The sequence below is a fragment of the Epinephelus fuscoguttatus genome, linkage group LG24 (assembly GCF_011397635.1).
Source record: "Epinephelus fuscoguttatus linkage group LG24, E.fuscoguttatus.final_Chr_v1".
NCBI classification, from domain to species: Eukaryota; Metazoa; Chordata; class Actinopteri; order Perciformes; family Serranidae; genus Epinephelus; species Epinephelus fuscoguttatus.
In genome coordinates this window covers 15,164,302-15,286,304 of record NC_064775.1, presented here as the reverse complement: position 1 = coordinate 15,286,304, position 122,003 = coordinate 15,164,302, and the positions used below count along the sequence as shown (strand labels likewise).

Here is a 122,003-nt window from a genome sequence, read left to right as displayed (position 1 = left end):
AACAAACAAACAAAAAACTTTCTGTCCCATTTTCTAAAACTGTCACTACATCCTAACAGTAGTACATGAAGCGGATCGTCTGGAAAAACATTCATGTTACTCTGCCTCTTCCTGTTGCTTCTAACGCCATTTGCTCGAATGAACGAAAATAACCAATCAGAGCAGAGGAGTTTCTAACGCAGCTGTCGATCATTGCTCGTGAACTGCGGCCAAACTAGACAGCGCTGATCTAATATGAATCAAGATTCTTTCACTGCGTTGCTGATTTCTTGCCTCAAATGTTTTCAGAAATATATTTTAGGGTACTGTTAAGCTGTAAAATGTGGAAGCTTGTGACCTGGCTGCCATGTTGAAAACAGTTGAGCTGATCTAATATTGTTGTTTGTTTGAAATTTTTATGTCAGCAGCCTGCAGCCATTTACCTAAACCCCAAGACATTGACTATAGACATGTTTCAGATGACATTAGATCAGAGCTTTGCTGGATAGTGTTTAGTTGTGTTGTCTTTTTTGTACACCTACAAATTATTCCTCTCTTCAACTTTGTTAAAAATATGAAGGATTTTAATACCAAGTGTTATGGCAGACACTCATTTATATTAAAGTTCCACATCACTCATAAAACAACATGTTATTTTTCAGAGACCAGACAAAGAAACCCTAAATGACAGATTACATAGAGAGGAAGTCCCTCCGTTTGCAGGGTCCCCCATGGGACCTTATTTTGGAAAAAATATGATACAACATATGATGTTTGTCTATACAAAACATATTTTTTTAAGTAAAGAAAGTCACAGTTTGCTGTAGGTTTGTCGCAATATCAGTTAGTTGTGTGAAACCTCTCAATGAACTACATCTCACGTCTTCCATGACTGACACCAGCTAGCTAGCGGGGTAATGTAACGTATGTATCTTACCTGATGTCTTCAGTCCAGCGATCCTAGTCTTTTTCATCAGCCAAGAAGTGAAAGAACTAGCAAGACCTGTTGCATGACTGAGTACACACGGATGTGAAACACACAGGTGTCATAGCCTCAGGGAGAGAGGAAGGTACAATGTCTTGTCTACACAATGACTTGTGTATTCTTTTTAATGATGTAATTTAAAAACATTTTTGCTCTTTATTATTAAAACGGGTGTAGCATTAGGAGAAAACAAGTTTACAGATTATCTTTTTTGTTGCATTTTCACACTCACTAAGCATTCAGGCAAATCAGATTTGGACAGCCAGAGTAAGACACTAATACTGCTGCATTATTGTGACCAGCCAGGGAGAAATTGAGTGATTTCTCTCCTTGTGTTCCTCCACTTCTCTTCACTTCCTTTGCTTCTGTCGGTGAGCATCCTCTATGTGATGGATGGGTCACTATGTTTGGATTCCAGAGCTAGCTTGCAGTTTGGCCTTCAATCAAACATCATGGCAGGACTACTCTATTGTCTTCATTATCCTGGCAGCCTGATAGACACTTGGCACCAGTGTGGTGCCGATGAACAGCTGATGGCGCCTCTAAATATACAGTTTGGCCATGACCACACCCATAAAGAGCCTGGGAATTGATCCTTTGGGATCCTGATATTGTTGAAGCAGCATTGACAAAATTATATCCCAAATAGCCTTATTACCTAAATTTGTCTTGTATTATTTAAACTGGTATTAATGCCCCTCATGTAACAACATCCTGAAATCTGTTTCCTGCTGCTGTTGGAGAATAAATGGATAAAATAGACCAGAGAGTTTATTGTGTCACAGTGACCTTCATAAAACTAGCCTGCTTCTCCCATCTGCTCATTTTTATGATCCAAGATTCAAGTGGACGTGATGTGAGTACAGCAAGTTATCCTGCCAACCTTCAACATGAATGTAGTAACATCTGAAATATGATTTGTGACATACTCCAAAGCTGCATCACCAACTGATATCATTGGTTAAAACATATTTTGAGGCAAAACAGCTAATTCTGGGTCTTGGTAAAGTATGTGTGAGAAGTACTGGACAGCATCCTCCACTTTGGAGAAATCAAAAGAGACAGGCGCTTCAAAAAACGTCCGGAAAAAGTAAAAATAACGCCCCTGCCGTGGCCCAGATAGCTTTGCATCTGCCTTAAAAGGAGAATCTGCATGTAAACAGGCTGTGTGTCATGTACTGGGCAGTCAGCTTTGTTGTTGCTGATATGCGCTGCTCTACTGTAGGATACACACGTCAGATTGTCTCAGTGTGAGCAGATACTCTATGTCCATCACCCTCTTTTATGACAACTGTATTTTTACAAAGATGAGATGAAACAGTGATCCTCCCTTTGGGCCAGCTGGGGAAGGAGATAGAAATGTATTAAACAAAACAGACCTCTGTTACATAAATAAATGAGGTGTGAATTAAGAATAATGAAAATGTGCTCTCATCTACTGAGACAGAGAAAACGTATGCTAAATATAGAATATAAAAACACAGTAAAAAAAGAAAGATCTGTTAAAAATCTCCCAAACTGAATAAAATTGCATTAACAAATAGAAATGCGTGATGGAGCGTGAGATGGATGGGCTGTTTGGTGTGGCTCTACTCCAAGCCACTGCTCCTTCAGATCGTAAGGAGTAAGTTGAGGTGGTTCAGGCACCTGATCAGGATGCCTTCTGGGTGTCTCTCATTAGAGGTGTTCGGGGCACATCCCACTGGTGAGAGGCCCTGGGGTAGACCCAGAACATGCTGAAGGAATTACATATCTCATCTGGCCTGGGAACGTCTCGGGGTCCCGCAGGAGGAGCTGGAAAGCGTTGCTGGGGAGAGTGACGTCTGGAATGCTTTGCTTGACCTGTTGCCCCCGCGTCCTGGCTTTGTCCAAGTGGTTGAAAATGGATGGATGGATAGAAATGCTCTATTTATGACATTTTAGTCCCTTAGGATTCATCCCTCTGGAGGTCATTATTGCTAGGAGCCTGCAGTTATATTTCCTGTTATTTACAGGGAAAGCAATGAGCTGAAGATGTTGTTTTTAAAGTTTTAGTCTAAAAGTTGCTGTTTTCCAGGTCTCTGTATCAGCACACAGACCTAACTTTGGCCTTTAGAATAAAAAAAAGTATTGTCCCAGAGGGTTAAAGTTGGTGCTTTAAAACTAAATGTTGATGTAATGACATCAGACATGCTTCTGCTTTAAAAAAGAGGATTGGAAAGGTCATCTGTCTCCAAAGGGATGACATTTTAGGCTTGTTTGGTTGCTTTTTAGCCATGCTAGTGGCCTCTATGGATGGCAGCCTGGGTTGGTCTGTGAGCATGTTAGTATGCTGACGTTAGGATTCACCTTAAAGCATCACTGTGCCTGAGTACTCTCAGCCTCACAGAGCCGCCAGCACGGCTGTAGACTATTGATCTTTTTTAAAAAATCTTTCACCATTTTCACAATTTGGGTCAAGCCACTGTTTTGATGCTATAAAAGGGGTTATTGATTATTCAGCAAACTGATGAGGTCATTTCATAAAAGTATATGAACTAATGCAGCAACACATGTCCAGTGATGGAGACCAAGTGGAAAGAAATACTCGATGTTTAATTGTAAGCTTATATTTAACTGAACTGCTGGAGGTAGTTGTTTTTGTAGGGGCAAACTGTTGTAAGAGATGATGTTTTAGAGTACAGGGAAACCTGAAAATGAGAGCACTGCTCTGACTCAGACTTCCCTGATAAATAAAAAAAATACACTGGCATGTCAGTCTTAATTGGTGAGCAATGTGTGTATATCTGATGGACTATATAATCATTCATTTTTATCATCATCATCTTGATCTCCGTCTTCGAAAACACGCTGCTTTCATTCCAGCTGAAAAATAATTATATAAAAAAAAAGCTCCACAAGAAAACAGTTTTCTTTTTTTCTTCTTTCGTCCCAGGAGCGGTTCAGCTCCGCAGCCTTACATGGTGAAATGCCAGACTGCTCTGACCTAAGACTAGAAAGAGTGGAAGATGCAGAGTGAGAGAAACAACTTGACTGATACAGAAAGCCACAGTAGGCCAGAGAAAACAGACGATCCCTCTACAGCCAGTCAGAAGAGAAGGAAATATGTTTTCTCCTTACTAAAGAGGCTAGTACAGAACACATGAAACACAATACATGAAATACATACATACATGAAAACCAGAAACATGTACTTTGAACTGGCTGTGGCTTTTTCACGTGACATTTTTGACTGTGCTGGCCACATTCTCATGAAACTTGTAATGGATGTACACAGACACCAGAGGATTATTGTTGATGACTTTGGGGACCACGTGACCTTTCTTCCAGCAGCGCACACAGGCCAAACTTCAACTCACGCACAAGATACATTTGAATGTAATAAAATAAAAATAACGTGTCGCCACGACAGCTTCTACTGCTCTAATCTTAAGATTAACAATGGAGTCACCTCCCTTAGTGTTGCCATGTTTAGGTATGTTTACACTGTGCAAAAGCAAGTGTACTCAAAGGAAGATATTCTGTTATTTATAGGACATGATTTGGCCTGTGGTTGTGGTTGACTGGCAGATTTTCCTATAGACGTCATAGGCGGCCGCCAAGGGCATCACCCAGCGCCCCACTGTTTGTTTCATTCTCATAATCATGATATCTCGAGTCTGCCAAGAACTCAACAATTATCTGATCAGAATTTGATGGATGAAGGTCAAAGGTCAAGGTCGTTGTGACCTTACAAAACATGTTTTTGGCCAGTGCTCACGAATTCATGCTTGCTAATCATGACAAAATTTCACAAAAAAAAGTCTAGTAGTATATGACATTTTATTTCCAAAGGTCAAAGGTCATCTTTACTGTGACATCACAATATTCTTAACACTTTTTTGGCCATTATTTAACATATATCAGGAACAGGAGAGGAGATATTTGGTTAGATATTGAATTGGTGACATCTTTGATGTCCATCTTGAGACTGTGCTGATTGTATAGATCTTCTGTGCTGCTGGTGGGGAAGATATGTGTGAAGCATATATGTTTTCATTGACAAGGATGTGCACTATAACTGCAACTTGACGGGTGTGCGTAGGCATACAACTGCGAGGCAGTTTTTGAAAAATGAAACACTAAGAATAAATTATCTAAAGATCTAATGCTAATGGTTGGGCTGTTGTTAGGGTTACCACGTCTGGTCCTTGCAGTGCAGTTCACTTAAGGCTCTGAACGTTTTAGCAGCTGGAGGCAGATTTTTGTAATTGTTTTTCATGATAATGAAGCCTTTTGCTCTTTGTTTTTGTGTTGTGACACGCTCCGCGTTTCAGCGCTCCAGATCATCTTAAAATATGCGATACCTGTAAATGGCCATCGTGAGGCGTGGTACTCCCCGCGGTCCCTCTTTTTTAGTGTCTCGTGTACCCACACAGATCTCCGTCTCCCTGAGTCCAACAAACAATCTACTGACAGCCTCTCACCCTCAACCACAGTTACAGCAAGTACCCTCTGCCTGAACATTTTAGGAGCTAGCTGCTAATTACTGTCAAATAACTGAAATAAATAAACGGTAGACTGATTATACAGGAAGGTTGGAATAAGGAGGTGAGGAGAAAACGCTTTCTGTGTGATTGGGGCCTTAATTTGTTCCTTAGTAAGATCATCACAGTCAGAGGATGCTAGAGCATTGACAGATAAGGTGGAGTGTATGTGGAGAGTGTTAGTAAGACCAGATGAACACGCAAAAGCCATCCATGGCTGCAGTATGAAAAGAAAACGAAAGACGGCAAATTTGCCCTTATCGTATTCTTTAAGTATTTGTTATTTATTGATACTGTTTGTTAGCTTAGTTGCTTATTTGTGATGATTTCTTGTTAGCTCTTGTTCTTGTTCATGAAAAATACAATAAAGAAAATAATACATTTTTGGGGGTGGGTTGCTCTTGCCGAGGGCACTGACTCTGCTGGGTCCAGAACTGCTTTCTAACTGGGTATTCAGACAACTTGAGTAACAGATCTATGAGTTTGAAGGCTTGTCAGATGCCAGATAACTACACAGCATTTTTAAATACTGTGATACTGAGTTTTACAACAGAGTAAACCACCAGGAATTTTGCGCTTGCATGCATTTGCATTGGCACCCCTGCTGCGTCAACGCAGTGCTGCTATCTGTCTGAACGTGGTCTTATTCCCTCTGAGTACACACAAATTATGCAGGCGAGCAAATAAACAATGCCTACTTGTGTCACACTTGGCTACACATAACTCCACGGTATATTGTAAATAAAGCAGGAATATTTGGCACTGCGTCAGCTGTGACTTTACAGGAGGAAGTGTGAAGGAAATATTCGCTTACAAAGGCCCTGTGCTTCCTCTTCTTTAATCCTGCACAGAGCTGTTACTGAAACTAATATTAGAAATTAACTGATGGCATTATAGCTAATAACACTGGCATTCATTATGCTTTTAAACCCTCCCTGTCGTTTTGTTGATGTAGTAGTCATATATTGCTTGTAACACATGAGGAAGAGGTAGAGGATAAGAGATAGATGATGAGACAGAGGGAAGGAAAGGGCATTTTAGGGGTGAAGAGGGATGGAGGGAGGGTTTACCCCATCAGCTGTGTTTACTCTGGAGGACTTACTGCTGCTGTTGGCAGCTTCACACACATTCTCTCTTCCCCCTTTTCCTCTCTCTGTTCTCCAGATATAGCCAGCTATGTGGAGAAGCCTACAACTAGCTTTTCCCCAGAGGCCTCTGTCTAAGAGCAGGGTTTATCTGATACAGGCGTTTGAAGCAAAGCACCAACCCAAGACACAAAAAATCTCCTCTGAAACTCACTCTAATGACATTAAAGTGTTTGTGAATAGAATTTCACAAAGATTAAATTTAGAAAAATCTAATTTGGAAGCGCAGGTGGGTTAAAGGCTCCTTCAGGCAGCGAAGGACAGGTTTTATTAAAGATTATAGAAATTGTAGAGCCTTAAATACGACAAACTGTAGTCTGAGAAGTACTGTGTGATGTACAGTGTTGAATTTTTAATCAGGATAACCCAGTTAACCTTAAAGGGGCAGTTCTTCCACAAACCACAAATACATATTTTTCCTCTTACCTGTAGTGCTGTTTAGATTGTTTTGGTTTGAGTTGTATAGCGTTGAAGATACCGGCCATAGAGATGTTTGCCTTCTTTCAAAGATAGTGGAACTAGATAGGAATTAGATCTGTAGATAGATGAGTAGCAGAGTAGTAGATAGAGCTTTAAAATCTGAAAATGATAAACCAAGCTCAGGTTTCGTTAAAAAAGGATAATTAATCTGTCACTGAACAGGTTACAATAAAATCCCCTGATGTTTCTATCACAGCGATGGCTGCATCAGCATGCACACTAATGCACTGAACCTAATGTGATTACAAGACGACTGCAATTGAAACACAGACCACATACACCTTAATCTGATGATCTCATTTTAATGAGTTATTTGGATTGTTAATGCTGGCAATTGAGACATGCAGAGAATTCAATCAGCTGCAGGTTTGTGTATGTGGAGGATACATCATGTTTTCATAGACATTTTATTTACATCCAGTAGATTATTTAAATTTCAGTAGAGACCAGGAGGTTCCACTGCAGGAAAATAAATACAACATGAGTGACCTGATAGGATTTAGCATGAAGGAAGTGACTGACAGTGTTTACAGCCTCTGGGGGAGTATGTCAGTCTGACTGATCAACAAATGACACACACGGGGCAGGGACGGTTCTTTGCATGTCTTTGGTCAGTGGTCATGTTCTCTGTGGAGAGACAGGGATTTGCAGAACTGTCCAGTATTGATTAGATGTGTACAGAGATGTCATTATCTGTGTCTGTATTGTTGTTGAGAGAGCTTAACACGTCCAATTCTTGTATTACCTTTAAGACCGAATTATAAATTAACAAGCTTCTCTCTGCGTGCTCGTTTGATGAAGAATTACAGGAGAGTAGATGACTTCAACTTAACTCTTCTTTATTTCTCAGATCGCGATGTACAGAGCTCTGGGTCTATTTCTTCTTGCCCTAACCAACAACATCAGCGAGTCAGGGCACGAAGTCTGACAACCTATCTCTTCCTGACCCAGTCTTTTAAGCGTATACAGTTATTTGTGACGCAAGCATATGCCATTGGTGTTGCTGGGGAGACCTCGTTCCTTTCTGCTGACTCCGTTCTTATCTGCTGCTCCAGCTCCCCTTTTCTCTGAAACACATATAAGAACAGGAAACACAGCTGCCCACAAGGCCGGTGTGAGTGAGTCGCTTCTGCTACACACATTTCACGAGACGCTCTTTGTTTCCTTTCACCTGCACATTGTCACAAGGTCATGTCTGGTGCATCTGCTATCGAAAGGTCATCTCTGGTGCATCTACTGATATTTTCTACTCAAGCAGCCACGTTCCTCTGCACTTGTCCTCTTATTATGCAAACTAATACTTTATGCAACTGTTAGTAGGAACGGGTGTGCGTTCAATAAATGTACTATTTACATTTTCCTTCACCATATCAAATATTCAATATCCAACAGTATCTCTTCAACCAGCAAAATTATTTGTCTCTGTGTCTATATTCCGATATAAGACTGGAAGTTTTCATACTGGAAGTTGTGTTTATTTGGGCAAATGTTTAATTTTCTAACCGAATATTCGGCATATGTGTGCTGAATTGAAATAGTGTAAAGAGTATATGGCTGTCAACTCTCAGTTTACAGTCATACCCAGTTTATTGCAAGACTGTTGAGGGACCCCAGTATGCACAAATATTTAATACAAAAATGGCAATATTCCTTTTTCCCTTGCCAAAATTTAGTCTAACTTTGTGGTGTTATATGTCCACCTTTTTGTCAAGTTAGCATAACATTTTTAGTACCAATGGATAACTTAGGCCCTGTAGTTAAATATGATACCTGTAGCTTTAAAAGAGCCCAATTCAGCAGGTTTTCATTTTCTTGTTCTTTCTATACCCTGAATTTTCCTTTAGGAGCTCCAGATTTTTGGTAAGGCATTCTGATGTAGCCAATCAGGCTGCAGTCCGCCTCACATGTTTACATCAGTGGCACTTGCAATTTCAAACAGTTGATAAATACAACTGGGATTGGTGGTTCAAACGCCCCGAAGAAACTCTGCAGATGGTTGGTAAAAACAACCACAATCAGTGGCTCAAACACTGCAGGGAGTGTGTATTTTGGAGAACAGGAATAGGTAGTTTGAGCAATAGGCATTTGATTTGGGATAACATACTCTCAGGACATTTTAAGGACTTATGTAGCTCTGGAATTTTGGGCCATTAAAACAGTGGCATGTCATTCTGTGCGCTCACTTTTCAGAGTCCTATGTTGCACACAGAATGGGCATTTTTATCTTGTTGTGATCATTCACATTCATATGAACTGCATTAAAGAATAATTAATGTCAATTATGTTTATTTGTTACATTTATTATACAGTTCTTTGGAGGATTTCATATTTAATAAATAGGTTTTCTCAGGTCAAGCCTTAATAGACCCTTTTTTAGGCAAGCTAGCATGTTGGTTTGAGAAGTCATAGTTCACATCCTGCAGATATCCAGACTTAATCCCATAACTCATGCATCCAGCCTGCTGAGGTGTCTACGAGCAAGACACTGCGTCCCTCCCAGCTGCTGGGATGCTGCTCTGCAAAGAAAGCGATAAAGAGTTTTCTCCTCAGGGATCAAGAGTCCCACAGAAAACCAAAGGAAGTCTCCCCAGTAACTGAGCACTTCCCCAGCTGCTAGTGCTCCCAATATAAGAGAACACAAATCTAATGCTCCCAGTCCACCAAAATAAACACTTCAAATCCAGCCATCCTCTGTCATTCTGATCTAACATCAAAAATGCAGCACACCCAGTCTGAAGCATCCACCTTTCACATCTCCTGAAATAAACCACAAAGCCAGAGCACCTCATCTGCTCAATCAAAATAAATCAAACACACCCAACCTACTAAAAATGAAACACCACAAATCCAACAGACACAATAGTTGGCATCCTCCGGCCATTTCAAATCCAACACACCTGATGAATTTCAAGTGACTTCTAACCCAGTCTACTTATGTAGCACAATAGCTGCAAGTAACCACAGAAGGCTACTGTTGTAACGCTAATCCAAGCATGTGCATCATACTTCTTCAATAAAACCACATAAAGCAAATGCACCCGGGCCTCCCGAAATAAAGCCTCGCAAATCCGCAGCACCTGATCGCCGTCCTCCCCTGTCACGCCTCCGAAATAATCACTCAAATCCAGCGCCTCCAAACAACGGCATTCCCCAGAGATACCCGACAACAATCACTCAAATTTGGAATGCCTCGGGACACTCAGGCCCTAAAAATAACACAAATGCAGTGCACTGGATTTCTGGACACACTTACCAGTCCTCCAGAAATGGAAACCCAAATCAACTGGAGCCTATCTACTGTCAGATAAGAGCTACAGTTGCTGTATGTATCAGTTTTGGTTTTGGACAATATACTTAAACTGCATCATGATTCTCTTGAGTCTATATGAGCTGGAGAGAAGTGACGCAAAATTGTTTTTACTTGCTGCAAGCAGAAAAATATCCAGTAGTCCAGTAGTGATGGATGAGAACTGTTTTTTGGACTATATTGCATGTAAACAAAAATTAAAAGCAGCAGTGGGACATTCCAGACTTCCTGTCTCAGAGGCCGTTTACACGTTGCCAGCTATTTTCATAAACGGACATTTCACCGTCTTCGTTTTCAAAAAGATCTTCGTTTACACTTATCCATGTATATATACACAAGAGCATGCCAAACCCGTAGGTGGCAGTGTAATGAGAAGCTCAAGGCGGTCTCGCCATTGATTATATGTGACTTTAAGTCTTAATGAAATGTAATCAGGTGGGATGTACCATGTTTATTTCTGCGGCAAAGTTGGGCTTTTAAACATTGGGGTCTATGGGGATAGACTTGCTTTTGGATCCAGCATCAAGTGGCCATTAGAGGAACTGCAGTTTTTGGCACTTCTGTATTTGCTTCATGTTTTAGCCCCTAATTCAGACTGGAGGCAAATCAAATTTTTCTCAAATCAGATCTTGAAGACAGTCTGTCTGCGTTGTTATTTGCAAGTGATCAGGTCGTATTAGCATGCACAGACATCACCAGCCTATCTGCATAGGGTGCTGTGGTCACACCATAGCCGTTAGTAGCTACGTAGCGTTACATGGAAGAGGTCCATCATTTTGAATTCCAAACAAGCGTCTGTCCATGGACTGTTGTTCTCCATGTTGTCCTTCATAGTGCTCTGCTGACAGCAGCATGGATTCGGATCAGCATTTCTGTCACTATTGATTTGATGTTGTTTTATGTCATAAAAAACACTTTGAAATCTGATTTCAGTGGCCAGAGTGTCTGGACTGAGACGTATCTGTAGAGATCCAATTGGATTTGCATTTCAAAGCACCTCCAAATGTGGTTTGGATCCGATTTGAATGAATGTCATTTCATTTTACAAGGATCAGTCACAGTTTTGCCTGTGACTTTTTAGCTGGGTGTTTTTTAAGGGCCCGTCAATGTGTTTCCTGTGGCTTTTTAGCCCACATACGTACGTGGGTCTTTTCCTGCCTGAACCTAACCACGCATAAACCACAGCATTTTTCAAATGTTAAGTTTAAATGTATCTGCTACATAATAAGGTACATGTATATGTTGTTTTAAGAAACATACATTGCCAACATTTTTTTCTGGCCATTAGGCTGGGTATTCTTGAAGTTGAGACTTTCTAAAATTTGTCCACCATTAGGATATAATGTGGATATGCCAAAATGCATTCCAAATGATAAAAAAAGCCTAAATGATAAGATGTCTTCTTCATGTGATTGAATACTGTTCAGCTCTAGTGGATTATTTATATTGTGCAGCAGGAGATATCAGTTTATTTATATAATCGTCCCTCTGATGGAAGACCCTGTGTGAGGTCGGTATTTTTAACCATTAATGTGCCAGACTAAAGGCTTTGAATATAATTTTTCTCCCTGCTCCTAAGATGCCTGAGGAACTAGCTGTACTGGACACAGATACAAAATTAATGTTGATCTTCTCACCTGAGTATCAATAAGACGCCAACGAACTATATAAAATATGTCCAGCTATAACTTAACATGTTCTATCAACACTGCTCTGAACCCAAATAATCTATAATAAATAAAATGGAGTATGACTGAACAGAGCGTCAGTGAACAGTAACCCTGTTTGTGCTGTGACATCCACAGAGGATGTAGATAGTGCAGGCTACTAAATGCATAACTAAATGTTCTTATCACTGTCCGTCATTAGAGCACAGTGGGCATTCTTTCCATCGTGTCATCAATATTGTGTCATCACATCCAGTCTATAAAAAGACTCACAAAGGCGGCTTTGAGAGTACAACAGGCTGGCCTGAACTGTTCTCCGCTGGGACTCCTGTGAAAACATGTCAGTGTAAATAAAATGCAACAGTGCAGGTCAAAAACAGCTACCTGCAGTTTGTTAGAAACCACCTGAAACTTTTTTTCAGCGCCAAATCTGATATAATGAATTAATGTGGAGAGTAAAATGAATTGTTTTTACATATGTACAAACACCACACTACACCACACTTTCTTTTACTACTGTTGTGGATTAAAATGAGTTCTTTAGTGCTTTCATGCAATTGCAGCCATATGGAATTTCTCCCCAACCCATAGTTGGCGTGCTAGCTTGCTAATGCTTCTTTCAATAGGCCCCTGGGCTGAACCTGTGATATAAAATTCCCACACCGGATGGGATGTGAATTCAGAAAGACTAGTTAAGGGAAAATGTGTCAAAGAGATCTCAAAGCGTTTACTTTGAAGCACTGTTTAACATTTGACTTAAAAGTGTATTAGATATTTGGTATGTGGTTTCATTATTAGAAGGTATGTCTTAGGGTCACGCCTTCCTACAAGTGATCTCATAGTTAACTTTACACTGTAAAAAAAGAAAGGTGGAAATTGAACAGTCTGTAAGAGTCCGCCTGCACACACACACACACACACACGGGACTGTTGATAGCTTGGTGTTGGAGGTTAGCTGCTGCTGTGATTGCGTGTGAGCGCTGCGTCTTACCACACTGTCAGTTTCCTGTTTTTTATGTTAACTTTGAAGTCATGGTTTAACAAGTAAATTGAAGCCTGGTTGTTGAATAAAAGAATTTCAAATTGCTCTTGTTTTCCGTTGATGGCCAATTTGCATTCCTAGTCTTACGTTACATTAAAACAATGTCAGATCACATGTCAGCTTCATTTGCATGACAGAACCTCTGGAGCCTGGACGGTTCAGTATCTGTCTGAAGAGTCTTTGAGCAACAGTTTAAATGTTATCTAGTTGAAGGACAGCCACTCTGCTCATCACAACACTTCTCAAGAGTGAGAAACATTTGGCTTGACGCAGTCCAGCTCAAATATCTGATTGACTTCAGTTATTTAGAGCATTCTGATATAATGATGAAGTCATCTGAATGGCTGTGATTGGTTGTTGAGGTTAACATGGAGGAGGTATCTAAATGGTTTGCGTCTGATGTACAGACAAGTTGGATCAGAGCAGTGGAAAAATAACTGCTCTATTTATAAAGGCCCATTTAACAGAAGAGGGTCATCTGTGTCCCTCACAGGAACACAAGCAGTCAGCCTGTCCCACCATGAACTTGCTCCATCACAGCATCTGATCTGGACCCATTACTTCTTGTTTCCTCGTTTTTACATGTTGTCATATAAAGTGCAGATGCCATAAATCACGTTTTAAAATTTTCACATCCTGGTCTATTAAGTTTATAGAGGCAGTGTTCTCAAACTGAGCTGGGACCAAATCCAACCAGAAGTTGCTTTCATCTGAACCCCCGTTCGTCTGATTTATAAATAAAGCAGCTTTGTCTGTTCTCCTAACTAAGAAATGAAAAATACAAGAATATTCCACTTGACAATCATGGGTTGTGAGGCTGATCTTAAAGTCATGCTTTTAAATTCCTTCATATGTTTTTAAAGATCATCGTCCTTTAATATGCAGTTTCTACAGATGCACATCGCAGAGATTAAATTCATATTTAATAAGTATGACTTTGTATCATAAAAAAATAACAGTTTACAAGAATTTCAATCTTGATAATATTTGTAACTGTGTTAAATAATAATGGAATGATGTATAAAAGTAAAAAAAAAAAAAAAATGTAGAGAAGCTGACAAGACAAATGTTAAAGGGACAGTTCACCCCAAATCAAACATTCATACTTTTCCTTTTACCTGTATTGCACTTTATCAGTCGAGATTGTTGTGCCATCTACTGACTGCTCCTCTGGCACCTCTGAGCTAGCTAACGTTACAGCTCTGCCAAGGAGGATGCCATTAATGCTAACGTCGAGCCTCTTGTCCATAAGTCAATGAACGCAGTGATACGGTTGGCGGGTGTTCGTTTGTAGTGATTTCTGGAAAGAGACATTGCTGTTGAGTTTTTCTGAAGTACTTTTTGGGCACTTTGGGTGTCTATAGGTCCTTAAAAGTCTTAATATATATCTATATATATATATGTATCTATATATCTATAGATATATAGATACATATATATATCTATATATATAGATATATATATATATATATATAAAATATGTATTTTCATTGCAGGTTTGGTCTTAAATTTCATATAAGGTGGTATAAAAAAGTCTTTAATTTAACTTAGTTATATCTATAGACATCCAGTGAGCACCATAGACCAAGTGCCATCTAGTTCCATTATATTGGAGAGAAGGCAGACATCTCTACGGCGGATATCTCCAACACTCAGATTCATAAATGGCACAATTTAATGTACCTTAGACTTCACTTACTTTACTTTACTTGTAGAACTCTTAGTTTTTGAGTATTTAAGGTATAATCTGTGACCTAAATATAGACCAAAGGAAATCCCCATGGTGCCAAACACAGCAACAGAAGAACCAGAAACTATAGTAACCGACAGGTATTTTTAATAGACACACAAGCTCAATATTGGTCATTAATTCCTGATGCTGTTAACGTAATGTCTCTAAACACATCACTTAGAACTTCTTTAGTGCTGTTGAACTTTTCCATTGTGTATGTAATACAAAAATAGAAATTATTCTTTCACAAAAGTCACATAATTTTACTCAGCTGACATATTTGTATTTGGACATTAAGACATTTCATGCACCATTACATTCATAGTAGTTGAAGAGTGGTTGGTGTTTGTAGTAGTATTTTGAGCTGCATTCACTTGCAGTGCTGTGTAAGGGTGCCACCCTGTGGACAACTGCAGTTAAGAGTGTCACTGTTTACCAACTCAGGGTGCTTTTTGTTGCTAACACATTCACTATTCAGTGATAGTAAGATTGCTGTGTTTATAGCTTATTCTGTTGCAAAAAAAAAAACTATTAATGCAGCGTTAATAAAACACTGTAAACATTTTTAAAGATCACATTTATAGCACAGAAAGCACCCACAGCATTTCTTGTAATTGGCAGAGGAAGTGTTGTGGTCTGTTGTGGTTGTTATTCACACCCCTATCTGTGAGTTGCCCACTCTGCTCAACGCCCATCACATGATGGTGTTACCGTATATAGTGATGATAGTAACATCTAATAAACAAACCTACAGAAAATGACAGAGGAGGAACAAAACCATCAGGGTAGGTTTTTGTCTTTAATTTTATTTGTAGGGTTTCAATATGCACTTCTACATAATATGTTGTGTGGATTAAACGGGGAAAATTGATAAATATTAAACAGTAGTCAGTGATTGGCCTGTTTCCATTGTGTCCTGAGCAACTGTGATCTGATGCTATGCTGTGTGCCCACAAACGGCATCATAAAAGAGCTGTCACCTGCTTGTTCCATTCATTCCTACAGTATTTAAACCAAAATGACCACATTTTGAAGGCATTTCTTGTCACAGCTACACAATAAAAGACACTGTGTTTCACCAGTTGAATGCCTTTAATATGTATTAGCGGCAGTAAGACGCAGGCCCACCATCAGGGGTGGTCAATTAGTACAAATGGCCCTAAGGAAGGGAATGGTTGATCCCTAAATGTATGTAATGTTCAAATACAACAATTTACCGACTTATGTTACAAACAGTGCAAGTTATTTGTATTTACGTGATAAATAAATTTATTGTTAGCATTAAAACACATCTGATACCCCACCCCCCCACTATTGTGAAAATGGTGTGGTCCAGTCTCGGGGTCAGATGTGCAGAATGCACATGTACTGCTAATGTAAAGATGTATAGCAAACTGCAGTCTGACACCAATGTGTCACCAAAAATTAGGGGCTCAAGCAAGAAAAGCCTGGGTGCAGAGAGAGAAATTTCTGGCCCAAAAAATGTGTCAAGAAAGTCCAGGTATGTGGACAAGAGGCCCAATTTGGAAAATGATGTCTCCTGTGTGTAATTCCTAATGATCGGCCAATGGCAGAACCCATCAGTGATCTGATCGTGAAGTTTGCCGATGACACGACAGTTGTGGGTCTCATCAGTAAGAATGATGAAGCCAGGTACAGGGAGGAGGTTGAGCTGTTGGAACGCAGGTGCAATGACAGCAACTTGGTGCTAAATGTGGACAAAACCAAGGAAATGATAATTGATTTCAGAAGGTCACAACCTGAGCATACACCTCTCTGCGTCAGCAGCCAGGCAGTGGAGAGGGTGGAAAACATCAAGTTTTTGGGAGTCCAGATGACCAGTGACCTTTTCTGGTCTGACAACACCAGCTCACTGGTAAAAAGACCACATTTTACAGAGGTGCAGTAGAGAGTGTGCTGACCTATGGCATCTCCACATGGTTTGCAGGCTGCAGTGAGGCTGACAAAAAAGTCCTGCAGAGGGTTGTAAGATCTGCAGAGAGGGTGATTGGAGCCTCACTCCCCTCAGTATGGGAGATATTCCTGAAGCGTTGCAGGAACAGGGCTCGGAACATTGTGAGAGACTCTTCCCACCCTCTAAAGATATTGTTTTTGGGCATTTTGCCTTTAATAGACAGGACAGGTAAGTGTGAGGGGGGAGAGAGAGAGGGGGGATGACATGCAGCAAAGGGCCACAGGCTGGAATTGAACCCCGGCCGCTGCAGCAACAGCCCCGCACATGGGGCGTCCGCTTTACCCACCAAGCCACCAACGCCCCGATTCTTCCCACCCTCTAAACGCCCTCTTCCAGCTGCTACCCTCTCAGTGGCTAATTTGCACTTTATATTTATTCTGTCTTTCTTATTTATTCACTGTATTAGTTTTTATTCAGTCTTTTTTAAATTCTGTTTTATCCAGCGTGTTGAAGTGTGTTGCCAAATGAAGTGATCCTGGACAAATGCCCTTTTGTTTTGTTTTTACAAGCCAATTGACAATAAAGATTTGATTGATTGAATGATTGATTGATTGATTGATTGATTGACATGCATGCACATATACTGTACAGATGCATGTACACAGGCATGCAAACGTAAGTTTAAGGTTCAAATCCAAAACTAAAAGAATAAAGCTGCAGGAGGATGTGAAACATTTAAAGAAATTGTCTGACACACTGATGTGTGTTAACAGATATCACTTTTGGTCTGAGTGACAGCACCTTCACTTAGTTTCTGCCTGCTTCATGTATGAACTGATACTGCTGCAGCAGCATTAAAACCGCAAAGAGAGAAGTGGTATTTCAGTGTCCAGTTTACTGTTTGTATATCGCACCGCTCTACATTTAATGTCTCTTGAGAACCCTCCAAAGTCTTTTATCACACCTAAAACTCATGTACAGTTCTGTTCCTACACAAGCTCAAATCCTAACCCACAGTTCAGCCTGATCGCTGCTCTTGCAATAGTTTTGTTGTCAATGAATACGAATGTGCTGAAATAGTTGGAGACGCATTGAAAGCTTTTATAAAATCAAAAACGCAGCTTGTGATGTGCTTACAAAATAAGGAAGACAAGAAGATGCTGTCTTGAAGTAGTCTAGCACCAGAGGTTAAATGGATCCACAGCTCACCTGGGCTTTTCGTGTAATTTGAGACACACCTGAGAAACAGAAAGTAAGGACAGCCTTCGGCGAGTGTGACTATAATTTGACTTGGTAGGACCCTTTAATTGTAATTTATATTTCATTTAAAATTTTGTAGACCTAACATCTAGAAGCAAGCAATGTAAAGATTAGCTTATCATGATAAATGAAATATTTTGTGTAAATATTGTCATGTACATATATAAACACAGAAATTGCACCATAGGGCTGCAATGAAGTCTCTTATGTATGCTGCCAACAGTGACATCATGCCGCTCCCATGTGTGATTTTACATGGCATGTCAGCATCGCGGAATCAAGAGTTGTGACATGTAACACAATAGTGTTGACCTCTAGTGTCACATAAAGCAAAGGCATAGGCAGTGCTTTCTAAACATTAACAATTGCATTAACATGGCAATAAGAATCATTTACTGTGCCTGATATGTGGTAGCTGATCTCATCCTCTGCTTAGAAGGTAAGGAGCTCCTGGAGCTCATTGTTTTACCCAGTTGCAGACATTTTCAGCCAATGTTCTTCTTTGAGTTAGCTGCTAACTGCTATTAGCTGCTTGTTATATCTCTCGTGGTGGGTCATACACAAAACGTTGTCCAACCGTGCTGCCCATGATCCCCTCCTGCTGGCTGTCCTGTTTATACAGACATCTTTTCAGCACTGTTACTACCTCCGCTTCCAGCTCAGAGGCAAGACGGCTCTGTCCCTCCTTTTAGCTATTGTACCTTCTATTTAGAAAGACAAGGCTGCATATCCACATGAAATCCCCGCCTTGAAGAGGTAGTTAAAGGGGTTTATGATATTTCTCATCTGTGATGGGCACTAGAGCTTTGAGTGATTGCTTATCAGCAAAGAAACACTTAAATTAAAGGATAAATCTGGTTATATCTTTATATATTTAGTAATGAATCCCATTAAACCATTAAAACCAACAATGAATTGATCCTATTAGCAAGTATTGCGTTTATCCAGAGCCTCATATATCTCATTCCTCTGCCATAGAATTAAAAACACATCAGTGAGCCACACTGTTGTACAGTCCCCACATACCATCATCCTGATCAATCAATCAATCAATCAATTTTATTTATAAAGCCCAATATCACAAATCACAATTTGCCTCACAGGGCTTTACAGCATACGACATCCCTCTGTCCTTAGGACCCTCACAGCTGATCAGGAAAAACTCACCCAAAAAAAAAAAAAAATCCTTTAACGGGGAAAAAATCCGGTAGAAACCTCAGGAAGAGCAACTGAGGAGGGATCCCTCTTCCAGGACGGACAGACGTGCAATAGATGTCGTACAGAACAGATCAACATAATAAATTAACAGTAATCCGTATGACACAGTGAGACAGAAAGAGAGAGAGAGAGAAAGAGAGAGATGCAGGGCAGACGGTAATGACAGTAGCTTACAACAACATTAATGAAAGTAATAATATTATAATTAATAATAATATATTAATAGCTGATAGTATACATGTGTGACAATAATCATATGTGTACAATAACAGTAGAAGTATGACTAATGACTAATGATAACAGCAGCAGCAGCAGGAGGCATCTGGCAGGACCATGGCAGCAGCACAACCACACACGTCACACTATCCAGGCACCGCTGTGATACGAGTTAACCTGAGAGACAGTGGAGCACAAAGGCTCCGGAGAAGAAGCCGAGTTAGTGACATCCAGAATGGCTGAGTTAGCAAGATGCAGTAATAGGACACGAGAGAGAGAGAGAGAGAGAGAGAGAGAAGGAGAGAAGGAGAGAAGGGGCCCGGTGTATTATAGGGGGTCCTCCGGCAGACTAGGCCTAAGTCAGCCTAACTAGGGGCTGGTACAAGACAAGCCTGAGCCAGCCCTAACTATAAGGTTTATCAAAGAGGAAAGTCTTAAGTCTAGTCTTAAATGAGGAGACGGTGTCTGCCTCCCGGACCGTAACAGGAAGATGATTCCACAGCAGAGGAGCCTGATAGCTGAAGGCTCTGGCTCCTGATCTATTTTTGGAGACTTTAGGGACCACGAGTAACCCTGCGTTCTCAGAGCGCAGTGTTCTGGTGGGATAATATGGCACTATGAGCTCTCTAAGATATGACGGAGCTTGACCATTTAGAGCTTTATAAGTTAACAGTAGGATTTTAAATTCAGTTCTGGATTTTACAGGGAGCCAGTGCAGAGAAGCTAAAATGGGAGAAATATGATCTTGTTTCTTAGTTCCTGTTAGTTCACGTGCTGCTGCATTCTGAATTAGCTGGAGAGTTTTTAAGGACTTACTAGATTGATAATAGAGAGTTACCATAATCCAGCCTTGAAGTAAGAAAAGCGTGGACCAATTTTTCTGCATCTTTTCAGGTCAGGATAGGCCTAATTTTCACAGTATTACGCAGATGAAAAAATGCAGTCCGTGAGGTTTGTTTTAAATGAGAATTAAAAGACAAATCTTGATCAAATGTTACTCCGAGGTTTCTTATGGTAGTGCTAGAGGCCAGAGCAATGCCATCTAGAGAAACTGTGTCATCAGATAAAGAGTCTCTGAGTTGTTTGGGGACAAGAACAATAACTTCAGTTTTGTCTGAATTTAACATCAGGAAATTGGTGCTCATCCAGGTTTTTATGTCTTTAAGGCAATTATGAAGTTTAGTTAATTGATTACTTTCTTCTGGCTTCATAGATAAATACAACTGTGTATCATCCGCATAACAATTATTAGTAAATAGGATTGGTCTGAGCACAGAACCTTGCGGAACTCCAAAACAAACTTTAGTACATAAGGATGATTCATTATGAATGTGAACAAACGTGAACAAACTGAAAACGATATACGAGATAAACAAGATTTAAACCAGCTTAGTGCAGAACCTTTTAGGCCAATTAAGTGTTCCATTCTCTGTAGCAGAATTTGATGGTCAATTGTGTCAAACGCAACACTAAGATCTAATAAAACAAGTACAGAGACAAGTCCTTTGTCTGAAGCAATCAGAAGGTCATTTGTAATTTTAACTAGTACTGTCTCAGTGCTATGATGCATTCTAAATCCTGACTGAAATTCCTCAAATAAATTATTATCATGGAGAAAATCACACAGCTGGTCTGCGACTACTTTCTCAAGGATCTTTGAAAGAAAGGGAAGATTAGATATTGGTCTATAGTTGGCTAACACCTCTGGATCCAGGGTGGGCTTTTTTAGGAGAGGATTAAAGGACAACTTCGGTATTTTTCAACCTGGGCTCTATTTCCCCATGTGTATGTGTGCGTATGATTCATGGGTACCACTCGTTCTAAAATTGGTTCAGTATTGAGCCGTGAAACGAGCTAAAACGGTAATGGGGGCAAATGCATCCCGTATAAAAGTGCTTTTTTTCGCCACTGACCGGTTCAGATCGCCAGTGCTATCTCTGTAAATAGCATATGGTAGCGGCCCTGGGGCAGTGGCGAGTGTGAATGAGTGGAGTCAGCTGTCAGTCAGTGTTGGAGCAGAAAGGCGGAAGTTGTCCCCGCTCAGTATTGTGCAGTCCTACTTATCAGCTAAAATATCTGTTGCTACTTGTTTTTCTTTTTTTCTATCAGTTACATCTTTATTGTGCTATCTCCAAGTTTCCCAAAATGTACATCATCCAAAAGTTATGATTATGTTCTCAAGTGTTGTGAAATTCGGAGGTAATGGTGGCTCAGAGATCGTGTTTGTGATGGAAAACCATATTGTGTAAACATGGGTCTACACCTTTCCCCCACATTCATGTAACAGCACTAAAGCAACACTCACTCAGGAAAACACGAGGGCACAGCACCTATTTATACCAAATATTTAGGTGACACTGTTCATTTAAAAAAGCATAATTGTAACCATGTTGCAGTGTTTGGACCTGTTTTCCTCAACATGATGATGACGCACCTTTTATTTCAAGTAAAGTAAACATACTGCTCTACTGAAATTAAAATTGCACAACTTTATTGGTCGGAAGTTTGAATTCTTACCGGCTCTTAAAGACAAACCTGTGAACTTTTCTTAAAATAAAAAGTCCTAAAACTTTCAATTGTCAAAATTAGAGTGCAAATCTTTCAGCTTATGAGGATGTAGTCAGATATACAACACATTTTTTCTCATTCAGTGTAATTTATTGGCTTCACAGCCCCGAAAACTACACCTTTACCTTATTTTAGGCGTTCCTAACAATATAAATACTCCCCTGTTTTTAATTATATGAAACTGACATAAAGGTATCTACAAATCAAATTCCTGTTTAGGTTCAGGCTTTTTTATGGAATCAGTTTTACCGAGGCAGTGCTAAACAGGGCATGTTCTGTCAATACAAGAAACACAAGAAAGTCAGTTAATGCTTTAGTCTTAACCATAAATAATGTATTTGTTTGTTTGTGTTGGGATTAGTTTGTATTTAGATGATCTGTAACTGGAGTTCTGGTTTATATTTTAGTTACTGAAGCAGCTAAAGTAGAATAAGAAGCCCACTGCTCTCTGCTCTAAATATGACATTAGCTTTCTTTTCTGACGATGAAAGTCGATGGGGCCCCTGGATCACTTCCTTTAGAAACCATAAACACACACACACTCTCTCACACACACACACACACACACACACACACACACACACACACACACACACACACAAAAAGGAGGTGATCTAACTGCTCTGACAGGAAATAACCTTGATAACTAAAAGCGGCTGTTCCTCTTGCTTTCTTAAATGAAGAGGATGGTGATGAAGATGGCTGCTGTCTCTGCCATCTCTCTGCTCCTGCTCTGTTGCTTCACCCTCTCCTCAGCAGGTACTGTACAATTAAACAATTACATTTCATTAAGTAGTAAGATATTATAATTTTAGGATTTTAAGGATTTTAATTTGACTCAAAAATGTAACCAGTATACATTTTGTAGGATCTTCATAAGCGACTTCCTGTAATGATTCTTAATTTTTATTTTCATAGGATTTTTAAAAGCAGAACCTCTTTTTAAAGAAAAATAATAATTAACTCTATAATTTGAACTCTGTAATGGTGTAATATGAGTTAAATGAGGGTCATGTTTTCAGCACCAGAAAATTGATTTGCTGTTCTGTTACTTACATCGTGTTTTAATGACAGTCATTTTCCAGTACATACTGTATTGTTTTAAAGTGTCTGACACATTTTAGAATTTGTCACTTAATCTGACAATTATTTTCTCAATTAATCAGTTTCTTTTTTTGGTCCCTAAAGTGTGAGAAAATGATGGTGAAAAAATGTCAGTGGGTGTTTACGAAAACCCAAGATGACGTCCTTGAATATGTTATTTTGTCCACAACTTAAAGATATTCAGTTTACTGTGATAGTGGAGTAAAGAAACCAAAACATATTCACATTTATGAAGCTGGAATCAGAAAATTAAGACTCTTTTATTCTTTAAAAGAATACTCAAATCAACCAGTCAATTACCAAACTAATTGGGGATTAATTTAATTGTTGTTAACTAATTCCAGGACAATATTTATTTTACATTTTAAGAGTTGCTGGATGATCTGTAGTTGATCAAAATAATAACACTTTAAAATCATTTTAAAACTTTCCAAAACTATTGTAATTTAAACTCCAGACATTACTTGTTTTTGTTATTGCATAAAAATGAAAATTAATTTTGTGTATGCTCAGCTACACAAATTATGAAAGCAGAGCAAAAACCCAATTTTAAGTACAGGATAATGGTTTAAAAAAACTCGTTTTTGTTGCAATTGATTCAATATGAACAGTAAAAGGGCTTAAATCTGCAAGATCACCAGATTGATCCTTTAAATTTGACTGTTTTATTGAAAAAAATCTCAAAAACTAAATAGTACAGATCCAAATTTAAGACTGTTTTCTAGCTCAGTAAAATAGGAAGTCGATTAATCACTGTGACACAAAAGGAGGAACCAATGAAATGTTCATGGAACGATATAAATGCTGCAGAGTTGAGGATTCAATTCCCACTTGAGTTGCTGTTAAATGACATTAACAACTTCTATATTATGAAAAAGTTGGTTTACATTCACATGTGCGTTTGCGCTGACTGTACTTATAAGTATAAATGTCTTTTCTATATTTGTTTTTCCATCTACAGTCGATTTTTTGTTGTCTAAAAGGTGCCTTTGTGATTTCTGCCAGAAATACACACCGGTTAGACGAGAGAAATCATGTTACCTGCAATAGAAACGCGCTGCTGATGTGGTAAAGTCGGTCTGAAATGAGGTTACAGAGGACGAACAGGAAGCAAAGCATAAGCACTTCAGTACAGGTGACCTACAGACAAAGCATCATACAAGACAGGAAGCAACAATACGATTCCTGCACCTAAAATAAGAAGAAAGAATACGTGAATATGCTAGAAATTAAATCACGTAAATGCAACAAATAATGGCCACGTTTTACACTGTTATGTACAAAGTAACAAAAAATATTAACAATAATATAACTAAATAGATTTTTGCTGTTCATATGCATATAAAACATAGAGGGTGGAAAATTTGAAATGGTCAGAAGTTTTATTTTAAATCCTTTTAATTTTTAGTCTTTCCTATCAAAAGCAAAAACTGGCCAAATGTGTAGTAAATTTGATCAAATATAATGATTAAAAAGCAGTTTTCAGTGTTGCAGACGAACATTTTGAGGGTTTTATTGTCTCTCATACTTTAAATGTCAGAGTTGATATCTGGCCAGTTTCATGGTTGCAGCCTCGGAAGGCGTGAAGATGTGGTGTCATATGAAGCCTGCTCGCATTCTTCTGTCGCTTCCTGGAATTACACTTTGTTCTGTGGTTATAAAAGACCAAACCGTCTCCGTCTAATGAACAAGAACTGTCATCTGAGATCCCAACACAGCTTTTATAACAGACTGTTTCTTTTGTTTTAAAATCATTCTCCTGAGATACACAAATTGAGTTAAATTATTCTCTCGTGATCACGACTTTATCATCTCTGTCACCAGATTATAAATACTGTTCCTAATATTTCTGAGACTTTTATATCTGTTAAAAAGAAATGAGTTCAAGAAACTAACTTAGGTAGACCAAGAGGTACAGAATCCCATTATCCCAAAGATGATAACATTGAAGTTGCATCAAAACAGTGTGTCATATCTTAAGTAATTGTTACAGGGGAAAATAGGCTTTAAAGTCTGAGTGTGAGCAGACAGTTATCTTTAAGAGGGGGCATACTGGGTAACAGAATTGTTTTAAGGTGAATTTTGCAGTTTGACGTGAAGCTGTTGCTTTTTTCCACTTGAACAACTTTTAGATTTAATGAATTGCATCACTGAACTCAGTTTGATGGAAAAAAACAATGATATCCAGTATATAACCTTTCTGTTTTGGGTTAGATGTGATTGCCAGAGATAGTATAACAAAGACAGAAGAGAAACGAAAAGCTAGTCAGTGTAGTGGATCATATATTATGCAACTGTTATTTTAGAGAACCCCACATAGCCTGCTTTTGTAGAGGTGTATGTGGAGCGTTTAGATGACTTTTGATTAAAACTGCATAACTGTAGACTGATATTATTATCATCATACTGATGAAGCTATTTTAAAAAGCCCATTCCTCCATGAGAAACTTCCACAAAAAAGGGTCATTTTCTTGCTAGATTAAAAGCTGTGCCATGAATCCAGTGTCATTCCTGCAGAGGTGCTCACAGATTCTCTAAGGGGCAGGGTTAAATAAAGGGCGCACCTCTTTCACATCATGGCAATGACTTCCAATCTCTTCCACTGTTTGTATGTATACCTACGGAAAATAATGCACCAAAATTCATGCATAACCCACATAATCATGCCAGTAAGCTAGTAATTAGTGTACAACCCACATATTTGGGGTGGTTGAGATCATATGACCAACAGGCTGATAGAAGTAGTCCTTGTAAGGGGCCGTACACATGCCGCATCTTTAACGGCCTGGAAAACACAAGGTCAAGCACTGGGTGCAGAGCTGAACTTCTCCCAGGCGCTGTTTGTGTGTAGGCCTAATGTGCGTGGGACAGATGTAAAGCTCTGGCAGCTCTGCACTGAAATGATCAACTACTTCTCCATATTTATCACAGACTGATATTAACAGATGAAGGGATTGTGATTGGATGGTCCTTGTCACATGACATGTGGAGCACTTTGGCACTCTAAAACGATGTTGCGCATACTTTTGCTAAACAGTGAACTGGAGGTATACATTGGCAACTAATGAACGTGAAAGCTTGCATAGTTAACTCTCGTGACAGTTAATAAATCTCACGCACTGTGTTTGAAGGCAACTGGTATGTCGGTGTTGTTTCTGTCTGTAATTTGTCTCTCCCACAGACGGGGGCGCTACACATATTAACAGGAGGGAAACACTATCTGGCGCGGGGAGTAGACTTTGACACAACACAAATATGGCTATTGCAACTGACAGTTTAGACAGCTGCTGATACTGATGAAGCCAGTTCATATGAATATTTGAGGGCGTTTTAAGAACTCGGAATTAAGTACATATTCCAACAGAAGAAATATGACATTTTTATGCATATTGTCAGCTGAAAGTCGAAAGCCGAAAGGAAAAAACAAAACAAAAAACATAGTTATAAAATTCCAAATTGTGAATAATTAATGTAATCTAGTTCATTGCAAACTGAGCTAGCTCCTGTGAAGTGTGAACATGCACAACACCGCTCTGAAGCATGCGAGAACAGTTGCTGCCACATTTCTGTAACTGTAACTGAAATGGTGACTCTGTCTTGACTAATGACTGATGTGTGTTCCAAAGAAGGCCCTAAACCACAAATATGTTTTCTCTAATATTATATGGAAAAGTATTAGCGTTCCACCTCATCACATGATGACTCATGTAACCATTCATTTCCTGTGGATTGCCTTCACAGAGAATGAAACTGTTTAGGTTAAACTCTGTGATTGTAAATCAAAGGTCCAAGCCCTCCTTTTGTACACTGCCTCATTACGGAAAGTGTTACTGGCATTTTGCTTCAGAACTGCAGACCAGCTCTCGTCAGATTTTCACCTTTAGCACATGGAAATTATGGTTGGACATTAAGTAAGACACATATTTGGTTTTTTTTGTGTGTGGCTTGTTAGCAGACTGTGGTGTGAACAGAGACAACAGGATATAATACACACATCATGCAGTGTTCAGTGCAGTCAGGCTTTGCGACAAGGTGAAATGTTCTGCGCAGTGCGGCTGCAGAGTTTCATTTGTGTGCTTTTGTGAGTTTCAGATTTGGTATATGCACGGCGTAAAAGGTGCACACCTACACACAGAGGTGTGGGGGAAGAGCAGGTTAAAAAAAATACAAAATAAATGTGGCTAAATGTCTCGACACCTTTTAAAAAGCAACAATCTGCATCTAATATATATAAAGAACCTGTGATTGATTCCAAATGTCAGCCTGTTGTCAATGATTTCTCGGATTTCTCAGTTTTATACAGAACTTTTGTCCCTAAGTTAGGGTTAACCCACACAGGAAGCATTTTATTTGAACCTATTTGCCTTCTGATTCCCTCAGTTTCAGCGTAAGTTTCCCAGCAGTGGGTGGGGAAAGTATTAGAAATTAGTAACTTGTTAAATGTATCTGAAAATCTCACGGCATATAAGAGCTTCCTCTTTTATTTTTGAGCAAACAAAAGGAGGGAGGCAGGAGGTGGTGGGATGGTGTTGGTTGGCAATGGCACAACACACTCAAGGTGTAACAGACGAGTTGTTACGTTGGTTCCTCTGTGCTCTTACTAACTCTGATTTATCCCTGACTCATGAGATTTCCTGAGAAGAAGAGTATTGCATGGGTATGGTAAAAAAGTGTAAGCCCACAGTAATCATGTATCTTTCACCACGAATGTTTGACACTGGTCCAAAAAAAAAAAAAAAAGTATTTCACATACCAGTTGTGGTGATTGTTTGAGAAAGTCGCTCCTTCTCAATGCTACATTTGCCAGCTGATTCTCTGAATTTCTCCACCTTTCTCTTTTGCTCCTATTTTAAGGTTCTAAAGTGTGCGACCACTACGCCGCAACAGGCGATAACTTTACCGTGACTCTGAAACACAAACTGGTCAACTCAGAACGACTGATATGGAAGCGTGGCGATGTCACGATTATAGATCGAAGAAAAGACAACGTAATTACCACTGGAAAGAGGGAGGACCTTGACGAAAATGGATCACTGAAGCTGAAAAATCTGAACAAAGACCATTCAGGGATATACAGCCCTGAAGTTTTCAACACAAAAGGAGAGAAATCATCAAATTTGAAAGCCACAAATTTATGTGTATTGGGTACGTAACAAGAAATTTTTTATTATATTTCCATTGTCTGAAACCACTGGCACAGTTTTCATTATGTTACCTCATCTGTTTAATCTGCTCACATATTCACACAAATCATGTTTGGTATAACTACTTCTGCTCTACTCAGACCGTGTACCGAAGCCTACAGTGACGGTGGATTGTCTCAAGCCTCATGTCAAATTTACCTGCAAGGTGCAAACTCAGGTGAGAACAAAAGTACAATGTGTTGTATTTACAAAACAGTATAGGGCTACTTTGCCACACATATAAGGATTGTTTGTAATTTTGCCTTGTCAAAGTGAAAATCAAAATACGAAAAGAAGAAAATGTCTGATGAACATCACATCATACTGGATATTAATATTTCTGAACTACTTAGCTTACCCTTCCTTTGTGGTATATTGGATAACCAAATTAAACCCTAGAAAATAGCATGTGTACTTGAAAATGTGACTAGAGCCTATCTAATGTAATCCAGCCCAGAGTTTCTCAAGTTTTAAAGTGGCATGTAAGGTTTTACTTCATTCATTAATTACATTGTTACCCAGCAGATGGAGGGGATCGGCTATGAATGGCTCCAGAACAACAATGTGGTGAATGAGAAGACAAAAACTCTGACACGAGTAGCTGAAATGGTGGAAAAAGATTCCTTCAGTTGCAACATTTCCAATAGTGTCAGCTTTATGATCAGTGCACCTGTTGAACAAAAGTGCTTTAAGCCCAGTGAGTATATACGAGTGGTCAAAACAGCCACTTGTCTCTGTGAGTTTTGGTTCATATGATGGAAATCACACAGTTTAATTAGAATTAGAATTGATTACATACAGAACTGTATTATTAAAAATTCCTCTGAATTAATCAGGCTGTTTGTTGGAACCCTGAATTTGAATTCTAAGGAGACATTTGATTATATTTCTGCCCAGACAAAAATAAAAATATATCCTTCTGGGGAAGCAAAATAATTTAGTGGGATAGTCACATCTATCATTTTTGAGGAAGCACAGTAATTCAGAGGGATAATTGGACCTATCACTTCTTTGGAAGCACAATAATTAAGTGTTGTAATCACATCTATCACCTCTGGGGAAGCACAATAATTTAATGGTATAATCAAACCCATCACTTTTGGGGAAGCACATTAATTTAGTAGTATAATCGTACCCAGCGCTTCTGGGAAGCACATTAATTAATGGTATAATCACTCATATTGCTTTTTGGGAAGCACAATAATTCAGTGGTATAATCACACTTATAACTTTTGGGGAAGCACAATAATTTCGTGAGATAATTGCATCTATCACTTGTGGTAAAGCACAATTATTTAGTGGTATACTTGTATTTATCACCTCTGGGGAAGCACAATAATTTAGTGGTATAATCACACCAAAAACTTTTGGGGAAGCACAATAATTTAGTGGGATAATCAAACCCATCACTTCTGGGGAAGCTCATTAATTTAGTTGTATACTCGCACCCAGCACTTCAGGGGAAGCACAATAATTTAGTGGGATAATTGAACCTATCACTTTTGGGGAAGCCCAATAATTTTGTAGAATAATAACATCTGTCAGTGAATCCTGACACATTTTTCTTTCAGAAAACGACCAAATAATTGATGCAGGTTATCTGTTGCCTTCAGCTCATATATCCATCAGTCACAAGCTGAATAAACCATATTAATAAACCCATCTGCTGGGAGAAGTACATGAAATCAATGCAATTCAGTTTGTTTTTTCTTCTCTTCTTTCTCTCTCAAGAGTCCATTTTCCCTGAAAAATTATTAGGAATTAATACCTGGATTTTCGTGGGTGCTGGAGGAGGTATGTTTTGTTCTCCTGTATCAGACTGTATCATGATTTGTCTTTAACTGTATATATTTCTCCCCATAGTGTACTGTTCTGTATGAGGTGCAGCTAAAATACCTTGGAATTATGATTAACTTGATTGAAATACGCAGTTGCTGATATTTGAACGTGTAATGCAAGTTACTACTACCCATCCTCATCAGGTATTGTTCTGGTGCTGATTATTGTCGTTATCGTTTGCTGCATCCGAACCAAGCGGAGAAAACGCATGCAACTAAAGGGTACGCTTTTTGATTTATTGTTTGTTTGTTTGTTTACCACCTGGTTGTCATAATTCATGTAAAAAAAAAAAGGTGATAAAATGTGTATCTGAAAATATACACATACAATAAATGGCTTTGTATTGAAGACCTTAGTTTAACCAGGAACATCAGACCCATCATTGTGCTAATGTTCTCACTCAATAGAGGAGGGAGAGCTTCGTTTGGCATGGACGAATGAACAACATCATCAACATAGCCATCCTCCCGATCAACATCAACGTCAGCACCATCACCACCACCACCACCACCACCACCAGCAGCAGCCGGCCGGCCACACCGGTCCTCGCCAGCATCGCTCCAAACAGCACCGCGACCAGCAGCGTCCCAGAGCCCCCGACCACCACGGTGGTCACCCTCAGCACGGTGGTCACCCTCAGCCCGGTGGTCAGCCTCAGCCCAGCCCCCGAAGACCTGCACATGTAGGAGACTGCAGTGGATCTGTGAAGGAGAACTCAACATCTTATGTCGACATCAGTGCGGCATCTGATCTCTACTTTTCCCTTTCTTTCAGGCCCCCCCTAGACCAGTGGATAACACTGATGACGAGCAGCCTCCTCCTCTTCCTCAGCCCAGGAAGAAAGCTCCGAAAACACCAAGAGTGTGACACCATGTGAGTGTTAGAGTTTAGAAAACATAATCCATCCTCTTTTGTCCGGGCTCATCTGCTCTCCTCATTTTCTTTTTTTTTTGTTCCCAATTTACTTCTCTCTTCTCTAAACATCATGATTACATCAGGGAGTGGTGAAAATTTGATCAAACTTAGAGTTGTAATTAAGTGGTTGAAAATCACTTAGAGCAAAGTCAAAGCTGTGAAAGCTGAAGTCAAACTATGAGTCTTAATAAGCTTTCAGTTAATAACATGATGAACAAACTTGGACTGCCCTAAGTCGTATAACATTGTATATCATTCGTTTTGTTATTTAGTCATCATAACCTTATAATTATATTTTAACTGGTTTTTTTTTTTTCAACATAACCCACCATCTTACTAATACAATTTAATGACTTTATCATATGTGATAACAAATAATACTTTAAGGTCATGATGTCAAACTATTAGAGTGCTCTTTAAAAGGGTTATTTTTGTACTTCTGTTGTTTTTTTAACACAGGTCCTCTTCTTTATATATTTTGATGTATGTGTCAGATATAACTCGTCTTCTCAGAAAGATGTATGTGTCCAGGGACTCTTAACTTTCCTCTAACATGACTGAAATCAACATGGAAGGAAACAAAAATAATGTTCAGCAAACTACATCTGTCGAGGAAGACCATGAGATTCCAGAAAGATCAGGGAAAAGCTGGTTGTTCCACCTTGAGTTAAAGGTTAAAGGCGCACTCCCTGATTTTGTGATAACCTCTTATCAACCCCTATATTCAGTAAGCAATACTGGGTGCTAATACAGAGTCAAGGAGCGTTGAGTTTGATGAGAAGATTGATACACTCTCATGTTTATACACTGAATATGAAACTGCTGTTAGCCGCTGGTTAGCTTAGCTTAGCAGAGAGGCTTAAAGACATGTGGAAAATGTGAGCACCTACCAGCGCCTCTAAAGCTCACTAATTAACAGATTTTCAGGTTTGTTTAATTTGTGGACAAACAGAAGTCTAAGAAACAGCAAGTCTTGGTACAGTGAACTTTGAAGGTGCTGGTATGCAGATGTTGTTACAATTTATTTGGAAAGAGCCAGGCTTGCTGTTACGGTCTTTATGCTAAGCTAAGCTAACCTCACCAACTGATGGCTGTGGCTTCATATTTAACAGACAGACAAGAGAGTGGTATCAATATTTTCATCTACAGTAGGGGTGGGCAGATGGATCTTAAAGTATCAATACTCTAGATACTACGTTTTCATTTTGAAAACTGATATTAGCATCAGTAAGATCGATACCTGAAAAAGGGATTAGTTCCTCTCTTACATGTAGCATCCAAATCTCTGACACAAAGCCAGAGGTCAGTCTTCTCAGAGAGGTTCAGAAAAGGAAAATCCAGTTACACAATAGCCAAGTGAAATTAATATTTTAGTCAAATCAGATCTTCAGCATTGGTTATTTTTGCATTTTCATACTGTAATATTGGTCATCAGTTGCTCTTACTTAAGCATATTTATGATTGGCCTCATAAATCATGACACCGCTTCTTCCCAAATTAAAAAAGTCACTTTTTAGTATCGTATTGTATCGTATCGTACCGTATCGTAACGCTATTGTCGACTCCAGCCCTGTATTGCTTGGTATTGGATCAAAATCAAATTTTGCGGTATCGCCCACCCCTAATCTCTCTGCAAGAAAGCAACTGAGCATAGTTCCATAAATATCAAACTATTCATTAAACATGTAAGTTGTTTCTTTGGTATTTAATTTTATATGACAATTTTCTTGTTCCAGTTTCTGGATTTTTTTTCTCCATGATTTTATGTTCTACCTAATTTTTTTTTTTTTTCAGACAGGCTGCAGAAAAGAATGTCATTTGAAATGTTTTCATTGTTTTCATTCATCACATACTTTTACTGCAGAAAAAACTATTTTATGTTCATTTGTAAGCAGTTCTTTGTAATCTCTTTTTTTATGTATTTGTGTTGTGAATTGATGAATAAAAGGAATGTTATCAGCTGCAATAGACCGAATCAAAATGTTTGTTGACAATAACGCTTGGGTAGAAAACTCCAGCATCACATACGTACAATTAACGGCTCTGAGTAAATGGGGGCAAGAACCAGCTTAATTAACAATAAAAACTGGTTACGTTTCCTTGTATTAAAGTGTACTGGGTAACAATAATAAATGGAGGAGGATTCGGGTTTTTCTAATTTATCAGATTGGCCATGGACTAAAGAGGACAGCTTGATCCCAAATCTAGCAGTTCAGTCAGGAACACTTTTGTCAGGGAAAACTTAATGTCCATTTGCAGTGTTATATTTGGTGGTATGGCTCTGTTCTGGGGCCTCTCTGCCTTTCCTTGGGGTGTATGCAGAAAGCCGCTAACGCGCCTATGTGGAAAGCATAAGGTGGAGAGTGCACACCTCTCTGCCCTTCCATGCACCTACATGGAAAGGGAGAGCAGCAAAATTACAATGTAAATAAATCACATTTCGCTGCAAGTCAACACAATTGATCATTGTCCACGCGGAAGTGATTGTTGTTGTTAGCATGACATCATTTTGATTCGGTCTATAAATCACACAGACCTAACAAACTATGTTGCCGTCATTTATGCTTTACTTTTGGAAACTTGCTCGTCCCTCAGGGTTGGTCTATGAAAAGACAGGTCAGTTAACCTGCAATAACATGAATAAATGTCATTCATGTTTATATGCAGTATTATGCTTTTTATTTATGTATAAAACCAATGTGCCAAAGCATTTACATCATGTCCATCGAAGTATCTGCTGTAAAAATGTTGATTTGAAGTGTACACAGTATTGTCTTTAATAAATAGTGTCAATGCTAATGCAACTTTCCACTGAAATATGAGCAGGTTTCACACTGTGTGATTTTCACTTCTGCAGCCCGCTGTTTTCAGGCTGAACAATGCAGACAGACTCTGTGTGTGTGTGTGTGTGTGTGTGTGTGTGTGTGTGTGTGTGTGTGTGTTTCAGTCATATATCCTGTGTCTTTTTGCTGAAAATGTGTTTGTGGTTTTGAGTGCGTTAGCGTTGCTGAGCTCTGCCGAGTGCAAGATGATTATCTGGTGTGTGTGTGTGTGTGTGTGTGTGTGAGGTTTTCCTGTACTTGCAGCTTCATTATGGCAACAGAAAATTACAAAATTTGACACCAAAGACATGTTTTATTCTGAAGTGATCTCATTTAATTTAATAAATGTAATGTATTTTAATTTTCTGCTCACTACTTCTGTGCATCATTATGCTGTTACTCTACACCCACATTGTGCTGCTGTTCACTGATTTTCACACATTTCTTTCCCTCTTTGTATGTCGAGCTGTTGTCATAGTCTCTAATATTAGGTGTGAGCAATTGTTTGAAATGTTGATTGCACGTTAATAAGACTTGTGAAATGGATAGATAATTTCCTAGAGGCATAAAAAGCGACAACTCTCCAGTTTTTCACACGGCAGCTGCAGTTCTTTGAGAAAGCTCAAAACAAACTTAGTATTTTTATGTTGAAGAAATGTTTTCTTTTAGCTTGAGATTTTGTTCTGCCCTCTTCTTTATGAATTTGGCTGGTAAAAAAAAACATGCTCAGCGTGTGGATTTTTTCATCAACTAGCCTCCATGGCTGGGTGGTCTAAAAGTTAATTTAGGACACTGTATGTAACTTTTTGTTAAGTACGTAACAAAATTCATGGGGTGCTAATTCATTAAATATCATACCAACCGTTGTATGAGGATCTGTTGACACTTTGAACCTTAAATTAGACACCTTCTCACAATTCCTATATTTTATTTGAATCTACAGCATGCAACTTAATTTTGTGTTAGCCAACACAGGAATCCAAGGTGTGTTTGCTCTTCCTGGGACGGTTAGGACAGTTACCCGGGGCAGTTTGTTGATTTCTATTAATAGATTTAGACTGCTGAGCTGAATTAATAGATGTCATATAGGCCTACCTTTCAACCACTGAGTATATTTGAAATATATAGACTTCAACTATTTAACTTCTTTTTCACTCTCAGGTTGTTGTTATTGACTTCTGTTTAATTTATGGTCTTCTTTTCGTACTAAAACTCTGCAGTAGTACTACTAGTGTTCTGTTCATGTTGATTTCTTGTTTGTTTCTTTTGTTTTTATAAGAAATGCCTTTTAATCCAAATCCTCTGGTACAGCTTGATTCTTGTTTGGCAAAGTGATCTATTGGTTGCATTAAAAACTGTGCAGATTTATTTAATTCTATTAAAATGTATGTTGGAAGAAACTTCAGAAACAGCAGCCAAACAGCATGGTGCATGTGCAATGTGGGGGACAAAACAAAGATTTTCTGATTTTGATTTCAACTCTGCATTGCCTGCATTGACTCATTGTGTCCACCAGATGGTGCTGATGTAGCTTCATGCACACAGGACCAATCAACTGGAATTAGATCTGTTCACAGCATCATTATCAAACATGCCAAAATAATCAGATTTCATGCAGTTTATGCAGATTGTTTGTGTAAAATATGAATTTTATATTTTTACTCAAGTATAATGTTTTCATTTTACAGGTTAGGAAAATTCTCCAACCCAAACCTCCTTTAAAAACTCAATTTATTATCCAAAAATATGAGTAATGATAGTGATAACACACATCACACTGTGAAAACACATTTAATGAATCAAAGAATATCATCCCCAACCTTTTCAAGGTGTCAAGTGTCATGTACAGTACAATTTCTTAAATCTGTATTGTTAAAGTTCTTTCTCTGAGGACAGAAGGTGGTGCCATAGGTCCATTTTTTCTCTACTATAGGTCAGAATGTTGACCTGTACTGTTACATCACGAGTGGAGTTTAATCCAGCTCTGTCTTGCACCATCCAGTGTCCAGTGTTATTTTTCAGCTGTTCAAATTTATTTGTTCTTAATCTTGATTTTTTGGCAGATTAATATTCAATAAAATGTTGTTTTTTAATGTGCATGTATCTTTTTAAAGTTAATGAAATCTTCTTAGCTGAAATCTTCTTCAGCTTCTGAAATCCACTTTATTGTTTTCTGTTTCTGTGAAGAACTGATTAACTTCTGTAGATATAAAGATTTAATTCACTTTGAAGCCACCCCTACTACTTCAACTACAAGCACTACTACTACACAATTCCGATTGAGGATTGAAAAGGATTTGAATCCCTGCCGGTGTGATGTTGGGTTTAGATCCTGACATATTTTTGACTCTGTACATGATCACATGGAAAATAGATTTCAGGTTTATTTATCTAAAATGCATGATATCCTAGGTGTCTGGCCATGACTGGTTTGAAGTGAAACCTGTCGGTCCATTAGGGCCAGATCCAGTGCCAAGAATCCCTGACCTGGTTAATGACTGATAGGAGAGTAGGGCAGTGAGATAAGATGCTACCTTGTTGGGACCACATACAGTAGTCGGCTACACACTTGTTTCTGCCACACACACGCACATTTTAAAAATAGGATACTCCAATGTATCACAGTAAATGACCCGTGAGGTTTTAACCTTTGACCCCAAGGTTACGATCCCAAACTTCTCAGCTCCTCTGGCCGGGTGGTGAACTTTGCCCTGCCCAGTGGGTCTGTGTAAATACAGCACAGGGCTGTAGCTGACAGTAGCCATGTGGCAGGCTTCTTAAAGGTCAGTCTGTGGGACAAATTAGACTTATCCAACCAGTTAAACCAGCTTTGGGGTCTGTCTATTAAATGTTTAGCAGGAGCCAGCAGTCAGTTAGCTTAGCTTAGCATAAGGACTGAAAACAGGCAAACGATTAGCCTGGCTGAGTGTGAGGGAAACAAAATCTGCTGACCGACACCTTTAAAGCTCACAATTTAAAGGAACAGTGTGTAAGATTTAGGGGGATTTGGTGGCATTTAGCAACGAGAATTACAGATTGAAACCAGCTCAAACTTCTCCTGGTTAGAATTCCTTCAGTGTTCATTCTTCAGGAGATTTTTACAGGGTGCCGAATTATCCACAGAGGTCTCTTCCTCTTCAAAACAAACAGAGCCATTGATTTAAACCGGAAAAAAACACTGAATAAAGCACTTTCATGTTACAAATTTGTGTTTTTCCAATGCTGTTCGGTATATCGGAGAGAGGCAGTCAGCCTAACACCTGCTAATGTGTGCTCACCTTGTTTCTCTGATGACTTAAGATCCAGCAGCCACGTGCACAAAACACCTTAAGCTGAAGTTTTCCTTAAAGTCCCAGTTAAGGTTTCCTTACAATAAAATCAGTTCCAAAAAACACCTTCAGTTTTCTACCTAAACGTTTCCTTAAAAAGTTCACTTAAAGGGATAGTGCACCCAAAAATGAAAATTCAGCCATTATCTACTCACCCATATGCCGAGGGAGGCCCTGGTGAAGTTTTAGAGTCCTCACATCCCTTGCGGAGATCCAAGGGGAGAGGGGGTAGCAACACAACTCCACCTAATGGAGGCTTACAGCACCCCAGATTCAAACGTCCAAAAACACAGTTGAAACCACAAAGTATCTCCATGCTGCTCGTCGTTGTTTGGAAAAACGTCATTTGAACTCTGTTTTTAGTATCATTGCAGCTTGTAGCTCTGACTGCCTCTCTGTGCACCGTGCTCACGTGAGACCAGCGAAAGCACGTGAACACACATGAAGGTGGCGCCCATGTCTCATGGTCTCGTGGGATCTCCACAAGTGATGTGAGGACTCTAAAACTTCACCTGAGCCTCCCTCGGCATATGGGTGAGTAGATAACGGCTGAATTTTCATTTTTGGGTGCACTATCCCTTTAAGTATTTATGGTTTTCTCCTTGTCTTGGTCTTACACTTAAGGAATCCCTAGACTGTTGCCCCAAAGACCGTAGTAACCAAAGCAAGGTTAAAAATGCTTAAGGTACCCCTGACTCTATCTTAACTGCAACATGACTGAGTTTATGGTGATTAATGAAAAAAACTAACACACTCTGGGAAGAGTGTTCTGTGACCAGGAGAACCCAATAGATACGCTTTTGATTTTACACTATAGATTTGACTGAATTCATTTTTCCAATAACTAAGGACTCTATGCAACTGTGTAAGTCCCTCAGTTAAGAAGAAATTACGCCTAAAGTGTCATACTTAAGGTGTTATGTGCAACTAGTCCCAGACTTTCCGGAGGTTTTTACCTGGAGCTGAATTGTCTTTTCCTCTCTAAAACAAACAGACCAGGGATTCTTCATTTATAAACGCTGCATACGCCATATCGAGGCTAAAGGAGGTACACTTCACACGCAAAAGTTAAAACAGACTTGATGGGAGAAACTTTGACCCATAGCTCACAAACATTTTGGAGACATGAAATTGGCGACGCAAATGGTGAGGTGGAAGCCTGATTGTAGAAACCGTCAAACATTTTTAACACGAAAATGCAAATGGTCCTATCTAGAGCCAGTGTTTAATTTGTCTGTTCTGGGCTGCTGTAGAAACATGGCTGTGCAAAATGGCGATCTCCATAGATGAGGACCTGCTCCCTTTATCAATATAATTCACTACATCCTGTTTGTAATTTCTGTTTATTGCAGACCACTGGTGACGCTTTTCAGCAGTAAAAAGAAGTTAGCTGCAGCAGACGCCTCGACCTGAGTTATTTCCTCTCAACACAGGTCCTTGAGATGAAGTTTGGGCTGTATGTGGCCCATGAACTAAAATAAGTTTGGTCAATATGCTACAAAAAACAGTAAAATCGACAATTTGCAGTTATAAGGGAGACTTGCCAGGCAGCCAGTGGAGGCTACAGCATATTTACAGAACAGAAATTAGTTTAAATGTGAGGTGTGCAGATCATATTAGTGTTTTCACCCTGGATTAAGAGCCCAGTAAAATAGTAAGAGACAGTATTTTGTGGTTTGATCCTCCCCACTAACAGATGAACAGTCAGGCAGCAGTAATTCAGGCTGTGGTCAGGAGGAATCCATCATATTAGAGATGATTCACTGTAACTGGACAATATCTGAGATGTAATTACAGTTAATATCTGCACCATAAACCTTGTGACAGCTCAAGATTGATATGGGAATGTGTCTGTCTCTCCACCTGGGACCTCCCTGCTTCCCTCCACTCCTCCTCCAGCCCGTCACCTAACTTCCGGCCACTCTCCCTCCCTATCAGCCTCCCTCCCTCGCTCTCTATCGATCTCGCCCTCATTCTCATGCACACGTTAAACCGGTTCAGTGTCACTGTGTGTGAACCGTGTAAACACTCCCGTCGGGATTTGGGCTCCGTTTTACAGGATTTGGGAACCGCGCGTGTGCATCCGTTTTGCTTTGCGGCTCCGCCCGGTGTGCGGTGCGGACTGACTGCTCACATCTGAGACTTTTATTGGATTGACCGACAGCGGCGGGAGAAGGACTGGTGTTACCCCACACACAGGACAAAGAACACGGGGGGAAATTAAGGAAGAAATATCAGAGTGAAAGAAGAGAGGAGTGAAAATGGATAAATGTCTCCTCACATTCGTCTTTGGTCTTTTAATGTTCGGTAAGAAACGTTTCTTTGACTGTTGATAGCTAATTAACTCAGATACGTGTCGGCATTCTCCAGCTGGGAGAACCGAATGTTGAATCCTGTTTAGAAATCTCTCAGTTTATTCTTTACTTGCTTGTCGGCTTACGTACACACCCTGTAAAAGAACATTTAAAGCATTTTTAGCGTCTTTAACACCCACTAGCTAGTTCGGCATACATCAAATCCATCAAGCAACACTTTATTTTAATTAATTTTGAACCTTTTCAAGTGGTTCACACTGCTAGCTGCCGCTGCCCACTGTGTAATCTGAAGGAAGAAGTTCGGGGGGGGTGCAACAAGCCAGCCGATTTAAAAAGTTGAAATTTAAGTGAATAGGAAGTATTGGATAATGCATTGCATAATGCCGAATTGAAGAATGAGTCCAATGCATTGATAAACATCAATAAGCTGTGTTGTCAGAGATGTCTACATGTTACGACAAGCAAAAATGCCAAATATGCCAAGTTGTTAAAGGGGGTTTGGCGCGACAGTCTCTCCCTGTGACGGCTCCGGGTAGATTTCCCTCATAGCTGGCTCACTGTGGTGAAACTGCTAATGTAATGAATTCTTTTCGATGGATGACTCATTATTCACCGAGATTAGGGTTAAATAAAAGACAAGCACAGCACAGCACTGGGACAAAGACATGGGAGAAAACTTCCCATTTTCCCATTTTAACAAAAATGGGAAACAGCAGATGTGTGACAGTTCTGCTGTGGGGAGAGGACATATAGTGGAGAATAAATACTTAAACACTTTTTAAAATGACAATCCTAGCTGGATGTGTTAGTCGCAGTCCTGTTCAGCCTCATTATCCAAAAAAACCCATGAACTTCCATGAGGACCAAGTGGGTGGCCAACATGAGGTGACCAGCTCTGACAAGGTCCCATTAGTCCGCCTGGAAGTCAAACTGTGTTGGTCATCATGATGAGCCTTATTATTTGCCTTGTCTTCATACCAGAGTCAAACCAGGCTGACTAATTAACTGACTGGTTTGAACCAAAGGGTCCAGGCCAGTGCTTAGTCATTATCCTGTTTTCACCACAGAGACAAACCAGGACTTGTTCATTGGCCCACCTCGGGGCCAAACAAGGCTAAACATGACCTAACAAATACTGAAGTTGCCATATGTTTGAGAGCATTACAGTGAATGCCATAGAGGCTCTCCTGTGAGTGTGTGTGTGAGGGACTTGGCTTAAATTAGTGCAGTGTAAGATGATCAAATGTCGCCAGCTCTCCTGTGGTGTGTGTTTCTGTAAGTGTGTGTGTGTGTGTGTGTATTCTGACACTGCAGATAGGAAAGTGGTCATAGTGTACAAATTACTTCCCTTAACATGGATTCAATTTGCATGTCTCAGTGAAATTATAAAATGCATTTACTGTTACACACAGCAATGACCTGCACAGTTTTGGGAACAGATGATGCACACTTACAACTGAAATGTTGCCATTTATTATGCAGTCTGCATGTCTTACAACCCCAGATTTTGCCCTTTATGTATGAGAAATATTTTATGACCGTTGGGTCAGGCCAAGAGAGCAAAGAGCTGTTCAAAGAAAAGTTAAAGTTGAAGAGAACAGTGTGTTTGTAGCATTTACTCTGTGAAATTTGAGGTAGAAACATTTATGGTCAGGGCCTTCAATCTTAGTACAGTCCAATTAAATATGGATCCATTTCCTGTAGGCTGATAGTGTATCAGGGTTTAATAAATCCTAGAGTTAATCTTTAAATCTTAATTTGTGTTTATTTACAATTTTTAATATTTTTTTTAATTTGTTTACCTACCTTGCTAGCTCTTTAATTTTTCTTTCCTGATATAGGCAAAAAAAAGCCTAATTTCTCTGCTCAGATTGCACAAAAAGTAGTGCTGTGATGTTGGATGTGAAAGGGACTGTGATAAATACGAATGCAGATCCCACTGTTGTGACTGCATAAGAATGTAAACTTCTTAATACATATAATGGTGTATACTTTATGGCAGTTTACCCAAAATTAGATTTAAGAAAACTTCAATACATTACCTTGCTTACAGCATTGCAATATATAGCAATATATTGACTTGTACCCCGCTGTATCGCGATATGTATCGTATCACCAGACTCTTGCCAAATTACAGCCCTACTCTGGTGTCTCATGCTTTACTTACTGTCATGTTTCAAACCAGTAATGTCACAAGATGAGATACTGAAGTGCCGGGACAAATACCACAAAGACCAACTGTCATATCTTGACAGGTAATATCTTGACTATGTACAAGTGCTGAACAACGACGACAGAGCATGTAGACTAAATATTAATATACGTTTTCTTGGCCACAAAATCTCATGAACTCACAGTGCTTTGCGTTTAAGGTGGATCATTAAGGTGAAATTTAAAGTTGATTTAATGTAAGTGTTGCTAATGAAGTAGTGCATATTTAACATAGGATTAATTGTGTTTTGTTTTTGTTTTTTTAACCATGGTATGGAATTGTGTATCAAGAATCATGGAATTTCAAGCATAAGCTAAGCATCATCTGGCTGTAGCTTTATATTTGCCGCTCAGACATGAGAGTAGTATCAAATATCCTCATCAGAAAAACTGAGAGTACAGACAGGAGGAAACCACGTCCTGTCTCTGCCTCCAGCTGGCGCTCCACACATGCCTGCCCAGCCACAGTGACATAAAAATGAGCCACTGTCCACTTTTTTTTTCCAGATCCTTGACTTGATTATTAAACTTTGCGGGTGTCTTCAGGCTCCGCTGGCTGTGCAGTATTCCTTCCAGGAGAGACAGGCGGGCTGGATAATTGAGTTTGAAAACCATAAATCTCAGCAGCTGGCCAAGAAAATCTCTTATTTTTCATGATGAATGGCCCTATCACCTCTCACCCACAGGTGTACAATATATGATGGTCATTTTGTGGTATGGCACAGCAGAAATCTTATTGCGCCTTTGAATGCACAGAAAAGGACTGTGCAAAATGCAGAGTATAGCTGGGCTGCTGCGCCTCAGACATTCTTCGTGCTTGATTTTCTTGAGTTGAATGAATGACTTTGTCGTATTAGCTTGAAATACGACCACAGCCCCTTTGGTAGAATTACAAGTGTCATACTTGTTAGACGTCATATGGCTTGTACGTGTTAAATGATTCATTAATTTACTGTTAGAATAACATTGTGGCTGACAGGAATAAATCAGTCTCTGGTTTATCTGATAAAGATTACCTAAAGCATTTCGGCCACTCCTGACAGAGATAGTAAACAGAAACATACAGTAGGTTTAGTGTGGCGTGTATTTCATCGTGACTTGTTACTGACTAAAGCAGAAAAAGGCAGCAGAGAAAAGCTCACACTCAGCAGGCTCACACACATAACACCAGGCCAGCTGCCAAAAACTCAAGTATTGATGGAGTCTCTCAAGTATTGATGGACCATACAAGCTCAGGACTTGGTTATGAAGCACTTTTTTGAACCCAAGGCTGATCCGAGAACAGATTTTTGTTAGGAAGAATAAAGGAGAAGATATCTGATTTTCTACAGAAACCCTTTTTTTTTGTTGACAGATTTCAGTGATGTCTTATGTAAAGAGTCATACAAGACCTAAGAATAAGTTAACGAGACCAGTTATACGAAGAATATGAGCAAGCATGTGCTCCCAAACTTGATAGTTTCTGATACATGGTCAATCTGGAAATCCATCAGTAAAAAAACAAAAACCAAAAACAATTGCAGAATCTGTCTTGAGAGATTAATACATGGTAGATAGATAGTACTCCAGATATGCTGAGGCTCCATACTCAAGATGACTACATGTTGGATTTTCTAAAGATGGTTTCTAATGATTAAAACACTACTTAAATTACTGGACAGTTAATCACTATTAAAGGGTGACTTCAGTATTTTTCAACTTGAACCCTATTCTCTGATTTTTTTTGTGTCTGAGTGACTAATGGGAACAAAAGTTTTTGAAATTGGTCCAGTACCGAGCGAGTGCCCTGCAGCCAACAGCAGTGAAACAGGCTGCAGTGTAATCCCTGTGGGCAATTGTGCACCATCAATTTACGCCAACTAAAAGTGTTTGTTTTTGCCACTGACAGGCTCAGATTGTTGTTATAAATGTCTTACAACATTATGAAAGGATCAGTCACAAAATCGTTATCGCCAAACCCACCCACTTCATTCAGTCTGGTTACAAGTGAACTGCTGTTCATTTGTGGTGAGAACACCGATCCGAACCAACTGCAGTCACATGACACATTGTTTGGGTTAAACATGAGCATGTTACAGTCCTGGAGGATTATTAATGTGCACCTCCTCCTGTACTGCCTTAATATGCACATTCAGCACATCCAATGCATCAAAACATTGTTTTGATGCATTGGATGCAGGTACAGCAACATTGTCAGGTCAGGTCAGTGCCCCCCTAATATAATGTAGGGGAAACACTGAATCAAGCAAGAAGACTAATGATACCATTTATGTATTATATTGTAATCGCAAATCACGATATTGTCCACTCAAATCGCAATCGCACATTTTTATCAAATCGTGCGGCACTACTCCATTGTGACATTAGAAAGTGCCACATTTATCTTGCAAGTGGACTCTTCTTCAATGTTTTCTTTACTTCCTGGATTTTTCCCACATGGAAATTCTGACCAATCAAGTGCAGCTTTCTCGTGCAAGGCATTTTATCTGGTCCACTTGTGAATGCTGCCGTGAGAACACGAACCCACTCTAAGCAATTATGCAAATTGTAACAAAATTAGTCCCCGATTCAGACCAAAGGACACAACTCTAGGTCTGAAAGCACCCTTAAATAAGCATTAATTTTGTCAGCGTAAAACTCTGCAACAAAAGCAAAATAAAACTCACAAAAACCATCTTGATTCATTGTTTTATGGTTCCATCAATCACCAACTCTTTAACCTTTAATTCACCCAGTTAAATGTGACAGAAGCCTGGCTCTATACACGCTAAAATTACTGTTTATTTACATGGAATCTGGTGTGTTAGGTGTTAGTGATTTCGGGGTTGTTTCTGTTTAAACAAAAATGATCTTACTTTTTAAATAAAAGGTCTTTCTCTGTGGGGATCCTTTCCATAATGTTATCAGAAACTCATAATAAGAATCTGAGCCAGTGGCAAAAAGAAGCAGTTTTGTAGACATAAATTAATGGTGCTCACTTGCCCACTGGGATTACATTGCAGCCTGTTTCACAGCTACTGTCTGCAGCCCTCTCGCTCAGTAATGGACCAATTAAAAAAAGTTATTTTTCCTATTAGTACTTGGACACAAAACATGGGAAAGTAGGGTCCAGGTTGTAGAATATTGAAGTTATCCTTTAAGTATAAAAATATTGGCATCATTAAACCAAAATAATGCTGTCTGTAATAACTATTTTTCGCATTTAAAGAAAAATATGGATTATAACATTTTGGGTTTCATATGCCAAGTACAGTAAGTCAAAGTTGAACCAGGAAGTCAGTCTGTAAACTGTAAAGAATATTTACAACAGACAGTTTGAGTAATTACTTATTAATTTTAGTTTTCACATTGGATTTCTGTTATAAATAAGTTTTGCTAACCTGGTGGTTTCTTTACAACCTGTCAGATCGTCTGACTCCTCGTGTTTCTTGACCTGTTGGACTTATTTTTAGAGATGTTGCATTGCTCCAAGTGTGCTCAGCAGTTACCTTGGTATCAGTGTAACCTCGGAGACAGATGGAGCAGCCAAGAGCAGTGAAAGTGAAACTTCTATTCGTTAATCTATTAAGTAATAACAAGGTTTATTTCTTGGAACGGTAGGGCTCTCATTTTAGTTCAGAGCGTCAGACTGGATTTATGAATGCAACAACCTCTCTATCGTTTTTCGAACCCACTTTAGATAAAGCCAGCTGTGTTCCCATGGAAACTGCACACCCTGCAGTCCAGTGCTGGGTCTAACCTGTGTAAAGGCAGCAACAGAAAGTTTGCCGATCCAGGTCTCAACCCTCCCATCAGCTACTGCCTCACACAGAACCTAATTCTGTGTAAACCCTGGATACAATTTTGATATATTGCGTGGTCCTAGTTCGTACCAAAGAAGTGACACAGTCAAAAGTCAATACCTGGCTCTACTTTGAGTGTATCATTTTCTCCACAGTGCACATCGTATTGGGCAACCTGCCAAGAAACAGATAGTGTTCAGCTGGAGTTTATTAACAAACCCAGCAGCATGCAGCATCTCCACCTTTGGCTGATCTCAGACGTCAGAGTTGTGTGGCAGCCTGCAGCCAGATTCCTCCAACCAGGAAGTGTCAGTGAACCAGCAGTCAGACTCGGCTGTGTTGCTACACGCTTCACTCAGCTGGAATGTCAGAGTTTTACACTCAACTTTGACAGAGGGAGAAAGTAAACAAGGTGGTTTGATCAAACCAAACCGTACAATCCAACCAAACAGCCAATTATATGATAAACAATGGAAACTAAAGTTCAGTTGTGTAAACTTCAGTCTCTCACTGTTGGTTTCAGTTTTTGGGAGATGTGCTGCAGCGCTGACATATATAACCTGTGGCTAGTGTTTTTGCCAAATAAAAGGATGTGGGCATGCATGTGCAGAAATATGTGGACATGAAGAGTGTGATTCAGGTTGTAGCATCGCCATCATCATCATTGATACTGTAACCCTACACAAGCTGCAACAAGCCCAGTCTGTGTGTGTTAAAACAGAGTCATTGTTTCTAGAAACCTACAGTGACTGAGATTGGTAGTCCATGTGAGTTTGAGTCAGATTTGTTAATGTCATATTTCAACCTCCCATATATTAAACTCAGCCAGTGAGGCATTTTGCTTCCTGCTATGTATGTTACTGCTTCAATACTGACAGTGCTTTCAGCTTATTTGTTACTAGTCTTTAGGCTCCTAGTAGAACATGACAGGGCTGTACCGAATAGTTTAAAGCTTCATTGATAAGGTTAATTGCATGTCTATTCATTCTATCTTAACCTGGTATTTCTGCACAGTTGCTGTCAGAAAAAATATGACATTAGAAGTGTTTGTGCTTAATGACTTAGCCTATGTGTTTATGATACTGAGTCTGCACATATTTTCATTATCCATTAATCTGCCCATTATTTTCTGGATTGATAGTTTTGCCAGTAAAATGGAAGAAAATAGTGAAATGTGCCCGGTATAATTTTCCAGAGCCAAAGGTGATGCCTTCAAATAATATGTTTTATGCGACAAAAGTCCAAAAATCCAATGTTTTTCAGTTTATTGTCATGTTTGACAAAGAAAAACATCAAATTCTCACAATTATGGAGCATGAAACCAAAATGTTTGGCATTTTAGCTTAAAAAAATTGCTAAAAAACTTAAATAACTACATCTATGATCAAAATTGTTGCCAGTTAGTTTTCTGTCAATTGATTAATGGACTCATCAATGCAGATCTATAACTAGAGTTGTTGTTGATAGTTCGTAACTTAATAATGTTGACATTGGAATTCTAAATCAACATTTGAAAACTGCACAGCGTCTTTTATTATTTATTTTTTCGTTTTCTTGCATGGTCATACTATAACCTGGTATTTTTGCACAGCTGCTGTGAGGGAAGATATGACATTAGAAGTATTTTTGCTTATTATGAATTATTTTTCATACAATAGCAGGGCTGCGACTAAATAAATAATTTTCTGGCATTCAAACAATCAATCAACTAATTGTTGCACCTCTATATGATCATGTGTGTCAATGATAAATATCGAAGTACTATAACTGCTTACAGAGTGTAGAAGTCTCTGACACGTGTGGGAAATTACCAAGAGGAAATAGAAACAAACATAGAGCAAAAATAGTGGAAAATGATAGAAAAAGAAGAAGCTGTCTAGACAGAACAGCTTCTATTGATTATCTTACTGAAATATGTGTCTCCATCTTCTAGACTCATATTCATATGTATTTTTTATTCTGCAGTAAAAGTAGTAGCAGGACGGAAAGCAGAAAGATCAGGCTACACATACATTATATTATTTGTCAAATAAGATTCCAGTAGTGGTTGCGTAGGATTGTTTCCGACTACTTGTGTGATCCAGATATTTCAGATAACTCCAGAGCAGAGAGTTGTAGTGCAAAAGACAACATTTATTGAAAAAAGATAGGTGTAATCATTTCCAAAATTCACAGCATGTTTATATCCAGATAAATATTCTGCTTTATCCATGTTTGTTTGAGTTCAGTATTTCAAAAACAACATTTTTGAGGTCAAAAAAATCTTTTGCTCTGGCATGCACTGGTTTTAACAGGGAGGTCCAGCAGCAATCTAACATAACAGCACCATAAATCCCATTTATTCACTGAAGAAGGTTGATTTAGAGAACTGATTTAATCAGATGAATCACTTTATTCATATTTTGTTCAAGGATTTTTTTGGAGGGGGGGTGATAACGTCATAAAATATGACGACAGACATTCAAAGCTTTATTTGAAGCATCAACAGAAGCTTCGAATGTAGAAGAAATGAAATGGAACAAACACATAAAATGTTTTCCTTAACTGAAATATGTGAATGCAGCCTATTCATTCTATACATCTTATTTTATAAGACTGATATGCTGTTACATATGGGTGTGGATGTACAACACTAAGTATTGATTTGTCTCAGCCTTCAGAATAAAGATCAGAGGGGTCTTGCTTTCTAAAGATGGGCCGCCAAAACAATCCATAATTTGTTTCTGCTTGTAAAGGTTTTTGTAAAACTAAAAATAGCAACTCTAAACTATAAAGCCGCAATGCTTACTTAAAAGGTCATCATTTTCTTGTACTTTTTGAATATATATTATATTCTCTCCATCCCTGAAGGTGGATGCTTGGCCCGGGTGGTGACGGTGTCTCCTGGTCCATTAATCCGGGTGGAGGGTCAGCCGGTCTCCATCAGATGTGATGTCAATGACTATAGCGGACCTCGTGAGCAGGTGAGTGTCTCTTATGCCTACCACATCTTTCAGAAAGACAGATCACAGGTTTAAAGGACAGAGCTGGTGATTTTTTTTGTACCAAATTTTGTCCACAAAAAGACCGAAACCAAGAATATCCTCCTGAGATCCTGTGTCCTCATATGAGGACATCACATTTTGGGTTTATTTGACCTTATACTTCATTCTACTTAACTTAGACCTGTTGTCCTTGTTCGTGAACACTTTTTTGTGTCATCTAGTGGTACTAAGAGCACAATGCAATAATCGACATAAAAACAAGATGGCAGCCATCTCTGCCAAGTCTGCAGCCGATCCTGGCACGAAATTGGACAAGATCCAAAACCAGATCACATTTTATGGTTAAAACTTGTTTATTTATGATTAATAATGTTTGTAGTTTGATATGGCAACAAATTTGACCAATTTTAGCAACAGTAACAAGCTTGTTTGAAGACATTGGGACTTTAGTATCGTCTCATTTGAAGGCACTGGGACTTAATTATCATGACAATGATTAGTTTTTTATACCTGTTGGGTCCTACTGATCCCAAATAGCAAGAAGAAATTCAAAATGTATGTCAAACAGAAGTTCGGGTCTCAGGAGGATATTTTGGTCTTTCTCTCAATATCACTCAGCTTCAAGCCCACTGTTTCCTATAAATATATCTTCTATAAAAAAAAAAGGTTTAGTCACTTCCCAAAATAACTGGGCTCTGTAGTTTTTAGCAAACGTTACTCAACCACAAGTTGACCGTACGTCTGACTGTCTATATGACAAAAATGTGCACATTACCACTTCAGGTTCGTCCACCCGTTATCCCGCTTGTATGTCCCAGAACTCCCTGCAATTAGAGAGCAGTTTAATTGTCACATGAGTGTGTTTTAGTATTCTGTTTTAAAGCACATGTAGGGAGCTCCAAATGGATCATGAAATAGTTATATTATATTCAAACCTGTCGTATAAAACATACATCAAAAGGATTGGGATGTTGGTAAGTCATGAGAATTGAACCACTCGCTTTTGATTTCTTTTCGACAGAGTTTAAACATAAAATGAGGCAGGAGAGTGTGAATGTCCTCTTGGTAAAAAATTATATCAGTGTGCCCTTTAGATTTTTATATTTATGAAATATAAAGGGAATTTTTGACCAGAAACATATAGATTCATCCTCTGAGGCTACCAGAATTATTAGTTATTATCCTCTTCCTGTGTTGGTATCATATAGCCGACGTGGTGATTACTGTTATCCTGTTCTGTCCCGCAGGATTTCGAGTGGATGATGTCCAGGGAGGGGAACGCGCAGAGGACGAAGATAATCTCTACCTTTGATGCCAGCTACTCCCACCCGTCGCTCAGCAAGCGCGTTGCATCCGGTGACATCTCGGTGGCGCGACTCGAAGACAACGAAGTGGAGCTGAAGATAGCGGAAGTGAGGGCGCTGGACGCCGGCTTCTACTGGTGCCAAACGCCGAGCACTGACTCCGTCATCAGCGGCAACTACGAGGCTCAGGTCCAACTCACCGGTATGGGAGTGCAGTGTGTGTGTTTGAGTTTTGTCCTTTTGTCTGTTTCAACTAAGACTTTTAGTCTCATGATTTAAATTCTGATTCAAAAGCAAAATTGAAAATTAACGTTAATAATTTTTAGCAGCATGTAAAGTGACCAATGCTAGCTGTCTTTGCTGTGTTTTACTGTGTGTGTGTGTGTGTGTGTGTGTGTGTGTGTAGTGTGTGTGTATGAAGCTAGCAGGCTATGATGGTTCATTTAACAGCTATCCCCATGACTTACTAATGCTCTACTGACCATGTATATCTCCTCCCTCTCACACACACACACACACACACACTCCCACTGGTTTTAGACAATTACTGGCTCATAATTTGGCTTTCACACAGACACCATGCACACCTCAACACACTCGTGGTGGGGAGCAGATGTCAGGTGGGAGTACTTGGCTTGTGTCGCACGAGGGCCAGGGAGAGAAAGGTTTGGGCAGTGAAATGAAGAATATAAATATGGCATATAACGATAGCACTCCACAGGGACAAATGTTAAATTCCATGGGCTATAACGAGCGGGAGAGTTATCGGTTGGCATTATTTTCCTGACCGTCATGTTGGAGGAGAAATGCAATTTACAACAAAATTTAGTTTCTTTATCCATCATCTTTTTTCCTTTACTTGCTATAAAATGTAAAAAAAAAAACCACATCAACTATTAAATTTCATGTTGCTCTGCATTTATTTTGGTAGGGCTTCAAGATTTAGCCAATATTTTAAAAGACAAGCCTATTATATGTGGAATAGAATCTAAACATTTCAGCAAAAGCATAAGAATAACTTCGCTTAATGTGTTTTACTTTCAGGCCAGCAATTATTCAAGACATTGCAACATGTTGTTTGATCACTATCTGTCAAATCACTTGTAAAATGATGATCACTACATAGCACCTCACTGTCTACTTTAGGAAACCACCTTCACTTGAGTAGAAAACGCTTGTTGACATGAAATCTGATTTTATATTCAGCACCATACTGCGAGCAGCTGCTGAGGACCTGCACAGCAGGGAGGAAATATAACTAAATCATCTGCATATAAAACACGCATGATAATAAGATTACACCAGAAACGCCTCATGCTTTACGAGAAGTTAACTGCCTGGACATGTCGTCCATTTGCAAGTCAAACAAGCTGGAGATAATACACCACCCCTGCGTGAGCCCACTAATGATTAGACAAAAATGAGACGCAGCACTTCCTCATCCAAGCCTGTCTCACTCTACAAACTTGAACGGTCTGATAAGCATTTTAGTACACCAGGGAAATACGCTTCAACTTCCGGGTTTGCACATTAACCCATTAAAGTTTCTCTCATTTATTTTAACAAAGTGGCATGCACGTTTAGAACAAGCATCGGAGCAGTTTTTAACTCAATTAAGAACCCACACCAAACTTTGCAGCCTTGAACCACAGCGTAAAGGCCTCAGGCAGGTTTACTTTACTAAGACTCAAGCTGTTTTCGTACCAAACATTTCTGGGACCTCCTGAGAGGATTTGCCCACAGGGGAGCTCCCCTGAGAGCTTCAGAAGTTCACACCTTTAATTGCTTTCGTTCTGTTTGCATTCACACAACCTATAGACCCTTTTAGGGCCGACGTCACCATGACATCAGTTTGTTAGCTGGAGGTAAAACATCCAAAAAACGCCTAACATAAGCCTATCACTGCTTACTGTTAGTTCTACAGATAATGGAGGGGAAGTTTCTTACAGTCATGCCAACAGGTCTATGGTCTAAATTGGCGAGAACATGACCTTGACAGTTTTGCTGCCCTTAAATCCAACCTCAACCCCTGATTGTTTACGCGTGTGTCTGTTTACAGAAGAATGTCACCATCATTTTAGCCAACATGATATCAGAAAAAAAAAAACAGCAGGGTTTTCCCGACCATTTTAAGACTGGAGTGCAGCAAGTCCCCCTTTTTTTCCTCTCCAACCCCGCCCATATTCCAATTCCACTGTCTGAATTTTCTTAAGAATGAAAAGTTACTTGCTCATCTAACGGTTATACTGACATTTTTCAGCTATTATTATGTTATTATATTGGTGGCATAAAATGGTCTCAAAATGACAATAATATTGTTTATCGCAATTATTTCTGTGACAAAGTATCATCCAACAAAAATAGTACTGTTAGACCTATTCATCAATGTATATACAACTGTTAAAAGAAGATAACAGTCCACTAGCGAGGGTCATTAACACTGCAGAATAGATTCACATGTCTTGAAAACAAAGAATTATTGTCTGAAATAAGCGCTATGAAATGTGTTAGCGAATAAGATTGTAAAAGCTGGAGGTATTTTCATGCAAATTATGTAATACTAAACTAAATTCCCCATGTTTTATGAACTAATCTCGTCATTATATCTCACAGTTTGGTTGTAATAGCTGGATCTTGGTTAATATTTGAAAATATTGCCTCTAGTTATTTGACCTCAGACTCATTATTCACTGAGAGCAGTAGGAAATTCCCTCGCTCTGTTGACAGCTCATTTTGACACATTTGCCACTCAGGCATACAGTGGAGATCTGTCCAGAAATTATTTTCTTTTCACATTGGAATCATCTACAGACTTTTCTGTGTACTGTTTTAATTTGGACTATTTTCTGACACAGAAACCGCAGGGAAGAGAGAAACCCATATTCAGCATTTTCCTTTGAATTTAATTGAGTTTTTTGCTCACAGTTATCCAGTCAGTAATTACACACATATTTTGGCAACTCCATTGGTTCAAATCCAGTGTTACCCCGAGCCCAAACACACAGCATGTTTAATAATGACATTTCCTTTTTTTAGCAATGAAACATAAGAAGGGTTTCAGGAGCATTTTGTGCTCCGAACCCCCAAATTTGAGAGATGAAGACATAAAGAGGGATTGTCTGACAGCGGGTTAGTTAGCTCCATAATGCACCATCATGTTCAGCTGCTCTCTGCTTCCCAGCACGGCTCCCCAGACACCTTGTTAAATTTAGACCTGAATTAACTAGGCAGCAGCTCTGTTTATGTGCGACAGAGATGGTGTCGTGTATATGTAGAGCATATGTATTAGTGTGTTTTGTAGTGTATGAAGGGGAGAGTGTTTGTGTGTGTGAACGAGACGGTCGTTAACAGAGATGACGAGTTAGATTTCTTGCCGGAGGGTCTATACCAGTCGAGACTTGTGCACACACACACACACACTCACACAAACACACACACACAGCTTCCATTGGCCCGCTGAGGCTGTTTGGTTATGTAAGAAACAAGTGAAGTACAGGTCGCTGAGGGTTTGAAAACTCCTCTCAGGCTAATTTTAATTGATAGAGCAAAACGCAGATTATTCGTACTGCCTTCGTTATCTGCCATAGACACTCACATCACTGCAGCACAGCAGCAGAGATTTAGACTCCTAACTTCCACTCCAAGTGTCCAGTACTGTCCAGTTTCGTCCACACTTCATGGGTTTATCTCTGTAGGAAGATTTTGTCCCCATTCTTTATCCCGCCTGCAAACCTCTGATTGATTTGCAATTGGCAGAAATCCATCACAGGAACAGTTATGTGCCACTGACACTCCTTACCATGGATGTATGAAGAGAATAGGGTTGGGTATTGTTTAAAAAATGACAAAGCCAGTACTCTTGAAGTGATACAGATGCTAATAGAGTATCTAATTAGACACTCATCATGTGAATAGAAGCATTCAGTTGTGTAAAATGCCACCAGATATCACAGGTGTGTAGTATAATCATACTTTCAAACGTTTTGGTGGCATCTCAGCACGCAGAACAGTTCAGTCAAATACACTGTACTCAAGCTCACCACACCACAGACTGTATGGGTTGCAGTTGGTGTGGTAGTTGGCTAACCACACGTCACATTAATTTGAAGAATGCTTGTGGTGATTGGCTGATCTGGAGAAGTTTTGATACTACTTGGTAGGGTTGTCATTATCCTAAAATTTCAAACTCGATATCGATACCCAGGAAAATATTCAATACTCGATACCATTTTCGATACAGCAGCAAAAAATAAAGAGGCATGTCATTTTTTAAATAAAGATCAGAACAGTAACATCAATGATAACAACAAAAAATCCCCCCAAAATAAATAACAACCAGAAACAAGATCTGTCCATACAAATGTATTTACCTACAGCCCTGTTTATTTTCTGTGCTTCTGGTGAATTGGCACCGTATTTTCATTGCTGATCAAATAGAGTTGGTAGTTTAGGCTCAGGATGCTCCTGTTTCTACCTCACTTTGTGATCAGAGAACCAGGGGTTACAGGAGAAACCAAACGTTTTTTCAGCTTCAATCTGTGACTTTACAGTTAACATAACTTTTCAGACACACATAATTGTGTTGTCCTGTTAAACTAACATTGTCTATTAATGTTACAGACGAGCATGACTGATAGTTTTCTGCTTAGCTCCCACATTAACATTAGAAGTTATATTTTAGTTTGATGCTGGCGACACCAGCTGCTCAGCTGCTAGTGAGGGGAGGGGCTGTACCTGCCGTCTGCAGCGTGCCGTGTTCACTTCACTAAATATTTCCAAAGAGCGCTTTTTCCTTTATCATTTTTGACCAAAACTGGCTGCTCTGATCCTCCTGCAGCCGCGCTGGCCATATTACAGCAACAGAAATGTGTGCATGCATGCACAGCAACGACAACAAGCCGGGTTGCAGCGAGGGCTCTGTGCCTGCCAGACACTGCCTGCACAGCGCGTGTCCGTCGGACCCGTCGCGCGCACCCAACAGGCCTACTACTTGGTACAACGTTATTGATACCTTAAAGCTATTTAGTACAGATACCCGGCCCTAAAAGAGAACTGGATACAGAGTTGGAGGCGGGACTCCATGCATTACCATGAAAGTTGCTCTGTGGCACATGAAGCCAAAAAAAAATTAACTTTCGGATATAAAATTGCCTGGATCTTACGAATCCATGGGCCCATAGAGTAAGCAAAGTAGCTTTTCCTTTAACACCCCCTCCCACTTGGGGTCACTCACGTGAATGACAGTAAGACAGTAACTCCATATTCATATCCATCAATTAATTTTTAGAATATGCTGTTTAAAATAATGGACGTAGCCACTGTGATGTCATCCATTGGTTTGGGGACGTTGTGATGCCTGGAGTTTGGCATTTTGACAGTCACCATCTTGATTTTTAGAGTCCAGAGTGACCATATGTGGTTGAGAGTGTGGAGATGTTGAGTAGCAATTGGTGGATCTGACTCATAGATTTTAGTAATGCCTGGCAGACGGCCCGTCACTCAAAGCGGCCACACCTTTAAATATGTGTTAACTTTAAGCCTTAATAGCATTTAAATGATTGAGTTATAGAAAACTCACCCCCTGTACAGTTGTCATGAACGGGTAAATCAGCTAAGGAGACCAAAACTATTTTTTGTACCAGTCCAGAAACATGTTTATTTCTGCCATAAAGTTGGGCATTTTAACACTGGGGTCTATGGGGATTGACTTGCTATTGGAGCCAGCCTCAAGTGGCCAGTAAAGGAACTGCAGTTTTTGGCACTTGAGCATTGGCTTCATTTTTCAGCCCCAGAGGTTGCTGCCTGCTTCTGGGACATAATGATTTAAATAAGGGCCATTTAAGTGTATTGAAACTTTCATGTGCCTCAAAAAAAACCCCAAAATTTCATCAGTTGATTTACAGACTTTTCTTTCATCTTGTAAGTCTGTGGAAGAAAAGTGTTTTGGGGCTCAATGGCATCACTTAGCCTAACGGGCAGGGAAGTTGTAATTCCACTGTTTGGCCATTATGTGAAATTGGCTCTGAAGCCCAGCTCCATGCCCGGAGGCTTGCCCCTCACAGCCAGCCAGAGGATCCTTTTTCTTTTGACATCCCTCTGAGCCACAGCCAGAACTTTCCTTTTCCCACCTCCTCTGTCACGTTTAAGGCCTCTGCCAGTTTCGGGTCCCTGACTGTAAAGTGAGCTGAAGCTGCTGTTTTATGTCAACTCTCAGCTGATAAATGAAGGCAGTGAAAGCTGACGGAAACGGGTTCAATAGGTTAAATGACAAAATGCCTCTGAATATAGTTAAAATGCTGGATAAAGTGGAGGCTGATGATTATTTCCTGAAGAATTTCTGCAGATTTCCTGCCAAATCTGACTTGGTGGTCCCCACATTCCAGTCATCAGTCCAAGTTAATTACACAGAGTTATCATACTTGGTGGTGTAGCTCAGGATTTTCCCATCCTGTCCATGCAAACCTGCTGCAACTACTTGTTATTCTTTTGTTGACTAATAGTAGAGGCACCGTTGTCTCTAAATCAATATGCTGGTAGTTTAATCATGAGAAAATGGTGTCTTAATAATGAAAGACTCTTGTGCAAAATATGAGCATTCGATGTAAAAACACTCTAATCCAGTATTTTAAAGTTTTGTTTACCATATAAAGTTGAGACAGACTTTTTTTTCCCCTTTCTGAACACTTAAAAATGGGTCTTTCCCACAGGATGCGAATTCCCATAATGCACAGCTTCTTACTCTTCATTCCCAGCCATCTGCCACTTCTTGGATTCATTTGTAACACGACTAGAATTAGCTTCCAAAAAGGATTATTCTCCATTTATGTGAAGTATTTTTGGGATGGAACTTCATGCTGGAAAGAGTTTAGAGCCTTAAAATGTTGATTTTGTGTTTATTAGTAAATTATTAATTAAATATTGCACCTAAAGTCAGTTAAGCATATGTGGAGACACCCCAGCCCTCGCGCTCAATTCCTTTTTTTTGTGTTTTGATATGCAAAGGATCAAAATAAGTTGGTGGTGATGATAAAACAGAGCCTGTAATTGTGCTTAGCAGCCAGCCAGCCAGCCTGCCACTCAGTTTCTTTATTAACCCCCCATGTCTTCGCTGCAGACAGGATTCATCACAGCATCTCATGTCTCTTCCTTTACTTTACTGTTGTTGTTTTGGATGCATTTAAAAGCAAAGTCGTGCTCGCAACAGGATATCCAGCAGTGTTGTGTTCTCCAATTTTTTAATTTCCTCTCACACAGTGACTCATCAGCCTTCTTTGTGCGTTCTAATAACAAGTAAAGAAACAAAGCAGTAGTGAAAGCCACTCTGTTAATACCTGCTCCTGTATGTTGAGGTACTTTTTCACTATCGGGACAAAACAAGAGTGAAGAGTTTAGTGTTTTACCTGCACAGGCAAGTCATTAACCTTTATGACCACTCCTCTGGGTGTGTTTCATAAACACAGTCACACAGTTACAGCCTTATCCAGTGTGTTCTTTAAACTCTCCTTCAGCCAGTGACCTTCACAAGAGTACAAGAGTTAACCCTGACCTGAACCATATCCCAACTTCTCGTATAACCTGAATCTGACGTGTAGCTTATCTGAAGTGTGACAGTGAGTCAACATTATTCATAATCCTGTCACTCCACCTGTAAAATGCCTGCATTGAACAGCTGAATCTTAAATCTTTAACATAAAGTTTGGGACATTCAGTCGTAACTTTGATGTTATTTTAGTTTTTACATACATGCAGTTCCATTTTAACATGTCTGTTTTCAATCAGGCTCATTTCCTTCATGTATACAGACTTTCTCCCCTGCTCAACATCATAGCGTCGGGGGATGGGCTGTGGAGAAGGACGAACAACACTGAGAAAGGCATTTCTTACCTTGATTATGTTGTCATTCGTTGCTTTTGTTTTTTGCCCATTTTCACCCCAAAAAAAGCCTTTTTTTAAGAAGTGGAAATTGTTCTAAACAGATTATTGCAGTAAACAAGATCGTCTCGCACATGGCTCAGAATATGCCTCCAGTAATAGACGATGAAGAAAAATGGGGAGGAAATGCAAATATGCTGCTGATTAGCCACTAAACTCTGTATTAGTAAGACAGAAGAACAATAAAAAGTAAAGAAAAGGAAGAAAAAGAACCAACATAAAATGAATTTTAATGAGCATGATATTGATACTCACTCAGATCCAAAAGGCTTGACCAGAATGTCCGAACGTAGATTAAACCAAACTTGTAACCCTAATTCTCATCAGTAGAAGAGCCTTACTGTGAAGCAGCTGCAGGAAAATATGAAAGCCCATTCTTGTCAGTGTGATGGAAAAAAGAAAGATTTGGTTAGGTCATAATGACAAACTTTTTCAAAATTAACTCATTATTTTGAGAAAGCTCATTGGTTTGTGACAAAAAGTTATTATTTCGAGGTACTAACTCATTGTTTCATGAAGGTATGGAGAGTCCAAAACATTAGTCGGCATCTGGGTTTTTGTGAAGTGCTGTAAAGTTTAGTTGATTGAAAACACACATTGAACACACATCAAACATGGCTTAATAGCAACAATTTCAAACACAAGTACATAAATCAGCTTCACTATAACTTGCAGCATTCACAGACAAAGCACTTGTCTTTATCTGGACACGTTTTCCCCACAAATACAACATGCTAATGTTTTTAGCACAAGCCTATGGCGTTTTACATTGTATATATTAGCCTAGTGGCTAGCAGACTTTTCCTCTACTCAGATGAAGCCAGGGACACTGTATAGTGGTGCAAAACATTAAAGAAAGGAAAGAAATTGGTAAAAAAAAAAAAATCCCCACTCTTGCTGTTTTTGTTCTTTACCTCCACAAGCATAGTCTTTACTGTGTGTATTTGTGTGTGTGTGTGTGTGTGTGTGTGTGTGTGTGTGTGTGTGTGTGTGTGTGTGTGTTTTGAGAGCTCGCAGTTTCTTATCTTTGGCATCCAACAATATTCATCTTGTTACAGTTTCATTATGTTTTGCTAAAATTTTTGTTTTGTGTCTTTCCCCGTCAGTCATCCCCAACACGCTCAAGGTCTCCCCCATGACCCCACCCCCAGTTATCCCGGAAGGAAGTGACCTCACGCTCTCCTGCAACGTCACCCGGGAGCTCACCCACCCCACCTACCTGTCCGTCACATGGTCGGTAAAGAGGGGAGCAACATCAGAGGACATTCTGACATTTGGCCCTCAGGGAGACGTGATTACAGGGGCTAAATTCGCCCGGCGCTATGCTGACGGAGGCATCCGACTGGTTCCTGGGAAGAACGGAGTGTTTGAACTGGTGATTTCCAAAGTGACGACATCTGACGAAGGGATTTATGAATGCAACGGAACTGAGTGGACGCATGAAAATGGAGGGAAATGGATAAAAATCGTGGAGAACAATAAAGAGATGGGGACTGTTGCTGTTACTCCTACAGGTGAGGAAAAGAAACTGACTGCAGCTAGTACTTTAAGTATCATAGTAGTAATAGCAGAAGCAGAATAACTATATATCAGAGTAAGTGCAGTCATAGTTGCAGCACAACATGTTTTCAGTCTGCCTCTCCTCTGTCACATACACATTACTGCAAAACCATAGAACTTTACTTTTGACTGTGTTTGCTAAGCTGAGTTGTGGACTTGCAGTTCATTAAAGCTGGTCGCCATAGTGTTTACACCGGAGATTAAACATGGAGGACGGTGCAGGCGAAGTGATGTTCTTGCATTGGATTTCTTTTTGATCATTTGGCATCCTTGAAAAATCATAGTTGCTGCTACAGGCAGCAGTTGAAACAAGACGCCCGTGGCTGATTCTGTGTTTGTTACATGTCTGAAGTATGTCAGTATGTTACAGAGTACAAGTCGGGGATTAAACTAATGTCAGAATGGATTTTGTTACTCGTGGCTCTTCATGACAGGAAACAGCTTTGGAATCGAGGCAACATTAGCAGCATTAGCATAACACCCCCTGATTTTGATACTGCGTTTTTTGCTGCTCATCCTGAGTCCAACAATGTTACAAAAAAGCAACGCTGAAGCAGACTTAAAGGAACACTTCAACCCCCCAAATGACCATTTATATATCAATTACTCACACCGTCTTTCGTTGAATTCATGAAGAAAACATTGTTTTTCCTGCATGTTGAATTAAGAATCCAAAAACAGAAAATTCTTGATGGATTGGATAAAAAAGGGCTCCGCTTTTAACAACAGCAAAACAATATCAAAATACCCCTTTACAAACTCAGTTTAGTTTAGTTGGACGCAGGTGTTGGACCCTAATGACTTCAGTTCATCAAAAAAATGTATGTTTTTGGATTCTTCGTTTGCCATGGAGCCATGTGAGAAAAGCAAAGTTTGCTTCAGAAAATCAATGCAACACAGGCTGAGTAATTGTTATATACTGTAATTGATTAGTTGGGAGGTGGTGTATTCCTTTGAAGCAAGCAACCAAAGCAGTGGTTCCCAACTAGTGGGTTGCAGGCCAAAAGTGTGGGTCCATTCTAAATGGACCACAAGTGACTCAAGAACGTATCAAGTTTATTAAAAACATACCTCATTTTGAAGTACAGTGAATTTCTGGCACAGAGCTTTTATTTTGAAGTGCTATAGAGTCAATGACTAACAGACAGAGAGAGCAAACTAGCTAATGGCATGCAAGTATGACGCTGAATATATTAAAATGTGTGGACCTTGAAATAATGAGTAAGGAGATATGTGGACCCCGTGGCTGGACCAGTTGGAAACCACTGCCCCAGAGTGCTGTTTGACAGGTGTTTCAGCCAGTCGCGCTCAGCCGTGGTGGTTGGTGCTTTGTTGCCAAGCCTCAACTCCATTTGAAACTGTTAACTGAAATAGATGGTAGCAGGTGGTTAATCCAGGCTGCAGAGGCTCCCTGTAAAACCTGAGGGTTTTCTTTGTCAGAGGTTTTTAAAATTGTAGAGGGCGTGGAGGGAGAGACAGGAGGCGTAATTAGTGTCAGAATTCACACTCCTTCCCTGAGTCATAACTCAGTCATATCTGGACACACAGACGTGAGCTAATTCTAGCTAATGTGGCATACTTTTATTGGTGCCGATTTTCAGACCCTGTGGGTTGCAAATGCTTCGTCCAGGTGATTGTGTGCACCATAAACTTGGCATTAAGGGGTTCCCTGCACATCCTTAACAGTAATTATGCCTGAAGTAGTAGTGCTGTAGTAATAAGATGCTGGTGATAATTATTCTGAAGGGAGCAACAGATAACCCTCAAATCTCAGACTTGGTTCCTGATTAAAAATGAGGTTACACTGGATGTGTTTCACTGCTTCCTGTGCTACTGTGCTGAATGTGAAGTGATAGTGGAATAAAATGAAGGATGAGGAGAGAGGGAGGGACGTGGGAGAGTTCCCTCTCTGTTGTGCGGCTGTCTTTATTTTAATGGCATCCTCTCCTCTGTGAGGCTTTCTCTTCTCTCTGCCTCGCTCTGTCCCAGGATGCCTGTGACCCTCAGTGTCTGTCTTTCTGTCTTATTCTGTCCTCAGAGAGGCCCCCTGCGCTCACACACTCTCTCTCACTCATTCATTGCGGTTGCTGTGGTCACCGTATCTTATATCTTTCTGGGCTACCGTATCCTCTTTAAGTGCTGGAAGACACCCAGTGGTTTGTAATGAAACTAGAGATGAGCAGCACACACACACACACTCACACACACACAGATCTCAGGTCCATTGTGTGCCAGTCAGTTCATATTGACTTACCGACTTGAGTAAAGAGGATGAGAAAAGTCAAACAGAGTGGGCTTTGTGTCTTTTGTCCTTTTCCAGACACCATACAGAGAGTCTTCCACACATACTGATATCTAGGTTGTTACTGGAGACCGTGTCCAAACCCCTGATCATACAGTTTAAGATGCACAGAAAAGACCGAAAGGATTTTAAAGTTCTTCTTTAGCGTCACTGCTGAGAGGATGTTGTGGGAAACCAAAAGTACACATGGGCTTTTCTCTAAGTCGCTGACATTTATAGATGATTGTCTTATAAGATCCTTCACCTGCGTCATGTCCAGTTTCAAACTTTGCTTTCATTTGGATAGGATGACCTTTATGTTCAGCTGTATGGAGCGGTACTCATTGGATTTTTGTCAAGGGAACTATGGCGATGCTAACTTCTGCATCGGTCTACAAATAAATGTCATCCCTGCACCACTGTGCAAATTAGTATCTAAATTTTATTCTTTTTATTAACTAATTAAGTGTTATGTGACACAAAACTGTAGGACTTACTAAATCCCAAAGCACTGCTTGTTAACCTTTTTTAGTATATCGCCTGTGTATATTGCATGTACACTTAAGGATGACTGATGCTGTCTCTGTCTGTGTCCTCTCAAGGTCAGTCCCTCAGTGTGAAGGCGTCTCCCTCCTCCTCTCCCTCTTCCACATCTCTGCTCCTCTCCCCCGGCGAGACGCTGACTCTCCTCTGCTCCGTCGCCGCCGACAACCTGCCCGCCCTCGCCCTGGAAGTGACCTGGCTGGCCGACGGCCGCGACATCGTCACCATGGAGCGCAGCGGGGTGGTGATCTCCAACACATCCTCGAGCAGCGCGCCGGGAAAGCGAGGGGAGGCGAGCCTGGAGCGGACGGGATCTGGAGAGTACAGGCTGGCAGTGAGGGGGGTGAGCGGGGAGGACGGAGGCGTGTACGCCTGCCGCATCCGAGCCTTCATCGAGAAGGGAGGAAGGAGCTCGGGAGGAGGGGGGAGGTGGCACATGGCAGCTGAGAAAACATCCAGCCCCGTGACAGTGAAGGTGGCGCAGATCAGTAAGTGAAACTACTGCATGGTTTTTTTATTTTTTTATTCTTCACTCTAAAATATCCAGATAATTAATGAGACATAAAAACATGAGCTGCAGAAATCAGATCAGCAGCATAAAGAAACATTTCTGCCCAAAACTGAAAACACTCACATAATTATGACCTCATAGATATAACAATATAGCGTAATATCATAAATACTCCCTCAAAAATGTTGTCACTATGAATTTTATCTCCTTATTTGACTTCCTGGGCATCTCCCTCATCAGTATGAAGTCAAACTATATTTATTCAAGTTTCTCAGGATCACTCTCGTCATAGATTTAATGATTTTTTAGCAACAAATGGAAATACAGTTATGTTTGGCGCTGATGGCTCCACTCTTAAGATACTCCCTGGATTAGACAAGGGAGCGCAATGCAGGAAACCCCCACTGGGTGTACAAGCGTGCGCCCAAAGTAAGACATAAAATACCCTTTTAACCTTTAAGCCATGTTAGAACTCTGAATTTAGGAAGGTGGAGGCTGGGGTGGAGGAGGCGAAGCTTTGCCAGCAGCAGCAGTGGTGTGAGGCCGCATTGGTGTAGCAGGGTTCAGTGAGTAGGAGGCCATATTTAAATGAACCACCCTGTTGTGAGAATGGGCTGTGATTGGTGTGTGACTGATTAGAAGCAATGATCCATCAGCTGGTTACAGCTGGGGCGTATCACTTCCCTGTCCTGCTTGAACTAACACAAAGCTTCATTTTACAAGATTACATTTGAACACATCATGAGAACGTTATAATTGACCATCGCCTAATAATTGTTTTTACTGAATAGAGCTTGAAAGCATCATTAACTTAACGCAGCCTCTGTTAGCTGTTAGCTCAGACCACCAGCTGCTAACTGCTAATGTTGATGGGCTCCTTTGTCCTGAAGGTTTCCTGGTAAAAATCTCTGTTAGTCCCAAACACGTTTTCTGTTCTCCCTGGTACGCTGTTAGTCTTGAGCCCTGCTTTTTAACCTGTGCAAAATGGATGTGACACAACAGAAAAACATCAGCCACTGCCATCTGTGTACGTCATCTTTATGTGCTGATATGATGGTGGCAGTCAACAAGGCGAATATCGGCCGATACTGATGTTTGCCCTATAAATCGGTGCATCACTACGTATAATTTCTCAAAAGTGTATCTTAAGAAAAGCACCAGTAGTCACCCCTAAACTATTACATCATCACTATCAAGGTTTGTGGCCCAAAATGTATGATTTTGTCTAAATGGATCGGCATTTCTTGACATCAGAGTGGTTTGCCATTTGTAGCAGCCTCCGTCAAAGACTTGTGTGTGTGCATGTGGACAGCTCTGATTTCCAACACAGAGAGCTGGAAGACAAAGTGATAAATAGTGGATGTAATTGACCGTGTGCATATTGTTTCTGTATGATTTCCTGAGTTGTGGATGTGCACCAGTGCTGCGGTGCCACAGATGAATCTGGAGTCTCAAGGGGGAACTCTTTAATCCTCTAGTCAGCCTGTCGACTCTCACTGCGAGGACGATTGATTAGTCATGCCTGTCCTGCACTCTGCTACCTCTGGGTATGCGGTTTGTGTGTGTATATATATATTTCTGTGTGTGTATGTGTGTGTGAGATGCTCTGATCCTGCCTCCAAAGAGCAGTGGTGTCAAACACAGTCGACACAGCGATCAATTACTGGCATGGTGGGTGGTCTCCGTGTCTGTCTGTCTATTTCCCTCCCTCTTGCACTGCATTTTTGAATTTTACATCATGTTTGGGAATATAGTCGGCTCACAAGGTTATGTATTGGATACGCAATTAGATATGGAATTAAGTGCTTTCTTTCCCTCTAAATAAACATAATGATCACAATTAGGATGCTCCTTCACACCTTCAGTGTTCAGGTCTTCTTTGATTTAGAATCTTAAGAAGGAGGCTTCAGTCAGCCCTGTAGGAACAATGATTTTAACTGGCTTATCCAGCACGGTCTACAAATATTTGTTCTTAAAAGGTGACTTTGGTATTTCTTTAACCTGGGCCCCCTTTTCCCATGTCCTCATGTCTAGATGACTAATGTTAGCTTGACCAGGCTAGTTGGGTCAGATCATATGATGAATGAGAAACCGACGCTGGAGAAGCATTTAATATCCTGGCGATATGATTTCTCAGTAGCTAACAGCCACAGTGGACAAAGAGTTGTTGATTGGACAGAAACTGTGGCTCGTGTCTCTGGAAACATGCTGAACATTTGAGACAGCATCACCTAAATGCCTCTATTACATGGCTGCACTTTAATGTGCATCCAGATCGTCCATAGAGCGAACTGCCACTGCTGCAGGGCCACAGAGAGCTGCTTAACTGTGTGAGACTTGACTTCATAAGCATGAGGACTTGAACTGAATGTGAAAAGCGTAAACTTCAGAGAGGCACTAGAGGCATTCTAGTTTCTGGTTTGTTGACTGAGTTGTATTGGCCAATCATGTTTGAACGGGCTTTGGTTGCATGCATATAAACGGTCAACGTGGAGAGCGAAAGAAACACATTAGGCAAAATGCCACCTTAGGACCCACTGGCTATTATCTGACGACAGTTTACCTTTTTATTAATCTGTATAAAGGCTATCTGAATATAAATGTAGAATATAAATGATTATGAATATAAATATGAATGAAAAATATTGTCATACCTATAGTTGATGGGTCCTGAGATTGGGAAAGGGGCAATCAGTTGATTGCAATCTGCAACCTTGTCACTCGTTGCCACTGAATCCTGCTAACTGAGCCTTAACGTATACATTTTATTACATAAATGACACGTGTTCACCAAAAACATATTAAACCATGACCCTAAAACCAAACATTGGATGTTTTTTGGTGCTTTTACGCCCCTGTATTAAAGACCCAGGTTAGCTTTAAAGGAGCTCTGTGGTGATGGTGATGGAGAGACAGGCGGATTGAAGGTGTGTACTGACTGATCTGAACGCCAGCTGCTGTTGTGTCATAACAGTTGGATTTCTGACAAACTCCCAATTCCCAATGAAATGAATGAATTGGACTTAAATGAATAAATAAACACTTGTTACATAATGGCGTTTGGTTCTGCTACAGTACTATATTTAATGCTTTTGGGAAATCCCAGGAAGTGTCAGATTGACTAGCTAAAAGTTTAATGCGAGCCGGAGTGTCATTTTCTTCTTGTCCCACTTTCTTTTTGGGGTAAGCCGTGGTATGAGAAGAATAAAAGACTTTTAATGATATTTATGGAGTCCAGTTTGCTTTGGTGCGTTCTTGGCAGTAATATCGGCAGTTCAGTTCAAAAACACCTCACAGTGCTTTATTCCCTCTGAAGAGTTAGGAATGGACGGGTGCCACATGATGCTGATGTCAAAAAGAAAACGAATTTAAGTATATAATAACATGTAATTCACCCATAAATCCCTGCACATCTGATCATTGATCAGTCAAAATCTTCTCTCCTCTTTAATTCAGTCATGTCAATCAGGAAATTAGATGTAAAACAAATAAGGGAACACTTCTTTTGATGGAGATATATTTAAGAGTTTCTTTCAGACTTTTATTTTTTAATCTAATCTAATGTAATCTGCCTTTTATTTTAAATATTGTTGTTTTTTCATAAATGATAAAATATTGGGGATTTCTTCCCATTTATGAGCAGATTCTACCTCCTTCTTTCAAGGGTTTGACTGCTCTGGGTTTCGAAGGGTCAGTAAGAGCACTTCTGTTTTACAGTTGCAGTTTTTTTGCGCGTTTTTGGACAAGCATGTGACACTAAATCTGCTTTGACACTCACCAAACCCAGTCAGTGCAGAGGGAAACACAACTCACCTAACAAACTAAATCAGAATAAGTTAAATGTCACTTTATAAAATACAGTATTTTAAATGAAATCGATTAAAATGTCATGGCAGCCTCGACAGACTATATCTGACATGTGTGCTCAGGGACCACTTGACTGATATCTGATATGTCAGAACTGACTGACAGACTGTAATCACCTCCTTTACATCTCTTAACTGCGCTGTCATTTCCTCTCTCGCGTGTTTCCTCCATTGTTTTTGCTGTGACCTCCCCGCTCACAGCTTCCTCTCCGTTCGGTTTATTTAAAAGTCCTCAAACACAGAAATAGCATGAACCTGACTTTAGGTTCAAGGTTCAAAGTTCGAGATTATTCATCATTTTATAACACAGGGTTGCACAAGTTGTGTCTGACTCACAGGATGGAGGCTGTGGGCATGAACCTGCCATTGGCAGCCTGTTCCAAATTGAACTCTCCTCCCCTTGCACTATATGTCAACATTTTGTAAGGGCGCTGTCACTGCATTAAATAGCCTAAATTGATGTATTGATAAATCTATATTTTAAACGACACACGTTCATCATTGCACATTTTATTTTTGCATATATAGAACTCTGTGAACCTTTATAAGAAATATAACATGATGCCGTGACTTTAAAGTTGCCAGGAAATTAGAAAAAAAAAACAAATAATAGCTACGTTCTGCAGAAATGACACCAGCTTTACCATTTAATTAACCACAGTAGTTTCAGGAAGAGAAACACGTCATATGGACAGTATTTTTTTTTGATTATTACTGTACATGACGTCTGCATTGGTTCTAAAATAGCAGATCATTAAGTGTAAATCCGTCCATTGGCTGACTTGTCTTTAACCAAAATCCGTCACCCTCAGAACAGTACAGAGTGTGTTTTCTGGCTGAAGAGCTGTAAAGAGTCCCACATCCTGTACTGTATGTCAACTGGAGCCTTTAGTTAAAAAAACAGCCATCTCTTCTACATGCACAGAAGATTCCTGAAGCCTCGAGCATCCATGTTACATTTAGAAATATCAACCAGGCTTCATAGACACACACACACACACACACACACACACACACACTTATTTAGAGAGAGGACACAGCTGAAATATCAATGAGCGTGATCCAGAACATTTTGTCAATCTCTGCCGTGTGTATGTGTGTGTTTGCATGGATGATAGTGTGCACATGTTATCTGCATACTTAGTAATGTGTGTGTGTCTGTCGGGCATTTTACAAGTGTGCGAGAGTGAAACTAGGTTTGTTGAAGGCTTTCTCTGGAGAGTAAATGCTGCACACACATCCACGCTTCAAACACTGTCTTTATCTGTGCATGTGTGTGTGTGCGTGTGTGTGTCCCACATACTGAGGGTATGAGGCTGTTCTTGCTGGTGGAACTCCTACATTTTGGCCTGGGGGTATACATTCCTTCATACTTCGTCTGCCGACACACACTCACACGCACTTGCACACCATGAGAGCAACATTTCTAATTGACTGCAGCTCATATATTTCATCCTCCTTCTATGAGCTTTAACTTGGTGTGTTTGTGTGTCTAAGTGTGTGTGTGTGTGTTGTCAACCAGTCCATTCCGATTCTATTGATGTATGGCCTTGAGGTTGCCCACTCTTCCCACGATGCTTTGCTGCAAGCACAGCCTACAAGGAAGCACAAACAGAGTTGGAGAACTTGTTTAGGAGCTCCCCACGGCACAGACGCACACACAGACACAAACACAAACACACACAGAGCTAAAGAGGGTGTAATTCCTCTCACCCTTGGCTACACTTCCCCTGTGTGTGTGTTGTTGTGTCAGCTGGAATTGTTGTCAATGGAGCCACTTCACTCAAAAAAGGACTGCTTGTATTTCACACAAGCTCATATTTCTTATTTTTCATAGCTTATCAGAACATTTATGAATATATACAGTTGATATAAGCATGTCTGTATGTTTAAATTTTGTGTAGACATGGCTTTTTGCTCATATTTACTTAGTATCAGTGGCAGATTCTTACTGCTCGAGCTGCTGCTTTCACACCAGCTAACTATGAACATGGGAGCTTGAATGGAGGTAATGTTTGCACTCAAGCTATTGAAAATTTATTTCATAAATGTAGCTGTTGTTTTCTACAACATGTTAACATTTGTGCTTAAAAGTGGAACAAGATGATGTTTTATTTATTATTATTTAATGTTTATTTCACCAGGTAAAGACACAGTTAGATTCAATATAATACAAGTCTGCATTTGTGCTGTATAAACGCATTTATAGATCCATAGTCAGAGTATCACTTATGGCGGTTGTTATGCTCCCAGTTTGAAGAAGCAGACAGGAGTACTGCCACAGAAGCTTAGCGATGTACCATTCTCGGAACCCATCAGCTGTATTCGGCGTCTGACTTCTGGACTACAAACAGCTCCTTGATTGGAGCACTTGACTTGGTGGGTACATTGTTGTTATTACTGATAGAAATGGTGGATAACACTATGAAAATATCACCCAAGTTGTAATAATGTAGAATTATCCTTTCAATTAGAAGTCTAGAATTCGCCACAGTGTGTTAAGCTGCAGGGTTTTTATGGTCTCTAATTCTCTTCTTCACTTGCAGGGATTCTTATAGTTGTTATAGTCTAACGTTCACCCTTTCATACAGTTTGACTCTTTTTGAACTGTGGATCGAACAAGGAAAGGGATGCCATATGTTGATTCATTAAAAGTGGAGAAACAGGGTACAAAAGGGACAGGTGGCTGTCTGTTTCTAGTATAGTGTAGCAGTTTGCTTTCAATTAGCCACCAACCATCAGCCTCTAGGTATGCGAGGCAGAGGCGATTGATCCCAGGCCCAATGTGGAATTGGCTCAAGGATCGGCTCAGGTCGTCCCATCAATCCCCCGAGCCTGGTTTTACCTTCAGCCTCTTCATTGTATTGTCCATATTTAGCTGTCAGGCTGTGATCTCAGATGTATACTGGAAATAATCCAATTCTTTTCTGTCACCATGCTGGTGGAGAACACAGAGCTAGGACACTTAAACCAGTTGATCTTTTTGCAGTCACTTCCTTTGAGCAGCGAGTAGAAAATTACCAGTCAGAAATCAGGTTTCTCTGCAGCACGGCTGGGTCTCACGCTACGACATGATGAGGAATTCAAGCGATATGAGTGGATCCCTGTGTTGAGCTGCTCACACTCACTGAGCGAGGTCACACCCCCACTCATTTGGAAGTCCTCCAGCATGACTGATAGGAGACCCCGAGACCTCGGTGCAGACATCCTGAAGGGACTGTGTCTCAGCTGACCTGCGAGGGCCAGGTGGAGCTCGAGGAAACTGTGAGAGGGAGAGATATTAAGCAACGTGTTTTGGTCCTCGTACAGCATGGAGTATAACCAACAGTGCATATTACAGCTGCTCTCATCAGTGATTGTCTCTAAACAGTGTTAATAGATAATAATGTTTAAAAGGGATCGATCATAGTGACAAACCCACAGAGAAAAATGACCCAGCTCTGCAGTCCTCTCCATTTTAAGTCATCATTTCAAAGACTTGCATAAAGCAGCTTTACTGCACTCTTTTCATTCGTCCTGCAGTGTGAGCAGGGATTACAGGATGTTTATGGAGTATGGGACCCTCACCAGATGTTCTGACTGTTGGTGTGGGCGTGTCCGTTCAGGTACCAGAGAGACGGTGAAATACAATCCAGAAATTCCAGTTTGAGTTAAAGATCACAAGTTTGAAGGCTCATCGTGTCAAAACACTGCACAGCAGTTTTGTAATGCTCTGGAAAGTTTTCATGGTAGATGTTATTTCATTTTTCCGCTTTCTAGATGAATGCAAGGTGAATGGTAGACATTGAAGTGAATGAGGGGGCTCTGTTCGTTCAAATTGTGCTGCTATCAGTCCTTATTTTTATTTGTATCACTCTGCCTGAACAGGCTGGTCAGTAATCTCAAAGTGTAACTTCAGCATCTCTCAACCTGGATCCTTTTTTCCCACATTTTTGTGGCCATCTCCGAAGCCACCAGACTCCATTTTAATAAACACAATTTTTAGCATATTCAGAGACAGCATATTTTCTCATTTAACTGAGTGAATTAAGGATTTATTTCAACCAAAACCAGAGTCGGTGATTGTTGGAAGAGTGAAAACAAAAACCAAGGCGGCTTTTGTGAGTTTTATTTTGTTCCGAATGACGTTGAACAAAGAGTTTTTTTATGATGATAAAATTACTGTTTATTTAAATGGAGCCTGGTGGATTTGACGATGCCGTTTTCAGGGCTATTTCTGGTTAACCAAAAGGATCTTTTTTTTTTCTTTTTTTTTTTTAAATTACAGGCAAATGATAATACAGAAAGCACAGATCATGACATGACATATCAGAATGAAAAACAAAACAAAACAAAAATTAAACAAAAAGTTTGACTTACACAGACCAAAATGGAAGAAAGGAAGGAAGGTAAAGGACATTTAAAAGTTAGTAGTATCAAATCGGTAATTCAAATGATTAAATTGATAGTACTAGTAAAAACTCACCCAATACTTTTACACAGGTTCAAAAATACTTAAGTTATCCTTTTTTTTAAAGATTATTTTCTGCCTTTATTAGATAGGAAAGTCTAGTGTGAGATGGGGAGCGAGAGTGGGGATGACATGGCAAGGACAGAGCCTTTGTACATGGAGCGCCCACTCTACCAGTTGAGCTAGTGGGTGCCCCATGAAGCTATCCTTTAATGTTGGTGGTTAGATTCTCCCTCCTGCCCACACGTTGAAGTCCTTGAGCATGAAACTGAATCCCAAATTGCTTCTGATGTGTTTTCATGTGGGGGAAAAAACTCCAAGTTGTTTCCTGTCAAATGAATGTAAAGTAACAATCTTTAGTCATGCTAACGTTAATTCATACAGGATTGACTGATGAAAACCACTTAGCATTTTCCTTCCCTAAGGACACAGTTTAAGATGCTTCCTGCAGCTCTCCAGCAGTTTCCTAAACTCGGTAAAAATCTGTCCTTCAGTGAAAATATAAAGCAGCAGAATTAAGGAGGCTGTGCGTCGCCACAGGCTGTATGAAGCTCCAGTCTGTGGTTCTATGATGTTTAGCATCTATACTGTGCAGTTGCTGGAGAGCTTCCACCTTAATTCACTTCACCAGCGCAGAGTGTGTGTGTGGAGCAAATGTTGGCATGATTTTCACACTTCCTCATCTATTATTTGACGAGTATTTATTATTTAGCCTTTATACATACTGTATATATCATGCAGTGCAGCATGACAATCTTGGACAATTTTCTGAACATAGCATGTAGCATTAAAATGATAAATAATCTTTCATTTTTTAAATGTTCAGTAATGAATATCAATATTTATCTGATATTGGATGAGTAGAAATGGCTTTCTCTGTCTAGTAACAACATGAAGTCACTGGGAAGCCTGGCATGGGTAGTAACAGATGACTGTGATCTGTCTGCACACACAGTAATCTGATTACATGTTGTTTTAGCTGTAATCTATGATGTAAAATGTACATCTGTTCAGTGTGTGTCAGCCAGCACTTCCCCTCCGTCTTGGGAGACACAGAGAGTGTTGACAGAAAGAGGGAACGGCTCGAGTGGCTTGTTCATATCTGGTTTTCCGATCACACGCACACACAGACACTGCACACACACGTCTGCACACTCCAGTGAAACCAGAGCGCCTCACATGCCTTTGGTTGTTTTGGCAGAAAACAGCATTTCTTCTGTTCCTGGAAGCGGCTAACTCAGCCGTGGTTGGGAGTTGAACTCCCTGCCTAGCTCAGTGGCACTGTCGCTGCCAAGGTTAGCGGGTCACTTTCTTCTGTTCTGCTTATTAGCAAACATATTATTATGGTGGCATACAGCCCGCATGTTAATGAGCTGGAGCTGAAAACACACCAGCCAAACACGTTCTAGTGAAAGCCTAACTACAAGCCTTCCTGTGTGTGTGTGTGTGTGTGTGTGTGTGTGTGTGTGCTTTTGTGCTTTTGTTGCTACAGACATAGCTGAAGGTGTCCTAAACGTGCATTAAAGAAATACCCCCTTTGGTTGCTCCAATATAAACATGTCCCAAGCTTGTCTCAAACTGTTGGGAAATAACTACTTTTGTTCCTACAGGCACAGTTGAAAAAGTCCCAAACTGATTTTGAAACAAAACCCCATGTTTGTTACTACAAACACATCTTAAATTGTCCAGAACTGTCATTAAAATACCTGCTATCATTGCTACAGGGACAGCTTGAAATGCACCAAACTGTCTTAAAAAAAATGCTTTTGTCACTACCAACATGGCTGGAGATGTCCTAAACTGTGGTTAAAAACACCTGCTTTTGTAGTTATACACATGGCTGGAAATGTTCTAAACTCTGGTTAAAAGTCACCTGCTTTTGTCACTACAAACATTACTGGCAATGTCCCAAACTGTGGTTAAAAATCACCTGCTTTTGTCGCTACACACATGGCTGGAGATGTTCTAAACTCTGGTTAAAAGTCACCTGCTTTTGTCACTACAAACATTACTGGCAATGTCCCAAACTGTGGTTAAAAATCACCTGCTTTTGTCGCTACACACATGGCTGGAGATGTTCTAAACTCTGGTTAAAAGTCACCTGCTTTTGTCGCTACACACATGGCTAGAGATGTCCTAAACTCTGGTTAAAAGTCACCTGCTTTTGTCACTACAAATGGCTGGAGATGTCCTAAACTCATATTTAAAATTACCCGCTTTTGTCACTACAATAATGACTAAAGATGTCCCAAACTGTTTGAGAAGCACCCGCTTTTGTCACTACAATAATGACTAAAGATGTCCCAAACTGTTTGAGAAGCACCTGCTTTTGTCACTACAAACACGGCTGGAGATGTCCCAAACTTGCGTTAAAAATACCCACTTGACCACTAGACATGTCCCAAGCTTTTATGAAAAAATGCCTGCTTTTGTCACTACAAACGTTTAAGAACTATCATGAAAAAAATACCTGCTTTTGTTGCGACAGGCAGGATTGAAATTATCCCTAACTGTCGTAAAGAAATAACCACTTATGTTGCACATGGCTGTAAATGTCCTGAATTGTTGTTTAAAAAAAAAAAAATAAATAAATACTTCAACTGTCGTTAAAAAATACCAGCTCCTGTCACCACAGGCACAGCTTGAAATGTCTGGAACTGTTGTTTAGAAATACCTGCTTTTGTCGCTACAGACATGGCTTCAAATGTCCCAAACTGCTCTAAAAAATACCCGCCTCTTTGCTAAAACCAAGGCTGGACAAACTCTCATTAAAAACCACCGACTAATGTCTCAAACAGTGGTCTACTGCAGTTTTCTGCTTGGCAGCCATCTCACATGGGTGTCACGACAATGTAACATCTGTAACATCTGTGGTTTGTAGAAATGTACAGTGCCAATATTCTGGCGACTCAGCTGCTTTTTTACTATAATACACTGAATATTTTGGGGGTTTTGACTGTTGGTTAAAGTAACAAAGCACGGGCACCATGGACTCCGGGAGCTTCTGAGGACATGTTTCACATTTTGCTGACATTTTAATCGTTTATTAATTGGGAAAATAATTGGTAGATTAATTGACATTGAAAATAAAACAGTAGTTGTGCTTTCGCTCTCTTAATTGAACAGTCAGCGTGTTCGCTAATGATTTGCTCTGTGAGGAGCAGAAAAATAATGAATGAGATATCATAACGTTTGAAAGCAGTCAGTGGCAAATGAAAGTCACCATTACACCCACTGCAAACTAACTAAGAGCCTCTAACCAAGAGCGGCTTCTTAAAATGAACACATGCAGCGCGATGCAGATGAAAGCAGTTTGTTGTGTTATTGACATTGACCTATTTTTCCTCACTCTGCCTCCCTGAGCCACGCGCTAATAGAGCCTTTTCTTCTTTTTAAAGCTTGTTTTTACACAATTTCTGCTCTGCTAAACTCTACAGAGTGCAGAATGGCCGGAAGAGCAGCTCAAGCTATGAGTCTCAGTTGTGTGAGGACATGACGTGAGGTCGGAAGCATCGCTGACTCTTTAACATGACGTTTGGGGTTTTTCATTTTCACAGAAAGTGCAGAGTGTTGAATGGCTGTGTGGTGGCAGGGCTCTTAGTGCACTGCTATATTTGCCTGATTGTCTGTTGACTGTAGAACTTCCTTCCTTTTTAACTTGCAGGTGAATTGATAACATTTAGGACACACAAATATCTCAGCTTTAGACTGTTGGGTTTAACCAGCAAACCACAAGGTGACTGTGCAGTTTTGTTTTCAGACACTCAATCAATCGCTGTATCATTTTTTTTTTTTTTTTAAAAGGAAGCTACATCAAAGACAACATCCGTGTTGCATCATCTTATACAGACAAGCAAAATAACTAATCACAATAAGAGTCAGAGGGGAGAGAAGTTTGTGTTTCACCCCACCAATTCAAGCAAAAATATGTCGGCCATGTTTGTGTAGATTATATCTGCAGTTGCAGCAACATACTTGTTTGTCAAGCAGGGAGAAAGTCGCCAAACTCCCTTCAGATTTTTTTTTTTTTAATGTGTAAGGGGCAGTCATTATAACATCATCGTCCTTGTAAAACATTGTGTACTGCCCACCCTGCAACAGTCTGTAATTACATCCCTTAATCCTAATCAACAAACTGCACTGCACCCAAAGTGACTTATTCTGTCTGACATGACTTCCAAAATTGCAAAGACTTTAAATTGAATTGCACATTAGAGAAAAAAGGTGCAAATTACCCCATTTGAGACTAATTATTTAGCAAGTGTTTGGTATTTCTTCTTGATGTATGACATAAACGATGCATTAATATTCATTTTGTTACAAATGAATAACCAGTGAAGAATTTGTATCTGTATCTGCAGTGACTGGTACCAAAATGTAGCCCCTGTTTCATCTGCTCTCCATGTACAGTATACTGCATGTAAACAAACAACAGTTGCCCACAGCTATTGTGGATTAACCTTTTTAAAATAACACTAAAATCAGTGGGATGTGTTGTTGATTTTAAAGCACTAAATAAAGAAACATACATAATAAAGTGTAAAGTCTGTAAGTGATTAAAAACCTGCTAGATCAGAAGAAAGCACTGCTTTGCTTCACTTCAGGCATCTAATCCTGAATCATTCTAAGTCTTAGTAACATAAAACAGTGTGTTAAGGTTGTTTGAGTTTCCCTGAAATGTCTTAAAGGTCCAATGTGTAAGATTTAGGGGGATTGAGGGGGAAATTTGTGGTATCCAGCAGTGAGGATTGCAAATTGTGACCAGCCGAAACTTCCCCTGGTTAGCTTTCCTTAGGTTTTCAGTGTTTGGGCCAGTGGTAGGCAACCTGCGGCTCTGGAGCCATACAGTATGTGGCTCTTTAGCCCCCATTTTCATTTTTAGTTATTATTCTTGTAAGCCTAAAGATATTCTTACATTCTCTAATTGTAAAGAATAATGTGTAGCCTGTACACTGATTTTGAGGAAAAAAAAAAAAAACCCAACATATTGTAAACTAAAATGTGCGTCGTGTGTTTATAGCCTGGCACCTTTTCCTCCAAATTTTGCCAAACCTCAACAGCGGTGGCTAGTCTTGAGCCTCCCTAGTTAGGCTAGTAATGGATCCCAAATCCATAAAAGTTAAAGTCTCCGAGGAAAATACAGAATTTAACAATGAATGCTCATTTAGACCTATTCTGTATGTCTTTAGGCTAATTTAGACTGAATATCCAGAGTTACCATAAGGCCCAAATATGTTTTGTGGCTCCAGGCGGTCAAAAATAGCTCTTTTGATAGTTAAGGTTTTCTTTCCAGGAGCTGAATTTCTTTAGAGGACTCCTCTTCTCCAAAACAAACATACTTGGTGATTTAAACTGGGAAAAACACTGAACAAAGCAGTTTCACAATAAAAAAATGTGCTGCTTACTAAGGTGGCTGATGCGAAAATGTGTGCCAGTGTCTTGGCTACTGGTGATCTCCATGGATGAGGACAAGGTACCTATGTAGATATAAATGGCTCATCTTAAGTTTACAAAAACACAATTCTTATTTTCAGGTGATTACACACTAAAGAAAACATACTTATTATATTATCTCCCATTTCTGCCAATATAGCCCCCTTAATCCTACACACTGGACCTTTAAAATGTCTGAAATTACAGTAAGTAAGTCTTAATTTTAAGGCCTTAAATGGCCTTGGTTATGGCAGAATTCATTGATGTTAGAAGTCTCAGACAATTCAGAATATTTGTTTTAATTTTTTTTTAGGTTTTATTGTCTATTCCTATTGTGTTTTTCAACAGGCTGAAAGTCTAATGGGATTTAACCTGCAGGCGTTTTCCTTGTTATCCTGTCAGAAGAGCTAAACTGTCAGATTTTTGTATTTAATTTGGCACAAAATATTGGTACAGTCATTATTGGCTTAAACAAAATAAATGCATGACTGTCAAACCCTGTACTGGTCAGATCCAGTATCCTGTGGTATACTGGTGCTGCGCAGGACCACAGCTCCTGAACTGGTGACAAGTTGTTCGACTAAATAAGGCAACATATCAGTGTGGGAGAGAGAGCGAGGCGCGTGGCAAATTGGCAGAGAAAGTTCACACATTCTCATCGATCAAAGTGTGTGCGCACGCGTGTGTGTGTTTTACAGCAGATGGTGACAGTGCATGAGTCAGTGTGTGTGTATGACGTCCAAGTGACATCACGCAAAGCCCCTCCTTGGTCAAACACACACTCAGGCGCACTCTTACGTATGTGCTTGGATTAATCATGTTTCTGCTGTGTGTGTCTTAAGGTGTGTGTGGTTTGTCAGTGGCCACTTGTAAATACATATACAGTATGTCACTGTGTGTGTGTGTGTGTGTGTGCTGGGGGGAGGGGGTATCTCACAGTTAAGCAGGTGGAAATCTTTCTGTGTGTTTCCTGTTCATCGAGGCGTAAAGGTGCAATCTGGATGTCTGACTGAGAGGACCTGCCTCGCCACCTACACACACATACACAATCACGCACACACACTATTAACACTGTGATACACACCTCATATCACACAGGTCTATTTCTGTTGTCTGGCTCGTTCACGCAGCTCTATATTAAGGACCAAACCACACACACACAAAAACAGGATTCACTTTGCATTTGTCTGAAGATTCAGGGCTGTTGTAAAATGATGACTGATGAAAGAAACGCCCTGCTGGGATGGGAATCATTTCTCTGGAGGCGGCGCAGTACTGTAACTCGATATATTAGGTTTGAGTTGTTGTCCAATCACCAGGGTGCTGATTCTTTCTTTGAAAAGAGTATTAATTTCAGCCTCAGTGATACAGACAACAGTGATGATTAAATATATACTGAATGTGTAGCTGTACGAAAATATTTCCTGTTTGCCTCCGAGGTGTAAAAGCACATTTACATAACCATGTGCATGTCTCACAGGGTCTTGTTTGAATGGGGAGCTAATGACTGTGAAACTGACCGTACCTTAAATGAACCAGCTGCGTGGTTTTGTCAGGAGACCTGCGGCGTAATAAAGCTGTTTCACTTTGTATGACGATACAATGCCCTGCTTTTCAGCAGCAGTTGTTGGGACTCACAAAGCTTCAGGGTTGGGCTTTTGTTACATTCTTTAGGGCTTGTGTGTTTGTAGGTGTGTTTGCTGGTGCTGATGAGTGTCTCAGGGTGTCACAGCTTGGTCGCCCCTCCTCATCTCCACCCCCTGCTGAAATAAGAAAGGTGTTGCTTCAATAACTGACCAAGATATGCAGATATAAAGCTTCAAAATGTAGCTGCCCTGGATCTGATTCCTTTGTTGGGATCACACTGCTAACGTTTATGTCATTAAAAGCTTCTTAATGTTTGCATATAATGATTTTGACTTTAATTTTATGTCACTTTTTCCCGCTAGAGCCGAACTTCACGGTGACCCTCGATGCCGTGGTGAACCCACAGATGACGGCTGAACCCACAGAGCTGGCATGCCGTGTGACCAACATTACCCATTTACCCCCGGGAGGCCGACTGGGTGTCACCTGGGAGCACACCACACTTCCTGGTACTTTCACCTCAGCTTTTTTCAAAATCTGTCATATGTCCACAGAATTATTTAAAGGTCTAGTGTGTAGGATTAAGCGTAAATGTTCCTCAGCCTGACTGTCTAAATATACCATATGTGGCCTGCCAGAAAATATTAGTTGATCAATCACTTTGCATTTTTCCCCTTTGCCTCACAATGGCAGGATGGTCATAAAGTTTGTAGACTAGTGGTTCCCAACTGATGGGTCGTGGTCCAAAAGTGGGTTGCAGTTCCATTCTGAATGGGCCACAGGTGACTTTTGAACATGTCGAGTTTGTAAAAAACACACTTTATTTTGAAGATGTTTTGTTATTTTGTAGACTAGGTAGCGGACATTGCCACAGCAAAGAAGTGTTTGGTCGACAGTGAGGGCCGCTGCTTTCAGGAGCAGTGGAAAGTTGAATACCTTCTCACTGAAAGATAAACCTGATGTGTTTGCCCTGTCTGTGGCTTTTCTGGTTTTTGACCCATTCAACGATAGAATCAGCTGGCCCTTCGGTATTTTCACGTTATCTATCTGTCCCACGTTTAAAAAAGTTTGGGCAACCCTGGTTTAGTGGCATATCTAGAGTCAGTGTTTGGTTTGTTTGTTCTGAGCTACTGTGGAAACAATGTGGCTCTCTGTGAAAGAGGACCGACTCCATATGTAGACAGAAAAGGCTCATTGTAAGGTAACGAAAACACAACAATTCTTAGTTTCAGGTGATTATACACAAATGAAAATATAATTATGAATATTATATAGCATTTCTGTCAATAGATTCACCTAAATTTGACACACTGGACCTTGAAAAAAACTAAAGAAATAACTAGAAATCACCTCTAAACTTGATTACTGTCCAATCACCTGCAGGTATAGGGGATGATCCTCAGACCTCGCATCCCATTGGCTCCCTGGACAGCCATGGCAACATGTTGCCGGGACAGACGTATTCTGACAGGCTGAAGAGCGGCGTGATGTCTCTGACCAGAGTCCAGCCCAACACATTCAAACTGCGGGTTCTCCGCACACAGGTAAACATCATGATGTTGGAGTCACTATACCTGTGATGACCAGATTAAAGGCAGCCTGTGAACAGATAAAAAGAGATGAAGACAGCCTGATGAACATTTGGTAGAGACCAGAATAGAGCTAAATGAGAGTCATTATGGGACGTACATTCATGGAGTGAACAGATACAAACTAAGGCTAATGTTGCTCTTTGGCTGACATGTAAATTGGCAATTGTTTGCTAGCACGTTCGCCACAACAACATTAAAAGGTGACAATCTGTCAATGTGGCCATACACATGTACATAAAACAGTAGTTTTCTCTGTGAATCTCAAAATCCAAAATATGTTTAGTCCTAAAGATAATGTTGTTGATGTTGATCACTGACTCATCTTCACTCTGTCTGTAGGAGATCGACATGGGCCAGTATGCTTGCACTGTGTCAGCCTGGAGTGTCAACAGCCAGGGTGACATGGTGAACACTGTCGAGTACAAGAGCTCACCGCTGACTGTACAGTGGGATATGAAACGTAAGGAAACTTTATATGTCTGTCCTCATCTGTTGTGTTATCTTCTGTTTGGTAAATTATATTATTGGATGATATTGCAGTAGATGCACGCTTCTTTCTGAGCGGTGATGCGGTTGGTGGGTGTAGTTCAGCAGAAAGAAAATGGTTCCCACATGAAACTGCTCACAACAAGGTCTGTGGATTATCTTGAGTAAGCGTGTCATGATTTCTACAAAGAGACATTGCTGTTGAGTTTTTCAAATATATTTTTTTGTGCTTTTGAGCACTACAAGCTGAGTGCTATCTAGTTCCATTATATCGGAGAGAAGGCAGACATCTCTGCTGCCGTTACCTCCAACACTCGGCACTATGGGGAAATCAACAATTACTCCAGGTCGTAATCTTTGATTTAATGAGGCACTTTAAGAGAAATTCAGAAAAAACGAACCATTAACTCACATTCATGATTAAGAAAATTGTAATATACTGCCAGTCGGTGACAGTAACCCCGCTGTTGAGTTTTATGAATAAGCTTTAATGTCTACATATCATATCCAGACTTCAGAGTAAAATCCTTCAAGATAACAACAGATCTCTTGTTTCAGCCTCTTTTATCCACAACACACACACACACACATTCTCTCTATTCCAGTCCCACTTTCTGAGCTTGGTGCCCTCAATTTGGTTAATTGAGCCATGATGTAACTGCGTTGCTGTGTATTTGTGTGTGTGTGTGTGTGTGTGTGTGTGTGTGTGTGTGTGTGTGTGAGCCTGCTTTGAACCAGAACAAGTTCATGATGTAATGGCTCACTTCCTGTTGGCCACCATTGGGGATTTCCCCCTGTGGACACTGGGAGTTCACAGAGTTCAAGTTAATGGATTGATTGATTGATTGATTGATTGACTGGCATTATTTTCAGATCCTACTCTTAACGTCATTGCCAAACGTATCCGTGAAGCCACAGTGGGTGGAGCTACCTTTGAGATGAGCTGCACTGTCTCCACTGAGAACCTCGGGGAGGCAGGTTACTCAGTGCTCATCCAATCACAGGAGAACGTGGACAGCACCGTGAAAACCATCATGACACTCAGCCCTGACAGCGTCCTGCAGCACGGAGGAGCTACAGACCCCAACAGGAGGTACATGTATACATCAACACATCACTTTAACGATGCACTGGAGTCAGCGTTTGATTTTGAAATGCTTTCATGTCTCGCACTCTCTCTGTCCACTCAGAGACGGTCTGGTTCTGACAAAGTCTGGTCCGGCAGAGTTTCGGTTTCGCCTGGCGGGCGTCCAGTTGTCCGACAGAGGTTTCTACTGGTGTGACATCACAGCATGGACCAAACAGCAGCCGGGACAAGCTTGGACCAAAGCCACCAGGGCAGAGTCCAACAAAGTCAAGATCGACTTTCAGGAAAATGGTGAGTCAGTGTGTATGTTTGGTGTTCACACAATTTTAATTATTGATAGTTGTAAAAAATACTTCAATACATTGCCAAAGCTGAAAGCATTGATTGCCGTGTGTCCCACACATAACCCTTTAGATTCTCTTGTTTGTTTCTAAATTAGTCTTTTCTGATTAACACATTGTATTCATTTAGTTTGGCTGCCCTGAAAACTATCTTTGGGTTCCGGAGCTTCGGCAGTAAAATGAACAGCAAATATTTGAGGCTTTGGCCAGGGGGTTGCTGAACATTAGTGGTCATAATAATAGGCTCTGAATCCGGGACAACACCTGACACAGCTGTGAAACAGAAGTGCAGAAACAGCATACTAGTGGCAACAGATTTCAGATCTGTTCCACGAGTTAAATGCTTCGTAACTGCTCTCCTCCCGATGAATGGTCAGTTCAATGTCTGCCCGACTGGCGTATGCTAACTCTGCAGCAGTGGCCAGCATCCAACACCGATCCGTTAAACAGTCCCAACAATCTCACAATCAATCAGTCCTTGTCTGCTGTGTGCAGCACAGTTAAACATTTAAACAAGGCAACAAATTATATACCAAATGAAAGAATAACCAAAAAAGTGAATATTCTGGTCCAGTCCTATGATTAAGTAAAATTTCCTACAACCAGGCTGTGTACAAAGAGCATAGCAGAAGACTAAATGTTGGGAGAATACTTACTAACACTCAGTAAGAATCATCATTAATTTAAAGCCATTTTCAAGCCATCCAATCCCATATTCACTTTGATACCAATCTGAGCAAAAATACCAGAGAAAAACAATCGATGTTAATCATCCTGGATATCCTGGAGAAACTGTCTACAGATAGAAGTACATTAGCAGTGCTGTACATTTCTAGACACATTAAACACACATACCATCCACCCACACAGTGTTTATGATAACCAACATAAGTTCTCTAATAATGTGCAAAAATAAAGATGCACACACACTCACACACACCTTAAGCCCTTTGACGCCCACCACAGCCACTGGCCTACTTAACTTTCTTTGATCTGACTGGGAGGTGGGAGACAAGGGGAGGAACAGGAGCGTCAGAGGGGGAGAGGAGGAAGAAGAGGGAGGCGACAAGGAGGAAGACAAAGAGAGGGAGGTGGCGAGGTGGGCTGAGGAGGCGGAAAGGAAAAGGCGACAAGGACAAAGGGTGAGGCGAACAGGGAGAAACGCTAAGAATGTGGGGAGACAGGAAAAGGGAAGTGAGGAAAGGAGATGGAGGTGATCCTACTTTCCAAAATTCCAAACGATGTCACCTTTGTGGCATGAGTATAAGAGCGAGTCTGCTGCCACAACTCCGCCTTCCCTCTCTTGGGAATCAACCACTGTTGGGTACAAATAACATGTCACTAACTGTTGGCCACCTGTGATGTTTTTTTTTTTTTATTGGGAATGTTCCCACCCAGTTTGTAATACAGCAACTGCAGGCACTTTCAACAGCAGGCTATAGGCTCAGTCACCATTGTGTTACTTCATTTGGTGACAGATAGATAGACAGATAGAGACTTAAGAGACATGTAAATGAACATTGTTGAGACTACACATACCAGCCAATCTGGCCATTGAATGGTTGTCAGTGGTGATAAATGTCATAGATATGGGTTAGTTGGCACCTTCCACACCTACTCTTAGGTTCAGAAGGCCATTATCAGGCCGTGAAATTCAACTTTCTGCTGTTTCTTTTCTTGCCTGTGTGTCCTTGTGTATCAGTCTGTGACCGCTCTCTAAATTCTGAGATTTTTGTGGGTCCCTGAACGCAGCGCAGGCAGAACTCTTCACAAGTCTCCATTTCCTCAGCGGCAGTTTGTGGAATTTTGAGTCGTGGGGTGGATAAGTGATCAGTCGATCAGATAGATTGATGAGAGAGCCTTTGGTTCATCCTTCACCTTCTCAAAATGATCCCACACTTTGGATTTCCTGCCCGACATGTTATTGACTAGCCTGTGTGATAACCGCAGGTACCAGCCCTGTTAATTAGGGGCCGTACACGTGCTGCATCTTTAACCGCCTGGAAAACGCAAGGCCGGGCGTTGGGTGCTACTCTTGTGCCTTTTTTATCCCAGCTTTCAAGAGCCCGGTGGCAGGTTGAGTCTGAGGTTGCTAAGCAACTTTAACAAGCATTGTATAGCCTGTTCACCTGAAATCCTGAGTGCAGAGCTGATCTTCTTCCAGGAGCTGTTATAAGTGTGTCAGCAGATGTAAAGCTCTGGGTAGCCCTGCACTAAATGATCAATTTTTCCATGTTTATCAGACTGAATATTTACAGAAGAAGGGAAAGATATCTGTCGGCTGTGATTGGTTTGTAACATGACTCCTGTCTGACTGCTGAGCGTGGCCCTTTTCCTGTGTCGACCAATGAAATCTTGACCACTAATGACCTCTCTGGTCGACTACATTTGGTCAGCTATTATGGGGCAGCCCTACCAAAATCTAAGTCAGTATCTAATCTCATATCACGATATCAATATAACATTGATATATTGCACAGCCCTATTTCAATTTTACATTTTTAAAATCTCAGATATTTAGATTGACAGAGTCCAGTATATGTCAGGCTGTGCTGGGAGAAGTCACTGGTTAGCTTGGCTGAGAGGCTGTGAGTTACTATATGAAACAAAATCAGAAATCTGCTCTTCATCATGCTTCGCTCCACCATGTAGTCCCTCCTCCCTTCACATTACTTTGTTACACGTTTGACAGAAGACGGGCTGCAGCGTTTTAAACCATCTGAATGAGGTTTACAGGGAAAAAAAAAAACTTCAGGACTGAAGGAAGATGACAGCGAAGGAGAGAAAGATGGACTGAAGACTATCTTCCATCTCTCTCTGGGGAGGGCAACAGCCCTTGAGCGTTACTTCCTCTTTCTCTCTCGTTCACTTGCCGTTTTTCCTCCCCCGTTCTCTCCGCCATCCTTTCACTCTGTCTCACCCCCACTGTCTCCCTCTACCTCTCTCCCCCCTCCCTCCTCCTCTCTCTGGGACATCTTCAAAGTGAAGCCCTTTGGCCAATCAGCCAGCTGCAGAGATCTGCACCGCTGCTTTCCTTTTCTGCGTGTGTGTGTGTAATCTTTCAATTGTTCAAGTGTGTGTATCCGAGTCGAACATTTTGAGTTGACCCCACACAGAGCAACACGCACACACACACACAAACATGCACACTGACAGTGTTCAAGCTTCAAGCTGAGCAGTTTTCAAGAACCCCTTATACTCGCCTTGGGGGACGGAAGTTCTTTGCACTCAGTCGTGTGTGTGTGTGTGTATGTGTGTATGTGTGTGTTACGAGCACATCCACAAACTGGCAAATCTCCCAAGGTTCCAGCTGTATCTTGAATGTTTCAGACGTGTTGTGGTGTTTCTGCCTGTATGGGGATCTTTTACGATGCCGTATATGGAAATGCAAAGTCTCACCAGCACATTTTCTGTTAAATTATTCAGTGTTTGAGTGATTTTGTGGATGGGTGGTAACATAAATATGGAGTGGCCAGTGGAAAAACATGTCATATTTCGTCTAGAGTAGGATCAGTGTAAAGATTTCCCAATATCCTCCTTCATGAGTTGTATTTTATGGCTTTAAATCTGAGCTTTCAAATCAGTCCAACAATCCCACATTTCTAAGGGAAATAATGTATTTTTACAGCCTGGATCTGATTTTTATTGTAAATTCTTGTGGGTTATTCTTTAATCTCTCTGAGCTGTGCAGACACTGTGACTCTGCAAAGTTAAATGTACAATTGCTGTCGATGTTCATGAGATTTTGTAGAGCTGCCCTCTGGTTTAACCCATGCTCCATGCTGTAATTGTTTAGGGTGTGTTCCCTTTTTGTTTTTGCTTCCAAATAAGTGGTTTACATAATTTGGTTAAACTTGTTTAAAACCATCTGACATTTTACGATCTCAGCACTTAAATCAGCGGGTAAATATTACAGCCCATAACCAAACATGAAGACCCACACTGCAGAAAGAGAAACCCTCATATATGTTTAGAGAGGGACAGCCTCTGAGTCGTGTGGTTTGTTGGACACAATGCCGTTTGATTGTTCATTGTGAGAGTAATGAATTCTGCATCGCTCGTCTTGGAAGCAAATGAGACATTATTGTTGTTGATGAGTGGTTTGAAAGCTGTCTCAGAAGCTTGACAGCAGTGAAATGAAGACAATACATCAACATTTAAGGCAGTGTTTTGTCATGAAGAAGTGTAGTGTGAAGGAGCCATTTGCTTTAACAGATTTTTCGCCCAGACTTGATGTCCCTGCTAGGGATGTCAGTTTCAGTCAATTTGGCTTTCAATGGCCCAACGCCCATTAACTGGTAACTAATAGGTACATCTTAAAGGAAAAAACACAAAGTGACGTGAAATGTACCTTTCCTTTTAGTTGTAATGTTTTGTGATCTAGATGTATTTTATTTTATTTTCTGTTGGCTTTGCTGACAGCCACCTTAACATGAGGAAACATAGTGCCCACTGCCCACCCTCCAGTCTCCACTGGTTAGCCAACATTTGCCTTGCCCGCTCTGCACTGCGCGCCACCCCGGTCATGTGGGAGCAACTCATGGCCGCTCATTCTGAGATTTTCGGAAAACTTAAAATAAAATCCAAGAGTGCTTTCAGACCTAGAGCTGTCTTGCTTGCATGAAAGGAATTAAAAGCCTTTTCCATATAGACTACTCTCTTAAGTAGGCCAGTTGAGTTCAGTGGTTGAAGCAAATAAAAGCCCAGGCTATCATTTGAAGTTTTACCATATGTTAGAACCACTAGCCATGCTGACACTGCTAACGGTGCTAACAGAGCTAACAGTGATAACATAGTTAACTATGCTTAAGGGGGTTTCTTACTTACCAGGGCTATGTGGGGGCAAATTGGGAGGGCTGGCACAATGTTTCAGCAGCAAAACTGTTGGGTCAGATCCACATTATTAGCAGTAATAGCTGCATGAGTGGCATTGCTAGCTAGCTCCCACCAGACCCAGTTGGTGCACAGTGCAGTAAACTGAAGAGCAGCACAACTAACCTGTAGGCTGACGTGGGTAACCTTGTCCTAGGCTGTGTAGGTGCTCCTGTCATGACCAAAGGTTTTGCAAGTGGTGCTGCAACATGAAACATTCACAGCAGTTTACAGCCCACAAAACACTTCTAGTTATAGAAAGTGAAGAAAAAAGTAGAGACATAAATAAGTTGCTAAAGATGCTGCTGATAATTCCCTCAGAAAGAATATTAATATCCGACTGCCATGCTTTCTAATGTAAACACTAGTTATGTAAAACATTTTGGCACTGGGCAAGTGTTTCTTGAACGCTCCTGTTAGACTTAAGAAAAGACTGATTTACTCACTTACAGCGCACCAGTGCCAAGACCCAGGGAGGATGTTTTATATCCATCCACATGGTGTTTATGCAGCCAGGGAGCATGTATTATACAGTAGATTGTTTACACCACAGCATGATTAATGCAGCATTCTTGGGGAAAACTGTTACAACGTCTTAAATGTTATCTGAGACGACTTGAAAGTATCCATACACTGAAAGCCACAACGTGACACTTAAGCATGAATGGATTTATACGTCAGAGTTAATGTTTTACAGGCAGCTACACACGGCACTTTCGAACATTAAGCCAGCAGTTATGTCCTTACAGAGCTGGGGCCAAATCACCAGATAACACTAGTATCCAGGAACAGCAGTTGGTTTGTCTGCCCTTCTGTCTGTCCGCCAGTCCATCTGTCTCTAACGCGTGAGTCCAGAGGAAAGTGACATTTGGTCGGATCAGGATGAGCTTGGTGCCTCCCTGCAACCTTTCCTCCAAAGCCGCATTCAAGTCAAATCAAGTCACGTCAGTTTCTCCTTTTCAGAAATTTAGTTTCTCTTTAGAAGCACCATCAGTCCAGTGTAATAAACTAAATAAGGCTTTTTTCAGTGAAGACGTGTCACAGCAGGAAAAGCACAGATGTAAATGAAGAAATTAATGGGTCCTCTTAGTGTGCATGCTGGCTCACTGTCACACTGTCATGACTCACTTTGTTAATGTTATTCGTAACACCTGTGCTTCTGCTGTAACAAGTTAAGATGTCAGCTGTGAAAAGTACTGCCTGCTTTGCACAATAGATTAAATCAGAATCTAAAAGGTAATCACCATAAAATTCGCTGTATTGCATTCCATCTAGTGCTGTCCAAAATGTGGATTTATCGATATATATCTATTCTTAATCTTTGAAACAGTTTCAATACTAATTTTCCGCAGTATCCATACACCTGTACCAGCTGCGCTTTCTTTTCTCTTTGTAACTTTTATATTGTCAATGTTAAACTCCACCTCGACCGAAGTTAGGTACGTTTTTCTCCTGTTAGTTTCCTCTCTCTTCTCCCCTCTCTTCCCTCCTCAAAACTGGGGAGTAGGGGGAGGTAGAGTGTTTGGCCCGGTCCAGCAGGGGAGAGTTCAGTCTGCTCAGACATCTTTCCTTGGCTCAGACTTCCCTGTGCTCCTTCTTTTCTCCTACATTTCTATCCATCTAACCCTTTGGCTCCCACTCAGACCCCCAGACGGCACTATTACTCAAGTATGTGCATCAGTTGTAACATCTAGTCCTAAACTGAACTTTCCCTGTTACTGAAAATGGTTTGGATGTGGACTTTTTCAAGGTATTGTATCAAAGTTAGAACACTTAAGTTCATCCATTACTGACTATTTCCTTGACAGTGTACAGTCAGATTCCAGTTGTAGCTTCGTAGGGTTCCTTATGTGTTCCGTGTGATCCAAAAAGAGGGTCCATGAGCAAAACGTTCTTTGAAAGTAAATAGATTTGGGCGGCAGTAGCTCAGTCCATAGGGACTTGGGTTGGGAACCAGAGGGTTAGCAGCTCAAGTGCCCATCCGGACCCAATATGGAGTGTGGACTAATGAGGGAACCTTAACCTTACATGTGTATGTGTAGCCTATATATTTTAAAATGTTTCCACATGTATGTATAACACAACTATGTGTTATCTCCATTACCATTACAAACTATGAAGTGTATCAGCTGCTGTCAAGCTGTCAGTGGCTCACCTGACACTAAAGCTGCGGGGCGCACGGCGGTTTAATCTTGTACATCCAATAGTTGACGCCTTTGTGTCATTAATAGACCTATTATTTATTGCTTTTCTGTCACATTTTGATAGCAGTGAATAAATGGTACCTGTGACTGTTTTGATTGAAAATGAGCATCATGCATCACATATAGTGCTGCGGTTGTTATTGCAGCTCTCATGCTCTTTAAGATGCATTCTAAAAATAGTTTTTTTCCTCCACGAGGATTTGATCCTCCCTTGAGTAATTCATGTGATGACTAGATCTGGAAAATATTATATGTGCACATCCGTAGCTGGGAGGCACACACCTTTTATATGTCTTTATATGTCTAAGTGTGAAAGGGGGAGAGAGAGGGGGGATGACATGCAGCAAAGGCCCACAGGCTGGACTCGAACCCGGGCCACTGCAGCAACAGCCTTGTACATGGGGCGCCTGCTCTACCACTAAGCCACCGAGCTACATTAACAAAAATTAGTTTCGGCTCTTACACACTGGCCCCTAATCGTCAAAAATGCCAGCATGATTTTGCAATAACCACATAAATTCAAAACAGAGCCAGTAAACAGAATGTAATACACAGAGCATGCAACCAGAGCATAAAATAACATACAGAACAAGAGACATGAATTGGGCAGACACATTTTGTTGCTGGAATAAAAACAGCAATACTGTTCAAAGGGGGATGGCGGACACTTGCATTAAAAGTCGAATCACATTCCAGTACAGCAAGTTGGATATCCAGGATGTGCAACACCAGTTGTAGCCAGGTTAGCCACTGTTAGCAGTACCAGTTAATAACAATGCATTAGGCTGTACACAAGCCAGTAGCAATGTGTCGACAGATAGAAGTTGGACAGTACTGTGTGTATGACTGATTTAATGAGACAAAACTGATATTAAACACTAAATTACTTCAGCTTTCACTACTGTTGAAGCGCAGAACAGCCATTTTGGATTTTGAGGTGGGGCTGGTTTCATTCCTCTGACTTTACGACTTTGGGGGAGTTCCAGTTGAAATTTCCGACTGGGAACATTGAATGCACCATTAATATTGTGTAAGACATATTAAAATGGGGCGGGGTCAGCTTTGCAGCAGCCAATTCTAGTGCAAATACCCTTAAACAGTGAATCTAAATGTGTTTACACCTAAAAAGTCATCTATTTTCGTCGGTCTCTATTGATGTTCACCACAGCTGTTTGTCCTTGTTGATTTCAGCATATCAGTGAAATCACACACTGTGACTTTAAAGCATGTTTACCATCCCAACACCATTTTCTCCCAGTGTGCTCACATCTCAAGCCGCTCTTCAGGGACCTGAATGCAGAATTATAGTATATAGGTTTAAACACAGTCAGTGTTTAAATGAATCCTTTTGATCTCACTTGAGTCTCTCTGATGTTTGCTGTCTGTGTCAAATGTTTTTTTGAATAAAGCTTATACGAGCTGGTGTGTTTGCCGTTGCAGGCCCGTCCTTCTCCGTCGCCATCCAATCAGACACCACCAGCGTGTATCCGTGGGAAACGGCCAAAATGGAGTGCTCGCTCAGGGTCTCTGGATCCTCCCCAAAGACTGGCTCACACACAGGTAGACCACATATATTTGTAGATGTTTTCACATAAATCTCTATGAGTTGCTGTTTCTGTTTTTCTCTTGAGTTCTCTGCTGTTTTTTTTTTTTTTAACACAGCTGTAACACACACATACACACACTTTGTACTTGTGCTGCGTTCCTCACCTGCCAACCTGTCAGCAGCTCTGCTAATGAGAATAATGTGACTCCTGCATTTCAAATGGTTGTAAAGATGAAATAGACTCTCTTTCTCTCGCTCTTGTTAAGACACAAACACACACTCACACACACACACACACACACACATAAACACAGCCTGCTAAATTCTTTCCCTTTGGTTCGTGGGTGTGTGTTTGCAGCTTGACATTGTGGTTACTTATAACACTGTAGATTATAATAACACCTCAATCTTAACTATCACCTTTAACATTTGAATTAATCTTAATATTATCACAACATGGCTGCTTGAACTAAGATTAATGTAGAGATAACCAACTACAAGTAAACCGGAAGAAAAAGCACTATGGTACCATATTACAATGCAATTATCGATTAATTATGGACAAAAGAAAGATGTTTTTGTTTTTAATTAAAGAAAAAAGCTTTCATTCATATTAGAACTTCATATTTATATATAACAAACTAAGCATGTTCAGTGAAATATGCAGTATAGCATCATGCTGAAATAACTCCTCACACAGCTAGCACAACTGCTACAATCATGTGACAAATCACTAGCGCTTAGCCCACTCGCATGCTCTGAATTGATAGTAATTCCAGCTAACAGAAATTAGAAACATTTTGATAATATTATCTTCCGATGCCAGTGATACTCAATTTATATCCCTATTTTGAGCAAGATTTGGCCCGTGAAAGAGTACTCCAGGAATGAGTAAATGAGTTAGCATTTTAGCACTCCTGGTTCCCTCGTCTTGATGTCAGTTGTTTGGTTTTTTTTGAGTGGGTTTTTGGTTAGATGCCTGAAATAAGGTCTGTGGAGAACACAAGCTCAAGAGATTTTCCTGTCTGTCTGGGTGTCTTTAAAAAAGGCGGTTGCTAACAAGTGGCTAAATGAGACAACAGAACGTCATCACAGCCTCATTGTACTACGATTACTATTGTAATCCTGTGACCCACAGGATTCCCAAAAATATGTCAGCCTATGCTGTGACCAAAAGCAATGAATATTGATAGGAAGGAAATACTATATTCCCCTCTGAAATGTAATGAAGTTAGGGGAGACATACCTTAAAATGAAAACTGTACAGTGCAGTAAATGCATATTAATGACTTTCCATTATAGAATAAAAATGTTAGATGCTGTCAACCTCCTCCCCTCCTTCCCTTCCCGTCTTTAGAAACTAACCATCTGCTGTGTAACTCGCAACTATTTCTCCATATTTCTTCTCCTGTCCTCCTCGTTTCCTATCTTTCCTCCCTCCAAACATCCATCCATCTTCTGTCCTTCCTCCTCTCCCTCATCACTCCTTCGTCTTGAACTTATCACATGGCGGCATGTATGGCTCACCACCTCCCTCTGCCCATCTGTCACCATCTCTCTCCGTCTCCTCTTCTCTGTGCATCCGTCTTTACAGTCCAACATGTGTTTTCTCTATTACATCCTCACAGTGAGCAGACAAAACACATTACAGACCTCACGTGTGAGTGTGGCTTTGGTTGTTTGTGAATTATTTTGCAAACACAAACAGAGCAGAATACCACTTCCTGTCGTGTTTGAACATATACAAACGTTTCTTAGCACCTGCGTTCTCACAGGAATGTATGTGTGCATGTGATGTATGCACATACATAAACATAAATGTTTATCCACAGCAGCGGAGCGCTGCAGGGGTCGGTGGGTTGGTGGTTGTGGAGCGTGCTCTCACAGACAGCTGCACCATGGGAAGAAATTCCCCCACAGCATCACAGCTGATAGAGAAGTTACGCATGGACGTGCTCACTATGGGAAGGAGGGAGAAAAAGAATGATGTAGTACACAAAAATATACTCTGTAATTATAATTATCTTTGAACACAGTCGTTTTAGAGGTTGTATTAGGTGTCATGTACTAGCTTATAATAGGCAGGTCTGCTCCAGTCTGTTGGTATTTAAAATTGTCTTGAAGCCAACAACATTACTTCCTGCTAATACAGTAATCATTAGCTCTAAGTCCTTATATGGACTGTGTTGGTGTCCACTGATTTATAGACAAATCATTCCCAATTTAAGTCCAAGGGAACAAGTCCTTGCCTATTCATTTTGAAAGAGTAACAGCCAATGGGGAAACAGCAACATTCATGTGATCACTTACTCCAACTAATGTGTAACTTCATTAATCACTAAATCACGGACAGACTTTTACACTAAATGGAAGGCCAGATGCCAGAAGTGTTTTCGGTCAGATGACCCTTTCGTTATTTTATCCTCTCCATTAGGCTGTTGTCTTCGCAGTCACCATGACTCATGATGTTTTATGGTGTGTGTGACGTGTGTGATTTGGTTTCAGGGTAAACTGTAACTAAGTGCTGTTCAGGAACATGCCTTGACAAAAGAAGTTGGGGACTGATTTTAGCTTCGCATTAATACATATTTGCTGCTCTAGTGAGTATTTCCAGCAGCAGGATGGTGCGTGTGGGACCAGCTCAAAATAAACTACAGTGCTCATGTTTATGGTAATGAAGGAACATGTGTTTTTAATAGTTTTTGGACAATAATTGGGCTCTGTTGCACAGAGATATGAGTCATATGCAAGATTCAGCTACTTAGTACGATTAATTAATCACTGGTTTTGATCTTTGACAATAAAAATACACAGTATCACCAGCCTTATCCTTTGCCGTTATCAGCTTCCAGACGGGCGGGTACCTAATGGCAGAGAAAGTATCTGACAGTGTCACGAGTGTGCGTGACACACAGCTAAAACGTTAGCTAATGGACCAATTAGCAAACTGGTATCGAGTGACATATATCAACAAAGGTGTGGTTCTGACGCTGGCAAAGTTTTGACAACAGCCAAACATCCACTTCCTCAGGTGTACTTACCTGCATGCACACACGCACGCACACACATACACACAAGCTAATGATATTCTGTTGGGCGTGGCAGTATACTGGTTTTCAAATTGCAGCTCAATACAGTTATTCCAGTTAAGTAATAAATGCTGTGTTAACAATGACTGAGGGCTGATTAGTTACCGACTCACCTTTTGTTGCTCATTGTTCTGACACAATAAGAGGGAAGGGGAACTTCAGGATATGTGTGTGTGTGTGTGTGTGTGTGTGTGTGTGTAACATTCCTCAGGGATGGCTGAAAACAGCTCTCTGTTGGAGCTTGTTTTTATGATGGGCATTGTGCAACACACACACAAAGTATCTCTCATCATTTCTCACTGCTTATTCAGTCAGTGATCATATTTACTGTGCTGCCTTTTATTAGTGAAGCTATTGACTACCCTCAGGAAAATACTTAACAGTGTGTGAGTGTGTGTGACTTCACATGAACCCTTTGCAGAGATTACAGATCTCACAGACGACATGGAACCTGTGTAGTGCTGCGGACATTTCAGTCGATAAGAACGACTGAAATTAACATTCATCTCTTTCAGAGCCACACTACATTTCTCGTTGTGTTGCTATTTACAGTATTACCAGGTTTTGCCTCATTAGCAGTGATGCTTTAGGGATAGAGTGATTGGTCTTTGTGTCAGTGGGTTAATCTGTTGAGTGCAACCTCACAGAGCTGGGAGCATGTCTGTAAACTCATGTCATATTAAATGGTAACTTCAATGTTTTTCCAACTTGGACACAATTTTCCAGTGTTTTGTATCAGTTAAACAAGCTGCAATTGAGCACCATTAATTTAAATTCAGTAAAAGTGCTTGTTTTTGCCACTGACAGGCTCATATTGTTTTTCAAGTGTCTGACAACATTATGGAAAAGATCCCTACAGAGATAGACTTTTTGTTAAAGAGTAATAACCTTTTTGTGCAACCAGAAACAGCCCCTTAATCACAATCACCAAACTCAGCAGACTCCATTTAAATAAACAGCAATTTAAGTGTACATAGAGCAAGCATATTTTCATATCTAACTAAGTGATTAAGGGTTTATTTCAACCAAACCAGAGTTAGTGATTGTTGAAAAAAGTGGAAGGATGAACCAAGATAGCTTTGGGGAGTTTTATTTTGTTCTGTCAGCTTTGAATGAAGTGTGTTCTACGATGATAAAATTGCTGTTTTTTTGAATGGAGTCTGGTGGGTGTGGCGATTGTGATTTTGGGGCTGTTTCTGGTTAAAAAAAAAAAAAAGGATGTCACTCTTTACCTAAAATGTTTGTCTGTCTAGGGGTCCTTTACATTATGTTGTCAAACACTTAGACATTATTCAGAGCACGTCAGTGGCAAAAACAAGCACTTGTTGTGGACCGACATCGTCAATGCATAGTTGCACCAAGTGATTATATCGCAACCTGTTTTGTGGCTGTCAGCTGCAGCCGTCACTCTCAGCTCTGGACCATTTGAAAAGATGTTGTCCTCATTAGGCACTTAGACACGAAAACATGGGCAAATCCAGGTTGAAAAATACCAAAATTATCCTTTAACATTTATATCATCAGTGTACTGTTTGTTTCATCCAACACTTGCATATTGTTGGGTGTAATGAACATGTAGCTTCAAGAGACTTCTTGTTCGGCTTTAGACTTTTAATGCTGTTTATGTTTAAGTTGCACTTAGCAGATTCACACATTGACAGCCCCAGACAGCAGCTGGTAGGCAATCCGGTGGGTGTGTGCCTGAGAGAGCTTCAGGCATGATCAGTGGCTTTCAATTCACTTTCAGACTTCAGTCGTAATCTTTTATCACTTCCTGTCTGGAGATTTCCCACCACTGACGATATTGACATCAGAATTAAATGTGGATAAATATGTCAAATCTATCTCATGGAGTTAGGACTGGGCATTCTTATCTTCCCCAGTTTGTGATCAGTGCAGTCACTTTTCGTTTGTGCTGAATTTCTGATCAGATTTTACAATCGATGCTTTTTAAGCTAAACTTTAACACAGAAGCACGGTGTGTGTGTGTTTGTGTTTGAGTGACTGTGTATTTGACCCTGTGTTGTTGTGCTTTGATGTGTTATCTCAGCATGCTGCTGCGTGCGGACACATAGCATCCATTACCGCTGGAATGACTGGCATGTTATTGCAGTGATGGCAGTGTGCGCTCGTGAGACGCTGCACACTTGAAATCAGCGGCAGCAAGATGACATCACCATTAGAGATATTTTTCCCTCCTGTTTGAAGCACTGAAACTGTGACAGTTCGGGTCTTTTTTCAACATATCGCTGGATTCCTTTGTCGGCTTTGAAATTCTTTTGTTAAAATAACAGCATACCACTCTGATCCTCCTGGGAGAAAATAAAGCTTTGTTCTTTACTTGCTCATGCTCACACACTCCTTTTAGGATCGAACATTAAGGCACGATTGTCAAGTGTTGATCAGGATGATTTAATTTAGATTCAGTGTAAATGTGGTGTTAAAGGAACTCATCAAGTAAACTAAACTCTAAAATGACATTCTGTGTTTTCGAAAACAGTTTTCTCTGCTTTCCATTTTAAACACCTTGTTCGCAAATAGTTTGCACCAGTATACGCTTTAACACTGTGAGGTAATCTAGGAACTTGAGCTTTTTGTTCACATGTACTTGGAAAGCAGAGACCTTCTTGAAGAGGTGGTCTCGGTCCGGTTACAACTTAGCTCTGGTGCGGTTTGTTTGTGGTGAGAACGTGTTCCGACCTGGATGTGAACCAACTGCAGTCACATGACACATTGTTTGGGTTAAACATGAGCATGTTACAGTCCTGGAGGATTATTAATGTGCACCTCCTCCTGTACTGCCTTAATATGCACATTCAGCACATCCAATGCATCAAAACATTGTTTTCTAGTTGGAGCCGCGCCTCATTTTCAAACTGTATGGTTTGACTAAAAATGAACAATGACAGCAATATAGTCCACGATGAGCAGCGCTGAAATCAACCTGCGTAGTTGTCCCTCCATTGTGACATTAGTAAATGTCATATTTATCTTGCAAGTGTACTCTTCTTCAATATTTTGTTGAAATATGCTGATGCCAATCAAGAGCAGCTGTCTCGCACAAGGCATTTTATCTGGTTCGCTTGTAAATGCTGCTGTGAGAACACGAACCAACTCTAGGCAATTGTGCAACTTTGATACAAAATTAGTCCCTGTTTCAGACCAAAGCAAGACAACTCTACTATTTTAGGGTGCTGTCAGACCTAAAGTCTGACAACCTCTCACTTCTACAGACAATGTGAGTTTTTAGTCACACACTAAGACTTTGCAAAGACTGAGGATTTTGCAGGGTCACTATTTGCAAGACAACAACTAGATTCCTTTTGAGGTTATTTCCCATCCTGCTGCTGGTGGAAACTATTACACCAAACTCCCTTTAAGAAATATGACATTTTAACAATTCTTCATATGTTTGCAAAAACATGCAACTCCAGAAGCACGAGATAAAAGGCGTCATATATCAACAGTATTCTTGTCAATTCGGCATCAATATAATCCACTGAGATAAACTGTATCTGCATAAAAACTTAACATTTTGGATTTTGGCACCTCAACTTGCTGCCAGCCTCTGTTGGTTGGCTGTGTTATTTTAATGGGAGGAGAATGTGGGAATTGGGGCGCAACAGTAATAATGACAGCAGTAACTGTAACAGCAGTAATTGACCTTTTGCACAAACTTATAATGAAAAACATTTCTGTTTTATGCTCAATCAAAACACAAGGAGAACAGCTTCCATGGGCAAAGTTCTTTCACTTATTGCCTTATGAATTCAGGAACAAAATTAAGAACAGCTTTAAAGCTGCGGCAATAAATATTGCAATATAAGTGGTGAATTAAATGGTTATGTTTGATATAAAAAGGGTCACTTCACCCAACTCTGCAGTTCCCCTCAGGTCTGAGTTGTGCTGTAGCCTCTTGTAACTTGTTGTTTTGGTGTTACGGCACATTTACTTTTTTGGTTCAGTCTCACTGTTGTCGGTAAAGTCGTTTCCAGCTGCAGCAGGCAGCTGTTTTCAGCAAAAAGGCTCTTATAAAATTAGCGGAGCAGAGCATTTAAGAAGTAAGATGCCAAATAATGAGATTCATCTGGTGACTTGGTGGTGGCTACAATGGAACTAAAAGGAGAGTGACTGTTGGACATTTGCCATAACTTTGTAAAGTGGTTAAAGTCAATCTTGTGTTAACAGCTTGTTTTGCTGCCCCCCACTGGTTAAAAAATGAATTTAAAATAGCTTTGAACAATTTAACCTAATGAAGCTAATGTGAATAAGTCTGTCAGCTGACATTTTTGTATGGACTATGTTTATTTTTACCTGGATCATCATTTCCTTGGATCCTTGCTGTTTCTTCAGGCATGCTTTCCCACTATTTCATTCAGTAATGGCTGCACATAACATCCTTACAATTTAATGAGGAGTATAACACCGGTTTTGTTTGTTCAATGCACACAGGATTCACGCTCACTTGCCAAACACCTGGCAACATGCACCATATTTTTAAATAACTCTGTGTGGTAAGTTTAATGACACAGCCCTCTCTCCTCTTTTGGCTCCTCTACTCCTCATTTCCTCCTCGGTCTCTCCTCCCTCTCTCCTCTCCACTGTCACCAAATTACCCAGCTGTCTTTGCAGGGCCGACAGGCAGCCGTTAATTAGCCAATCTCACGCTCCGTTAGCCGGCCGGGGAGACAGAACGAGGTAGAGGAAGAATAGACGGCGAGATGGAGAGAGAGGGAGAAAAGGTGGGAGTGAATAGGGGAAAAGTGGAGGGAGCTAAACAGATTGTTAAAGTGAGCGAGAGTGGAAGGGAGTGAATAGAGGAGGCAGTAAATGGAGGAAGAGTGGCTCGATGAAGAGCATGCAAAGTTTCCAAAAGAGGGAGAGGCAGGCAGTATGGAAAGAGCTGTTGTTGTGAAGAGAGGATGGACAGTTAAGAATATGAAGTGGTGAGGTGATGAGAGCGGATGACAGAAAGATGATCGAGATTTTCATGATTCTCTCTCCATTAACTGTTTCTGGAAAACTACTATCAGCTGATAATACTGATGTCCTTATTTTTAGATGGTTCCGGTTGGAGCCACGAGTGTCCACCACCTATGGAGTGTTTCAAACTTGTCAACTAAACATCTAAATTGGTCCGAATTTATTTCCTGTTGGATTGTTTGTTAATGCAGGAGCTGACACGAAGTAAACGGTCCAAAGATTATGCAATAGCAACAGAAAAACCATGAAACTAGACGGAATCACCGTAACATCACGCTAACAACAATCGCTTCCCAGCAGACATCTAGTCCAGTGAATTTATTTCAACTGTGGAGATATGTAAAAACCGCAAACTTGTTTATTCCTGTTGCATTTTCAGCCATAACTGCACATTTAGAGATATATAGTTAAACATATATCTGGTCTGACCTATCTGACGTTTCTGCTGTACTTATTTTATTGTACTTATTTATTGCCGCTTGGCTCAGAGGTAGAGCGGGTCGTCGACTAATCGGAAGATTGTTGGTTCGATCATCGGCTCCTCCAGCTCGCATTTCGAACTATCCTTGGGCAAGATACTGAACCCCAAATTGCTTGCAGTGGCTGTTCCATCTGTGTGTGAGTGAATGGTTACTGAGTAGCAGGTGGCACCTTGTACGGTAGCCCCCACCACCAGTGTGTGAATATGTGTGTGTGAATGGGTGAGTGTGACATGCCGTGTAAAAGCACTTTGAGCGCTTTGAAGATTCAGTCACTCAGGTCATGATAATTCTAAGTGCTATATCGTAGACAAACGGATTTGCTTGAGTTTAATGAACTGAAGAAGCCCTTTTGGATGAGAGGTGAAACGTCAAGAAAGTGAGACATCAGCACAGTACCAGCAATCCCTTTCTTAGTGCTTGTTGCAAAGAAAAGGACCACAATTCATTGAAACAACATTATATGAAGACAATAGTTGTTTATTGTTATTTTTAGACCTTAATTGACAAAGAAAATACAGTTGTGTGTTTCTTTTGTTGCTCTTGCAGCCATCTTGCCGATGATTTCTCATAACAGTCAGTTTGGACTGTGCCTCTGGAAAGGGCCATGTAGCCCAAACTGTTCGCCCTACCTCTCTATCCCAAAATGAATCAGGACATCCTACCCCTCGACGTGAACAAACAAAACGGAGGGTTAAGAGTGAAGTTGTAGGGGCAAGGGGTGTATCGGGAATGGGCCTAGGAAATGCAGATTTGGTCTGTTTGTCAAGAGTCCAAAAGCCCATATTTGTGCAAACATCCTGTTTGCTTTTATGCTATTTATGTTTCAGCTCCATTCTCTCACTAACTTGATGGCAAATGCAAGTGATTATTTTTCAGTTATAGGGGGATAAATAGTTAAAGTTCTTTGTGTTGTTCGCCCCATTTTAGAGTTTCAAAAGTAGCAAGACGTGAGAAAACATCCAGATAAAAGTTTCATGCAAGTTATTCAGTAGTCATTTATTCGTTTGTCATCAAAAACTGCTTTCTTGTATTCCGTGGCCTCAAGATGACTGCAAAAAATCAAAACTACCACTTCTTTTCAGGTGTTCAGCAGAAGCGAAAGAAGAGTCTTAACTGGAAACATCAAACACTGTCTCACTGTGGACATTTATACTGTAGTAAAAAAAAAAAAAACTAGAGCAAACAGCAGCTAGCCAAACATAAAGAGAGAGATAGAAGAGGGGGTATAAAAGCAGGAGTGGAAGAGAGGAGAGGACAGTAAAACACAAATTGAAAATGTTGAGCAGATAGTCCTAAACAGCAGAGCACTGCCATCATTTTCACTCCATTAGGTCTTCAGTTAAACAGGAATGGGAGCGGACATGCAGCTTTAAAGGGATCATCAGAAATGGCAGATTTCAGTGGGATCAGACTGCAGTTTTTAACAAAAGGTTTTCAACAACATCATCGCCTCACTCAGGGGGTGCTTCTGTTTAGGTTTACAGTGGAAGTCAATGACAGGAGAAACCCCAGATGACTGTCACAAGCTGCGAGGCTAGGCTTTGACTGATTTAGATGTCAAAATGACAAAGGTTTCAAAATATAGACAGCAGAGTTTATTTGACTGCACAATACCTGATAATGCTTGTGTCTTTCACTCTCTACAAATACCGTGTTGGCTCCAAAAATCCTGCTGTTCACAGTTTCATTCTTGTCAAGCTGGAATAACCTGTTATTGCTTATTGAAGTCTTATTTATTTCATGCAACCAATCACATTCAGTATTGTTCAAAACAAATACGGGCATGTTCGCTATAAATGCCTTAAATTAACACCAAAAACACTGAGGTGGTTGTGGCATATTAAGAAATGATCCAGGAAGGCTGGTTTAAGTAATACATTTTTTGATTTTAACCAAGTGGCAGCCTCTGAGACTGAAAAATTAAGCATATACAGAAGTGCCAAAAACTGTAGTTCCTCTAATGGCCACTTGAGGCTGGCTCCAAGAGCGAGTCAATCCCCACAGATCCCCTTGTTAAAATGCCTGACTTAACAGCAGAAATAAACATGTTTACAGCCTGGTACAAAAAACGGTTTTGGTGTTCGAAGTCATTTTTACTGTTCGTGACAACTGTACATGGGGGTCATTTTTATATGACTCATTCATTTGAATTTTATTTAGGCTTAAAAAATTACATGTAAAGTCAACGTAATGACGTGAATAGACGCAGATTCCCGGCAGGTGTGGCGATGGACATGACGTGAAATACTCAAATTAAGTGGCACGAATGAAGAGTGTAGCGCGATTTCGTATCTTATTTGCTTGAGTTGCAAAATTGGAACTGCAGAGACCAATTTGTCACGCGATAGCCAATCAGCATTGAGGTACTCTGGGGATGTATGATGCCAGGGATGCACCAGCAGAAGTTCATTCATCAATTTAGCGATTTCATGCAGGTATGACACATTATTTGCGTCTATGAAGCAGGTCAACACAAAATAGTCTAGTGCTCAAACTTGCACAAGTAACTCGACTCGAAAATTTGTATTGCATTTGGTGTTAACACAACATAAGGGCATGGCCGCCTTGAGTGACAGCATTGGTTAGCTATCACTACTGTGGCGTAACCCCAGATTCTCATATAGGTAAAGTCTGTCTCTGTTTTAGTGTGTTTTTAGTTCATCAAAGTTAATTTTAATGTTTCGGCTGCCTAAAAAAAAGTCTTATTCAGCTTTTGGATGTTTCTCATGTAAGTTTATTTTTGTTTTAATGGTATTAAGTCTGTTTTTTGCTAGCAGAAATTAGCATTAGCATTAACACAGTTAACCAGAGCTGTGTATGCACTTTGCTAACCAAGCTAGCAGATAGCGTTAGGGCTAGCAACCCCTTCTCATCCAAATATGGTCACTTCTCACTCCAAAAATACAAGACAGCAACAGCCAAAATGCCAAACTTGAAGCGACAAAACTGGAGTCCACAAACCAATGGTTGACGCCACAATGGCTACATCCATTATTTTATAGTCAGTGGTTTTAAGGGATTTTTTGGTGCATTACGAATACAAATATGACACAGTCAGGTATTGTTGTCCTCATTAGCTTCCACTGATAAGCTACCAGTCTTCCTGTGGACCTTCAGTACACACAACTACATATCAGACATGATGTATACAATAACAGTGATTAAAAAGATTGATGTTAGATGTTAACATTATTCCATATTAAGGTGTATATTGCAGTTTAAAACATACTGGAAGAGAAACATATTTCACTTAACATTTCTCGTCAAATGCTAACGTTTTGTGCTGGTGTATTTAAGTCAAGGGCAGCTTGAAAGTTGAGATGCTGTAGTGTTAGATTTGTAAGACATATTAGATATAGATATATTAATTCCTATGTATATATGTCAAACAATTTTTTTTCATCCCCGTCTAATATGTTGATTTATGACGTACTAGACTAGACTGAAGCAATATTTGAACCCTCCTCTGTAATCTCTGCCTTTTTTTGCACCCTTCAAGTGATCAAATTCATATTGAAAGATATCAAATCTCTTATTTTAGCTGCTTAAATAAAACATATTTATAGATGTTGGCCTAATGAAACCCGCATCAGTGTAACTTGTGTATTCATGTCATGTATTCAGAAGGCATCTGCAAGTAAAACATGCCAGATATCAAATAAAATTTGCATTCATTTACTGGAGGTCTTATTAAGCATGCAGCGAGCAAGCGGGGAACTTTGCTTCCCAGTGGTTTTGTTTCTGTGAGGCTAAATAGTGTTTTTATAGTGTTTAGTATTCCACTCTACCAGTGCTGTCCTGCTTTATGGAGCAGAGAACACACACAGTTTCATTAGAAGCACTGGTGGTAATTGTCAGTCTTTTGTGTGCATGTGTGTGTGTGTGTTTCAGGCAGTTACACGCCTTGGACTCTCCTCAAGGGATTAATCCAGAGAAATCCAATCAGGCTGTCTTCATTTCCACAGACAGCCATTTTAGTTTTATTAGCCCAGACAGGAGCCAGATATTCTATTAGAGATGCACTGTAGTTCCTCCTCAGCCATCCAATCAGCAGGATCCCCCTCCTCCTGCTTAGTGAAGCTGTTCAACACAAAAAACAGCACTACTAGTAATGAAGCTAACATGGCTGTGAGGTCTGACAGATCATGTTGTCGTCAACGAGGCTGTCAGCTGACTGCTCAGCTCATTACACCTGCCAAAACTTTGACAGACAATTTTCCTACTGTCTTTGAACGTGACCATTTCACCTTCAAAGTGCTGTTTGACCAAATTGTCATAAAACTCAAACTTAGTGGTATGTTATGTTCTGTATATATATTCAAAAAGCTTGTAGCATACTCCTCTGTGCCATGGAGCTCCATAGCTTCTTTGCTTGTGACATCATACATCGGCGCTCTGTCCAGGCAACAACGACTACCAAGAGTTTCCCTTGAGTCCTGAAAACAGTAGTACATAAACGGGTCAAGTTAAAGGTTCTATATGCCACATTCAGAGCATCGATATTGCAGCAAACATGTCGCCTGACCACATCTAAAGGCAGAAATGTTTACGACAAAAGCCTGTCTTACTAGGCTGCGTCCCACTGCTCTCTGGCTCTCTGATCTCTTTTCAGGAACTTTAGGGGATTTTTTTGCACTCTGTGCATATAAAAATCAAGTGTGCACATCAAGGTTAGCCAGTTAGCTTTAGCAACTGAAGTAATGTGAGGGTTGTGGCAAAGTTTTGCATTACAGTGCATACAGCACAAAAAGTCAAAACATTTTAACAATATTAAAATGGGATCTCGTAAAGATTGTCTCAGGCAACTGCCTCATTTTGACTGTGTCCAAACCAGACAGCCAATCAAAGGGCAGTATCCAAAGTGACCAATCAGAGGAGCAGAGACATCAGCCATTCCATCGCTGCCTTCAAGTCTCAAAGGTCGACTTAATGATCGAGTGAGTGTTGAGCCCTTGCAAGCATATAGAGGGTTGAACTCGCTCTTGTCGCAGCCCCGTGTTTGCAGGACCACATTTATGCATGCAGAGCAGAAATGCTCATTCATTGTTCTTTGCACTCCAATTACATGCATGCGACTGTTTTTTATGTGCATGGATTTCAAGACTTACTAAAAAGCACATTACTCATTCAAAAAGCACACATGTTGGGATAGTCTCCTCAAAAGCATTTGTGTTGTTGCACTTAATTGCATACATAGAAAGTGACAGAATGAGTTTGTAAGCATATGAGGTCTTTTAGGTTTTGATGTAAGGTGTCACATTGTGGACCAATGATTGCTTGTTATGGCCAGATTATCCCACACTCATCAACTAACGGGCTGTCTTGATTTTGCGTTTATTAAAAATCCAACCAGCCTTTGATCACATTTTTTTTATCAGTCTGTTAGATCTCACTTTAAGTGCATTTCTGCACTGCAGAAATGTTGTATGCTCCTGCTTATGTAGCAACACATACACACTCTTCTGTTTATCTGTTCACTCTGTATACTGGGAAGCTGTGCAGGAAGGCGGTGTACACTGTAGCTTATCAAGTGACTGTCTGGATGGGAGTCAGAGAGTTCATCAGTTCATATAGGGGTGTAGAAAGGTCTGTATGGTGGGACGCTAAGAGTCTGCATTCAGCAGAGGAACAGCTGTGGGCAAGAGGCTGTGCGTCAGCCTGCTGGTGGGGGATCAGATACTCCTATAGAACCTCCCATGAGGAGGGGGCGGGGGTGTCTCTGGTGATACTACGTGCTCTCCAAAGACACAGCTTGAGATGTGCTCACATTGCTGAGGGCCCTCTCGCTGTTGATTTACGGCTATGTGATAAACAAAATAATCTCCTCAGTCACTAAGTATTTTCAAATCCCCTTCCCTCCCTCCTTCTCTCTCCTCATTCTCCGTCCTCTCTGCCGTCAAGAACAAAGAAAGTAAAGGATGGAGGCTAACTGTGAGAAAGCAGAGGCTTTCTAATTATAGCTCCGTTCCTGGAGTATGGGTGTCGTCTCTGAAACAAGCAGCCGGAGTTCATGCGTCAGTCCTGCAGAATTATGCAAAGTGCGTCTTTGATCATTAACGGCAATGTCAGACACTAACCTGGTGTTATCAGAACGTCAGAGAAGCACACGTATCTTTTGACTGTCAGCTAGTTTTCAAATGATGTGATTATATAAGAATATAGTCATAGTGATTATATAAAGGATTAAAATAGTTTTTGTACATCATGTCATCAAAAAAAAACCCCATCTCTGTTCAAGTAAATATATGTAAATATGTTACTGTCATAACAATGGGGGTTTTTTTACCTGCTCGTAAACAAATATTCAAATGAAAATACAGCTCTACCAGCAATGCAGACGCAAGTGTGCCTAACATAGGGCCTGTGGACCAGAAGAGGCCCACCAGAGGGTCCAATCCAACCAAGTGAACAATCTCAAAACTCAGGATGTCCATATATAACCGTAAATCCATTAACTGCTGAGAGTATTTTAAAGTGGTTACACCTTTCAGTCTGAAGGTTAATTTTACTATTCTTTAGTTCACTGCACTGTACACCAATTGTTTCTGGTGGGAGCTAGCTACTGGTGCCGCCGATTCGGCTATTACCACTAGTAAAACCATCCCAGCCCAGCAGTGTTGCCGTGGAAACATGGTGGCCACTCTGAATAAGCGGCTCAATTTTGAGAGGCGAACCCCCCTGTTAGCATTATCACTATCAGCTGTATTAGCACTAGTAGCAGTGTCCGCATGGCTAGCAACGCTAACATAGTTAACGATGCCAAAGGGGTTTTGCAGCTTAAAATGAAGGCGCTTACTCACCAGGGGGACCTGGGCATAGACCAGAGGATGGGCATTGTGTTTTCCGCAGCAATGCCGTCCTACTACCAAGACCTCTGGTAATTGCAGAATGAGCAGTGCCACTTGCCCTGGGTGGTTTACAGTGCAGAGCGTCCAAGGTTGATGTTCGCTAACCAGAGCTAACTCCAGTGGAAAGAGGCAGATGTATCTTTTTATTTTGTCATGTGTGGCGAATTTTCACAATGAATAGAACGATGAAACACATCAGAATCAGTGTGCAAGGTTTCTGTGCGTAACCATTTTTTTCGGATGACAAATTAAAAGAAACGCATCCGAAAGAAACAGCCTCAGTGTGCAAAGGGCTTAAGTTGTCATTGGATGATAGCCGATGAGTTCTAAGATTGCTTTACAGCTAATGCGTTCCGCCTCTCCACACAGACTGGTCAATACTACTCGGACAACAAATGGAAACCACAATGCTTCCAACACCAACATTTTATCCCATTGCCTACATATTCTGCAGACATATCCAGATATATGTTTATAGAGGTTTATCAGTGGGTGACTGTGAACAGCTAATGTTGCAGCACTTGTGAAGGCTGAGAGGGGTCAGGCTTCAGGAGCAAGTTCAACAGTGAAAAGCCTACTTCATGTGAAGTGCTGCTTCAGAGGCTTTTTCATCCTGACCAGAATACAGTTCTCTGAAAAAGCTATGAATATTTACTGTGGTAATATTTAAAGATACTAAACAATGTGCAAAATATGGTCAATCAGAAGCTTCAGTATGAAATAATCTGTATCAGACTTTGGAAATCTTTTGCTAAGGCACAAGTCATCTCAGGTTGCTCATCATCTGTTTTGTTAATTTATTTCTGTACACAAAAAGAAAGAAAATAATTTGGAGATGTTTTTATTTATAGGTTAATATGCCATGGTTTTACTGCTCCAGCCCACTTGAGATCAAATTGAGCTGTATGTGGCCCATGAACTAAAATGAGTTTGACACCCCTGGGTAAAGGATAAATTTGGTTTATTCCAGTTTGGGTCTTATTTCTGTTTCATCTACTATGATAACATTGTGCTCAGCAAAGTAATTACTGAGATATGGGAACATGTCGCTACAATAACAGGTTGTAAACAAGCCAACAGTTTATCCAGATTATCCAGTTTATTTGGAGGAGAAACTGAAAGTGAGAGCACCTGAAATGTTGCTAATAATCCTTCATTGCACAGGAACACTGTGTGCACACAAATACAGTAAATACAGCAGGTCAAATTTACAGTCTGGAATCTGTGGCAGATGTTTACAGCACACAGTGTGGGTAACAGCCTTCTTTTTCTTTTCCAAATTACCTGGGGATTTTTTTTTTCAACATGTGCCTCATGCCCCGTTTAGCTTCTGTTCAGTGGAATAAGTTGAAAATGTGATTATTGATAATATGAATGATGGCTAGAACTACAAAAATAAAGACCCACATTATGATAGGATGGAATTATCCTTCAGCAACATTGTTGTGGTCGAAAATTTGCAGCTACAGAACACTTCCTTGTCTCTGTTTAGATAAGATAACTGCATAGATAATTGATTCATCGTTTTAGTCCTTTTTCAAGCAAAAATTCCAGCTGGTTTCAGCTTCTCAGCTTAGAGGGATTGTTGCTTTTCTCTGTCATAACTCATAGTGAATTCAAGGTGGAAACAGGCATGGGTTTCCAAGCATTTCAGAGTGGTTCTGGTGGTGCTGGATCGCCTTCTGTTTTCCTCAGAGCCTAGCAACTACCATTTTCTACAGTTTGTTCAGTTGTTCCTCCATCAACTATTTCTGCTACTGGGGAAACTGCAATGAACTCACATTGAGAGTCTTTGCTAACAGGGGATAGTTAACGATAGCTACTGGGAAAAACGAAAGCTCTATCTTCTTGATTTGGTTGCGCAGTTGTTGATGCACTTCCTTTCCTTAGTTAGTAGTAGTAGTTAGTAGTGGCAGACAGAGCTGCATAGTTGGCTTAGAGGGAACTGATCTAAATGCAGATGGTACGATGGTTCTAAAACAGGGCCCAGTGAGTGACCCTGGCCCAAGGAACCCACTGGTTGTCACTGGTTGTTAACGTTAAATTGTGGTTACTGTCATTAGTGTTTCTCTGGCACACGAATTTCCTTCAGGATAAATAACGTTCTGTTGAATTGAATTGAATTGAATTGAATTGAATTAGAAGTTGTCACCTTCTGGATGTGTATTTATTCAACATAGTTTTAACATTTCATAGATAGCTTGTCGCCACAGTAATATCTCATGGCTTCCATTTGTTTTCAGTGCCACAAGTCGAACCTGTAGTTATGTTACTTTACTCAGATGGACAGTTAATACAGAGTTATGTTCACAATATGGCTCACATTTGGTTCCGTCCCTTCAACTTGAACTTCTGTTGTGATCCATCCCGACCATCACTCGTACCAGGTGTAAGTTTACAACGTGATCCTCACATCAGGTCGCTCTGAGTCCACACCCCGGGTGATCGGCATTCTTCTCATATCTATCCTTCATGTTGCATGCACCGATGGGAGCCCCGACTGATGGATGGGTCCGGAGTGGTGGAGGGGTCAGAAAAGCCTTCACCCCGCCCATGCAGAGGGTCTCAGTGGAGTATAGGCTTACTTTGAGGCAGGCCTCATATGCGGACAATATGTCTGCCTAGAGAACAGCCTGAAACACTTCTTTCTCACCCGGAATGTTCTGTTGAAGATTATTTTCCCATTAACTTATAGTGCTACCAGGGTGCACGATAAATACTTTGATTTTTCACTGATCTTTATCATAGTTGTGCTGCAGTAACAGAGTTCATGTTGCTGTGAGGAACCACAGGGGCTTTCTTCAGGATGTTACTGGGAGAATCAGCCCCGCTCTCTGTGTCAGAACTTTACTCATCAGTTGATTCTAGTGTGTGTGTGTGTGTGTGTGTGTGTGTGTGGTGTCAGTCGACCCGTTCACCCCTGCTCACTCAGTGTCACTTCCTGTTCCCTCGTCTTTGGTTGGATGGAGCGCTCGGCTACTTGTCTTTGTGCAAAAAAAAAAAAAAAACAAGGTGCCCCCTCTCCCTACTGTCCTAATGCATCTATATTATCATCGTCACCCTCAGTTTCGTCAGAATTTAACAGTGTGCAGGGAGGCTTTTTAGCTTTTTATGACTGCCGGTGTAGATGAGGAGCAGAGGTATTTAATTTTTTCCTTTTCGCTCTCTTTGATAGTGAACATTAAAAATGGTGGAACTTATTTCCTTTACCTAGAATAAAAATTTGAATTCCTCTTATGTCTGACAACATTCTGAAGTCTAGTTTAACGTTAAAAAAAAGAGAAATAATGTACGATTATCTGGCAAGTGCAAAATAAATGTGTCGTCAAATGTAACTTTATCTGAAAATAAACTGTGAATTGTAGCGCTAGAGCGAAGCTTTCCAGCTGAGGTATGTGCTTATGTCTGTCTCCCCCCTAAACACTGAACAGGACTGATAAGAAAAATCGGACATACTGGACACTATAGAAGTTAACTATTGAGTCGACAATGTCATATACAACAAAATGTTACTAATGGTAAATATCTCTGGAACGCTGCACATGAGAGACTTACTTTTTCTCCTAGAAGCTAACTGTCCAGCTGCTTCAGTGAGATCTTGTCCCTTTCAGAAGCTTTGTAATCCAGCCTTGAACTGTGGTGTCTTTTTTGAGACTTTATAAAAGAAATTGATGATAAATGATAAATCCAACACTGAATAACCTCTGTGATTATTGGTCCATTTCTTCATGTTTAAAACAGTAACTGTTGGTGTAAGTCGTATCCTTTTCAGATGTTTTGTAATTCAACCTTGAACTCCAGTGTCTTTTTGGAAACTTTGTGAAATAAATCCAGAATGATGTCGTCTGTGACTATTTTTTCCATTTTTCCATGTTGGAAACAGTTGTTGTTAGCTGTTCACTAGTCGTCCATGGTGCCTTGGGTGGAGTCTGTCGAGCAATCAGAGGCTCCATTCAAAGTTCCATTACTTTTCCTGATGTTTGGTGATTTTTGGTGTCTTATCATTTCAGTATCAGTATTGAGATATTTAGGCAGGTATCGTAGGCCAGTGTCCAGTTGGCAGGAAGAGTCTGGACTTCGGTGTCACAGACCTGACAGAGTTGTCAGATAATGACTAATATAAAGACCACGGGACACTAAACTAAAACCAAGGCCAGTGTTATTACTGCTGCTGCTACTGCTGCTGCTCGTGCGACTACCGCTTTTTAATGATGTAGCACTTGAATATTAAAACCATTAGGGAAGAGAGGGAGAGAGAAATTGAGATGTGATTCATTACTCTGCTGTGGGTGAGTTCACTCCTCTCCTCAGTCTTTCTCTTCATTATATTCTCTTCTTTCTTCTCCCTCATTTCTCCATCTCTCATTCTTTCCTCTTTTTTTTTTTTTGCCGTAATTGTTTTTCATCATCATTTGTCTTTTTTTTTTCCCCTCCACGTTGTCGTTCGCAAATGTTCGCTTTATTTTTTCATCTGTATCCTCTATTTGTCTCCTAAATGACAGAGGATGACTCAGGCTGCATGGGGTTTTTATTGTGCTTCAGTGTGTGTGTGTGTGTGTGTGTGTGTGTGTGTAGGAGGTACAGTGCTAATAGTCCCTCTCTCCCTGGCAGACTAATGACTAGTTTGTGCTTCTCTGTCTCTCCCTCTCTCTCTCTTTCTCTCTCTTTCTCTCTCTCTGTCTTGCTCTTGGAAATAATTAGCTCGCTCGCCCCCTTTCCAAAGATTACATCTATTATCACAAATTCTCTCTTGTCCCTGTTTTCTTTCTTTTGTCATCACTATCCTCATTTTTTCTGTCGTGTGTCCATCTCTCTGTCTTCTGGTAGAAGAAGGAGCAGCAGCTGGTGTGTGTTTAAACGTGGTGATAATGGAGTTGTTCTTTTGGTTTTTGGTTATCTTCGTTTCCTCCGTCGTCATCACAGTGAAATCAGGGCTGCATTGTACATCCAAAAATAACACGCTCTCTCCCACAATTTCCATATTGTAATAGGTACACTAAGACGTTTCTGTAAATACTTACAGTCACGTCATATGTGATGACTACGACTGTTTCAAATCTGGTTAAAGTCATTTAAATGATGCAATAAAACATCTACAATTCCAAACTGACCTGTTTTGGTAATAAATATGGAAACATCTACCACAGTTTAACATTACTAATCGCAGACAGGCTTTTAACTAAAGTAAATGTTAGTAAAATGGGCACTTTAGTGAGCCTCTTTAGTGATGATGTCATCCTGCACAAGTGGGAGCACCTGAAAAGTCAGACAGATAAATTTATCACACATCTTTTAACAGTCATGCCTCTCTACTAGAGCTGGGCAATAAACACCAACCAGCCAAAACATTAAAACCACTGACAAGTGAAGTGAATAACATGTTGTTACAACGCAATGCTCTGCTAGGAAACCTTGGGTCCTGGCATTTATGTGGATGTCAGTTGACAAGCACCACCCACCCAAACATCATTGCAGACCAAGTACGCCCCTTCATGACAACAGCACTACCTGAAGTGCTATATCCTGAGCAACTGGACTTGCTTGAGTGTCTTGAAGACGTTTCACCTCTTATCCAAGCTTCTTCAGTTCTAATGGACTGGTGCAGAGTTGAGTCCCCCCATGCGACATGCCTCGCTCGAAGAGCTGCTCAGGAAAAGCCAGAGGACGTGGCAGAGAGTTCAAGGAGTCAACCTGGCCTCCGACTTCCCCACATCCCAATGCCATCAAGCATCTTTGGGACTGGTGGCGGCACCCCATGTCACAACCCACAGAACTTAAAGAATCCATTGCCAACACCCTGGTGCCAGACACCACTGGACACCCACAAGGACGCCTCACCGTGGATTGGGGCTACGTCTGGGGTGCTGGCATCTCCCAAGGATGCTTGTTCAGATTGGGATCTAGGGAATTAGGAGTCCAGGTCAATGCCTTGAGCTCTTTGTCACGTTCTTCTGGCCATTCCTGAGCAGTTTTTGTTAAGCATGGTGCATCATCCTGCTGGGGGGGCCACTGCCATCAGGGAGTGCTGTTGCCATGAGGAGGGGTACTTGGTCTGTAGAGGTGTTTGGATGGAATGCCAAGATTAAGGGTTTCCCTGCAGAGCACTGAATTGTCACGAGACTGGTACATTTATGGAAAGAGGTGGTGCTTAGGATCTGTTAAATCCATCCAAATACAACAACTCTACACATCTTTGAATCTTCTGATTTGAAACCGCTTAACAGTCTCATAGACAGTAGAGTTATTTCGATACAAATAGAAATCTAAAAAGACTTTGTGGCTGTAAAGGTGGTTGGGGCTTTTCTTGGCAAATAAGGACCAAGCACACACTGCCTTTTTTTTGTTCTTGTTGTTACGTTTTGTTTTTTTTTTTTTACATATCACAGCCTCCTACTTGGTCCTCCAGATGGTCATATTATAAATATCAAACACAGGAGGTTATTCAATTTATTGACTTTTGCTGCCCAGAGGAATATTTTTCTCTTTTGGATCAGGGATGCATCTCCAACAAAAGAGCTGTGGCACAATCTGATAACAGAATGTGTTCCCAGTGAATACATCTCATGTATGCTTCACTCATTGGATGCTTTCTTTAAATTTGGGACCCTTACTTGGAATATGTTGGACTTCCGCTGTCTTTTCTTATGTCTCAGTTGTTTTTTTCTATGTTGTATATGAAAAATATAATGAATATATTCCTGAATGAAAAAAACATGTAACAGCTTAACTTAAAGTTTTCTCTCTCTGTCTCTTTCAGATGACCTGGCGTATGAGGTGCATTGGTTTTTCACCAGGCTGCGCGGTGGAGAGACGACGACCCAGGTGGCCAGCGTCGACCGCTTCGGCGTTGTGAGGAAAGACACTCGCAACTCATCCAGTGACGTTTCGATAGAGCGCAAAGATACACACACCTACATGTTGAACATTCACGGCACTCAGGACAGGTGAGTGTGGAGATTATCGACCGTGCTTTGTTCGTGTTCGTAGCTGCAGTCTTACTTCATGTCTGTTTGTGCTCTGTGGTTTCCAGTGACAGTGGTGAGTATCACTGCGTTGCCACTCCCTGGTACCTGTCGGCCTCAACTGGAGCCTGGACTCAAGCTGGAGAGCTGACGTCATCTCGAGTCTTCCTTACAGTTCGATTTGCTGGTGAGATAATACAACGAATGTCTAATTTAATTCACAGATTTTACATTTTTTGCTCCTGATAAACACTAAATCTCTTTTTCTTTGTCTTTCTGCAGTGTGGGAGTCCCTTAAGTTACCTCTGTTATATGGAGTAGCAGCCTCAATAGGTAACGTAACCATCACCCATTCAAGTAATAGGAACAATGCAATGTTGAATCATTGATTTTTGATTCAAAGATTCAACGTTTTATACTCTAGTACTGTGTACAGTTCATCAACATCTGGTTTGTTGCTGCCATAGAGAATGACAAACCATTATAGCCTGTAGTTTGCTGAAATGTTGAGGTAGATATTCTATTATATAAGTTTGAATGCAGTTTCCAGCCAGCAGCAGCAAAATGTCTCTAAAAATATGTAAAAGTGAGTTTTATTTGGGCTTCACTTGGCTCTCTGACGCTCACTGTCACTGTGGACGTCTCCACTCAAACTGCTGGCTGATAGACTACAGTTACTCTTCTGTGCTTGACTGGCTGACAGTGCTATGCTCAGGCTTATTTAGGACACATGTCTGATAGCTGGCAATGGCAGTGCACAGTGGATTTAAATAAGAGAAGAATCTGAATTTTTTGTTTTAAGCTGAATATAGCCAATAGTAATCAATAAATTATGCCTGAACTGGCACTGATGCTAATCTTGTGAAAGAGCTGAGGACATCCCTAGGTATTATTCATGAAGAGAGTCTTAATTTGGAGGCATTAGTAGTGGGTGTAGTAGTAGTGCTGGTAGCTGTAATAGCCTCTAATGTTGATTCTAGTTTCCTTTAAATGAATAGTTAAGGAAGTTGTAGCGTCCCCTCGCCAATGTTCTTTAATCTAAGCACAGGCGTTACTACTAACACCAACGATAGCTCTGTTCTATTCAAGTGCTCCAGTGAGAGCTGATGCATTTCATTATTTACACCTGTGTCAAGGAATCTACAAAAGAAAAGACATGACGTCAGTGACAGCATTCAGATTTTGCATTGGAGCCAGAACTTGGTGTCAGTTCTATTGAAGTCAATGGGGCAAGCACAGCAAATCACACTATAACCCATCATATCTTTGTTGTTTCACCTGAGACTGAAAATTCCTTCCACCAAATTACAAACACGCATTTCATGATGTGGGCTGACATTTTTTATCGAAAAATGCGCTTTTGTTTTCCTTGTTATAGGTGTCCAAACAGATCATGGCTCTGTCCATCAGCTGCAGAAAGCTGCTGTGAGCAAGTCATACTGTAGGTTACATGTATTAGATTATCAATATCTCACCAACCTGCAAACGGTTAATGATGTTTAATAATATTCAAAAGGGCTGATGTTAGCCAGCTCTGTAATGTTTCCTAATATGATCAGAGGGTGGGGCTAATTGTATTTATTATTTTGTTTGTCAGTGAACTAAGTTAGCATTTGCACCTTGTTTAACTGACAGCCAACAGATGCCCGACATTAATTGGGAGATAAAACCGTCACCATCAATAAAAAATAATCATGAAGGTGTAAAAGGAACAGCCAGGGAGCTGTTGCGTTAATAAGTGATCGCAAAATTTCACAGCCGCTCAAGGTTATGACTTATGTGCATGCTATCTGATAATCAAGGCTAACATTAGATAACTTTAGTACTAATGGAAATCACTGAGTAAACTGCAAGGCATTGTAGCTTATGGCCAAGTCCTCGTTTGGTGGATATTTACCTAACTCTTGAGTCCAGTCAGAATAATGTTCAGAGCCAATGGACTGTTATTATAAGGCAGCAATACTTGTGCAGCTCCTGAATTTCCCTACAGGGACAATAAAGTATATGGTATGGTATCGTATCGTATCATATCGTATCGTATCGTATTGTACAGTATCGTTATAGTGTGATTTGCCGTGCCCACCTAATTAACTTCAATAGAACTGATACCAAAGTCTGGCCCCAACTGTGACGTGAAAATGCCATCTGTGGAAAAAAGCCTATTGCTATGGCAACTTGCACGATAAACACATCGCAAAAGACTGCAATACTACACTTTAAATATAGGTTCAGTGTATTAAATTAAGTCTGCCTGGAGGTGCACTTCTTGGCGAGTGAGGTGTATCAGGCTAGTGCTGCCATGCTACTCTGCATTGTTGAGGGAGGAAAGTGTGACAACATGAGTGCAGACAAAGTGTGAATGCCAGAAAGGAACTGGTGCCTGAGAAAAATAGCGCTTCAGCTGTCTGGCGACATTTTGGATACAGAGGAGAGAAAATATGGCACAAACACAGGTACTGTGCAAGTCTGAGTCAAGAACTAGGAACACTTTAACATCTGTTGATGCTTGAAAATGTCTTTATTTGTTGCAAGTGATATTCTTGTCGCGTATGGCATATGACATATTTTCCTGGTATTGTGCAGCCAGAGTTAAAATACAGGTAGGTTTCTAAAAAAAAAAAAAAGTTCCTGGAAATATCTCTGAGGTGGACAGGCTTATAGTGATACCAGGAAGGGATTTGGCTGCTGTAAACAGCTCTTCTGCCAGTAATGGTAGTATGAGTAAAATTAGTAGTAACAATAGTAGAGGTACTGGTGGTGTAGGAGTGGTGTTGGTATTGTGGTTTTAACCTTATTGTGTGTCTCCAGGTGTGGGCCTCTTCTCTCTGGTCCTGGGTCTGGTCTGCGCCCAGTGCTGCTGCCGCAACACCGCGCACACCCCACGCTCACGCAACAAACTGATGGACCTGGAGATGGACTGACAAACACTTTCCCCCGCACCCACACACTGCAGCGCTCACAGGAAACACCACACACAGAACCGACACACGCCCATAGACGATTTCTGGGACACCCAGTTGTTTCCATGCGACGGACGTTGGGAGTAAAATGACACGCATCGCTTTGGAAACAGAAGCCTGACACACTCGATCTCAGTGCTTTAAGCGGTGCTCAGGGTTTCTCAGCTCTGCAGTGGAGGAGCAGGGGACTTTTCTAAGCACCAATGAGACTTCTGTGAAGACACATTGAAATCTGTGGCGCTTCCAGTGAATTTTTTTTACACAGATATATTTGCTCCCAGTTCAGATCATAGCACTACAAGAAGCTCTGAAGAATCCAGAGTTGAATTTTTGAGGAACATTTGGCTTCTGAGACGTCACTGCCACTTGGGAATAAAGGACCACGATACAGATCTGCTGCCTCTGTTACCACAAGGGATAACTAAAGGAGCGCTCAGGCTGGACTACTTTTTTTCTTCCAATGCCAAGGTTCGAGTCTCTCAGAGTAACGGCACACCAGCGTTCCCCGTTGAATTTTCTTTTTTGAGGAAGTGTGGAAAATTCAAGGGGTGGTTGGGGTTGGAGAGACGGAACGTATCTCTCTGTTACGTCACATGTCTAAAGTTATTTTATATTCGCAGAGACTGGAGGTTTAGGCAGCCTGAGCCTTATTTCTGTCATGGAATACATGTTCATACGGGCAGCAGAAGTCCTAGAAAACGAAAGTGCTCCGCGTGCTTTCCACACGAGAGGTATTGCACTACAACTACCACCCCAGAGTATTCCTACCTTAACAAAAGGACGATATTTACTTTTATTCTCTAGTTTTTTTAAAAAATTAAGAGATTTTAAAATGAGAGACATTTTTAAGCTTTACACGGAGATATGCAGTTAGTGTGTTTGTGTGTGAGATATACTGTACGTGGTGCCAATATTTGAACTGATGGAGGTGTGCTTGGTTCAAATCGCCAGATCAACACTTGAACAGCCACTAAAAGTGGCAACAGCAAGCACTCTTCTTTTATAGATATTCCGAAATGTATCCTGCTGTTATTTTACCAGAGTCTCGTGTGTGTTGGTGTGAGTGCTGTGCTACAGTATGTGAGACAAAGAGTTGCATGTACTGTTTTATAACGACAGACTGACGAGCAACACAAGCCTTTTCCTGGGTTACATTTTGACGACATCAAAGTCTCCCACCTCCAGATTTTTAAAACCTTGCTTCACTGATCGAGTCTCGTGTGTTCACACCGTGAGCAACATGACTCTCTGTGGGCTCTGGTGCAACAAACTATTACTTCCATGTTTTGAAAAAGAAAACCATGCATGTTTCTCAGTTTTGTTTTTTAAAGGAAAAGTTCAACACTTGGGGAAATAAGTTTATTTGCTTTCATTCCAAGATGAGAGGATCAACACAATCTCTCATGTGTGCTGTGTGGTCTTGTTGTGGTTAGCTTAGCTTAGCTTAGCTTAGTTTACAGACTGGAAGCAGGGGAAGACAGCTAGCCTGGCTTTGTCTGAAGTTAATAAAAAACACACACTAGCACCACTAAAGCTCACTTATTAACACATTGTAGGTTGTTAGTTTAATCTCTAGACATTTTTGTGTGATGCCGTTTTTTTGTTTTTTTTTTGGCTGAGCGGGTGGATAAACTGTTGATGAAGCAATAGTTCTACAATGTAATGCCTCCTAAAACCACAAATGATCATGCTGACATTACAGTTTGTGTACAGATTAAACAAACTTTAAAATGTGTTAATTAGAGGTGCTGGTAGGCATTATTTTTTTAATTTAATTATTTAATATTGGGCAGAGCCAGGCTAACTCTTTCTATCTGCTTTCAGTTTTAATGCAATACTTTCTCATACCTAAACAAAAGAATAAATCAATTTTCCACTGACTTTTAAAACAACATACATTACTCTTGTAACAGTTGCAGTTTTAAACCTATCCTAGCATAAGTACTTTTGTCACTAACGTAACGTGACTTATGTCTCATGGAAGAAGTCACATATGACACTAGCCTAGTATGCTTCACTTAGTAGAATACTAGGCTTTGTCATAATTTAAAAAAGTTAACATTGACTTTGTAGTGCAAACAGCAGTCTCCTGGCTATAAGTCCTGTGCATGTTTGACCCATCCAGCACTGCTACTGTCAGGCACTTTTCCCATCTTAATGCGACATTACACTTTGTCACTTTTTATGCAGGTTACTTCACCTACATCTCTGCTCCCATAATAACTACTACAACCACTAGAGGGAGCCACCTTACAATAAACGTAAGTATGGGTCGTAATAAGCTGCATGCACAGTCGAGCTGTGGGATCGTTTTTCGGTCTTGATGCTAAGCTAAGCTAACAATCTCTGACTCAGCACACAGACATGGCATTCAGATCAATCTCCGTTTTTAAATAGGAAGCAAATAGGCTTACTCCCCAAAATGTTGAACCAATCTTTTTAACATTTTTGTAAAGCCTCTTGTTGTCATTTTTGGTTTAGCTAGGCTAGCTGTTTCCAGTTTTAAAGGTCCAGTGTGCAGGATTAAGTGGCACCTAGCAGTGAGGTTGCAGAACTGAAACTTCTGAGCTACTGTAGAACAACATGGGGGACTCCACCACAGGGGAGTACCTGCTCTGTATGTAAATTTAAATGGCAACGAAAATATAGTTGTTTTTTTTCTGGTGATTATAAACTAATGAAACCATAGATCTGAATATTGTATACCATTTCTGCCAACAGATGCCCCTAAATCCTACACAGTGGACCTTTAGATATTACTAACTATCCAGAAATGTAACCAGAAAACTTTCAGTTTCAGAGCTTCAAACTCTGACACTAGACACAGCCTTTTTTTTTAAATAATTTAGGATGTTTTTTCCATTGTGAAAATTGAGAAAAATTGTACCTTGCACTTACCAGCCAAAACTGAAAATCATATCTGCACAACAAAAACTTTACCAGCTGATAATGAAAGTCATCTGTTCCCAGCACGTGTCGGCTGACCTCTGCTGAGTCTCTGCGGTGGTTTTCTTTTAAGCAAATGAATGAATCGTATCACGTTGACTGCTGTGTGAACACAGGCTCACAGTTCCAGCAACAACACACACAAAGTGAGGCCATTTGTGTCCAAACCCAGCAGGACCTAAACAGACCTGTTAGGTTTGTCGTAAGATGTGCCAGGCTGTGTTTCCTCCTTCACTGACTGGGCTTGGTTAGCGCTTTGTTTGATGTTTTAAATAGTTTTAAAAGGTATTTTAAGCAACTATCGGAACTGTATGAGCAATATCAGGCTGTGGTCAGGTCAGTCAGCGCATGTGAAGCTGTACTCTGGACATATTTTTTACCCTCAGTCAGAACTAAAACATTTAAAGATACGATTATTTTAAGACATTGGATGTTACATATTCAAACCATGAATCTGTTGTTCACTTAGCTCTGACTTTGTGCACCAAAACACCTCAAATTCGGCCTGGCCGGGCAGCCAGTGCAGAATACTTAATTATTATCCAGTCCAAACAATCCCCAAATCCATAAATATCTCTGACTGAAGAACTCCAAGAGTTTATTTCATAGCTTCAGGAAACACCCAGACAAACCTGTACACATCCTGCTACAATAATATATTTTATTTTCAGTTCGGGACACTAAGGGGTTAAACCGAAAACCCACTTTGAGACATATTGAGACAATATGTGTGTTTGGGTTTGATTGATTGTGACAGTTTCTTCAAAAACTTCCAGTGCGTCTCCATAAAGCTTCTCCACAGGTGTGTGTGGGGGTGTGTGTGTGTGTGTGTATGTCTCTCTCTCTCTCTCTCTCTCTCTGTGTGTGATAGAGCTGTTGCAGTATTCAAAATGGGTTTTACCACTATCACGAACACACACACACACACTCACAGTACTGGAGCTCACAGGTTAATGATAGGGCTCCGTGCCAAATGCTCTTAACAGTGAACAACACAAACACGTAGCATTGATACACTCCTCTGAACATGTCACTGCAAGGTTTCCCCAGTGTCCTTTTACTTTGTCATTTTATTGCAACGAGTATGATGAATCATGATGATGGTTTTTTTTTAAATAAATAGATTTGTAAGATGTATTCATTTTGTAAATTATTTCATATGTCCTGATTTTATTGTGTTTTTATGGTAATGATTTCATTATTGTTTATTCTCGATTTTGTTACCCAGCTGTTTCCCCCTCATGGTGGTGTACGTGGAATAAGGCAGTACAGGAGGAGGCGCACATTAAAATCCTCCAGGACTGTAACATGCTCATGCTTGTTTAACCCAAACAATGTGTAATGTGACTGCAGTTGCTTCGGATCGAGGTCAGGACTCATTTGTTTAAAACCGGACCGAGACCACCTCTTCAGGATGGTCTCGGTCCGGTTGTTTTGGTGTGCACCTGAGTGCGACTGCTGTGTTCACACCTGCCCAAACAAACAGCCCCTAGGAGGCAAACCAACTTGAGTTCAATTGAAAAGAACCAAACGGGGCAGATATGATAGCTGCCTTAAAAACAGCTAGTTTATGCAGAATGTCCCGTTTCATGCAAGGGAGGATTCTCAGTACCAGGTACTGTCCAGGACCATGGTTTTTCGGTGTATCAACTGAAGCCTCTGAATGGGCGTTTCCCAAGACAGGGCCAGGCTTGCTGGGAGACACACCATCGCTTCTGTCATGCACTGCTGACTGGAGCATGTCATCAAGCTGTAAAGCTTACGAGCATTGACGTCATGTTATTTACGTTCTCACAAAACCAACATAACATTAGCTATCAAACGTTATCAATTTAAACCGTCAAACTTTCAAATTCCAGTTGCCCTTGGAAATTAAATGATAGCATGCTAACATTAGCGCACATACCCTTCAGATGCTACTTTTTCATGTTATTTCCTGCACACTCATTGCTGTGTTCATCGAGCATTTTTCATGTGGATTCTACTTTAAACCTCACCTTCAACATTGAGCTTGTATCTTGTGATCACACCAAGCCAACGGTCCGTCTTAGGTCAATGGCGGGCAGTCGATGAGCATCTGTTGCCCTAATTTTGGGGCATTTCCTGCATGGCTGGCACTAGCCAGCCCTTGTGGCCTGTTTTTTGGTCGATTCAGCATGCTGAATTGGTGTCCTAGATGGTGGAGCCCGTTGGTGAGAGAAATCCTTGTGATTGGCAGTTCAGCTCAGCACAAGAGAAGGGAAACAGAAGTGAGGGAGGCAAACAAACAAGACGGCGTGAGAATAAAATAAACTTGTTACATTAGGTCCGATTCATTAGGTAAGATTTCTTCTAGCCACTGAGCTCTTTAGCAGAAAGACTTCGTAATTGTTTGCATTATCGTTTGCTGCCTCACAGTAAATAGAATTTGTTCTTTCGACATCAGGTTCAGTTGTTAATGTGCTAACTGGCTAACTAGCATCTTGAATCCATCCTGTCGGTCTTACAGCTTCCCCTTTTTCAGTGGTGAGTACAGATGATGCTGCCTGCTGCGATGGAGAGTGATGAAGCTCAGCGTAAGTTCAATAAGGTAGACTTTATTTATGCTATATCCACTGACAATTTTCCCTCTATCCCACTCCTACTGCTTCCACCAATCAGCTGACGATGGTGTTCCCTCTCCAGGTTAGCCAGTCAAACTTTGCCACGATCTCCTTCAGCCATTCATGTTGCTGCTGCCAAACTTTGAATCTCCACTTTGCTCCTGTCAGCTGTCATTTTAGGCAGGTTGGCAATCGTTCACATTACCAACCCACAAAGCAGCAACAGTAGCTCTGATAGGCTAGCTGTTGTGTTTTGGTTGGATCTCCAGCTGCTGCCCTGTCTGTCTGTGTGCAGCCAATAGGGGCGGTTCATACTAGGGTTCCTCATGATGTCACTCTTCTTCCCCCAAATCAACATTTATGTGTTTTGTGTTTGTACAGTTGATTTATTGTCTGAATAACACCAGTAGATATTTAAATGTGGAGGTAGTTCTGGCTGGCCCACATTTGCCCTCTTTCTGTTAAGATGTGGCTGCTGATTTTTTTTTTCCACAGGATCTGATGTGGTCGTGATCAGAGTTCCTGCTCTGAGACTTGTGACAAATGTGGGCCAATTTGGTTTTTCTTCTCCGTCTCTGGGCAAGCCATCAATCAGGTTTTTGTATGCTTGCAAACATCTGAAAAAATAAAACAACTTCAAAAACTTCTAGCAGAATAAATGTTTTATAATTCAACATTGGACCGCGGCTATATCTCTTCCTCTTCCCTCCATGTCTTTAATACTGTGTCACCCATCCCCTTGTTAGTCTTATGGGATTTATTTTCTGTCTGTTTATAGTCTTTCTCTCTTGCTCTGTCACCAATCTCTCTTTCCCTCCGTCTCCCTGCTCCATTTCTCCTCTATATTTCTCTTTCACTGCATCTCTCCTCATCACACCCATCTCTCTTTCACTCTTCATTAGAAATGCAGAAGAGTTGAAACCTCGGTTGCTCTCCTGGGTTTTGATTTTTTACACCACTTTAACAACACTTTCTCCATCCAACTCTCTCCCTCCATCACTCTTTCTTTTCTCTCATCTCCACATGAGATGGAGATGAGAGAAAAGAAAGATC

At 40.5% G+C, this 122,003-nt stretch overlaps 2 protein-coding genes across 4 annotated transcripts; both read left to right on the top strand.

Moving 5' to 3' along the window:
- Nucleotides 1-22,684: 22,684 nt before the first annotated feature.
- Nucleotides 22,685-35,975, top strand: si:ch211-132g1.1 (T-cell surface antigen CD2). Of its 3 annotated transcripts, XM_049570716.1 has the most exons (8): nt 22,685-22,778; nt 27,978-28,268; nt 28,408-28,484; nt 28,829-29,003; nt 30,038-30,100; nt 30,289-30,366; nt 30,553-30,827; nt 30,920-35,975. In XM_049570716.1, exons 1-8 carry the CDS (start codon nt 22,697-22,699, stop codon nt 31,010-31,012), a joined length of 1,134 nt encoding a protein of 377 aa, XP_049426673.1. In that variant the 5' UTR covers nt 22,685-22,696; the 3' UTR covers nt 31,013-35,975. The 3 variants fall into 3 exon arrangements, with proteins under 3 accessions (XP_049426673.1, XP_049426672.1, XP_049426671.1); XM_049570715.1 differs by having other exon boundaries at nt 28,832-29,003; nt 30,553-35,975; XM_049570714.1 differs by having other exon boundaries at nt 30,553-35,975.
- Nucleotides 35,976-39,182: 3,207 nt separating this feature from the next.
- On the top strand, nt 39,183-121,522 carry ptgfrnb (prostaglandin F2 receptor inhibitor b). The gene is made up of 15 exons (XM_049570713.1): nt 39,183-39,518; nt 48,370-48,482; nt 49,751-50,009; nt 58,846-59,253; nt 62,183-62,611; nt 78,333-78,479; nt 79,354-79,514; nt 79,902-80,022; nt 80,922-81,141; nt 81,239-81,426; nt 89,993-90,112; nt 112,258-112,444; nt 112,531-112,649; nt 112,745-112,795; nt 115,271-121,522. The coding sequence occupies exons 1-15, from the start codon at nt 39,473-39,475 to the stop codon at nt 115,381-115,383; spliced, it is 2,682 nt and encodes an 893-aa protein (XP_049426670.1). The 5' UTR covers nt 39,183-39,472; the 3' UTR covers nt 115,384-121,522.
- Nucleotides 121,523-122,003: the final 481 nt, after the last annotated feature.

Coding starts and splice junctions, on each gene's coding strand:
- si:ch211-132g1.1 (XM_049570714.1), top strand. CDS start 22,697: ATGAAGAGGATGGTGATGAAGATGGCTGCTGTCTCTGCCATCTCTCTG. Junction 22,779..27,977: donor CTTCACCCTCTCCTCAGCAG/GTACTGTACAAT, acceptor TCCTATTTTAAG/GTTCTAAAGTGTGCGACCAC. Junction 30,367..30,552: donor AAAACGCATGCAACTAAAGG/GTACGCTTTTTG, acceptor CTCACTCAATAG/AGGAGGGAGAGCTTCGTTTG.
- ptgfrnb (XM_049570713.1), top strand. CDS start 39,473: ATGGATAAATGTCTCCTCACATTCGTCTTTGGTCTTTTAATGTTCG. Junction 78,480..79,353: donor GGAGCACACCACACTTCCTG/GTACTTTCACCT, acceptor AATCACCTGCAG/GTATAGGGGATGATCCTCAG. Junction 81,142..81,238: donor GCTACAGACCCCAACAGGAG/GTACATGTATAC, acceptor CTGTCCACTCAG/AGACGGTCTGGTTCTGACAA.